Genomic DNA, 144,179 nt, shown 5'->3' with positions numbered 1-144,179 from the left:
GGTTTTGACTTAAGGAAGGACATTTTTCACACAGAAGAATATGTTTTATCTCCACTATTTGATTTGCCTTCTTCAAAAGAAGATCTTATGCAGCAACTTCAAGTACAGAAAGCAATACTGGAGTCAACTGAGTATCCTCCTGGGTCTACAAGTATGAAGGGCATTATTCGAGTTTTGAATATTTCTTTTGAGAAGTTAGTATATGTGAGAATGTCCTTGGATAACTGGCAGACACATTATGACATTTTAGCAGAATATATCCCAAATTCATGTGATGGTGAAACTGACCAGTTCTCCTTTAAGATTTTATTGGTACCCCCTTATCAAAAAGATGGCAGTAAAGTTGAATTTTGTATACGTTATGAAACTTCTGTTGGTACATTTTGGTCAAATAATAATGGCACAAATTATATATTGATTTGTCAAAAGAAAGAACAAGAGCCGGAGCCTGTAAAACCACGGGAAGAAGTTCCTAACAGACAAATAAAAGGCTGTTTAAAGGTAAAATCAAGGTGAGGATCTATCTTACATTCTTTACTCTTCATAATCTTAAAGTCTTTTTTTGTCATTCTTTATTTCATGTAAGAAATAGCCATTCTGTTTAAAATATACTGCTTATTATATAAAACAATGGTGCTAGGCTTTAACAAGGTCAGTGCTATTCAAATAATAGCACTGTGTTAGCTCTCCTCCAAATGCAAAGAAAAGTATGGGTATAGTGTAGTAGATGGGGCAGTAGGGGGGCAAAATGTGCATATTGCTTGCCTAATGACTTATGAATTGTTAAGTCCAAACCACGGAATCTACATTCTTAACATGTAAAATTTCATTTTGGCATTTATAGTATATTTATTTTCAGTGGGTTTTAAAGGTTTATGCTGTACTTCAAAACATTTCTGATTAACATAAAACTGTTTCAAAATGCTCTTAGTGCTCAGAAATTCATAGGCTTCCCCCCAAACTTCTTAATGATTAAGTCATATAGGACCGTTCAGAGTACATGTTAAAGAAAATCATAACAGCTATGACTTTAATGACAAACCAAGAGAAAGACAAAAGTGTATGAGTAATGTATAAATTACACATGAAATTTTATAATTACAACCAAATAGAACACAAAGTAGTATAAGTTAGTAAAAGCAAATTGAGCAGAATTTTTAAAAAATGACCCAAATAGAAATAAGTATATTCAGGTTTATAGATCAGAGATTTGGGATATGATTCCTCATTAGTAACCCTGCTCTCCTGTTAATATAAAAAAAATAAAGAAAACTGCATTCAGCTCTCTCAATTGTAGAGTTGGCTAATTTCCATGACACTAGCAGATAAAACATCCAGAAGGAGATAGATCCCTTCTGCTCCTCAAAGTGTCTCAGTGGGAAAATCCACATTGCTCCACAAGTCACAGGCAAATGTTGAATTGTCCTCTGGGTGGTCCATCCTAACTGTTACTAGACCTAAAGATTCTACCAACTGCACCAGAAATACTGTAATATAATGGAGAGGGAACTGTATTCGGAATCAAGACACAGAGATTCTAGGTGGAATTTAATAAAGACATAAGGAACAACATTGGAAAAATTTTAGCCTCTTCATGCGCTAGTGCCTTGATCTATTATATGACAGTAAATAGTAACTACTAAGTGTGTTGTTGTTAGTCTAATGCATTAATAAACTAAATATAACATAGGGGGAAGCAATTCAGTCATAGAAAATATTTCTATTTTCATTATCCTTTAAAGGCATTTGAAAGATTGGCTTACTCAATTTCGTGAATTTTGCCAACTTTCTTAGTCCAAATAAAGCTTTCTCAGATTTTAACTGATGCTATTAAGAGAATAATACAACCATAATCTCTACATGTGCTAAAATAATAACTTAGATGTTTATGAAATTGATCAGCAACACATTAGCTATATAGACAAAATAAGCTCAACACTATTTAACAAACTAATGTAGATACACAAACACACATGTTAAATACAAAAGAGATCATCATGAATAGTACCTTTTAAATGTGCTGCAACTTTTCTCTCTGTTAGAGAGAAACAAAATTTAGAAAAGTCATAGCTTTATTGTCAAAGAGCTAATAGAAGAAGTAGTGTTTAACTCAGAGGATTTTTCTGAAGTTAAAGATGCAGCTTTAAAATTATAAGTGATACATACTGAACTATGGTAAAAATAGGGGATTCCTTTGATAGGCTAAAGTTGACTTAATAGCAAGAACAAAAATGGGCACCGATAGGCCTAATCTTCTACCCCACTCTGATATTATTGGAACTTCTCCTAGGCTAAGATATGTATAACTATATATATCCATACACACATTTGTATTCAGAACAGTAATCATTGGATTCATAGCGGACACCATTCAAGTTTTAATATTGCTTTGGGGAAAAACCTGAGAAGAACTAAACCACAAAATGGTCTAAAGGCCTGTAAAGTTTCCTAATGAGTTATAAAAATGGAAAAAATCTCTCTCCTTCAAAACCACAAATACATTTTCTGCACTTCTATAACTTAAAAATGACCAACATAATTCAAACCACATTTTGAAAAAAGCATTTGCCTCTGGAGGAGGCCTTTTGTGCTGAGTTTCAGTCCAACATGAATTTTTACATCTGATTTATACACCACTCAAAATGGAGTGTATAAAGGAAATCCTGACAGATCCTTAGAACAGCATGTGCCGTAATAGAATATTTATACAGCTTTTCCATGATATAATTTATATGCAATGGGGTTTCAAATATTCCTAAAACTTACACAAGAGAGCATTATCAAATTTCTAAATGAATATTACAGTTGGATTTCATTGTGAAGAATTTAGTTAGGGAAAAATAGCACACCTTATTAGTGTTATTTTACAAAACGTGTACTTGGCTAAAATAAAAATGAACTAATACTTATTTGATCAAAAAATTATAGCTTCTAAAATATCCTCCTCCCTCCAAAGAGTTACATAATTTAAATGGGTCTTTTTTGAGTGTTCCCACACTTCCTCCATAGCTTAATTTGGAGGTCACTTCTTCCAACAGATAAATACAGAAGAGAAATTTATGTGGATTTTTGCTTCATACATGCAGGTAATTAACAATAGTTTGTTATATAACTCAGAGTTAAAGTCAAAATAAGCTGTCCTAATGCAGACAGTAACATCTAACTTGAATTCCTTTCAAAACCAAAGTTAATTTGTTATCAGGGTCCTGGAATCTTCTGAAAGTGTCAATAATCCCTTTTATTAAGTACAGAATGAACTGTGAGAACACATTTAGTGAGGAAGGATTTCTGTTATGTCAATCACCCTAGGCACTATGCTTTTTCTATGGAGATTTTTTTCAGGTCAGACTTTGTAAATCTCTACATTGATGTGGTTGTCTATTTTCTTTGATGTTTGTTAATCTATCCACTTTGACAGAAAGAAATATCTAGAGGGACAGGGAAGCAGAGTTTGTTACTTGCAGGCATGTGACTGAGAGTAACCCAGAGGTATTTAATTGCACCGAAAGGCACGCATCATAAGATACTTGATAAGTGTCACCACATACATGGCACAGGGGTGTGTGCCAGCAAACAAACTAAGCAGATTTCTGATCTACATCCCATGGGCTTTATTTCAAAATAAATAGCCAAAAGAAATAAATGACATTGATATAAATTACCTTAAATGTACATGCATAAATAAGCTAAAAATAGCATTCAGAGCAGTTAAAATTATGGTCTTCAGAGTTAAACATATCTGGCTTTGGGTCCAAGCTCCACCATGCTATGACTTTGGACAAGTTAAGTTTGGTTTCCTCATCTCTTAGTTGGGAATAACAATAGTACTATCTTATAGGGTTGGTTGAGATTTCTGTGAAATAGTACATATAAACTTTTGACATGGTATCTGGAACATAGTAAATTATCAGTAAATGTTAACCAGTGTAAAAAAGACAAGGCTAACTCTAGCTTTAGATGGACCTCAAAAACCCTAGAAAGGCTCAAGCTGCCCAAAAGTCTCTTTCCTCTTTCCTTCCAAGGTTCCTAAATTTTCAGCTTTGGAGAGCCACTTCTTGGTCTCTTGTAGGACTTTAATCAATAAGTAAAACTAATTAAATTGTAACTTTTCTTGAGATGTGTGTCACCTTATATCTGAAACATCTTAAAACTGGTTATCTTAATGACTACTAAATATTCTACATTTACTAGATGATAAAATGGAGGACCAGATAGGAAGGGGTAAAAAAGGCATGCAGTTTGGCATTGAACAGACACGCATATTAATCCCAGTAAAATAATTACTTATAGCTATGTGACTGTGGACATACTGCTTTACGTCTCAGCACCTCAGTTTCTTCATCTGTAAAATAGGGGTAATGATGTGTGACATTGTGATGATTCAATTAATGTAAAGTTAGATATTCTTAAAGTTTTTAGTGCAGTGCTGGGCACATATAAAGTAGTCACCAAAAGCCAACTATAATTGCCAAAATCATTATCAAACCTTGTTCAACTAACTAATTTCTGATTCTTGGGCTTGCATTATTTCTCGAGATATCATAGCCTACCTTGTTCAGGTTCCAAAACTCATTCAACAAGTGTTTATTAAGGACCTGTGTGTTGTTAGACACCAGTATCCATGAGAAACACGGCTGGAAACATGACCCTGTGAAGATGAGGAGATGTCCCAAGGAAAAAGTCCTCAAAGGGACTGAGAGCAGAGAAAGGGACAGAGAAAGAACATCAACTCCAATTCTTTGGGTATACAGTGGAAGCCATGGATAAAAAATAAAATGAGATCCATTTACATTCTGTTTCAGGTTTTCTAGAATATTGCGATCTATAACTGATCTCGTGCATGGGCTAGGGGAGTGACCTTTTTCCCCTTACCAGCTGCTAAATGTATGTTCCCAACCGTTGGGTACACAGAGTGACTTCATCTGGTTTTGTATTTTATTAAGTGAAGCCAATTTATTATTTTAAGTAAAGAAATGGCATGATATAGGTGTTGGATGGTATTTATAACTTGGCCAGGTGAATGCAAATAAATTCCTGAAAGACTTCAATGCCAAAGGAGAAAATTGATCAGTTTTCAATTTTTGTACCTGAGAAATAGAACCAGGCATGTTTAAGAAGGGAAAAGAGAAATACTTTCTAAAGCATGATTTTAAGATTACAGAGAGTTTACCTTTCAGGGTGGTATAAAATCATTAAAATGAGGCCAAGAAAAGCATTGGAAAATGGAGCATAAGATATGGTAATGTTGCATGTTCCAGTCAGAGCCATTGGATCATGAGACTTCCTTAATTTACACTTACAGTATAATCTGGGATCCTGGAAATAGTCCAAAGAGGTGTAAATAGCCCCATGAGACCTTTAGGACTTAATGTATTCCATAACTAACTTGTTGTGAGTCCATACTAATTGTGGAAGCCAGGTCTGCTTGGGGTGGGGGGACCTCTGGCAAAGCCATATGGAAACATAAAACGCAGCTGCACAGGACCTGTCAAGAGGACCGTTTGGAGGCTGCCAGCTGGTTGACAGCAAGGAGCCAAGTAGCTTAGTTTCCTTGGAGATCTACCAGGACTTTGTGGCTTCCTGGTTTTCTATAAATCCATACCCGTAGAAGCCTAGACTTCTAAACTATGGCGTAGTTTTATACGGTTTTCTATAAATCCATACCCGTAGAAGCCTAGACTTCTAAACTATGGCGTAGTTTTATAACCTTTTCTAAGAAAAGGGAAACAAGAGGGTCTCATCATTCAGGGTGTTTCTCAAGTTCTAGCTGAAGGGAATCACTATGGATGCTATTTCTTACATGGATCCTCTGGATCTCCATAAGCTTTAACTTCCCACCCAAAGCCCATCTGCAAGCCTGTAAAAATTATTATTATTATTATTAGATTTTATTTATTTGACAGAGAGAAAGAGCACACAAGCAGGGGGAGCAGCAGAGCCCAGCTCTGCTCCTGCTGAGCAAGGAGCCCAATGTAGGGCTTGAACCCAGGACCCTGGGATCATGACCTGAGCCGAAGGCAGACACTTAACCAACTCAGCCACCCAAGCACCCCAAGCCTGTAAAAGTTCTTATAGGGCCCAAACACTCTGAGCCAATAAGACTCTAAGAAAAAAAAAATTATGAATTGAGACACTTAGTTTTTCAACTTCTTCCAATTTTGTTGACTGTGACTCTTGTCCCTGTTCTAAGTTTTCACCCCAAAACCCCAACAGGAATAATGCAGGAGAAGTAAGTTCAGGAGCAGACACCTGAAGTGGGCCTGACTGCTTAGTGACCTGGCAGACTTAAAAGATCTTCTATGTTCTGACACTTCACTTTGAAACTGTGCCTGAAATTTTTATATACATGCACACACACACACACACACACACACACACACACACACACACACACTGTTCCTTAAATGCAGACACATCTAGGATGGCAGGGGCAATCTTTATCTTAAACCTGATTAAGGTTTGCACATAGGGGCTTTAATTTTGGATTGATATGATGGAAATGGATAATTTTAGAGCAGAGAGCACCATGAGATAAAAGCAGGTTTGAGTACAGAGTTGTAGTAAGGGCTCCACAGAAGCATGAGGACTCTGGGGGTCTGGAGTGTGTGTGTGTGTGTGTGTGTGTGTGTGTGTGTGTGTGTGTGTTTAGGGGAAAAGGTGGATTCCATGCCAGTGAGGCATAAGGGAAACAGCACACTCTTTAAAGTGAGGCAGATTTGGGCTTTCAGTCTAATGACTGTGTGAACTTGGATAAATTATATTTTGTATCCTTTTTACTAAGGCCAAAACAGAGTTAATAATTTCTACTTGGGAGAGGTGCTATGTGAACTACATTAGCTAACATATATAAAGCATCTGTCCCAGTTGCTGACACTTCATAGATATTCAAAATGGCATTGGTGATAAATACCACTTTAAAAAATCTTGTATATGGCTAGTCCTATGCCCAAGATTAATGGAGGAATGCTTCATTTCCTCATTATCATTTCTGCTGCCAGGAATCAGACTAATAAAAAGAGTTTCAAAATTAGTTGTATTATAGATTCAATAAACTTTGGGGCATTAACCAAAGAAACTAACTAATATTTATACCATTGCTGCTATGGGGAAAATGATTCCCAAATTCCAGTAATTTCTGGGTTACAAAAAATTTGGAACATTGCCTGTTCATAAGTTGAACACTACTTAAAAAAAAATAACTACAACATGTTTCTTCTTAAGATAGTTCTTAAAATGGTTCTTTTGGGCTAAATAAATGAGATAGATGCAAGCAACTTCACCTTATTATCACTTTATACCTAGAAGATGAAACTGAATTTTACTTAACTCTTTTCCTCTAAGAAAATGTATTATACACTATTACATTTCAGTCATTCCTTTGTTTTAAAGCACTCTCTGTACCCCACCATTATATAAAAAAGCTCTTCAGGACATATGTCTCGAATCTTTTCCAGTTTTTATTCTGCTTCTCTAATAGTTTTACTTGCGTAAATAGCATAGTAGTGTTATTATCTCTTATATAAGTAATAACTGGTTTTGAAGACTTAATCATATCATCCTGCTGTTTAAAGATTTTATGACAAAATATAAATTCCTAAATTGGACTGTTATACAGCATTGTTTGGTGACAGAGATCAGTTGTACAGTAAACAAAGCTGTCTTAAGTAATTTTACTATTCCCTCCCCCTCAAGTGAGGGGGTCTGAAGATGGTCTGTCTGTGTTACACTTACGTGCTATTCAAATCACAAAGAGAAATTAAATGCTAACATAAGACAATGACTATCCTATGTGTGGTTGTGGATTTGAATTTTACTTATCCCTTTGAAATTTGCAGTAGTAAAAAAGACAAAATTTCAAAAGACAAAAATATCCCCCAAATTTATATTTGTAAAGCATGCCAAATAGTAGATCCTTTTGTTAATTATGTGAAACAGATTTTATAGGCCCTTTAACACTGATGGTATTCTGACTTGTGTTATAGATTTAAGCATGATACAAATCGAATAGATTCTAAGAAAAACCCCAAGCTTATTTTCATTCTTAAAAATTACTGTGGATGTCTTTACACAATTACAAATCACATAGAATAGTGCAGGTAAATGTCAGCTTCATAAGCCATATAATGAAATGAAGCTGGTAAAAATACATTTTACTAGTATCTCCTTTTGAGTATAAATACAGGTCATTTTACAATGTATTTTTAGAACTTAAACCTTCTGGGTATTTACCAGATTTTAAAAAATCACTTTCAGATGCAGAAAAAAAATATAATCTTCACATATATTCTAATAGGTGTATAAGACTATTGTGTTTGGTGTAAATAAACTTCAATCATTGTTTCCAATGTTAATACAACATTTGATTTCAGAATAATTTTCAATAAATCACATAGTTGTAGAAAAGACCATTTAATTCTATTTTTTGCTTTGAGGCAGAATTATTCCAAAAACTACCCAGGCCAAATGGTTATATATTCTCTTCTGAATCATCTTCTGGGAAGATTGTGCTCTTCAGTAATGTATTCTATCAGGAATTCTAAGTCTTTTATGTAGCCATTCATTTTGTTCTATGTCTTTAATCTTGTCATTGTTTACTCTGATTCTCAGTTGAATTAAATGTTGGAGTCCCTATCCTTACAAAGTTAAGCAGAATTGTATTGTTTCTGTGATTGTTTCTATTTTTCAGGTCCACTAACCTAATTTGCCCTGAGGTCCTAACTAGTAAACTAACAAACTAGTTTGTAGTATTTTAATGCAAAAGTCAGAGAAGAAAAAACCGCCAACTACATTCTCTGAAGGGGGAATGACGTCACTAGGACAAGGACTGTGCACTGCGGGCCCTAACATTCCAGGGGCTGCAGGGAATAGCAGGCTAGCTAAAGAGCTCCCCTAATCCTCTGTCATTAGTTCTGAGCTCTGAGTACTGGAGGGATTGGTGTTATTACTGTATTTCCTATGGGAGCCAGGGAAGAGAAGTTACAAAATTTAAAATATTTCAGAAGATTACTCAGTTTATTTCTCAATTCTACCTAAAAAGATAGCTGTTAGAATTTCTGAAGCCCTCTTAGACAAAAAATAAATAATTTAGTATAACTATGTACACAATTTTCTAGATATCTAATTTTTAAATAAAATTTCACTCAAGAATGTAACTGTATGAGACACTGAAATTTTGCATAGGCTTGTAAAAATTAAATATAATATAAACCAGCTAAAACTTAGATTGGTGTAAGTGTATCATTTTATAGAAAGGTTAATACAATATCTACAAGCAGAACTCACCTGAATGTGTTAAATTTCTTGAATCCATGTGTGTGTGTGTGTGTGTGTGTGTGTGTGTGTGTAATCAAAGCTTTATTTTAACTAAAGCTTTAACTAAAAGGTATTTGTTCTAATCAATGACTATGTGCAGCCAATCCAGTTCACAATTTATTTAGTAAATTGAACATAGGGAGCAGTTGAGTAATATTGCCCATGTCTATTTGAATTATTCTTAATGCATTGCCTTTTTGTGTGGAAAAACTACACACACACATCTGTACATAATGAGCTTTTTACTTAAACCTTATCTTGCTTGTGTGTGTGTGTGTGTATGTGTGTGTAATGCATATAATACAGGTATTCTTCAGATCACATGTTTTCTAATATTTTCTATTTTCTGTATGAGTAATATCTCATTAAAAGCTAACTTGGGCAAACCAAGTTAAGTTTTTAGACAATGCTAGTTATAGGGACATTCAAGACATCTGTTTACAAATCTCATTAAACTCATGTAGTTCAACAGGACTCCTACTCCTATTCCTGATTTATCCATGTTATGGGATTGCTTTTGCTCTTATATTGCTTTGTTATTCTTCCTTTAAATTATAATATTTCTGGCAATATTTTTTCATGGAGTAGTTACTTCAAGGGTACAAAATAATACAGCTTTCCTTAAATGAAAGGGTTGCTGTTTACCATGTTTGCATCCGATGCAATTTATCTACAGGCAAAGAAATTAACATTTAACAAGTCTTCCTGTTTATCAGATATTTGTACATCTGGAAGCAAGAGGACTTCCATCATATGGCCCTCTATATCCATTTAGTCAAAATGTTTACAAAGGTGGCATTTACAGTGGTGGCCTTTCCCTGCACTTTAAAAAAACCTATGTGTGTGTTATCTTCCCAACCAGACTGCAAGTTCCTTGAGGCCAGGAATGATGTATTTGTTTAAGCATTATTTCTCACTGTAACTAACAAAAGGATTTCCACATAAAAAGCTCTTAAAATTAATATTAAAGGCAACTGATTTTCTCATTGATAACCCTGAGGCCTAGTAAAATCCAAAAGCACCTTCTGAATAATTGAAGAATGAATTATACTTGTTATAGTTTTAATGATGAGTCCTTTTATTGTTTTCACAATCTTTAAAAATCAGATGCCTTCTGTACATCTCCATCTGGATATCCAGGTGCCAAATTAATTCCCTTAATGTCTCACACCAAAGTTACATTTCTCCTCAAATCCTAACTCTTCTTCCTTTTTTCTATATTTTGTTTAAAATCATAGCCATCATCCCTGTGATGCAAATAAAAAACTTCAACACAATAACTGATTTCTCTTTTGCTGGTTCTTATTAATTCTATGGCCATGAGGTAATGATTGTTCATTGGATCAAAAATAAAAATTACTTTAAAAATTAAAAATAGGATAAAATATAGAAAGACTATACCTACTTATCATAAAAACAACAGATAAAAAGGAAATTTGTCTCTGCAATAACCATGTATTTGTTGTCCAAATTGACTCAAAATTAAATATAGAAATGAACACATTAACCATTGTAACATCTCGTAGACAATCTAAAGTTAGATGGTTCCTTTCAGTTATCAAGGTATCAGCAAGAGATCAAATTGAGAAATAAATTAACATAGCCTACTATGGGATACTCTCATTATTGTCGTTCCTTCTATCCTAAGTCTTCTACAGAGCTGATTCATGGAGTCACCACAATATTACTTTGAAGTAATGCCAAGTAATCTTAACATCTCAAATAAAATAAATATTCACTGGTTAGCCTTTGCCTTTCTTCATACCACAATCCAGACCAGCGGGACCAGAGTCAGAAAAATCTAATAGGCTGACAATGATAGACCAAAGACAGATATTGTATGTCTACTGCTCAGAACAAAGTCATTCATTCTTCCTTCTTGCCAGGGCCAGGATCAGGGCCAAAACTCGTAGTAGTGCTACTGCTGTTCATATGGTACTCCCTGATTCTGACACCTGTGGATTCTGGGCCTGACTGCTGTCCTATCTGCTTTTCTTTACCTTCATGTCTTCCCTTGACTGGGCCTTTCGCCTCTACCAGATTCCTCCTGTGTATCTAAACCTAAACTTTATTAAGTCATACAGTACTATCAGCTCTGTCTTAGGATTGCATTCTTGGTCTTCCCCTACAGGAAACCAAAAAAAAAAAAAACCCACAAGTGTTTAAGAGGAGTAATGCAATGGGTCTAAATGTTTAACCTTAAAACCTACAAAAAGGTAGTGTGATGGATCTGCTACACTCTATTGAATACTATCTATGATTTTTTGGATATAATTTTAGATTTAAAGAAGAGTTGCAGGAAGAATATGAAGACTTCCCATATTCCTATACACATATGTTTTAAAACTATATAACAGAGGGGTCCAGTTGCATTGATTCTTAAAGGCAAGAGCTTTAACTTTTGAAAACTTTAAGCAATGGTAACTTTCTAGTTTGCAGCTAATTGCCAATTTTGCAGAATAGAAAATACGTTTAAAATATCCTGTGAAAATGTGAAGCTCTACCTGAAATAGTACTGTCATTAGACATTATAATGTTTTAATTTTTTTTAAAAATTAAAGCTTTAAAAATTATACGATTTTTCTTTTTACAGAAGAATTGGGAAACAAACATTTTAGGAAATTAGCATAAATAATTATATTTTTATGGCAAAGATAATATGCTCCTCTATACTGATACAGCAATTAGTTCTTACATTACCACCGTCAGCTAACATCTGATAGTTTTCATTTAGAGTTTTACTATAATTTTCCTAATACCCTAAAGAACTTTCTTGTGTAAAACCGACAGTCACAACCCAAAGTAAAAATGTATTATTGACGTAGGTAATGCAGAGCATTTGTGAATAGGTTTTTTTTTTTTAACTTTCTAAGAAGTTTTTAAATGAAGTTGACTGGAAATTAAAGTTTTACCATTTAAATTTGTTGTTTTCCAATTAACTTTCAATATACAAGTGGAGATGGGTTCCCAGTGAAAATATTATTTGTGAGATTAAATTAAACATTTTCTGGGTAAGGCTTAGCTGTTGAGAAAGTGGGGGGTTATTTTTTTTAAGTACAATAGAATATACTTGTCTGTGATGAATTGCAACCTTTAAGGAAATTAATTTTTTGGAAATCCTTTTTAAAATTATGTTGGCATGATTATAAAGGTCAATTGTGTGTGTGTGTATTTCTCCACTTCCTAGGGAATTCCTTGACCACTTATGGTATGAAATTCCTTTCATTTGCTAATTTTGTATCTAAGGATCTGTAACATTAGTTAGAACTTGGCTACAAAACTAGGTGGGACTTTCATGTCATGTATGGATTGTATCTTATTGACAACTTTAATTCTATGATATTTACTACTTTAATAAGTTACCTTGTTCTTTTATCTAGAAATTTCTTTTTTTTTATAAAATATAACTATACCTTTTATTTTTTATTTTATTTTATTATATTATGTTAATCACCATACAGAACATCCCCAGATTCCGATGTAAAGTTTGATGCTTCATTAGTTTCTAATTATATCAGCTAAAGGAATACGTGTTTTAAATCTATCATGATTTCTTAAGTGATATAAAGTTATTTCCCATTAGATCACCTTTATACGTTGTAGTAAGCAACACCAGCCCCATTTCACATAGGAAGAAATTTAGGCAAAAGGGATTTATTTGATCAAGTCCAGAAAATATTTAAGAGGAGAAACTAGGTGTGTGATTTAAATTCTCTAATCTCCTATGGCACTGACCCATAATACTTCAAAAAGGCACTTCATAAAGAAATAATAGAGTTCCTATTTTATGTAGAACACTTCTAGGTAGCTTCTATCTTCAAGCATGAATTTGGTTAAGGATAATATTTATATACATGACAAGTTAGCTATCAACGTAGTATGTGCCAAACAGAATGACACATACTCAGAGAAAACTGTAGGAGATACAGAGCAATAAGTATTCAAGAAAGTACTGTTATGCAGGCTGCCCTCATTAGGAAGAGCATCACAGAGGAACTGAACTTGACCTTGGAACGGTAAAACTCGGGTACGTGGAGAAGGAGCAGGGGAGTATTTACAGAGAGTAAAAAACATATGTGTGGAAATGGCAGTGCAAAGGACAACTTGGGGATTTTGTTAGTCAATCGGACTGCCTAGAATGGACAGAATTGTGAAAGTCAAACTTGAAAAAAAAGTTGAAAAAGAATTGTACACTCTTGCTAGGCTAAAAATCTGAACTTTCATCTCCCTGTTCAAGGGTAAAGTAGTATTTTGGTTATATTAATTCAGAAAGTATTCAGAGTAAATTAATGAAAAGTATGAACCAGGTTGCTAACTATAAGAAACGAGATTGATGTAATTGTAAATGTTGATCACAATTTCCCCAATGTTTCTCTCCTAACATGCTTTCCACTAATCATGTTTTATGAAAGATTCTTTATTGCCTTGAAAAACTGCTTATGGCACTTAGGAACACCATCATAATTCTGCTTGTGTTTTGGGAGTCTCATGGTTTAAAAACCTTTTCTATGTTTTTAACCATTTTTTACTTACTGTCTCTTTCTGTATTTGGAATGGTTAAATACAGGTTTTATTCTTTTCTCATTATCAATATTAGTTATTTAATTTTGTTAGAGGTCATCTTTAATATAAAAAGCAGATACGTATGATGGCATACATTTTTAGGTATTTCTATACCTATTTTATAGGTGACTCATTTTACTGCTCTAGTCATGCTCAGGGAAAATTTCTTTTTGTAATTAGTTGATCCAAATTCTTCCTTTAAAATCTAAGGTTTATGTTTTAACTTAGTGAGCAATATTAGTCCAGGCCTCTCAATGTTTATCCTCATGGATGGGTATATGGAAATTACACTAGTATGTTTCCTTCTATATACCAGTGACCTCAAGATTTTTGAAAGAGTATGGATCTCAGTTAACCTGAAAGAAAAAAAGTCATCAAGATATCAGTAGCAAAGATCGTACTGTGCCCTTTAGCTTGTGCACTGACAGAGAATAAACAAACAAAAACCACCAGTGACTGGAGAAATGAATAAGGGGTCTTCATGCATTCAACAAGTGTTATTGAGCACATACTATGTGCCAGGTACTGTTCTAAACCCGAGGGATACATTAGTGAAAAAATGACAATCTCTTTCCTTGGTTAGCTTACATTCTAATGGGAGGGAAAACTTATAAGCAATTAACACGAAGAATAAGTAAGTTATGTTAGAAAATGGCAAATGCAATTGAGAGTATAAAATGCAATACCGCATAAGGATGAGTAAAGATTGCACATCACTGAGAAAATGACAGTTGATCAGAGACATGAAGAGTCAGTCATGAAAAAATCTAGGGGAACAGGGTACCATGCTGAACAAAGCCACAAGGGCAATACTTGAAGCAGTTTCAAGTGATGGACCTTTCCCCTTTGTTAGCATTAGGTTCTCATGCTCCTTATGCCTCCTATAAACTCTTGGCCATACCAGTCGCCACCTAGCCACAGGGTCTCATGCAGGAAAGGCACGAAACCTCTTTAGGATCCCTTTCTCCTTTCTCTGGCTGCTCTTTGGCTGCCCAGAGTCTCATTTCCTATCTTTCTACATCCATCTTTTCCACTGGTGCACCGCATTGCAATTGTGTTTTAGTGAAGATGGAGTTGTGCTACAGTTAACCAAAGAAGGAATTCAGCATTTGAATTATTTGAGTTAAAAAGCACTAGATAATTGTACCTATCATTATTTTTATTTTCAATTATTTTGATTATCCTGACTGTAGACTACTAGTATTACACATATGGAATAAGCTTATGTAAATTGAGACATGTAAAAAGATTTTTTTTCATAAAATCAACACTATATACATATAAAAGAAGGAAACTGTTGTAAAATGCTGATCCTCAAAGATAGCAACTGCAACCCTACAAGTGTCCTCACTTACATATCAAGTCAGGAGAAAAGAAGACCAGAATATATGTGGTTGTGGTATTTTTATATGAACCATTCTCTTACACATGATAAACTCCAAACACACTAAGCTATCCACATTATCCACAAACTTACGTTTAAACTATTACGCTGCAATTTCTGCCTTTTTCAATAACTGTCATCTCATTTTTACTATTTTCACCTCAAGACTCTAATCGTTTCTTTTATAGGGTCTAACCTACCAGTGTCCTTGGCAATACACTATATGGTGCTTGCACCTGCAGTAATTGTTTGGACAATCTGCCACACAGTACAACTGGAAAACATTTTAGTAGTTCAGGTCTAAATTTTTACAAACACTATCAGTTTTATAATGAGCAATATAGACTTTAAAGTAGAAATGATGGATGTCTCTTACCCTAAACAGTATGTAGGCTTCTTTTCAGTTAAAAAAAAAATAAGTAAATTTAAATGCACCCACATGGGTGGGTAATCCCCATGAAGAATAAAAATCAATTGTTTTATAGACTTAACAGTAGCAGAAGTACAATTTGTGTAAAATTTACATTAATGCCAGACGATTTGATTATATATACCGTCTTCTCTCCCCACCCCATGGAAACTCTTAATAGCAGAGTATTTTTACTGAAGTACTTAATTTCACACTAACCATACCTTCATAGAGTAAAAGCCAACGTAGAATAGTAAAGTAAACTGGTGTTTCTCAAGCTTGGCTGCACACAGGAAAGGGAAAAATAAGGCACCCATATGCAGGCCCCACTATAGAGACTAACTGAATTGGTCTGGAGGAGGGCTCAGAAATACGTATTTTTTAAAAAGCTTCCCAGGTGATTCTGATGTGCCCAAGGATTGAGAATAACTGGTATAAACAAAAGACATAAATACAGGTGTTCTGAATTATAATTATTTTTAAAAACTGGAAATTTTTTAGTACCAAAAAGAGTAATGCTATTTAAACAAAAAAGAAAATTAGTAAATCTAAATGAAATAACACTTTTGTAGGTGCGGTAAGAGGGTTAAGCAAGAGTAGCAACATAAAGGATAAAGTTAATTGCCATTTAGAATGAAGTCAACTTTTTAAGAGTTTTCTTTTAAAACAGTTTTTCTTCTTGAAAAAATGTATATTTTATGATTCAGAAAATCAAGCTTTTAAATACAATCTGCAATCAGATTGCAGGATCTGACCTCCTTCCAGCCTGACGTCTCCTTACAAGCCCACATATGTGCACAGGTGCTACTGCCTTCCTGGACTCCCTCCCTTCCTTCCTTGAGTTTGGGATAGTGCTCCTAATATTTTTTCTGTAGGACCCCATGTTTCCCCAATCATGAATGGTACAATTGTGATTTTTAAACTGCTGGTTTATATTTCTCTTTCTTTAGACTGTAAACTTTATGAAGGCAGAGTTTGTTTAATCTTGGCTTGTGCTCATGGTTTAACTTCTAGTATAATGGCTAGCAAATATTAAATATTTGTTGAATGAATACACACTGAGTTTTATCTAATATTATTCTGAATTAGCATGATGTCCAATAGAAGGACTGAGTCCTTTAAGGCCCCTTGATAGAAGTATTCTTCAGAATGTGACTACAAAGTCTTCTGTTAGCTTGTTAAAAGTGTGGCAGAGATTCCCATCTTTGGCAGCATAGCTGCATCTCAGCAGAATTTGGCTCTTGTACCATACTACTTCCTCAATCCCAGTCTGTGGCCCAATGTCTTCAGTCAAAAGGCTCCTTGCCTTTTGGTTCATATCTGGTTCTCAACTAGTCCTTCCCAAGCACCATACTGCTCTTGTACTGATCTCCAACCGCAGTCTTATTGAGCCCTTCCCATTTCATCTACTTAGGATTTCCTGATAATAAACTTTGCTCTATTTAATCAGGGATCGAAAGGCCTTCAACTGAGAGAGTCATCCTGGCAATGATGAGCTCCTCCCTGCTTACTCTATCTTTTCCAACTATAGAATCCAGAGAAAATAGCATTATGTTTTTACTGTGAGCTTCCTAAATCAGTTGGACTTCTTTCCTCGAATCTACACGTTCATTTGCAGCATTTCTGAATCTGCTTACATCTACTTCAGTCTAGAACCTGGGTAGGACCAATAACTGTGTGATGTTTTCTAGCATTTAGTATTGAAATTAACATTAGAAGAATGTGAAGTATAATTAGCTGCTTGTGACAATTATATTAATAAATGGTGCAGCCACTTTCTAGGAAAATAGTATGACAGTTTTTCAACATGTGAAATATGGAATTACCATAGTCCAGCAACTTCACGCCTAGGTTTCTACCCAAGGGAAATGAAAACACGTCCACACAAATGTAAATGTTTATGGAAGTACTATCCACAAGAACCACAAAGTGGAACAATCCAAATGCCCAACAACTGGTAAATGAATAAACAAAATGTGTTATATCTATAAAATGGAATACTATTAAGCAATAAAAAGAAAATACTGATACATGCTACAATATTGATGAGCCTTAAAACATTATGCTCTGTGAAAGAAGCCAGACACGAAAGGATACATATTGCATAATTTCACTTGTATGAAATGTCCAAATTAGAGAAATAAATAGAGACAGGAAGATTAGTGTCTCTAGGGCTGGGGGTGAGAAATGAAGAATGATTCTAAGGGACATGAGGTTTCTTTTTGGGGTACTGGAAATGTCTGAAGATTAGATTTTGGTGATGGCTGCACGGTTCTAAAAATATACTAAATGTACTAAAAATTATTGAATTGTACACTTAAAGTAAATCAACTTTATGGTATATATAATTAGATAAAGCTGTTAGCTTTAAAAAATTACTGATTTTGTATGGAGATATGAATTTTATGATAAATAGACTTCTGTAGATCTACTTCCAAGTTTAGGGCTTATGGAATGTAGAAATAGGGTCTGTTTCTCCTGAAATTTAGTAGAGAAGGTACTGTGTTTTAGATAAGGTTAGAATAATAGGGTGGCAAGAAAATGAATTTTGGTAATATATAAAGTCCCACATGAAAGGGTATATTAAAACATAGTTTCTATACATGAAATGCGGACAAGCTTCAAAGGATACTTGAGTCTTTCCATGAGTGCTGTAACTAATTCTGCTGTAGGAATAAGGAATATGTTTGATCCTCTCTTTATGGTATGTTAATTTAAAGATGGAAAAACTTTCACTCAATAACATTTTTCTTATTATTTTAATAGGAAATGTGGATATTACCTTCATCTTTGTGCAAAGTGCAAAGTGCAAAATGCTAGCATAATAATAACAGCTAATACCTACTAATTGCTTCCTGTATGCCAGACATTGAGTGGTTTAAAACTATTTCTTCATTTAATGTATTACATTGGTATGAATACTTACTCTTCCTACTTAGTTTAATTAAACTTTTTTTTTTCTTGTGTCTTCTCTCTTGGGCTTTTTTCGGCTTTTTCTCTTTCCCCTCTCACCTTCAGTATAAATGATACTATTCATGTTTCAGAGTCTCAGTTCTTAAAAACAACCATGTAGTTCATGTTGCCCTGCCTTTAGCCAAAAACCACTTTAACATTGGAGAAATATATCAAATCAGATTTTATGCTGAATTTTTACTGATTTATTCAGAATGTTCAAGGGGTTTGTATATGTAAACCTGCACTGAATCCCGGAAATGTGGGCTGAAGGGGAAAAGGTCTTTGAATGTGAAGTGGTAGATTCCACAAGAGTACAGAATCTTTTGTGAAGAGATCTGCAGCAGAGGATGGAAAAAAGAAAACAGTTCACAAAAGGTGTGGGTGAAGGGTGGCAAAGAAGACATGTAATGCAAAATGTGGACATTTGTGAGGGATGCCTCAGTGCATTGCATTAATAATTTGCATATTAAGAAGTCACGAGTCTTCACGTTAATGAATCCCTAACTAGTCTCTGACACAATAGACTGAACCGTCCCTGGAGGAGTCATTATGGCCTATCATGTCAATGAGCCGCATATTAATGACTCTCTTACATGCTCATCAACAGGTAGCCTAATAGGCTCCCATTGAGTTCTTTTTCATTTGCTTTTTAAATGTATCCTCTCCTCCCTTCCTTTTGTAACACTATTGTGAAGAATTGACAAAAAGGTGCATTAAGATGATTTTAATGTGTGACGTAAGTTCACAAAAGCATTAAATTCAGAAATAATGCTTTAAGTCTTACTCCTCTGCCTAGAAAACTTCTCAAATGCAGTTAAATACAAATCCAGTTGGATAATAGGATTCTTATTTGGATTTTAACATAAACCATCCAACTCAATTTACCATATTTCTCTTTTCCCTGATATATCAATTTATGCTGTCATTAGCGTAAGTAGAATAGCTAGTTTGGAAATATGTTTGTGAAGCGGAATTGCTTGAACATGGAAATGAATTAGAACAGATTTCATATCATAAACACTCATTAAAACTAAAACAGTAGCTGCTAGTATAAAAAATTAAAAATAAAGAGGAAATAGCAGACACATGTTAATTTCATAGCAATAAAGAAATGAGCTAAAAAATGACTTTATAACATTTAAACTTAACAATTCAAGGTAGTTGCAGGAAGGCACTATTTTAACTTTTCTAACATGCTTTGGCACGCCTTGACTTTTGTTAGTCCCAATTATCATACTTAAGATAACTGGTGATTTTTTACAAACATAAAATCTATGATATCCTATAAAAAATACTGAAGAATTGTTCTTCCAGTATTTCCACTGAATTACACACCATCTCGCCTGATTTGCTTTCCAGTAGGAGGAAAGAGTACTGAGACATGCTTGAAATTCTTTGTCAAGAGACAGAAATGGGTAGAAGCTGGGGGGAAAAGTGGGTGAAGTTTCTTAGCACTTCGTTCCCCATTAAAAACAAACAAACGAACAACCACTTGTAAACATTGCTATTTTGAGAAGCAATTGAGGGCAAAGATGCTCAGGTGAGCAGCTACAGGTTGGTACTCGGACCTCATACCTGTCACCCTTCCTTCTGAGAGGTGTCACTTCTTGAATGATTTGATTTCAAAGTCTGGAAGTCTCATGCTCCTTCGTGTTAACTCCGCCTCTTAACCCTTCCAAACATACATGAGATATATCAATTTACATTTTAAATTACTTTTTAAAAAAAACAGTTTTAAAACAATAAGTAACATAAATGCTATAGAGCTTGGATGTCAAAGCCCAGTATTTAACAAACCAAATAACTTAGCAATATTTACGTGTAGATTCCACAAAGAAAATATGTTTAATCAGAGTTTCTGGAATTGCAATTAGCTGGTTCAGTAGTCCTGACTCTGTGATAGTGACTTTTTACACAACCACAGATAAATCAACATCGTTATGAAAAAAAGAATGACTGCAACTATAGTATCCTTAGGGAAAAATAGACATGACAATACTCTGATAATTTTTAGAAGACAGTGATGGTATAAAACTCTTAGCAATCACTTTGCAGGGCAACTCAGGAGAATAAGGGTGCCAGACTTCTGAAGTAGCAGGACTCTCAGCTGAACAATCACTAGTTTCTTGTCACCCACCTACTCCATGGGGGACAATTACTTCATTTAAGAACTCAAGTAAAATAAGGCCTGTAGGCCAATAAATTTAAGAACTTTTTCTGATATCCCTCTGATGTTTATTCTTTAGTTTTTCCAGTACTCATTGCTTAAAAACATTCACATTCCTCTCTCAATGGAGTATAACTGGCAGGTTGTGGCAGAGTCATCCCTTGAGCCAGGTTTGCGTGTAAGTCTTCTTCATTTAAAATCCATGGATTCTGCTTATAATTATATCTCCTCCCAAAGCAACCTATGACTTTTGGTTTGTGCTTGGACCTCCAAGATGCTACTAAATTCTTCACTAGATGCTCACAATGTAGTGTCTCTTTAGAAAATACACATTGCCACAGATTCAATCACAGAACTAAATCTAAATAGTCTTTTTTTTTGTCCTGATTCCTGTGAGGTGAGGTGAGCAAGAAAAAATAGCACCCAGCACTTTGGCATGGCAAGGCAGATTTGAATGGGCAATCCTTAGTAGGAAACCAAGTTACAAAATGAAGAAACTTGGGAAAAGAAACTTACCAAAGGATTCTTCAACAAAGGTATGTTTTTCAGTTATTGAAATTTCCAATATTGAGAAGGCATAGTACCATTGTTTTCAGTAGGTTTTCAAGATCAAGCACCGAGGCAATGGGCAATGCTCTAATTGAGAAATAGAAAAGATTTTTAGGAATGTGGTAACTCAGCTATATGGAAAACAGGAAAACAACTCAATAAAACCATCTGGTCCCTAATGTCATGGCATGTGCTTAGTTTCTTGAATGCTTGAGCTGTTCACTAGAGTTTACTCAAGGGGCTTGTGGTTTGCCATGGTTTATGATTACATTTTATAACTAGTAAATGAACTTATATAATAGGTATTATCCAATACATTTGTTTATCCAACCAGTTGTGATATAGGTAATGTTCTGTTATTTGAAAAGTTTTATCTGGACATAAGTAAAATGATGTGGAAAGGAATGATTCTATAGTCTTTACTACAAACAATATAAGATTAACTCATAAACCGTGCAGGTAGCATTTCTATCAATTTGAACTGATAAAGCTGACCACAAGATTTTACCAAGAGCTTATTTTTGACTGTATTGAAATTTTAAGTTAACAGCTATTTCTACTGATGATACTAGCATTTTTATTTTTTAAAAAATAGTTTAAGAAATTTTCAAATTAAACATTTCAAAATTATATTCATATATTTAATAGCAAAACTGAGAAGAGCAATTTCATTTCAATTTGAGCAATAAAAGGGTTGATGGGTTGTGGCCACCTGGCTGTGTGGAGAAGGTTCACAGAGTTGAATCTGGTCTCAGCAAGGAAATCCCTTGATCTATTATCAGTGCTTGCCATGGGTGCTTGAGAGAAAGGCCAGCATGAGGGTATTGTGTTTGATATCCCTAATCTAATTCAGAGCCTTCACTTTGAAGATAAGGAATGTGATGCCCAAAAAAACCATGTTCCTTACCATATTAGTTATTAGTCTCCAGATTCAGCATTGAAGGGAATATAAAGCCATTTAAAATTGTTGATGTTTTTTCTTTGAGATTATTTCTTGCTTCTTTCAATCCCTGTTAATAAGGCAGAGCTGTCTTCATTTTATTGTCCTTTCTTTACCATCAAGGAACTGAATGTAATTTGTCTTTTCAATCTAAATTCCTTCTGCATCATGCCTTTAAATTTTTTCCCTTAGATACTTCTGCTCACAATTAGAATTTTATATCTTTAATTCTCTCTCTTTTGATCAAATATTTCTCTTCTGCTTTCGGTTCTACTCCTGATCAAGAGAAGACTACTGGTATTATAACACCAAAGGAACAGATATTAAGCTCTAGTAGTTAGTTAGTGTACTATGAACATTACCCCTCGTTAAGTACAAGCTTTTGCTTTCCTCCATCCTCTAATTCAGAAATGGCTAAAAAAAATCACAATACTAGAAAGTGAATTTTCAGGAAAATATCACTGTAAAATTATGGAAATAAATAGTATACAATATGTAATTATTATCCCAGGAAAGCCTTTTCAGTATTTCTAAAAGTAGCCATTTATCAGTGCCAACATCAATGCCAATGTACTCTTTTAAAGTGTCTTAAAAAAGAACCTCAAAGAGGCGCCTATTTTTTTCTAATTTAAAAGCTCTCCATTTATTTTCCTTTCTTTCTTTAAGGGAGGACGATAGAGGAAACAAAATGAGACCAAAGAGGACAGGCTGAACTGCTTGGGAAGTTCAACATTTATTTACTTTTTAGCTGTTTCTCTCAGAGTGAAAGGTGGTGCCCAAGAATTCCAAATTTGATTCTCTCTGAGCAATGCCGAACACCTTGGCAGTGTTAAAGAGACACAAATACAAGTCATGACTCACTTTGGAGATGACCCTTTTTTATGCCAACTTTTTTATTCCTCTTGGAACAGTTACACTTTTGCTGCCTACCACCCAATCCTGACATTTACCTGGACTGGTTGGGTAATTCCATCACATCAGACTCAGATTGTGTGGAACAGGTCTCTGAGAGGTTTCACTCATATTTTAAGAGGCGTATGAGCTTTTTAGTACAATGGCATTACAGGACCTTAGCAAAACCATATCATTACTTATACAAAAATGACTACATTTCAACAGTGTTAAAATTAACCTCAAAAGCAGAAGTGCCACATACCCAGAATCTGTAGTGGTACAGTAGTACTAACATGGTGCCTAAATCTTGACACTGAATAAATAAAAGAAAGTGTGGATCAACATTCTCATGCACACTGCATTTGCAGAGGACACTTTTAAATAAAAGGTTACTTTCGCTGAAGATCTAGTGATTTTTCTTTGTAGGATCGTTCTCTGAGAAGGGCATTGTAAAAACAACTAAGCAAGTATGCTATCATGGGTTGCAGATTTTACTCTCGAAAGTAGTTTGTGAATTAAAGATATGAGAGAATATAGGGTAAACATTAAAAACTACATATAACTCCAAGTAAAAGGAAAAGGTTGGCACTTGGGTACCATGGTAGTGTAGAATGTGTTTACCATATGTCTCTAATAACAATAATAATAAACAATAGTGATAATGATAAATTTTTTCAACACTTCCATGTATTGAGAACTATGCTAAATAATTGCCCTGTATAAGGAGGAGGCAATATTTTGGAGAAAACTGAGGCATAGAGAGGTTGAGTATCATGTCTGAAGTCACGTGGCTAGTAAGTGGCTTAGTCGGTGGTAAATAACAGGAAAGAATGAGATTTGCATCCAGGTCTTTCTGCTCTTTTTCACCCTGGACTGACCCTTTACGAAAGAACATTGACATGGTGACCAAGAAACTTGAATATAGTTCTAGGTTAGCTACTAGTCAGTGTGTGTGACTTCTGCCATATTGTTTAACTAGGCTTCCGTTTCTCTCTCTATAACATGATGGGATGGGACTATCCAAGTATAAGCCCTCTTATAGATCCGAGATCCTATGAATTGGAGGAGTTTGCATAAAAAGGAACATAAACTTTCTGAAATTACATGAAGCTCAGAGGTAGAGAGTCTATAGAGCTGACTCAAGTTTTGAGTGATTAACTGCTGACTCAGAAACACAAATTATTGTTTTTCTGTTAACTTACTAGGTTGCAAATACATTTCAATTCCCACCTTATCAATGTTTCATCATTTTATTCTATAAGGCACATAAACTGCTCTGTTTTTCAATGTATTTATTTTGGGGGTATATGCGATATATAAACAATTATTTTCTTTTATGCATAGAACTGCCGCCCTCCTTACATAATTGAATGTGAACTGCTGAAAATTCAGAGACATAAGGAGGCACTTCCTGTATCACTTTCCTGGATTCTTAGAGTGTCTTCCTGTAGCCCCGATAGGAGGGAGCAGTTAGATCAGATGTTTTCAAACACTACAGCATCTCTGAGATTCTACTAAAAAATGCAGATTCCTACTCCCCACTCCAGACATGCTGATTCAGGTCTGGTTTTGGGCCTTGAAAGCAGCATTTGTAATGAGTACCAGGTCATTTTCATATAGAAGGTCCGTGATCCACATTTAAGTTTGTGCCTGTTCAGCTGGCTGACCACCAATCAATACCCTGGGTTTCAATCTCTCATTCTTCTTAAATTGTATATTAAATTTGTTGACATGTTTAGAATAACTTTTTTATTGATAAGGCATTTGTACACGATGCCTTACGTTTAGAATTACTGCTCCCCTCTTCCCTAACTAGTGTTATTTCTTATTTGGTTTTCAAGTTAGAGGCCAAATCCTCCTGGGCACTTTTCCTACCCCATGTGACCCCTCACTGAGCACACACTTATTACACTGCTGGGTTATTCTTTATTTAGTTGTCTGGCTTCCCCACTGGTTTGTGAGCACTTTGACAGCAGGGACTCTGTCTTATTCATTTCAATGATCTAGTACAGTATTTGGAAATTTGTGAGCACAAAAATATTTGTTAAATGATGACTGAATTAATTAACTAATATGGATTCCTATATATTTGAAGTTACTATTATATTTCACATGGATCATTGCCTATTGGAAACCAATAATTTCTTTATATATTCAAAACATATTCATTATCTACTTGAGGCCATCACATAAAATTTCAATGTTATGTCCCATTTCTTTGAAGTGAGGGAAAATTTAAATTGTCAAGATGATGTAAGCCTTTGTGCAATGATATTATGAGAGAGGAAAAAAACAATAAAATCTGGGCATTTTTCATTCAATAAGCACTAATTTTCACTTCCCATTTGGTCAAAAGCCCAAAGGCCTTCTAAGCCTAACACATTTCCTCAATGAAACTCATTGCTTTCTTTCCCCCTTACTTCTCCTCCTGAATTCTCTATCTCAGATGATGCTAGTTCCAACCTTTTAAATTCTCAAAGGAGAAACCTCTGCATTAGCCTTTATTTCTCTCCACTCTTAAGCGTTTTCTAAATAGTAAGAAAGCATGTTACAAAATTATAGCAAACTAACAAGGGGTAGGGGAACAAGGTTTGGGACCAGGAGGGCCAACTAAAGCAGAGAAATGACTCTCCTTATTGCCTATCATTGAGAGAAGGGACAGTCTCCATAGCAACACCCAATGGACTCAGTGCACTGAGATACATAATGTCTTTATCGGGGTTTGCAAATCTGGCTTCACATCAAAATCATCTTGGGAGATTCCCAGCTCTTTCTCCATTCCCTCCCCACCTCCAAGTGCAGGTTTATTAATTTAAAACTTACAGAGATTGGATAGGAAAGGAGATTTGGGGAACTGTTAGGAGCTATGGTATTCATGGGAGAAGGGAGGGACAAGGTAGCAGGGCTCCTGAACAACGGAAATGCTTAAAGTTCCTTTATGAGCTTGATCTCTAGTTCCTTAGAAATTCTTCTAGATAGAATGCCCAAATCTAGCAAAACTAGTAAGCTACTACTTATAGGCTGGCTACAAGTAGAATGTTATGGACCTAGGTCAACAGTGTGGATGGGAAGGCATTTTATTTTTCCCCAGTGAAGGACTAGAATAAAAGCCAGGAACCTAAGCGTAACTTGTGGGTCCTCTGTCCAAGCATGTGAGATTAGGGAGGAAGGTGTTTCTCATGGGTACCTGAGATACCGAAGTCTTCTTGTGGCTCATCGTACCCAGGTTTTCCTTAGAGAGTGTACCTTCCATAGATTGGTTCTGAAATGGACATCTGACCATGTCTCTCTCCCACTGAACTCCCTTTCCCCACCACCCCCTGCAGTGATTAAAAAGTATATAAATAATTCAGCCCCACTCTGCTTGGCATGCTAAGCACTTTAAAACCTACTCAAAAACAAATTGATGATTACCAGAAGGGAGGTGGGCGAGGGGATGGGTTATTTAGGTGATGGGGATTAAGGAGGGCACTTGTGATGAGCACCTGGTGTTGTATATAAGTGTTGAATCACTAAATTGTACACCCGAAATTAATATTACACTGTATGTTAACTAACTGGAATTTAAATAAAAACTTACTTAAAACAAAACTACTCAAACTAACTCAAACTAACTCTGTTTCTTGGCATTCTTTCCCCTCAATACAATCTAAATTGTCTGAACATCTCATTGTTCCTGAATGTGTCTCTTTTTTTCTGCTTTCTACCCTTACATCTTATACCACTCGTTATTGCATCTGTCTGGAATTACCTTACCATTCTTCTCTAATTGCCAAACTCCTACTTTCCATATCATATTCCATAATGTATTATAATACTTATCACTTATTATGATTATAATAATTGCCTGTTGATGTGTCTATTTCCATCATTACCTTTTAGCTTCCTAAAAGTAAGACATTATAGTTTTTCATCTTTGATTTCCCGGTGTTTATTATTATGAGAGTGGGTCAAAATATCTTCTAGAAGAACGAAAGACCTCTTATGATTAAATAATATGAAATGAATGAACAACTTCTTATGATTAAATAATACGAAAGACTATATTATATGATTTAAGATGCAGTGGAAAGAAACTTTCTCCACAAAATACATATCTCTTTGACTTTTTAATTTCTAAGTTTATAAGGTTTTAAAATGTTGTTTAATTATTTGAAGTCATAATTAAAAGCATTGTCCTGAACTTTGGAAGGGTTAAAACTTGAGCATTATAAGACAAAGAGGTAAAGAGAAGGGGAGAGCATTTTTTCAACAGCATTTATTATGCCACTAGTATGGGTCAGGCATTGTGTTAGCCACTGGGGAATACAAATAAATAAGAAAATTCCTTGCTTAAAAATGGCTCAGGTAACATAAAAGGGAGACTAGAAACATTCAATAATTCTTTTCATTTCTATGACAATTGTGTATAGTTCTAGACCCTATCATCAACCATCAAGTGCTTTGTCTTTTCCCTGATTCTTCTAAAGTTGTTTTAATTATACTCTTTAGATGTAATTGGTCACATGACTGGCACTCTGAATTTCAGAGTGGGATTTTATCCAAAGACATCCTCTAATCTAAGCCAGAGAGCAACTCATTTGTCTTAACAAATTATATGAAACTAGAATTTAACTAGATATTTTAAATAATGTAATAAGCACCTGCAAAACTACCACTCAAAACAACAACCAACTTCTAATCACTTCATTTCTTCATCTCTTACCCCGACTTGCCCAACCTGATGTAACCATAATCTTGAAAATCAAGCTTTCTTGTTTATATACCTTTTTAGTATATTCTGTTTTCCTTGAGCTATGAATATCTATCTATCTATCTATCTATATATATATAGATAGATAGATAGATAGATATTGAGTTTGGATATATATAATATATATTATATATATATAAATTATTTTAGTAGTTTTTAGCTTATAAAAAAAAGAACATCCTCTGATGTAATGTTTTGGGACTATTCATTTAATGTTATGTTACTAAGATTTATCCATATTGTTATATGTCTCTGTGGTTTATTAATTTTGAGTGCTATGTAATATTACTTTTTATGATATGTCATAGTTTTGTGTCTCTCTTCTGTTGTGGGCATTTGGATTGTTTCAAGTTTGTATACTTGACAGCAATTTTTATCAATTAAATGGATATTAAAATAGTAACTCCTTGTGGTCTTGATTTACATTTCTCTATTCTCTAATAATAATGCCTATCCATTTATGTGCTTACTGGCTATATCAAGTTTCTCTTCAGTGAAATGTCTGTCCCTCTCCCCTGATTCTATGAAAATGTGCTTTCTCATTGATTTGTGGGAGTTCTTTATATATTCTTGATCCTTTTTTGTGTTGACTTTATGTAACACATGCATTTTATCCTAGTTTATATTTTTCTCTTATAAAGCTGTCTTTTAATGAACAAGTTTTAAATTTCAATATCGTTAAACTGACAATCTTTTTTTATAGCCACTTTTTTTCTTCTTATTTAAGAAAACATTTCCAACTCTGAAGTCCGTAAGATATTCACACATATTTTCTATTAAGAATTTCAAGGTTTTTGACATTTCAGATCTTAATCCATCTGGAGTTGATTTCTGAATATATGTTGTGCTAATTTCATCTTTTCTCATAGAAGCAGCCATTTTCCCTATTTCCATTCATTAAACAATCCCTTATTACCTGCTATGTTATATACCATGTTTGCCATACACCCATGTTCTAGATATGTGCAAATCTGTCACTAAGCTCTTGATCCATGTCTGTCTCCATACCACCATAAATGTCTTAAATAACTAAAACTTCATGAGATCTCTCAAAATCAGGTAGCGCAGGTTTCTCCTCACAACTATGTCTCAGAAATGTTTCATCTATCTTCAGTCCTTTAGTCTTCTCTTTAAGATCATATTTTCGAAGTTTGTAAAAAAACTGTTGTAGATTTTTAAAAAGATTGTGTTTATTTATTTGAGATAGAGAGAGAGCAAGAAAGAGAGTCCAAGCAGGGGGAGTGGCAGAGGGAGAGGGAGAAGCAGGCTCCCTGCTGAGCAGGGAGCCTGATGCTAAGGATCCATCCCAGGACCCCAAGGTCATGACCTGAGCCAAAGGCAGATGCTTAACCAACTGAGCCACCCAGGCACCCCCAAAAATTGTTGTGGAATTTTGATTAGAACTGGATTGAATTTTAGATCAATTTGGGAGAGAATTAATAGTTTAATATATCTTCTTCCTATCTATGAACATGGTATGTGTCCCAAATTTTCTAGGTTTTTAGTATTTCTTGATACAACTTTATTCTTTTCCTTGTAGGAGTCTTACACATCTTCTATTAGTTTTATTCATAGATATTTGGTATAATATTTAAATTTCATATATATCAGCTTCTCTTTCTTGTATTTTTCCCTGAATCTAAGATTTCTCTCCTATATTTATGTATTTACATGTTTTATTAGACACCAATATAATAATACACAGTTATAACTAATTTTTTGTCCCCCAAATTAGTTAAAAGCAGGTTTATTTCCTTTTCATTGCAATCATTTTTAAAAATTGAAGTACCTTAGAGAATTAATTTAGAAAAATGATTGATAGCATTTTGGTTAGTCAACAACAGGAGGCTTTAAATGGCTATGATTTTCCCTCTACAAAGGAGATTTTCAACACTGTTATGGAGCAAAAGAGGAAGCAGGAACAACTAAATGTTTAATGTTTTATATATTTTTAAGCCCCTATAAGGCATGTATTTGGAGAAGGTAAAAATGCATCAACTTGCAGTTAGATTCCACAAAACTAAATCTTTGCATAGTTATTGGCCTCATTAAACAATGCAGATTTATAGATTCAGTATCAATTATGTAAATACTATATTTTTCCAACGATGTTATATTTATGTAGAAACATTATTTTTTTTTCATGGACCCACTGGAAAATACCAAATATTTTTGGTAAAGTTAAATTAAACATATAAATATATACAAAACTGAATTACCTTCTCATGTAGTCCAGATGGAAGAATTTGCAGTTTTCTCATGATTTGTTGAAAAAAGATTGGCTTTCCTGGGATTTGGATCAACATTATCCATGCAATGAAGAGTAGACTCTATTACACAACTTTATCAGCCATTGCCAACTGTCTAGATGCATTTTAGTGAAGAAAAAAGTTATCGAGAAAAATCATTATAAGAAAATTCAGCTGAGACAATACAAGAAAATGTGGACTCTGGGCCAATCACTTCTGATAGATTGACTTATGGCATAACTGTACACAAAGTGAGCTTTTTCACTAGCATTTTTCTTGCTGAGTGTCATGGACAAATCTAAATTCTAACAATTCCACAAATACACCTACAAATAGAGTACATTTGAAAGAAAAATATATTTATCTTCCTTAATTACTATCCAGAAAATTATCATAAAGGAAGTATAACCCAACTCATTTTAAAGAAAGAAAATACAAGCTTTCATATGAGCAATCTGAAGTGTTGGTTGTAAATTGTGCCTGTGGCAATACACATATAAAGTCTTTGAACTGAGTATAAATTTAGCTGCCTTTCAGTTTTTAGTAAGTTTGTTTTTTTCTCCATTCCTGGAGAGAGAGAGTTAATGTTATATCTACCCAACTGAAAGAATTTTGAATAGAATGGAACACAAAAAATTAATAATTGGAACATTAAAAAGCAATTTCCACGACCACAAATGGACTGTCAGTTCATAAAACTTTATCATTTAAACCAAGAGAAAAATGTTCTCACTTGCAAAGATTAAATTCATGAATGATGGAATAATCGACATCTACATATATCTTTACTTTGGTTATATAAGTTTTAAATATAGGCAACAAATCTTATTTAGAAATATGTCATTGTGGAAATTATTTAAAAACTTTTCTACTACTAGTAATTTACTATTGAATTATTCTAAGAGATCAATTTTATTTAAAAAGCATACCAAGTAATGCAAGAAAATATGAAAGGCTATATAATATTTACTGGGCTTGTTATTCATTTGAATTTTCCCCATACAAAAATACTTAGAAAACATAGTCTCAGAAAACATTTATAACATTTTGTTTTAAATTTGACAGTAAAGAAGAATCATTAGTAACATCAGATGACAATAACTTTGAGAATTCAAAGATTACAGGTAATGTTTTTTATTGGAGTTTTTCAATTGAATTTTTAAACAAAATTTGTGTCTTTTATTAAATCCTACGATGATAACAATCTTACATGGATACAATTGTATTAACTTTGCAGATACCTATATCCCAACAATTGTTTGTTCTCATGAGGACAAGGATGATTTGGAAACCAGTAATCAAAATGTAAAAGATGTAAACAGGGAACATGATGAATGTAATGAAAAAGAACTAGAGTTGATGGTAAGTGTTCTGGTTGCCACGGTATTACAGATGATGAATCCATTTATGCTTCAAAGATGCTGCAATGCCTGCCTTTCAATAGCTTCAACTAATATAATTTGCAAATGTGAAAGCACAGCCTATTCTGTCCTTGCATCTCTAGCTTGATCAACAAGGCACTTTGATTTCAGTATGTTGCTTCTGGTCTCTGCAGTGGTAAATTAATGACATTCATTTCTTATCTCTTCACCAGCGGCTCTGAGTAATAGTTTGTAGGAATTAGAGAAGAGGTAGCACTATCCTGATGTGCATTTCTAATCTTTGTGACAAGTGTACACTTAGCATAAACTCGTCTGTAAAATGAGAGAGCTGGACTAGATGATTGTTAGAGTCTGTCCAGCTTTTCAAGTCTGATTCCTGCATTTAGCAGCATTTTTTATAAACTTACTTCCATCTTTGTGAGAATCTCACAGTTCTATATCATTGGAAGGTATTAAATTACCAAATGAGGAGAAAATAGCCTGTGCTATATTTTTTAAACAGGAAACAAATTCAATACTGTACAATATTATATTAAATTTGTTATCATAAATTTCACACTTGGTGAACAGTCAATCTATTTGGAATTTTTTGGGGGATGGTTTAGATAGCATTTTTATCACAAAGGAAGAAATGGGAGTAAATGAGTCACATAATGCAATTTATCCTTTACTGTATTTGGTTGGAGCTCATATCATTAGGATACATGGATTCATAATCATCCAAGATTAAAATGACATTTGCCTCTTCAAGTGTCAGTGCTGAAACAGAAAAGAAATAGAGCTCATCTCTTCCCCCACATTTTCCACCTTTTCTATAGTGATATGGAAGCTGCATCACTAAAGTATGCAATTTACTTTGCTCCAACTTTAAGAAACTACAAAGTTGTCACCCATTGTGAGAATTCTCACCAGCTGAAAGTTAACATTGCCATTTTTTTTTCAAACCACAGAATATAATGAAAGGGCCCTGAAAAATCACATGCTTCACCAATACACCTCATTACAATGAGCAGGCTCAAATATAAAAGTTTGTTTAGAAGTTACTGAGATTGTACATCCAATAAATGAACAGGGAGCTGTAATTTAAATGCTAATTTGCTCCATGCTGACGTTAATGCATAAAACAATGAAGCTCTCTAATAGATGGAAATACAACCAAATCTGTGGAACCCACAGGCATTGGCTTACAAGACAGCTGTGCAGTTGACAAGTAACATGAGCCTTATGTGAGAAGAAGGGGAAAACGTAAGATTTGCATATAATTATTGAGATCATGCAAATGTCAGTTATGAGGAGGAAAAAAAAAACACAGGCATCTCACTGTTAAATCCTGACAGTTGGCATCACTGAAGAGCTCAAATACATTTGAGTACCAGTTGGCAGAGGGTCATTAAAACAGAATTTGCAGAGACATTAACTCCCTCACTTTTCTTTGAGTGACGTTTTGCTATTAATAGTTTGCAGAGGCTTTGCAGAAAACATATTAATAAGAGAAACTGTAATAGGGGCACCTACAGCAAGTGTAAATGCAGCAAGGGGCATCCAGGAAGCTGCTCTCTAATTGATTAGCATGGAGCTATCAATGTGTATATCCTAAGTGGGGAGAAAGTGCAATGACAAGCAAGAATAGTTGAATAATACAATGTGATATTTGGAAGCTGGGAAGGAGAGTGATTAATTTTGGTTCCTCTTCTTATTAATCTCATTCCCAAGCCATAGCCTAAAAGGATCCCCCCAAAACATCTGGCTTTTAAAATTTATACAAAATCCACAGATGAAATGAATCAAGGAAATCTACCAGTTAATTGCTAGCCCCACTAATGAAACCTATCTAATTCATTTTGTATATTTAAAATCATTTGATCATTATCTGTTTTGTTTGTTTTGTTTTGTTTTTTATCCCTTAAGATAAATCAATGTTTAATAAGAAGTACTGCTTCCAGAGATGAAAAGAATACATTCGCAATAGATCCGGTCAATTTTCCGAATAAGGCTGAGGGGTTAGAGAAGAAGCAAATCCATGGTGAAGTACACCCTGACTTGTTTAAAAAGCCTTTGTCTCCAAGTTCATCAGCAGAAAGCTCCTTAAAGGGAGATTTTTACTACAATGAAAAATATTCCTCAGAAAATAAGTGTAGACAACAACCTTCAGAGGAAATTACTTCAGATATAGGAGAAATCAAGCCACCATTGGGAGATACTAGTAGTGATGAAATAGTGCAATTACATATTGGTGGCAAAGAAGTACTGGATGATAATGCTAATCCAGCCAAAGGGAGAGGCAGAGTGCAAATATCATGTCCCTCCTCAGATCAACAAGTCACAGACAATCTTACTAAAAAACATGAAGGAAGAGCTGAGAAAATTGCAATAAAGGATTGGGAATGTTTAAGAAGAGATTTCCACTTGGATTTCCATTCAGAAGAATCAATGGAAAAAGGATCTTCTAAGAAAGATTATGGCAATGGTAAGACTGAGGAGGAGGAGCAAAGAATACATTTAGGTGTTAACGTAAAACAAAGCAAAAATTTTCATTCAATCTTACACGACCAAGAAAGGAAGATGGGCCACTCTGAAATCAGTATGGAAGGGACAGGAGCTAGCAACAGAGACCTAACTGTTCTGCTGAGTAAAGATACCACAATTCCTGACCAGGCAATCACAGCAGATATGTTTCATTCACCAAAGATAAGTCTAAATTGGGAAAAAGCTGTAATAACAACTTCAGAGAGTGATCTCTTGACCAGCAAAGGCACTACTTTAGGAGGGATGCCTGGTCAAGTTTGTTCACCAAGAAGTGGAAATGTTTTGAGGAATGATTGCCTTTTCCAAGTTGAAGAAGAAAAATCAGATTGGATCAATCCTGACGATCATAATAAGAATGCACGACAGAAACAAAGTTGGAATGTTCTAGAAAGTCGGAGAAAAGCAAGAGAGAGTAAGACAAATAGAACAGAACAGATCAAGGAACAAGCAGATTGTGAAGACATGTGGGGAAAAAGAGATAATACAAGGAGTTTGAAAGCTACTCCGGAAGAATTGTTTACCTGCCAAGAAACAGTGAGCTGTGAACTGTCTTCTCTAGCTGATCATGGTGTTACTGAGAAAGCAGAAGCAGGTACAGCTTATATAATTAAGACAACATCAGAAAGTGCTCTAGAAAGCATGTCTGCTGGAGAAAAAGCAATAATTGCTAAGCTACCTCAAGAGACAGCACGAAGTGACAGGCCCATCGAGGTAAAGGAAACAGCGTTTGATCCACATGAAGGGGGAAATGATGATTCACATTATACCCTTTGTCAACGAGATACAGGAGGTGTAATCTATGACAATGATTTTGAAAAGGAATCACGTTTAGGTATTTGTAATGTACGTGTAGATGAAATGGAGAAAGAAGAAACCATATCTATGTACAATCCCGGGAAGACACATGACAGGAAGAAACATGGCATTGGAAATAGCACATCTGTAGAAGAATCCTTACAGGTCATTACAGGCAATCAAAAAGCAGCCTCAGAACTGGATTTACATTTGGGAATGTTACCAAAAGACAAAAAAACATTTCCAGAAAATAGAGATCATAAACAGGTCCAAGAATTACTAAAGAAAACAGATAGAGATGCTGTAATTCACTCTGCTTTAAACTCAGACACTAACAGAGCTTCTCAGAATGGCTCTCACGTTTCCAATCACCATGCTAAAACCTCAGTGCCATCTCATGAACGGGCAATTGCTGTAGAGAATATAATTACTACCATGACTCTCCAATCTATTTCTACTAAATCAGAATATAATTGTAATCCGACAAGTGAAATCCAGGGTATTGAGAAGCACCCTCATCTAAGGTCTATACCTGAAGAAGTTTCCAAAAGTTCAGGAACAGAGACCTCAGGTAGTAGCAGGGAAAGATTTAAAAGCCAGATTTTTCAACAAGGAGAACGCTGTGTGGAAAAATCTCTACAGCCAATGATTTTTGTCAGTGAAGCTGTTGAGAATGTGGAAGAGGCAAGGCATGAAAATGAAGGATTAGCCTCTGGACAATCACTGTGCTCTTCAGGTGACAAGGAATCCGAGAGCTCTGCTTCTGCTAGTCTCCCTGCCCAGGAAGGTCAAACTGAAAGCAGCAAATCTCTGCTTTCGAAATACACCAACTCTAAAGTACCGTATGTTCTTTTGTTTCTGATATTTCTTGTAACCATCTACCAGTATGACTTAATGATTGGCCTGGCATTCTACCTTTTTTCACTGTACTGGCTATCCTGGGAAGGGGGGAGACAAAAAGAGTCTGTCAAAAAGAAGTAACCTCACCACTATTATTATTTTCTCATAAAAGATAAGCTTTTTAGCCCCAAACATTTGGATTGGTGAAAGAGACTATTCATTGTTCAAAGAGCCAGTGCAGTTTTTCTCTTGAAGGATCATTTAAAAAGGAATGCGTATGAAGTTTGCTCCTTCATATAAGTAATTATTCTATATAGGACCATTATGTTTGGATCATTAAATACCTATATGAATATGAGATCTGAAGCACGTCAAGTTGAAATTAGGTACAGCTGTTGCTCCTTAGCAGGCTGTGAAGTTGCAATGCTTCACGTCTCTTCACTACTTAAAGTGCCATTTCTTGCATTCATTTCTTTTGCAGTAAAGCTTCATTTTTTTCCCCTAGAGTATTTTTCCTTCTATGGTTTTTTAAAAAATAGATAAAACATGAACAATGGCAGAAGACTTTTTCTTTTTTCGTCTTTTGGTATTGACCATGAAATTTGCATTTATCCCTGTATCATTTATCAGCACATTTTGATAGATCAAATATTTCAATTTCGATTTCATATTTTTAAGAACAACACCCATGTATATTGAAATGCATAAACTTAAAGAAAGACCTTGTTTGTTTGAATAATACTATATACACAGATATCTTTTACCTCCTTTATACCTACAAAGTCAGAGCACTCCTAAGGCCAAATCTGACAAAGACTGAAACAATTGGGAGATGATCTTTCAATCTACAAGATTTTGTGGGTGGCCTGTCTATAAGCAATGTTTTTCTCTTATAAGAAGAGAAAATATAACACAGCTGAACAATTTTAATGTCAATTATTCAGTTGAAATTTTAAAAGTTCTACAAGCATTGCTTCAGAATGAATTTGTACCTATAAAGCATCAAGTATTAAATGATAATAACAATAATTAAAAAATATTTCCAAACGAACTATTTTACTTGGTAGTATTTTTTGTCTTCAAACAAATTTTTTCATCTTTTTTTTTATAAGACAATGAATTATTTTCCAAGGTGCATATAGAGATGAACTAATCATTGGTGATTGTTATATAACCATCAGGTTGTTAGATGGTAACTCAAGTTTTTAGTGGACAAATAAGTAGATCTGGAAATCTACTTAGGGAAAAATGAATACCCAGTATAGCATGACTTTAGCTGCTATTATTATCTATGGCTAAATATGTGAAAGAATGGAACTAATCATTTTGGTCACATAGTGGGAATGCAAAGATTTCTATATAAGATTTCAACAACCATTTATTAAATGACTGTTAGACGCAAAAATCCTGTGCTCTGGTCTATGGCACAGTACTTCCTTTGATACCTTGAATGGCTAGTTTTCAGGGAGGAGGCATAGGTATGTAGTCTGATACTTTTGACTTGGCCAGGAATATGGAAGACAGTAACACTGAGGGGGTCCGTTTGGTGATTTCTTTTTCATAGGAACTTCCTTCATAGAGCACGTAACATGATCTTCAGAGAGAAAAGATAATCTATTTACCTGTAACAGTAAATTCAATGAGTAAAACTTGCATATATCATCCCATACTTCTAAGAAACATGCATTTATGGGAATAAAAAATGAGAACAAAGCATTTAAACTGACTTTCATGTGGTAGTAAATGATTTCCCTAATTTTCATTAAGTACACAACTATTTCCAAATCCCTAATTGTATGCTTGTCTCAAGTCCCATTGAAATCGAATGCTTGACTTTAACTTTTTAGTTGAACAAATACAAACATCCTGAAGCAGAACCTAGGGCAAATATTTGATTGCTTGAGAAAGCACATTTTCATTAAATACAAGTGGAATACTGTAGGCCATACCTAGAATATTATCTCTAAAACTGCTATCCTGATAATTTTGTTGACAGGTCTAAATTACAGCGGAGTTAAGGTTAGTATTTCTTCAGATCTTAATGGCTTGGTTTTTGCATTCTACCTTTAAGAGTTTCGGTCAATATGCCGTATCTTATTAATGCAAAGAACACTACATTACTTTATTAACACAGGTGCCCGAACTATAATTGTTCCTTTATACATAAAAGAACGTAACTTTTTTATCTCTTTTACTTGACTTTTGGTAACATTAACTTACTAAACCTTCTCATTGCATATTTGTAATATCACAATAGAAGTTTCAAAGAATTTAAAATATTTAATTGTGTATCTCTCTGCATGCAGTGAAGAAATAATTGGTGATTTCATTTACTTTTCAAACATTTCTTATGAAGAATTTGAAATAAAGTCATAAGAACTTAGGAAACTACTGCTAGGTGGAGAGGTAGATTTTTGCAACCCATTTTGATCACAGCATTATGATGAGCAAGAGAAATGGATCTCAGAAAGAACTGGGAGCCCCTGGTTAATAAAGATTCGACTGTGAATCATCATGACAAGGTAATCTTTTTAAGTATAGCTGCCTCCACTGTGTCCCCCCTAAACATGAGTTTAGGGCCAAAAGAGGGTGTGGCATGAAAATAAGCAAAGAGAACTGCATTGCACATCTGCCTCCTGTAGCGGCTAAGCGATGTGATATAGTAACTCTCACCTTTTATTTTTTGGGCTTCTGACTATTAGAAACAAAATTCTGAAAATTAATTGGCAAGTATAGGTAGTAAAATCAACTATCTTAAAAAAAATCGCATCTGTATGAGTCATCGATATCCCAATAGATTTTCCACATAAAAGGAAATGAATTAGTGAAATGACTCTCCTTGCAACATTCAAGAATGTTGGGTTAATGTGGTCATGCTTCCCTGCTGAGTTCTAATATTTTGATAATGAAATAGTGATTGTCACCATTTTGTGAGAGAAACAGGATCATCTTTTACGTGTTATCTTAAACCAGTCTGCTGGGTAAACGGAAAACTTAAAAATATCCAGACCAAGTTTGGGGACATAAACTACTTCATTTATCCCAAATAACATTTATGGCATTTTCTTGATAATTTTTTCAGTCATGAATGTTATTTCCTATCACCAGGGCTATTGTCTTTTGTACTAGGCTGACTTTTGCATATAAATTTTTAAAAAAGCACACAAAGCAAAACAACAAACTAGCAAGAGAACTAGTAAAGATGCAGGCAGGAGGACTGTCATCCCCAGGGCCAGTTCGTCCACTGATTCCTGTTACCAGGATCTCTACCCTTTCTTTCAAATTTTTACTGAGTGAATACAGAAATTGAACTACGCAACAAGCACCATCTTTTGTTCTCTGAATCCTGTCTCAGCCAGTTCTTGTGGAACTGATGAATAGGCTCAAACTTGATTCTACAACAAGGTATGAAAGAAATATGGGAAGCCATGCTCTTCCAGTGTCTTTACAGTTGTACATGTGTATGAAGAGAACAGCTAAGAAAGTTACTTCTATTTATTTTATTAAATTAAGTTGCCTATTCTTTTTCTATTTTCAGAAATAGTTCGTAATAAAATCATAGCAACATAATCTACTTTTCATCTTTTAAAAATAGATTTGGTCATTAATCTAATAATCTCCATAAATTTATCCTAAATCTCTTTAAACAGCAAATTAAATTTTCACTAGCCTAGCTTTGAACAATCATGCATTCATGAAATGTCATCATTGTAGTATGCTAAAAACTTATTAAACAAACAAGTCTTTAAAAAGTTCAGCATTTTTGTTTTGTGTCATTTCTATATTTGTTAAATGCATATATATTACCTTCACTTTTTTTTTAAACTTAAGTAGGCTCCACACCCAGCATGGAGCCCAACATGGGGGCTCGAACTCACGACCCTGAGATCAAGACCTGAGCTGAAATCAAGAGTTGGACACTCAACTGACTGAGACACCCAGGCGCCACACTTCATTTTTCAACGTGAAACAATATATTATGTGAAAATTTAAGGAAAAATTCCCTAAGTTTTCCCCTAATATATCTAATTCTCTATATTCATGATAATAAAGAGTGATATGGGTAAATCAATAGTGGATTACAGAGAACTCATTTTTATTTGGCTGAGATGCCTCCACAATCTGATTTTGCAGCACATTACATTCATTGCCTAATCAAGTTACTGGTCTTGCTTTAGTGCATCATCCTTACCACCCCACCTGAACCACGAGGTTTTATTTCCCACTGTTCTCTGCCTTAAGTCCTCTGTCAATCAAGAAAGTCATATTGTCCCTAGAACATGCCATGCACATCTGTTCCTCTGTGGCTGCTCATGTATACCCCTCTGTCTAGGGCTCTTTCAGGCATCTTTACTCTTCCTATCTAACTCTGCACATTTTTTCTATGTACACCTCAAGCCCCTATTCTAGTTCAGTTTGTAGGATATCTTTGTTTTCAGATCTCTTTTGACACTCATCTTGCTGCATGCAGTGGGCATTTGAGTAATTATCCTAACTGGACTGCCTGCTTTTTCAGGACAGGGACAATGGTTTCTTCTTCCCTCTCATCACCACACAAGGCCTAGTTTGTAGGAATCCTCTGTCAGTACTTGTGGATAAAATTCAATTACAGTGATGTCTCCTTCCTATCCTATTCCTAAAATGTAGACAAGATACTCTGAGGTCTGATTTTAAAATGAGTAAACTTAACCAAAACAAAGTTAGGATGGTTTGGTAAACTACCAAAGACCACATAGAAAGGGGCAAAGAGAATAACAAGATGGAGTAATGCAATGGGTTAGAGATGTGGTAAAGAGAGAAACAATCCTTTCTCTCTGTTTCTCTTAATATTAAATTGATTTTCTATACTTATGAATTCTTCTTAGCACAGGAAACATTCCCTTCATTCTACTTCATGGGAAATAATATACAGATTGTATACTAAAAGAATGATGCATACCTTAATTCACTAATGTGAAAATTGATAGAAAAAGACCTGCTTTCAGATAAAGTAGTGCAGAAGCTTAAAAACCAACAAACATCACAAGGTATAAAGTGTAAGAAACTCAATCTTCTCAACTGCTGCCATGCCCTTTGAAAATGGCTGATCTCTCAATTTCACACCTGTTCTGCATGTTAACTTTTCGGGTTAAGTAAATAGTACAACCAGCAAAAATAGTCACTGGATTTTTTAAAAAGAAAACATTTGCCTTATTAACATATAAAAGAGTATATATGTGTGTGTGTGTGTGTGTGTGTGTGTGTGTATTCACAAATACACAAGCATGAAGGCACATTCACACACACACACACATACGTGGGTATTCCAACATCTAACAAATAACAGTAATGGCAGTGAATGTAGTCTATTAATACAATGTGTAGTGATGCAGAGGATATAACATGTAAAAGAGTTATCCTTTCCTTGAAGACACTCATTTTATATGTTAGATATGAAATTAAAACAGTAACACAAAATATGCATATTTTTGCAGCAGAGTCTAAAGGAAAGCAGTATATACCCTAGAAATGTAGTATCATGTCATATAACAGCTTGAGAGCATCAGCAATTAGTCTCTTAAGACTTAAGTAAAGTAAGATACACATTTACTGTATTGTAGAATTCATCAGTGTCATGTATTGATTTGGTTCTGAGTGGAAACAGATTGAAAATTTCCTAAAAACACACTCTATAAAACATAATATCAAACAGCAGAGAGGTCGTGCTTAAAAATCACTATAAGAGGTTAGACATTCTCTTTGTAAATACTTAAATAAACAATAATCCACTTTTAATAGTTTTATGTAGGAGGTTTTTAATGTTCAATTTATAAAATATTTTTAGTATGGAGCATTTATGAAAATATCACACATTTAAATCATGTTTATACCTACATTCTAAAAATGATATTAATACCATGTTTTCTATACATCAAATGACTCTTCCCAATTAATCCATGAATTTTTGGGAAATTCAATTGTCATTTTCATTTTGCCCATAAAATTCCCATGTTCAAGCGAAAAAGTGCTGAGTCCTACCTAAGGAAGGAATAAAGGTTAAAGAAAAGATAATTTATTTCCTACTTTCACAGATATAAGTGGAAATATTTTAAATACGTTTTTTTTCTTTGAAAGTTGAAAAGGGAAATAGGAAGTAAAGGTAAGAGATTATAAATATCCTTCATACAAATGTCCCTCATTTCATAGTCTTTAATATTTGGGGTAAATCCTATAGATTTCAATTTTAATGCGTTATCTTCTTCCATGTGAATTATTTGGTTTACCTGGTCTTATTCCTATCCTTAAATCAGTATTTAATTTAAGTGCAACATATTTTCATTCATTACATGAATGAAAAATCATTCTTGCCCAGTACTCAGTTAGTTTGGATATTTGAGTATAATATCTACATCTGTATCTCTATTGATGCGTGCATGTGAGGTTCATTCTTTAATGTTCATAATATTAATAATACATTATTATTATATTATAAGAAGAGTTATAATAGTTATAACAACAAAGCAATACCCAACTCTTAAGCATTTACATAATTGGGCACTATTTTAAGTCTTTTATGGGCAAAAACTCATTTATGTTTACAACTCCATGAGAGAAGTACATACTATTACCTTCCCATTTTACAGATAGAAATGGATGCACTGAGAATCTAGTTTTTCCAAGGTCACACAGTTAATAAGTGCTGAAGTCTAGATTCAGACTCCAGTAGACTTTCTCCAGAATTGACCCTCTTAACCATTGTATTGTGTTGCTCCTTCAATCCAGATATACCAAGTTATCATATGAATCACAGTTATATACTTGCATCCTACATCGTGTTACATTGTATATAAAAACATTACATGTAACACATCATCTTTTCCACAGATAATCCTGTCTTTATTAATGCTACTAAAAAAAGAAAGTTCCTAAGGCTATTCTGTTCTTTTGATTTATTCGTATGACCTCAATTTAAAAAAATATACATTGATTCCCTTCCAGGCCCCAAGAAATGCACCAGTCCCAGGTCCTACCTAGCTTGAGTGTAGCAAAGGAGATGGAGACATAAACCAGCAATTGCAATTTGTGACCAGTTCAATAATAGAGGTAAGATTTAGGAACAGAAGTGGCACAAAGGAAGGACTGGTTTAGTCCTGTAAACACTTCATTTCTTAGATTTCAGAGATGTGCCATCTTTTTAACACTACTATTTTAGGCATCAAGGAAACCATAATAACACCCTCCAAATACCTCACTACAATTAAGTTTTGCAATCCTAATAACTACAATGAAGATACATCTTGATGTGATTGGTATAGTGCTTATTTTTGCCTGATATCCCACTCTAATTATTAATAGTACTTTTTTCACTTTCAGAAGTTACATGATTTGACTGAAAAATGACAAGGTCAGCCTAAAAATCCAATAAAACATCTTAGCTAGTAAGTATAAATCACTCTGTGTCACACGAATAAAAGGCGAAGCTTCCAATATGAATACCTCTATAACCTACATACAAAATTCTTGTCCTTAGGGTTGTTGAATATAATTCAGATATACCAGCCCCTGGTCAGCCTAGGTAAAGAAGTGCATTTTTTGCAGATTCAGTAATGCTGAGAGCAATGATTAAAAAGCAAAAGAAGGGACTTATTTAAAGAATGCACTGGTCAAAAACCATTGGAAAGAAGTCATTTATTTATATTACTGACACAAGATAATTATAACATTGTAGAACCAGACACTATAGCCTATACCCTATTCAGAGCGCTCAGGATATGATAACTCCATTATACAGGATAGCCAAAGTAGAACTATCAAGATAAAAGAAACCTTTGCAAAAGCTGTGGTGGCCACTGTATGTTACTCAAAATTATAATAGTCTATGTTGCTGGAAGCTATATTATGAATATACATTCTTTTCATTATCTGTAAGAGGAACAAAAAATTTTTGGAAAGAAATCAGATCATATTACTGGCATTTAACAAACATGAGGTAAGTCAATAGCATTACAATAGCCAAAATAAATTAAAATAAAAACAAATGACCTAAGATATTCAGTGAGAGACAAAGGCATTTTAAGACAGAACCTGTGTCCCTCCATCTGGTTTTGGCCTATATAATAACCTTAACTTTTGGCCTCACTTCACACAGGTGTCCTGGGCAGAACTGTGAATGGCAATGGATTCAAATGGAAACATTTTCTTCACTTCTGCTTAAGAGATGTGTGTTTGCAATATTACCCAAAGAACTACTATCATAAGTTAAGACCACAAAACATGTTCCTGCTAAATGAATGGCAAAAGGCTAACATAGTTGGCTTAAAAGCCTTTAACTGTGCCTTTACTGACTTCAACCCAACCTTACCCACAGAAGACATAGAGGAGCAGTTTTTGAATACTGGTTTTTCTATGTATACTCTTTCCTCATTTAAAAAAATATCATTGGGATCAATTTTATGTAACTATAAAGCTGTTCTATCATTGAAGGTGTAGAGATCCTAGTATTTTATAAAGTTGGGCATCACTTTTTTAAATTCTTATGGCCAATGGAAATTTGATAATCATCAATCTCATTCACTCAAAGTGTTTTGTCTGGAAATAACCAAAACCCCTCAAAGTAGTTTAAGGGGAAAAAAAAGAACATATCATAAGGAAATAAGACAACTTCTCCAGGGCTAGAGTGAAAACAGGCATCAATAGGAACATGAAAAGCCATCAGAAATGGAGTTTCTCTTGGCTTTTATGTTTTCCCATCTTTTTTTGTTTTTTGTTTTTTTTTTTTTCCGTGCCCACTTCATTTTTCTGTTTTGGTCAGTGGATTTTCTCTTTTGACTTACTCTTCTAGATATATAGTTCCTAAAATAGAATTCTCCAATAGCACTATTGCATCCTGATTATAAATGTCCAAAGTTAACTGGTTAGAGTTTTCTGGATGTCAGTTCTAAACTTCCAGAAGAGAGTAATTCATTTGGCTCCATCTGAATAAGATGTTCATTCCAGATGGAATCCATTGTATCTCAGTAACTGGAGGCAGAGAGTGATGAGGACCTGCTGTAAAGGAAATGTTTCCAAGTTCTCAAGGGTAGGTAAGGATTTGTAATGTGTATCTGTAATGCATCAATTCTCATATTTTTGTGGATATGTTTTTGCCTCTCTTTTTTCTTTTGTAGATATATAAGGCCCTAATTTCCTTTTTTTCTAAGTTTTTATTTAAATTCCAGTTAGTTAACATACAGTGTAATATTAGTTTCAGGTGTAGAATTTAGTGATTCATCACTTACATACAACATCCAGTGCTCATCATAACTGCCCTCCTATAAGGCCTTAATTTCTGTAGATAGAGGGATCTTGATATCAGGTGGGGGTAAAGTAGATCTTTACATCAGGGGGGTAAGTTTCCTACACTTTGTTCTTTAAAATTCTACAACTCTTGGCCCTTTGCTCTTCCATCTGAATTACAGATCAGCTTATCAAATTTCATGGAAAACTTGTTTTTAATGGAATTTTACTGAATGTGTACATTAGAGAAGAATTGACATTTTAAAAATATTGAGTCCATCTAGAAAAATGTGTATTTTTGTTTTCAACTAAGATTTATAATATTCTCCATGAACACACTGAACATTTACTATTAGATTTATTCCTATGTACTTTATAGATTTTGGTGCTATTATGAATAAATTTTTTTTCCTATTTTATTTCTTTTGGGAAATTATTAATATATTGTAAGACTTGATTTTTATGTGTCACTTATTCAATTACTTTGCCAAATTGTCTCACTAGTTCTACTAGTTATTAGTCTGATATTTTGGTAGTTATGCCAATAGTGTATAAGAACACTATTGATTTTTACATATTCTTTTATGCATTTTGCAAAAACTCACATTAATACAACTAGTCTGTATTATTTTTAATCCTTTTCCTTGTTTTTTTTTTTTTGAGGTGAATGTATACCTCTTTTATTTTTAATCCTTTTTCTTAAAAATGTTCACATAATAGTATAAAAAAAGTTAACATTTTAAATTTCATTGAACTGGTTTTGAGATAATTATCTAAACCTCAGCACATGTATGTGTGTGTGTGTGTGTGTGTGTGTATATTTTAATAGTTTTAGATTTTCCATTCACTTCTAATTATTTTCTGTTTCCATAATTCCCACTGTAATTTAACACAAGAACATGTTATTTAACAGGACATTTGATTTTTTATGATCTCTGATTAGTGGTGTCAAATTACATTATACTACTGTCACAGAATATGACTTTTGCCAATTATTTGAACTATGATAACACTTCCTTTGTAATCTACTACATTATCAATTTAATTATTAGTCTATGCATGCATTCATTCTTTGGGTATAGAGTTCTGTATATATTTATTAGGTTGAGCTTCCTAAATTTGTTGTTCAAAACCATATGCTAACCAATATGTAGTCTGCTTCAACTAGCATTCCTTGAAATCTTCTACTAATATTATGGAGGTATCCATTCTTGTGTTTATGCCTGTTTTGTTTTAAATATTTCAAGACTTTTAGTTCTTAGTTGTAAATAAGCTCATTATTGTTAATGTTTCTTAAGTGAATTTTTCCCTTTCTTTTTGTACATGATATCCTTATTAATATTTTGCCTTAAATTCTGTGCCACCTTATATCAATATTGCTGTACAAGTTTTCTTATGGTTAGTATTTACATAATACAGTTTTCCTCGTCACTTGATCATACCTCTTGCTAGCAATTTATAGCTGTATTGAAAAAAAAATCTGTAATCTGTCTTTTAATTGGTGAGTTTGAGCCATTCACAGTATTTTAATTAACATATTTGAATTTATTTGTACCACGTTATTTTGAGTTTATATTTTATAGTTTCTCTTTGTTCTCTATACTGCATTCTTTTTTTTTCTTTTTAAAGATTTTATTTATTTATTTGACAGAGACAGCCAGCGAGAGAGGGAACACAAGCAGAGGGAGTGGGAGAGGAAGAAGCAGGCTCCCAGCGGAGGAGCCTGATGTGGGGCTCGATCCCATAACACTGGGATCACGCCCTGAGCCGAAGGCAGGTGCTTAACGACTGAGCCACCCAAGTGCCCCTCTATGCTGCATTCTTAATGAATTCCTTAAATTATTCTTCCAATTGACTGCTTTTCTCTTCTACACTAATGTAGAAATTATTTTCAAATTTAAATAACCATGATTTGTATTTAAATGTATAGAATTTGTTCTCTTTCATGCCTAGCCATTTTCATTTTTCTTCTTTTTAAGAAATTATTCCTTGCCATTTAAAAAATAGAAGTGTTCTTCCATTTATCAATTTGAGTATCATAAATGTAGATATTCGAAGTCTTTATTGGAATATTTCATAAAATTAATTGGAGTAAATGTGCCAATTCTTGATTTGATCAGCTGTATTTGGTATTTGATTTCTTCATGTGCTTTAGAATTTTTGTTTATAAGCTCACTGTTGCTTTCTTTCTCTGAGTTTATTTCTCCCCGTCTGGATACTTATTCATGGTGTTTACCTGGCTTCTTGATCCTCACATGCAGAACAACCCAATCATATCATCAGATTTGGGGGCTTCTGTGCTGTGGGGATAATAGAAACATTGCAGACTGTGTCAATTGCAAAGTCAGTTGGTTGTTTTTGTGCTCTTCTTAGCAGGGAGGCTGTGTCTTTATTCTTCTTAGACGCAGCTTGTTAAATTTGCATTCCAGGTTTCAGTTTGTGTTTTCTCATGAGAAGGGGAGCTCCACCTCCGATTGCTGGGTTCAAATTGTGAACATTATCAAATGTTGTTTGTATTTATACCAATACTGTATGTGTCACATCCTGGGAAATGGCAGGAATGGGAACTGGAGGGAGAAAAATTCAGTTCTGCATATAAACTAAAAAGGGTGTTAAAAGGGGAGGAAAAATATGTGCACTGCCTGTCATTGTTTAATAATGTCCATTTAGGATTATCTCACAGTATTATAGTGAGATAGTTTACTCCTAAATTTACTCCTAAGAAAGGCTTTAAAGGCTTGATTGCTCAATGCCAGTTTTACCAATAGCAACAGATACTGGTTCAGTAAATTGCCTTTTACTCTTTTCTATGAGTGCTAAAAATTTAATAAGAATTTAGAAATTTATGTTTGTACTGGAATCAAAATTAAAAAATTAATAAAATTTAAAATAAAAAAAGAAGTTAGAATTAGATGAGAGATGCTGTGGAATTGATTTTTCAAATATTTATGATTTTTCCATAAATTATACTAGCACATATCCTTTTATGGAATTCAAAATATGTAGAGCTTACATTTCAACATCATTATGTTAAAGAGAAAAAAATGATTTATTATTAAGGGTTCCTAGGCCTTTACTAAAATGCTTGTTTCATTGTAATCCAAGGATTCCCTAGGGCTTGAAAGTCTATGTCCAAGTGCCTAATGGAATCAAACCTCCTTTGTCATGAAATCCAAGTACATGCATTTGAAGTAGTTGATATTATTTTCTCATATTCCTCACACTTGTAGCTGAAAAACTGAAAGTGACCTGTATAAGGAATCACAATCCCATTGAGAAACCTGACAGAGAATTCAGCTTTTGCCTTTCTAGGCTTTTTCTTTGCCACTTCATTTTATATCACACTCTCCATTTCTTTCTTCCCAATCTTTGCCACCATGATGATAATCTTTGCTGCCTTAAGATGATCTCAGATATTTAAATATATATACATATATATATATCATCTCGCAAGATTTTAGGACTTAGTCAAGACAGGTTAGTGTTTGCTATGATCCCACTAAAGTACGATCCTACTAAAATATAAAATAATACCTAATATTGTATAGATTATTCTCATTAAATAACTAGAGAAAAGAAATAAAAAGTTATTTTAGTGTTGAAAACCAATCAGCCAATGACTGATTTAGAGTACTGTCATGTTTCAGTTTCAAAAGGCATGACCAAAACACAGCAACGTCAAAATACATTGCGACCACTCTTCTGGTTATTTGTGTTACCCTCCTGAACCACATCATGGCATATGGCTAACCTAACAAGCTATCAAGTCCTGACAAGTGTAAAATCCCTTTCATCTTATTCAGGGAAAATGCCTACTATATGTTTACTTTTCATTATAGGAAAATACATCTTTATGTATTACCTCATCAAAAACATGCTTTAATATAATCTAGAAAATTGACTATGGTTCCTCAGATACCAAAACAATTCTTGTATGGGAAAAGATTGAATTAAATTGGGATTTTACTAGCATATTGAGTAAACACTTCATCTTTGATATGTTAACGCTACCTGGGGACCTTGAGAGGTTTTTGCCTTCCAATTTATAAATTAGAATTCTGCTGTAGTTGTGACCAAGTATAGAGTTTTTGTTTTAAATATTCCTACTCAGGACTTTCAAAGTATTCTGCCTACCGCAAGAATAGTTTTTATGTGTTTAGGTGCGACAGTGGAAAGATTAGATTCAAAACACAAAAGATTAGATAATCATTTTTCTATTATCACGAGAAAAAGTTGGTAACTTCATAGCTATTTCTTACATTATTGCTAACTATAGCTGACCACAACTATTTCCTGAAGCTAACAGATGTTATAGTTAGCTGCTGTGGAAAATTAGGAGCGTACCACACAGTGAAACAATAATCCTGATGACACTGGGAATGACTTCAAGAGGAGCTGGCTCATGGGCAGGTCCTTAAAGCCAGAATAGAATTTTAATAGGAGGTGAGAAAGTAAGAAGTGTTTTACCCGAGATAGTTAATTTAACTCACTAGATACTTAGGACAAACTATAATAAGTAGAGTTAACTACTAATCAGCACTGCTTTGTGCTAGGCACTACCCTATTTAACACAAATTATCTAACCTAATCTATTTAAAAACCTGAGGTAAACACTATTAATATTTTCACTTTAAAGATGAAGCTCTGAGGCATAGAGGGATCACTCAGCCAGTAAGTGGTAGAACCAGGATTCAATCCAGAGCAGCTGACTCCAGAACCTACACAGCTGAAAACAAGGATCTTGGAGTCAACTGCCTGGCTTCAAATTCTGATTCCATCTACAGCACTTAGGTTACTGCCTGCTACGGGGTAAGTGCCTATAAAAATCATCTATTTTAATTATGTTTATTGGTATTGCTAATAAATTGCTATGTCATTGCTACTTCTCTGTGGCTATATGTAAGTTATTCAGTGTACTGCAGATGACACAAATATGATAAATTGAAGGTCTCAGTCTTCAATGAACTTTCACTTTTTTAGGAGCAAGAGATATATACCCCAGAGGTATAATAGGCTTAGTAGAGGAGAGATTAATTCCAACTGGAAGAGATTAAGGAAGGCCCTAGAGGTGGTTTTTGAGCAGAACATAGGATGGATAAGCTCACAGTTGAAGAGATAAGAGGCAAGGCATTACAGGGTGAAGGGACAGTACGCACAAAAGGCAGAGTGTTTTAAAAACATTCACAGTGTTTTTGCAGAATAGCTTGATTTGTACTTAGTTTGCATAGAGGGAGGGAAAGGCAGTGAAAAAAAAAAGGCAGGAAAGCAGCCTTAAGTTTAGATTCATGGAACCCTGAAGAGGTCTTTAAACAAGTCGGTGATAGATCAAAGGCATTTCTGGAAGATTATTTCGGGAGCAGGGCATACAGTGGAGGGCAGGAGGGCTGAGGTATTACTATGGGCATGAAAACCAATTCAGGCTTTTTGCCATAGTTCATTTCACCTTCATTATTCTAATGGCACACTCTGTCATTAATTTTTATGTGTGTCGCTGAACAAGTCCCTTACTATTGTGATCCTCTGTTTCCTCATCTATAACATGAGGATATGATCACCAGCTTCTGGAAGTCATGGACTCGCTGTACTTGACTTTGTGCTTAAAACTGTCACAAATAATTTTTGTTCATGATGTGGTTGACAGATATGAATATCTTTCCTTTCTTGGCAAATTATTTTTAATGTTTTCATTCATTTGGCACATAATTCTATATTTTGATCATTATTGTTTACTTAATTGCATTTCTTCTCAACTAATGATAAGTTGAAAGCCCACATTTTATACTTCTATATCTAAACAAAAATTAGTACATCATTTAGGCTCAAAAAATATTTACTTATTTAATTCATTAATGCCAATATGAAGCTCTCCGCCTTTATGGTCCTTTTCCAGTGAGTTTTAAAATTTACCAGATTCAGTTTTCAAACAAATTTGACATATAAAATTAAAATGATGATATGTTCTCCTATCACTGTTATGTAAACTAAAAAAATATATTTTTATTGTGTGTATTCTTACGTGTTATCTCCAAAACCAGAATATATACCACACAAAAGAGTGGAAAAAGATTTTTTCCCCTCAAAATAAATATACAAACCCATACAGTATGGGACAGTTATACAACAATAATTTTTAAGACTATGAAAAGTCCAAATATGTATTCCATGTAAAGAGAGCTGACCTCAAGTTAATGGCTTCTGTTTGGAACTTTTGTTGTGATTTTCATGTATATTTTCACATTGCTCTTTGACTATAGTAAAACATAGATCCCTTGATATTTGAAGACTGCATGTTCCTTAGATACCCTAAGATGCTACAGCAAAGTCCTGTTGATATGAGAAGCCACTCGAAGTAAATCTTAAAACTAATTATGGCTCTCCTGCTGAGAGTTTAAGAGCCACTTTCCAACTTTTGTCAAACATTTGCAGTTCTAGTACAAATACATTTTTTTTCAGAATTCACTTGCATTTCAACTTCAAGGTAGTGTTTGTCTTTTATTGTGAAATGGGGAAAGGTTATGAAGAAATTTCCAAGGAATTAAAAAATTAACTCTTAAAATCCTATTTTAATTTTGCAAGAACCTGACGGATCCAGTTCTAATAATCATAGAGTTACACAACTACCTTATGGATTTGGGATGGTGTTATTGCCAATTCTGGCTTTGAATCAAAAAAAAAAAATCAGTTTCTTAAAAATAAACTTTCTGAATTGATTTTACTGCCAATATAAACCTTAGTGGAAAATTATCAAAATTCCTTTATTCTTTTGGTCCACATTAGTTTATTCCCCACAAAAAAAGCAAACACAGCAGCAACAAATTCTTTGTACTGTTCTCTGACCAACACAGCAGAGGTATGATTGCTTGTGGATGATACACTCTCACCAGTCAGGAGTTGCATGCGGATTTTCTACATTTAAGGTGTCTCCCTGGCTGACATGACTTTTGTTCTAGAAAAGGAAATGGATTGGCTTTAGTCCAATTTGTCTCTAAACTCCATATCTTCCATTTGTTCAAAGAGAAGAATCAGATCAACAATAAGTCTAGTGGGGCTATTTTCACCAAGTAAAAAACTTGTTATTTAAAGATTAATTATTTGATACTTAGGCAAATACCATGTGCAAAAGAATTAGTTATATGAATATGAAAATTGAATTTGCATTAGATTATCAAATGCTAAGGTTTACTGTCACCATCTATTTTTTTTAATATTTTATTTATTTATTTGACAGAGAGAGACAGCCAGCGAGAGAGGGAACACAAGCGGGGGAGTGGGAGAGGAAGAAGCAGGCTCCCAGTGGAGGAGCCTGATGTGGGGCTCGATCCCAGGACTCCGGGATCACGCCCTGAGCCGAAGGCAGACGCTTAACGACTGAGCCACCCAGGCGCCCCTACTGTCACCATCTTAACTAAATAATTCATGCAAAGCATCTCTTATAGTCTCTATTATATTAACAACCTGAACGGAATGAATACTACTATTTAGAATTTACTAATATATCTAATAAAATGTGTAAAGTTAGTTTGATTAACTAGGTTTACATAATACATTTTTCTTATGACAATCATACCTCTTATGATATTCAAGGATATATCCGTTTAATAAATTTTAAATGAATGACTCACTTTTTTTCTTGGTTCATTGTCATTTGAACGAACCCCATAGTTATATCCAATAAGAAGTAAGTTAAAAATGAAGTTTCTGTCAACTATTTTCCACTAGCAAACATAGTGACTCACCTTCCAAATAAAAGCATATCAACATGAAAGTTTCCCAAGGGTATATTCTAGGTCATAATCTTTATGTTAATGAATTCCTTACTGAATAGTAAATCGTAAGAATATATTACCTTATTCCTATAATACATTACCTGTCAGCAGGTAATTACCCATCAAAACCTAAACAGAGAGGAAGATTGCCCTGTGACACCAGTGACCCCTGCAGGTAAAATTAAAGAAAAAAAATACACTGTAATTGGGCAAAGGATACCCACTGCATATTAGAATGTAGCTAGCTAATGCCAAAGTATGACATTTATCAGTAACTCCCAATGAGACTTGTTATTATTTTCTAATTGCCATCAGAAATTTTGTAGTATCTAGAATAAATCAAGCATATATTTTAATATTTTAGCTATTACTGAACAAATTTACCTTATGCATATTACCTAGAGTTTCTAGAAAACTCTGCCCAGATAGGGCCTTTAAAGAGGTATTTGAAGTTATTTGATTAAGGAGCTAGAAGAGATCACAAATGGCCATCTGTTTTACAACCTGCTTGATAATTAGTTTCAATAACCAGCTAACTGGGTGCTTAAGATGTATGAAGTATTACACATGGTGTCTCAGAAACTCCCAGTGAGATAAGTAACATTATAGGAAAAGATAGTTGAGTGGCACTAAGTGGCAAAGTTGAGAAACATGCCCCCAAACCCCTGTTCCTGGACATTATACTACAGGGTGAAGGTAATGTTTAAGAAAGTTCACAATACAGATACATATACTTCAATCTCAATTTAATGGCATATATTTAATGCCTACTCATTTGTTTAATATCTATGGAGTGCTTATTTAATAATATCATTATGGGCTGGGTCCTGAAGATATGTGAAAAATAGCCAACAATTAGCATGGGGAATTTTTTTTTAAAGTTTTTATTTATTTATTCGACAGAGATAGAGACAGCCAGCGAGAGAGGGAACACAAGCAGGGGGAGTGGGAGAGGAAGAAGCAGGCTCATAGCAGAGGAGCCTGATGTGGGGCTCAATCCCACAACGCTGGGATCACACCCTGAGCTGAAGGCAGACGCTTAACCGCTGTGCCACCCAGGCGCCCCTGCATGGGGAATTTTTTAAAAGAACAATGTATCACATTAATGGTTTAAGCAAATACAGTTTTAATACTCTGATGGTAATAAAGAGAGTAGCCACCAATTCAACCATTTCATATATATAATTGAGTCATTAGTTGTAGTACTTATATCAACATTACAATTCCCCAGAAACCTATGAGAGGTATGAATAATTTTTATAGCTAAACATTTTTCATGATCTCTTATATTGTTTTTCAAAAGGAATAGAGGTTACATTTTTTTAGATTTGTGCTTTGGAATTCAGTAGTAAGTTTATTTTTGTCCTTTTTTTTAAAGATTTTATTTATTTATTTTGAGAGAGAGAGTGAACAAGTGCAAGCAGGGAGAGGGGCAGAGGGAGAGAGAGAGTCACAACCAGACTCCTTGCTGAGTGTGGAGCCAAAATCACAAGCTATATGCTTAACAGACTAAGTCACCCAGGTGCTCCTATCTTTGTCTTTTATGTTACCAATTAACCCATGTAAAATGTGAGGCACAAACAGGAGAATGATGACTTTTGTTACTCTTAGAATATAGTGATGGAGGTGTATTACGGTGAAATACTGTCTTTATTATTATTTCTTTTTGAGAGAGAGTGCATGTGTTATGTGTGGGGGAAGGGCAGAGGGAGAGGGAGAGAGAGAGGGAGAGAGAGAATCTTAAGCAGGCTCCATGCCCAGTACAGAGCCTGATGCAGGGCTCAATATCATGACCCTGAGATCATGACCCGAGCCGAAATCAAGAGTCGGGTGCTTAACCGCCTGAGCCACCCAGCAACCCAAAATGTTGCCTTTAAAAGAGCTTTCAATTAGCTATAAAATTCCTAAAATCTTAACTTTGGCACTCAAACACATAACAAAAAGCAAAAATGAAAGCAGAACATCCCATACTTTGATATTTCTTTGATTTCTTCCATATAATAGTAAGCAGATTGCCAAAACCAAACATAATAAAAATGTACCAAGACTTCACAGGGAAACCAAGTATTTAATGCCGATTCATTTTTTCCATAAATATTTAATGAACACCTAATATGTGCCAGGCAATGAGACAGAAACTGGGTGCATTGTGGTCAACAAAACAGACATATTCTCTGCATTCACAGAGCTTAACTGCCTAGAGGGAGACCTAGCAATAACAGGTAAACAAATAATGAAGGGTGTGAAGTGCTTCTGAGGAAATAAACAGAGCAGGAGGTGACATAAAGGAGAATGACATGGGGGAATCTAATAGAGTAAGCAAGGCAGGCAGCCATGAAGAAGTGGTCCAAATATAAACTGAGGCCTGGATAAATAGAAAGAACACCCATGGAAAAGCAGAGGGAACAGTGTGAATGGAGGATCCTGGGAAGGAAAGAACCAGCTCTTGTTGAGAAGCTGACCCCAAGCAAGCTAGGGTGGTGGTTGGGTGTGGAGTATAATGAACAGCAGCGTAAAGGAACTGAGTAGAGCAGGACTCATCTTATGAACCACCAAGGGGAGTCTGAGTCTCATTTAATGTTTCAGGTAGAGATTGACAACCTTCTCTTGCTGCTATGTAGTGATAAATCACAGACGGAGATGATTAGAATGGGGAGTCAAGAAAGGATATTTCAGGGGCGCCTGGGTGGCACAGCGGTTAGGCGTCTGCCTTCTGCTCAGGGCGTGATCCCGGCGTTACGGGATCGAGCCCCGCATCAGGCTCCTCTGCTGTGAGCCTGCTTCTTTCTCTCCAGCTCCCCCTGCTTGTGTTCCCTCTCTCGCCGGCTGTCTCTATCTCTGTAGAATAAATAAATTAAAAAAATCTTTAAAAAAAAAAAAAAGAAAGGATATTTCAGATAAAAGCTAATCTTAACATTATAACAAAGTCAATTATTTCCTCGCATTCATATAAATTGATGAGGACTGGGGATATTGTCTTAAAGATATCAGTTGCTATATTAATGCTAAAATAAAAAATTTTTGTAGATTGCTTTGAATTCGATATTGGTTACACCAGGTAGATACATGCACTGTCATACTAATAAATGGCTACAAATGCTGAGTCTGTGTTCTACAATTAATTAAAATAAAATTATATCCCTTTTAATTAAAAAAAAAGAAAAAGATTAATGGAGAAAAAATCTTTCATGAGGTAAATTCAGAGTGATTTTTTCCCACTGTAATAAGCACACGCCACATTAAAATAGCAACAAGACAGTCTGTACGTAATGCCTAACAACCTACATAATTTCCTCAGTAAGGAAAAATAAGTCAAGCCAGTTATATGGGTACGGGAGAATTCAGAAAGGTGGGTTTTCTGCATTTAACACTTTATAAGAAATGACTGACTCATGTAACTATAATTACTTTGTTCATTTATATGTAAAATGGATAGGCTAATGCCAGCATAATGGAATCGCCCTGCCAGCGCCCCGGTTTCAGACTTTTAGCCTCCAGAACCAGGAGACAATAAATTTCGGTTATTTTAAGCCACACAGTTTGCAGTACTTTGTTACACCTGCCTTAGGAAGCTAATACAAGAGTAGAGCCACACAAAGGCCCAACTGACTGTAGTCTTCACTCTAATTTTTTCCCTATCAAAACAAGAGAAGCTAAAGACCACATGGAATGAGAGGACACCAACAGCATTACATTCTTAACCTTAATTTTGATCTGGCCAACAGCATGCCTTACCAAAAACCAAACCTAACCAAAAAGCAAACAAACAACCCCTGGACCCCCACACATTAATTATATCTTCTCTTCTGAGTCATTTATGCCTCATTAAGGGACAGACAAATGTTTATCACTGCCAGACCTCCAGGGCCTCCACAGCGGTAGAGAAATAAGGTCTATTCCATTGACTTCATGCATCTTTAACAAGGGTGCCACTGTGGTCGAACACCAGAAATCTTTTTTATTGGTGATGATGTACGTGACTAAAAGAACAAAATCTGATTTTTTTTTTTCAGACCCAGGTACATGAAATTGAGCTTACAGTGCTGCAAGTTAGGAAAACCTTGTTTTTAAGGCTGTAAACTGCATATAACTTTGTGAATGTATTCATACGCATGATATTAAAATAGCTTATGTGTGCCTAAAATCCTAGATTATAAAAATAGCACCCAGCTAAAAACTGGATTTTTTTTAGTCACTGCTCTCCCTTTCTGTGACCATTATAGTTTTCTGTGTCCTGTCTTTCCTGCAGTCTTATTTGCCATCAGTCTTAATTCATTTTCATAAACAAATTAAGGCAGAGAGCCAGGTGAGGTATGCAACTCTACTCTCTATCATTCACTTCCCTATGCCTCTGTCAGAATCAATAAATACTCATTCAACGGAGGGGGCTAAGCAACTCATTAATCCTCCTGCTCACTGCTTCCAAAATATGGGTGGCTTGTTAGGTGCCCTCTGAAATCCACAGTGCAAAGTGTAGCTCTTGAGCACTGTTAAAGACCCAGCAATACAGCTGTACAGCATGAGAGGAGAGACTTACCAGTAATAATTACACTGTTGTACGTGTGTTCCGTGACACATCGATTCACAGCTTTTTCCAAACAATGTTTTTTCCTCATACAGGATATAGGTGTTAGGTTGTCTTTGTTTTCAGAGATTCTTCCAACCTGATGTCTCCTCGTTGTTTAAATCCGTCCTTGAACACAAGCAACACCCTGGAAATTTCCAGTTTTACACAACACTTTTCAAAGCACATAAAAAAGTTCTTCAAACTCAAAAGAGTGAATAGTGGTTGCTGACTTGTTTAGAGTGAATACTGAAGGAGGTGGTGTGCAGAAACTCCTTCAGCAATTCATGTGAGGAATGTGGACATCAACACCAAAGAAATTCACATGTAATACGAGGGGTTACAGACAAATACAGATTCTGAATGGGTTTCTATGCTTAGGTTTCTCACTCTCCATGACCTTAAAGCTAGAAGTGTGATATCTTGGGGTTACTCTTTGAAATCTTTTGTTGCCTCCAGTTTGGGAGATTTTATTGTTATTCCTCATGGATTTTCTAATTCTAAGAGAAGTGATGTGAAAAATAACATCAGCCTGAACTAGGTAACCTCTACTTTATTTTATTTTATTTTTTTTGTTTGACTTGCCTAAAAGCCTTTATAGCTGCTGTTTATTATTTCAAAACACCATTAATACTTACTATGTGATTCATTTCCATGTAAATTTTTCTTGTAGAGAGCTTTGATTTAGAGCAATGTATGCATTAGGAGGAAAATATCGTATAATTATTTACTCGAAAAACAAGAGAGAGGAGGGTTGAAGAGAGCATACCCCATGAGATTTAAGACTGACAGATATGCAGCAAAAAACCTTTTGTCTGGAAAGTAAGAAAATGATCCTAAGAACTAAGCACAATATACCTCTCATCTTGTCAAAACCAAAGAAGATGCTTTACATGTGCAAAATGTCCAATTGTCTATTCTCATACACAACTAACTTGGAAATACATCTGACTTGGAACATAACCAAACTGAAAGTAAAACCTGTAATCATAAACGTGAAACTTTTATAGATTAAAAAAATAAAACTATTAGATTTTTCAGAAGTAGGATTTTGCTGCTTCATACTTTCAAATATTTATTCTAGTGAATTAACTTATTGATAAAATACAACAAGGTGATAGTTTATCAGTTAGAGAGTACAGAGCATCAAAATCTTAGGGATTATAAAAATAAGAGCTACTGCCTTCTAAGAGCTTATAATATTCCAAGCATAATGTTTAGCCCTTTATTTAAAATGTTCCTTCTCATCATCGCAACGAACCTACGGAGTTCACAGTATTATTTTTATTTAAAATGAAGGATCTGAGAATCATCGAGGTTAACTAACTTGCCCAAGATGACATAACTGGAAAGTGGCAGAGTTGGAGGTCACATGCAGGTTTGTCTACCCTAAGTAAGTGTGCTGTCTAGTGCCTAAGCAGCAGATTAATTAGAGATGTAAGTCTTACCAATTCACTGGATTTCCCAAACTCAAAATTATTCCCCTCCCTTCTAATCTCTCTCCCTTTCTTCTTTCTTCCTTCCTCTGTGTTCTCTCTCCCTCTCCATTTTCATTCTTCTCCAAAAAAAAAATAATAATAATTTGAAGGGACATATAATGAAATACATGTATAATAGGACCACTACAAGCTCCCCAAGAAATCATATGTCCATAGGTTTATGTGATATATAGGATTAAGAGTTACAACAGCTACTCCTTTTGAAACACATTATTAACAAACAGTTCCAATACCTTATCCATTAGTTTAGTGTTCACTCATTTAATAAAATGCATTGAGCTGCCCCTATGTTTTAGGGAATTGTGACAAGTCCCAGGAATGGGAAGATGAATGTATTGCAGGTCTTTCCTCCATGACAAGTACCTTATTACAGACAATACCCACAGAATAATGTATAAAGCTGATACGAACTATGGGCCTAAGAAACTGTGTTCAGGAGAGTTGAAAATGTTCCACAGTTAAGAGCATTTCAACAGGTCATACAGAATAAGGAAAATTTTTCTAGGAGAGAGAAGAGAAAGAGGTATCAGTATTCCTACAAAAGGATGAGAGAAGGCTTGATCAGCTCTGGAACTAAAGCAAGCGGTTATTCCAGGGAAGTGATAAGATATAAAGTAATATTCAAAATTGGAAGGTTTGTGGATAAGATACACAAGGTAAGATAAATAAGCAATTTGAATGTGTACTAAGCCATGTGTTATTTTTTAAAATATAATTTGGAACAATCTCCCACTTACAAAAAAATCACAAGTATATAACACAACAACACATTTTCTTCCTGAACCATTTGAGAGTGCATTGCTATTGCGACACCCCTCACGAATTCTTTACTGTGTGTATCCTACAAATAAAAATATTTTCCAATATAACCATAATATATGGTCTTGATAATGCTCTTAACAGCAAACACATCCAGTTCAGAATCACATGCTGCCATCTAGTCTTTTTGGTGCTCTTCATTTGGGAATGGTTCTTCAGTCTTGACTTTGACACTATGAAAGATTACAGGCCAGTTATTTTGCTAACCGTTCCTCAATTTGAGTGTCTGATGCATCCTCATGATTTGATTCCAGTTATGCATCTTCTGCAGGAATATCACAGAAGAGGTGCTGCACTTTCTCACTGCATCCTATCAGGCATGTAATTTCAATTTGTCTCTTTAGTGATGATCACTTTGATCACTCAGTTCAAATGGTGTATGTCAGACTTCCTCACTATGAAATGCCTTTTCTTCTTCTTTCTTCTTCTTCTTCCTCTTCTTCTTCTTCTCCTCCTCCTTCTCCTTCTTATTTTATTTTATTTTATTTTATTTTATTTTATTTTATTTTATTTATTTATTTGAGAGAGAGAGAGAGCACAAGCTGGAGGGCGGGGGGTGGGGGTAGGGGCAGAGGGAGAGGGAGAAGCAGACTCCCTGCTGAGCAGGGAGCCTGATAAAGAGCTCAGTCCCAGGATGCTAGGATCATGACCTGAGCTGAAGGCAGACGTTTAACTGACTGAGCCGCCCAGGCACCCCTGAAATGCCTTTTAGAACTTTTGTAAATAATTAATATTTGCATGAGGAGGTAATTTGAAATTATGTACATATCCCACTCCTCACTAAAGGTTTTATTTATTTAATTCAGTGGTTTATATAATCATTTTTTGTTTTGATGTTCAAATGGTTCCAGAGTTGGCCAGTGGACCTGGCCTTTAAGCTGACCCCTGTATCCTTTTGGTACCCTCATCATTCTTTGATTTCTGTCACAACTGGTTCTAAACTCATCTTATTCTTTCCTTATCTCTTGAGTCAGCCATTTCCCAAGGATCCCCAGTTCTCTATAATGAAGAGTGATTATTTGGAAGTCAAGATCTGAATGTACTCAATGCTGTTGGAATAGGACTTGGGCCCTCTCATTGGACAGAATTAGGGAATATGCATACACACATACATGTATGCACATATATATGTATATGCGTATGTATATATGCACAGATAAGGTGGCAGATTGCATTTTCCAAGATGGCCATAAAAAGGTCTCCAATCCCACATGATCTACAGGATTTTTTTTTTTTTTATATATAACACAATGTTAATGCTCCTCTCATTTGGAAATGAGATCTATGCCCGTCTCCTATCTTAAATCAGGGTGCTATGCACTGAATTGTGTCCCTTCAGATTAATACTTTGAAGCCCTAACCCCTCAGTGTTATGGTATTTGGAATGGGACCTTCAGGAGTTAGTTAGGTTTAAATAAGGTCATGAAGGTGAGGCCCTCATCATGGAATTAGTACCCTTATATAAGGAGATACCAGAGAGAGAAGGCAGCTATCTTACCAGAACCCAACCATGCTGGAACCCTGATCCTGATCTTCCAGCCTCTAAAGCTGTCGGAAAATAAATTAAACTTCTGTTTTTTAAGCCACCCAGTCTTGCTATTTTGTTATGGCATCCTAAGCTAACTAATACTTGTCACTGTGGCAGAAATGAGACTAAGGGACTTCCAATCTAGGTCTTAAAAGATTATGCAGCTTCTTTTTGGTCCTTTTGGAGCATAGTCATCATCCTATGAAACAGCAGAGAGCCACAATGAAAAGACAGGTGTACATGTTCTAGCAATAGCCCCAGTAGAGACCCCAGGTAATACAGCATGGAACCCTAGACATGTGAGTGAGCCTTTGGGTGATTCTAGCTCCCAGTTAGTAAGTAATCCCCAGCTTTCAAGTCTTTCCATTTGATCTCCCAGAGATAAACTGTCCCAGTGTGCCTTTTTCAAGGTCCTGATGCACAGAAACCATGAGAAATAATAAAATGATTACTGCATTTCAAATCACTGCATTTGGGGATGATTTGTAATGTATCAATATATAACCAGACCACACACTTCCAATTATAATACAATACCACTGGATTCATTCTAGTTCCCTCTCTTTCTGTATTTGTAACTCCCCTCTCACACTGGGAAAATTGACTCCCATTTTCCTTAATATCTTTTACTTGTTTGATCATTCCTCCTATATATAACTAATCTTTTATAACTTATGTTGCACCTTTTTCTATGTGGATGCTCTCCAGACTCTACTGGGACCTTGCTACCCTGAGATAGATCTCCTCACCCTTATCAGACTCAGACACTCAATACCAGACTGCCCCCACTTCTGTATTGATGTCTTACTTACTCTGCTTGGGCTGTGACTCTTCACTCTGAGCTATCCCTATATCTGTCTTACTCTGCCTCACCAATGGTTTTGTCACTGACAAGTTTAGGAAAGGGAGGGAAAGAAAGAGAAGGAAAGGGGAGGGTAAGATATAGTGGAGGGACCACTTAGATTTTATATTGTGGGCAAAGTAGAAATGTTGGACGTTTTTAAACAGATGGCTGGTATGATCCAAACTGCATTTTGGAAATATCAGTAGGACTGTTTTTTAACAATTCACTCTGTTAATAAATTTCTTCTTATGCACAATGTATATAATGACTGAACAGAGTAACTGACAGAAATAGATAAAGATTATCATAGGACAAGTACCTAAAACTGTGGTCCCTAGGCCACAAACTTTCTAATAATGCTTTCATAGGAAAGAAGTAGGACATACCAGATTTTTATTTGCTTGTCTCTGCTTCTTTTGGTTTGCTTATTTTGTTAAAAGATATATACATGGGTCAAGTTCAAAATTAAAAAAAGACATCTTTGAACCTGCTTCCTACATACCACATACCATGCTTCTGGTTGTTTTCTAACACCGACTGAGCCACCCAGGTGCCCCACATTTCCCTTTTCTTACACTATTTATCTCTGATGTACATATTTTTTCAAACACTGTCATATCAAAAATTCTGTCAAATGACATTTTCCCCAAAAATTTCTTTCAGTTTTCCTGTTGCAGTCAAGATTAGCTGTTTTCCAGGTTCGTTATCTAGCAGTTCTCTTGGACCCTCATTTCACTGTTCTCTGGGGCTGGATTTACTTCTCTTGCATCCTAAGTCTTTCTCTTTCTTGATTTCCAGTGTCACTAAAGGTACCTTACTAATGTTAGGTATAGGTGAAATACTTAGTGGCTCAGTCAGTTAAGCATCTGAGTCGTGATTTCAGCTCAGGTCATTATCTCATGGGTCATGGGATCCAGCCCCTGCACTCAGTGGGTGTCTGCTTAAGGTTCTCTCTCCCTTTTTCCTCTGCCCCTCCCCCCACTCACTCTCAGTCTCTCTTTAAAAAAAAGTGAACATTTCTTAGAGTTTAGTAAGGAGGTGTCAGATTGCCGCACTTTAAGGATAATTATCTCTACCTTCACCCCCTTGATGTTTCTCTAACATCTAGCTAGGATTATCAGCATTGAGTCAGAGAAAGTAAAGGTAATTTTAGTGAATGGTAGAACAGGCGCTGGGAAGTTCCAAGGCATCCAAGGTGTGTATCAAGTTAATGTGGCTCTGGCATCAGTCTCAAAAGGTAAAATTTGTCAGGTGAACCCATAGGAAACAGAAGAGATTCTAAGAGGGCAAATGATAGCTGTGGCAGCTGCTTCATCACAGTAAGATAACAGCGGATAGAGGTAAACAGGAGCTAAACTGGCTGTGATAAGACTCAGATATTTCCACATACTCCAGTGGCCTCCCACAGCACTTAAAATATAAATCCAAATGCTTTACCGGGACCTATAAGTCTCTACAGGATCGGACATTTATTTCTTTGTCCCCATCTCATACTACCACTTTCTTCTCAGCTCACTAAATTTCAGCCACATTGGTATTCTAGCTATTTCTCGAACAGGCTAAACTTGTTCTTGCCTTAGGCCTTTGCACTTGCTGTTCCCTCTGCTGGGAACGCCCAGCCCCAGACCACCTGGTGTCTTTTCACATCATTCATGGCCAGCTCAGAAGTCACCTCCTCAGAAAGGTCTTCCAATTTAAAATAGACACTCTCCACTTCCACCAGCCCCCCTTCCTGCATTCTCTATCTCTCTACTCTGTTTATCTTCCCAGCATTTATCACTTTCTGAAATTATCTTGTTTATTTATGTCCTGTTGCCTTCCTTTGCTCTGAGTCTCTAAGTACTTGAGAGCAGAGACTTTGTCTTGTTACCTTTATGTCCTCAGTTCCTAAAATCATGCCTGGCTTGTAATAGGTATTCAAAAAATGGATGTTGAATGAATAACTAAATAAATGAGCTGCAGTGGTGATGATGTAGGAATTAAGACAGAGTATCAGCTTGTTGGTCTGAGAGGGTGGAAGAAGTGGGGGTAGGGAAAAGCTATGATGTAGTAGACAATGTGTTCAGGATGGAATAAAAGTTCAAATTTGCCATTCTGTGACATGGAAAAGTTACCCTTGCTGAATGTCACTTTCCTCGGCTGTGAAATGAAGATAACTATTGTAATATGTCCAATTTAAAGATTCGGTTAGGTGAAATAATGAATATATAAATATATACATAAAGAGTAAGGTGCAGAGAAGGTGCCCAATAAATAGTAGGCATTATTACCATCAATACTGAGCCAAATAAATTTCTGCATGCTTGGTGTGTTGACATTGAGGGTGGGAAAGCTTAAAAACTTCCTATTCAATTTTCTTATTTTTCTAAAATATGCCTTTTATACAATTTATTATGTTTATAAAGGTAACAGTAACTTTGGTGTATTTTGCATATCAAATAAAATATTCATATAGACTTGGTTTTCTGATGCAGCCAAATAATAAATTGGACCATAAAGTATGAATACTGTACCTAGCAATGAAATAGTAGTATACATGAATAGAAGAGACATAATGGTTGGTCATAAAATATGATTAACCTAGTTGAAACAAAAGGCCTTAGTACCTCACAAGTGGTGAACTCATTAGTGGGTTATAGAAGTTCCACATGAGTGAAGAAATCATGTATAATGGTTGCTCATTACATACCCTATTTATTCGTAGGTTGCCTTTTTTGAAGCTTGTTTTTTCAATAAAGTTTAAGCAAGAAGAGAGAAAAGTATGATTTAAGAATATACCAACTATATTTAAAAACAGTATTATTGTTGGAACTTGGTCTGTATTAATCAAAAGAAACTTAACCCTTAATGATAAAGTATGTTTGGTCTGTATTCCGTGTATGACCAAGCCTTAATTTAACACTGCTTTCAAATCAAGACTTTTATGAAGCAGAACCTTTTGATGGGCTATTTCTTCCCTCTCTCCTTTTTATTATTACCATTACTGCTTCTGTAGCCTGATTCACCACCATGGCTGTGACTTTGGGTAGTACAATTAACCTTGCTGGGCCTCAGTTTCCACATTTATAATCTGATAAGTAGGACAACAATGTTGCCTACTGTACCTCATAACTCAAAACATGATAATACTTGTGAATGTTGGAAGCACTTTAAAATACCATATGTATGCAGTATATTATTACAGAACATTCACTACAGTGCCTTTTATATAATGGGTGCTCAATAAATATTAACTGAATGAAAAGAACTATTGTGATAACTGGCCCAGCCTTGTTATACAGAAATTGGCTGGATAGGAGTCTGACTTACCTCCCTTACATGTATTTATAACTTTAAGTGCCAGGTGACAAACATAGGAAACATACAAATGCTTGCCTCATATTTCTCTCCATTAAGATAATTTGAGAATTAAAATGTGACTATATTTCACCAATGCTAAGGATTCTTTGTACACAGTAGCAAATGTTTTAAATATGACTTCATTTGAAAATTTTGTATCTTTTTAACTGGTTTTTTCTTTTTTTTTCAAGTTTTTATTTAAATTCAAGTTAGTTAACATACAGTGTAATATCAGTTTCCAGTAGAATTTAGTGATTCAGCACTTACATACAACACCCAGGGCTAATCACAATAAGTAAACTGGCTTTCAATAGGAATTAGTAATTTAGTGGATTTTTAAAAGAGATTTTATTTATTTTTTTGACAGAGAAAGAGACAGCACAATGGGGGGAGCAGCAGGCAGAGGGAGAGGGAGAAGCAGGCTTCCTGCTGAGCTGGGAGCACAAAACAGGGCTCAATCCCAGGACCCTGAGGTCATGACCTGAACTGAAGGCAGACGCTTAACCGACTGAGCCACCTAGGTACCCAAGTTTAGTAGATTTTTAAATATATTGTAATATTTAAGACACTGAAATATCTGCTGAAAATGTTCATATTTGAATAAAATCCTGTGTTTGCAGTGTTAGACAACATTATGGTGTTATCAGAATACTATGTACTCAAATTTCAAATTCAATTTTTGGGTCCTGTTAAAATAATCTCAAGAATAATCTCTGATAGTTTATGACTGAAAGGCACAAACGATAGACTAAGCTAACTAAATTATTGATCATTTTTTTAACCCAATGAAATCGATTAATACAGGCTATTCCTTTGGTTAATGCAGACTGAAATATTTTATTGTTTCTCAAGAATGAAATTTTGATCTGAGGCATCCAATGACCCTAACTCTTCCTTTAATTTGCCAATTAACTGCATCAGTCACTCTTTTATTTATTTTTTTCGGCAATGTTTTGAGTGTGTGATGGGCAATACATCAGGCTCAGGAGAGCAGAAATAATTAAGAGTGGTCCTTACGCCAGAAGAGGTCATAGCCTCATAGGCAGTACTAATGGGGGGAAAAAAGTATACTACTTAATAAAGGCAAAAAGACTTTGCAGATTAATTTTCAAAGTAACTAGCCAAATTCAAAATATCTTCTTTGGGTTGGGCTGCTAGTCTAACTCTCTACGTTGATATTTGAAATGGCTTCATTTCATATAGGTGTTTAGTGAAGGCAATATAGGGTAAGGTTTGAGAGCATGGAACCTGGAGCTAGACATATGAGTTTGGATTCCAGGTCTAATCCTTATGAACAGTGTGACCTTGATCTTATTACTTAACCTTGTTGGGTCTCAGTTTCCTCTTCTGCAAAATGTAGATACTAAGAGTACCTCACCTCACAGGCTGCAGGTTTTCAGAGCAAAGCACTTAGAAAAGTGCCTGACACAGTATAAATAATAGAGGTATTAAAATATTTGTCCAAATACACTATGATAATTGTAATTATAATGTGATACACGGTGATTATATATATTATACAGATATGTATATGCATAGATATAGAGATGACATAAATATATAGATGACAAACGAAGCAGTGTCCTAGTACTAGTAAACTGAAAGTTATGTCATAGATGAGGAGCATACTACTTGTATTGAGATAGAAGCATAAATAAGGGGGCGCCTGGGTAGCTCAGTTGGTTAAGTGACTGCCTTTGGCTCAGGTCATGATCTTGGGATCCTGAGATCGAGCCCCACATCGGGCTCCCTGCTCAGTGGGAAGTCCGCTTCTCCCTTTCCCTCTGTTGCTCCCCCTGCTTGTGCTCTTTCTCTCTCAAATAAATAAATAAATAAAATCTTTAAAAAAAAAAAGGAAGCATAAACAAGACTTCCCCCTTTGTCTGCTCACCAAAAATTGCAATTTTACCTTTTTATAATGTTTATGTTTGAAGCAAAGCTGTGTTGACTTGGACTGGCACATTTTAGGAATCACTATTATACTCCTTAAATCCTGAGGATACAGGAAGGAAAGATGTAAGTCAAATAGAATAATTCCTAGCCATAGATATTTATATTTTTAATAACTTGATTCCATAGGAATATTATCTAGCACTACAACACTTAAATCAATTTATAGAGTTAAAAAAAATAAGTTCTACAGATCTGAATCTAATTTAGGGCATATGAAAATTCTTGATGTTTTAAACTAAAGAATCATTGAACACTACATCAAAAACTTGGAATGTACTATCCAGTGTCTAACTGAACATAATAAAAAAAAAAAAACCCTCAGAGAAATAGAGCAGCCTCCCTAATTGAAATAAAACACTAAGTCTCCCATGATTTGAGTCAGGTACTATTTTAATTTTAATAAAATGACCTTTGTATGAATGGGACAAAATAAACAGATTGGCTAGTTAATAAACACTGCTATATACAAAAATATTTCTTAATACATGCTTAGGCCTTAGAGTTCAGGAAAGCAGGCACTCCTGGAAGCTAATGATGTTGATAACTAAGCAAGTCCATGTAGAACATAAAGACAAAAGGAAAAGCTCAAAAGGAAGGCATCTAGGACTCTTCTCAATGAAGAATCTCCTTCTTGGTTTTTAATTGCTAAATTCTTACCAAGTGTCGTTTTAATAGGATAGACTTTCCTCAGAAACTTATTTATTTTTAATTACATAAAATTCATAAAAGCATTATTTATTTTATTTGCATACCGTCTTGCAACTTTTCGAAGTAAGTAATAATACATATTCTGTATTACTATAATCAGCTATAATTTTTCCTGTTATATAATATTCCATTGGGAGACTATATCACAATTTTATCATTCTGTGGATAGACATTTGGGTTGTGTCTAGTTTTGTTTTGTTTTTTGATTTTATACACAATTTTTCTATAATTATAAAAGCATGATACTGAATGAATAAAAGTAAGGGGCATCAGACTAGATGATACCACTTGGATAAAACTCAAAAACAAGAAAAACTTTGTGATATCTTGTTTGGGGGGTTTATGCATATATAAAGAAAACCATTTTTTAAGTAACAAAATGTTAAACATAAAATGCATGAAAGTGATTATTGCTGAGGATAAGACGGAGAGAAGCACACTGATTTAACAGTATTTGTAATAGTCTTTTAAAATACATATTTATGGTGAGTTCAAGAAGGTCCCTTTTTAAAATGTGCTTTATATCATATACTATTTTGTATGTATAAAGTGTTAAATATTCAAAATTAGAAACTATATTATTACATTTGTTTTTCAAACCAACTCCGTGAGGCAGGCTGAGTAGATACAGCTGCCCTTGTTTTATAGATGAGGGAAATGATATTTGAGTAATTTACCCAAGGTCTAATTGATGGTAAATTTTGGAGAAGGACTAGAAACTTCTCTTCATTAATCAATCAAATAATTAATTCAATAAATATTTCCTCCCCTACTCCCCCTCTCTGGGAGAGGTACTACCATCCATCTAATGCCTCAGCTACAAACCTGAGAATCATTCATAAAGCTTCCCTCTCTCTACTTATACAACTAATTAGTTACCAATTCCTACTAATATTATCTCCTTAATAGACTTAAGTCAGTTCCTTTCTCATTATTCCCAGGGGCATGACCTTATAGATTAATCTATCTTCATTTTATCCTCAGATTGAGACAACCACCTTCTTACCTTGTCACCAGTCAATTACTACAGTCTTATCTCAATCAAATCCATTTTCAGAGGGAAAACCAGAGTGCCCGTTTTAACATGGGACTCTCGCTTCCATTCCTAATATTTTTTTAATGGCTCCATATTCCCTCCAGGATGAATTTGATGCTTCTCACTATAGTACAAAGCCCTCCACAGCCTGGCTCCTGCTGATGCCTCTAGATTGGTTTCTTACTATTCTACCAGCTCATGCAATACACTCTACTTGCTGGTTTCCAGGACACAGATACTTTTAAAGATAATCACAGGCTCTGGAAATTATTCCATTTGGAAATCTACATCTTATCAGACATATAACAGTAAATTCACATTCCACAAGAAGAATAGCTTACAAAAAACTGAGTTCTAAGCAGAGTTGTAGCTGGCTGGTTGACATAATACCACATTTTATAAAACTGAATTAAATTCATTCATTCATTCAACACTTAATAGGTGGCTACTATAGGCTAGTTTTTATTTTAGGTTCTGAAATACTTCAGTCAACAAAATAGATAAGTTCCTACTTTTATAGAGCCTACATTCTATGTTTTAACTATATTTTGCTATAATTAGTTCATGGTTGATTTAATTAAAAAATTTCTCCTTTTTATATTTCAGAACCCCTCCCCCCAAAATAGTGTTTTTAGGTCTCAAACATTTTTACCATCCTTTGAAAGCTCATAGGCCTTTAGCAACTGTGCCTCTAGTACTGTCTACTGGTTAAGTAGCCCAGTTAGGGTACTATCATCACTCCTGTCCCCAAACTTTCACATGCTGCTCCCTCTGCCTGCCACAATTTTGTACTCCATTCCCTACTCCTTGAAATCCTGCTGAATTTATTTACCTAGCTAACCCTTATGTGTCTTTCCAGAGGAAATTCAGACTCGTCTTTTGCCAGAAATCTTTCCCTATCTAATGCACCAGCCCTACCCCCAAGTCCAGGACATATCTAATAAAACTGTTACCATATTGCTTTCTTGCTCAAAATCTTTCACTGGCATTCTATCATGCTTAGAATAAAATCCAGAGTCCTTACCATGGTTTTACAAGATTTTATATGATTTCACCATTGGCTAACTTTCCTAGTTCATTTCCTTCTAGTCTTCTTATCCTTCCTCTGTTCTAGTTACATTGGCCCTCCTGATGTTTTGACACATGCCAAATATGCTCCTGTCCCAGGACCTTTGCATTTGCTGTTATCTCAGCTTGAAACACTCTTCTTCACATACTAGCATGACTTGCTTCCTTACTTCATTCTAAAATCTGCTCAAAACTTGCCTCTTTGAAAAGCCTTCCCTAAACACCGTATCTAAAATAGGACTTCCTTGGGGCGCCTGGGTGGCACAGCGGTTAAGCGTCTGCCTTCGGCTCAGGGCGTGATCTCGGCATTATGGGATCGAGCCCCACATCAGGCTCCTCTGCTGTGAGCCTGCTTCTTCCTCTCCCACTCCCCCTGCTTGTGTTCCCTCTCTCGCTGGCTGCCTCTATCTCTGTCAAATAAATAAATAAAATCTTTAAAAAAAAAAAATAGGACTTTCTTGTTACTCTTTCTTCTTTCCAGACTTTCAAAAAAAAGATTTATTTATTTATTTTTAGAGAGAGAGAGTGGGAGTAGGGGGAGGGGCAAAGGGAAAGGGAGAGAGAGAATCTTAAACAGACTCTACTACCAGCATGAGCCCAATGTGGGGCTTGATCTCATGACCCTGAGATCATGACCTGAGCTGAAATCAAAAGTCGAATGCTTAACCAACTGAGCCACCCAGGCCCCTCTTCTTTCTAGGCTTTTTAATTTCTTTGTTGCATTTACCATTATTCTGATATTGTATTACATATTTGGTTGTTTATTGTCTGTCCCACTCAGAATCATGTAAACTCTATGAATTCTTGCCTGTTTTGTTCACTGCTAAACCCCAGCACCTACAAGTGTGTCCGACACACAGTAGGTGGTTAATAACTGTATTTTGGATGACTGAATGGCACTAACCACAAAAAGCTATAGTCTCTGTAGATATTACAATCAAGGAGACATGTGTTCCTCTATGCCCTCTTATAGCATGCTGCATTAATGAAAATCAGTTTATTTGCTCCTTTTCCCCACTTTACTGTCAACTGCTGAAGGACAGAAACTGTCTTATCTTAATGGTTAGGATATGGTGGGACTAAAGCAGGCTCAATTAACATTTGCCATGAGAAAGGCATTGAGTGGTCTTCACTGTGCAAGGTATTACACTAGGTGCTCAGAATTTAAATTTTTTATCAATCTAGAATAAGCACCAATTAGCAAACACAGATGGCCTAATCTTGCTTTCCCCATAATGCTTTCCAGTACTTTCCCACTAGCTCACCCCAGTGCTTGATAACTCTCTCTGTTGTTTCCCCTAAACTGAGTTCAGTATCTCTACCTTATTGCAATAGTCGTGATCCCTGCTACAATACTCTTAAATAAAGCCTTCCTTGCTAAACTTTCCCTAGTGCAATTTTCCTTTGATAGTTCCCATCGTGTATCTTTGTTCTCTCTTCAATTTCTGTTGCCCTGTAACATAGTAGGAACCAATTTGTTCATTTCCTTTACAAAAGTTAGTATCAAACTTGAGTCATGGTATAGACCCCCTTTTTTATAAAAGAGGGGTAGAAAATAAGCTTCTTGCAGACCTCCTAATCTATGGAAACACACCTTTTTATTTAAAATGTATATACAAAAGAAATCTTTTATAACTGGTACTTTTTAAAAGATTATCATCAAAACAAAAACACGAATTTGAAACATTATTATGGAAATTTTGACCCTGAAGTTGTATGTCCTGTCTCCTTCCAAGTTTTCCAGAGATCCTGGGAAAGCAGTTTGAGAAACTAGTTAGAGCCACAGCCAATTCTTTTCCTGGTGAGATAGCTATTTTTATGCAAAATAGGTGGTAATAACTCACCTTGAATTTTAACCTTCTATTTTGAATTTTGTTTTAACTTTCTATTCTAAAGAAACAGTGCTTGAAGAGCCAAAAAAAAAAAAAAAAATGGATCGAGAGAATCACTGACCCACAAAGGAAGTTTCTATTAAAGAATCCTGACCTTTAACATGTAAAGCTATAATTTAGGATTTCCTTTATTTATTTTTTATCTACTCTCTAGTGTACATATTTAAAGCTCTATTTTGCCCTCTAAGTGTGTGAACTTAGCCACTGATGCAAACTGTAATCAGCCTCTCTGCTCTCCTTTTAGAAAGTTCTATCTATATCAAATGGCCTCGATGTGTAACGATTGGCAGATGACCGTCTGGGATTACAGCATACTACTTAAACAAATGATTTGCCCATATAGACCCAGGTATTCATGATTTTAAGGTAGGAACATTATTTGAATACTAGGGAAAAACTCCTAATAGGCTGATTTTGCTTATAATGAATATGTTAAAAGCTGCTTTTTCAAAGAAAATTTCCATCTATGTCTTAATTAGTATTAACTTGTATCAATACTACACAGTGTTTTTTTCTCATGTGTATAACATATAAATAATATATCTGAAAATTTACTAGGATGAACTAAATAACATAACATAGGAATACATAAAACAAACGGTCAAATTCCTAATAGAACTTTTCTCCCTTAGATTCATGTTCATTCCTTTATAAAATCAATTACTCAGACAGGTCCTGAACAAAACAATAGAGATAGTTGTTTAATACTTGCCAGCTTGTATTAATAATTTATAATTTAAAAGAACTCAAGCATAATTCGCACACTATTTACAGAAATCTGGACATATGGGGGCACTTGCAGAAGTGCATCCAGCATCTAGGACTTTTTGTCACAGAAGTTGTGAGAGGCATGCAGGTGGGGTAGGAGGAGAATGTGACCACAGGAAAGCAAAAGCAACTAAAATATATATTCTGTTCAGGGTTGTGAAAGCCAAGAATGCACAGCTGAAGGAATTCCTGGGATACCAGCTCCTGAGAGATTTGTAGATTTCAGGTTGTTGATATTAAATCTAAATACGCTGGGATGAAATAGTTGGTGTGTTTTTTTCCCCTTTATGCAGTTTTTTTTTTTTGCATGTTCCTGATCCATGCATACAGTATGTGATCCATAAATGTGGATTAACTAAAACACAAGAACCTTCTGTCCCTAATTCTATTGAAAAGTACACATGTGTTAGCTTTTCTACTCTGAAGAGAAAGGTAAAATCAGTGTTGTTTAAGGCAGCAGTGGCTTTAATGAGGGTGAGTCATAGCACTCAGGGAGGCAAACCTATTTATTTTTATTACACAACATGCTTAACTGGGACCATTTTAAAAAGGCCAAATGACAGACAGAGGCCAAGATTAGATGCATCCTCAGTAGACAGCTGGCATGCCTTGCCAGAACAAGGATTTAGAGGAGTGTAGCTGGTAAGAAATAGCCAACAACTGGGGGAAGGGGGAAGTAGAGAAAAATAAACTCCCTGAAGTAAAAAAAAAACAAAAACAAAACAGGTCACAGTAATTTCCCTCAGGACTAAAATATGTGACATAGCTTTTGCTTTAAATCAGAAATTTCAGAGTAAGAGGAACTAGAAAAGAACCTAAACCATGGGGAATAATGTCGCTATTGTCTTTGGGAAGGCTGAAATAAAAAGTTACTGAGTCTTTTCTAAACCAACTGGCTTAATGGTGTGTTATTTCTCAAAAAGAACTTGCTTCTAGGAAAAAGGAATTAGGTTTGTTTTCCCATTTCACATTCAATTACACTAGTGAATTTGATAACTAATCAGCTAAGGTGGATATAGTGAAAAGAAACTTCCTTGTACTGTGGCAAAAAAATGTATTCCAATACTTATCAGGTGACCTAGTATTGGACACATGACATCATGGAAGCAAATTCATTGTTGACCATTCCCAAAAGTTATGATGCTGTTTCTAGCTTCTTCTAAAAATGACCGTCCTGTCTATAGTTAGCCTTTCCTAAGATGCCACTTGCCAGCCTTTAAACTAAGCAATAGTTTAGTGCGTGAGTTTGCATTTGGGCTTGAGGATCTTCCCTTGAACACATTTTACTTTTTTTTCCAGAAGCAATATAAAAAAAATTACCCAAGCCTAAAACAAGTGAACAGCTCCCCAGAAATAAACGGTGTACTTCTGAGATGCAGGAATTCCAAGAGTCAAGGGCTTCATGCGCTAAAGAAACATAGAAAAGAATCAAGGGCACCTTCTTGATCCGAACCACAGAAGCTGCAGGGGAAGTTGGAGCTGCACTAGCTGAACACCCTGAGAGACAGACAAGACCGTGTGGAGATCCTCAGGGATAGAAGGGAAAGAAGTGATACCTCTGTATTGTCAGGAACTAACACATTGCCTGGAACTCAGTAAATTTTTGTTCAAATACTAAGGATGACTTTTGATATGGCAGTTATGAATAATTCTGCACAGTACAAAAAATTGCTATAGATAATTAAAGTTAAATGTAAAATCATACAAAAGTTTTCCAGTAAGTTGAAACTTGTGTAGTTGTCTCAATACATTACATTTGGGAACAAGATGGGGGAAATGGTGAATATGATATAAAGTGATTTTTTAAAAAATCAAAGCATAAAAGATGAGTTTACTGTATGCTATATGATGACTGTCTAATTCTCAACTACTTCAAGATAATTGTTTCTTTGATGACATAACATATTTTTCATATATACATATAATATATTTAATGTATATCCTCTTACATATATTTTTCCTAGCAGTGAACAAAATGAGTCTTTACAAATTAGAAAATCTAAATAAAAACAATATAATTCATTCCTAACAAACTAATGCTCTGAAATATGAATGTTGTAGGTCAATGACTATATCAAAACACTAAGAGTTTGAGAATATACATCTATTTGATACATAAAGCAATACATTTATAGCACAGAGCATTGATATAAATGTGGGGAAGGTTTTCCTTAAAAGAAATAATTTCAAAGTCACTCTGTATATATAAAGATGATTCTCACGGCAGTCCCCCAATTAACAGGGAGAGAAAAAGAGAGAGAATTTAATTATTGTGCATTAAGAGCTTTTTTATTCCCTACAATGGCTGCTAAGAGAAGGGTTGGTGGGGCCCACAGTAAGGTAAACAGAGAGTAAGGAAGGAGAAGCATGCACAATACAGGAAGAGAGGACCTAGGGAGAGTGCCTCAATAATGGGAAATGGCTTGGGGATGTGAAACACAAGGGAATTCATCTTGAACTAGAAGTTGTCTGTTATGCAATCTTGAAAAAATAAACCTTGTCTTTGTCTTCAGACTTCCAGAGTTTGGTAGAGACATTGTCATTTTTTGTCACAATTAAACACATTTTGATATGTACTATAGTCAAATGAGCTTCAGAAGGACAACTATATTTATTTTTAACATGTATTGCTTTGACACTCTGAAAAATATTTTTATTTTGGAAAATTTCAGCAACATAAAATGGTAGAGGTCAATAAAATTATCACCTAACTTAAGTAATGATCAACTCATAGTTGATTTTGGTTTATAAACTCCACTGCCTCCTCCATTGCCTGCCTACCCTGAACTATTTTGAAGCAAATGCCAAACATCATTATCATTTTATTCATAAATATTTCAGCATATTTCTTTAAAATAAAAGAACTTAATAAAAAACCCTCACGGTACCATTATTACACATAAATTTTACCAATAATTTATTTTCATAATCATCTAGCCAGTGTTCAAATTTTCCTAATTGTCTCATAAATGTTTTTAATTGTCTTTCAAGTTCAGGTCCACATAAGGTCCAAATTTTGCAACTGATTGATGTATGCCTTAAATTTCTTTTACTCCAAAGCTTTCCTTTCTATTTCTTTACATGTTTATGAAAATGGGCTATGTATCCATTAGAATCTAGTTTTTGTATCACTGGTAAGTAATAATAAAATTTTGAATTTTACCAATCTATTAGATGAGAAACTGTATCTCAGTGGATTTTAACTTATTATATGTGATATTGAGCCTTGTGATCCTTTTTTTATGATCTTACTATCCATATCTCTTGTCCATTATTCCAGCGTGTTGTTATTTTCCTCTCTATTTTAGAAGCCCTTTATATATTAAGGATATTAATTCTTTGTGACATAAATTAAAAATCATTTTTGTCCCAGTTTGTCACTTGTCTTTTTATTTTGCTGTCATAGTTGTGTGTGTCTGTTTATGTGTGTCTTGATATACCAAATAAAAATTTATTTTTATGTAGTCCACTATGTTGGAGACTATATAGTATAAAGAGCCTCGCTCAAATCTCTCTTCTCCTGGAGTCAAGCTGATTATTATCTCTGAGTTTTTTTTCCTTTCTTTTTTTAATCTCAGCTTCACCGAAGTAAAATGAACAAATAAAATTGTAAGATAGTTAAGGTGTGCACCATGGTGATCTGATATATGTATACACTACGAAAGAATTCCCCCCACCACCTAGTTAATTAACACATCCATCATCTCACATATTTATCTCCTTTTGTGTGTGTATGAGAACAGTTAAGTTCTATTCTCGTAGCAAATTTCATTATACAATAGAGTGTTATCAGCTCTATATATTTATTCATGGAATGAATTGATACATTGACCCTATCTACCTTGTAGAATTTTTGTGAGTGTGAAATAAGCCTACCTGTGTCAAATGCCATTACTTGCTGGATATTACAGCTATTGAACAGCTAAAATAACCGTTCACTAAATACTAGTTCTCTCTTCCCAACACCTTTTTCTTTACTCTATGTACACAGCCTAATGATACAGAATGAATCATGTATTTGCCTTGAGATTCTAGGGAAGAATAGTTTTCCTCAAGTAAGGTCAGTGTATGTCAAATACTGTCCCAGGAACCTGAGCTGCGTCTCTTAACCTTTTCCAGATTATAAAAAATCTCCTTGGATTGCCAAAATGAACTGGGATATTTACTGGCTCTTATGAAGCATGACTTACCAGGTTAATTTAAGAGCTCAAGTGTTTCAGAGGACATTTGTCATTTGGATTAGAAACATCTCTAGTAACCAGCAGAACTTATCATAGCATTATCTGGCTCTATAATTAGAGATTACTGGGAGTAATGGAGGGAAATTAATAAGGTAACAACAAAAATAATGATGAACATTGCTCTTTGAATGGATGCAAAAACTGATGTACCTTTCAAGGCTGCAAGAAGCTCTCACTGATTCTGTAGGACGTTGTCTGCTTGTAAGGAGACATAATATAAATGCCCACCATCCATTGTGTGCTCAAAAACCATTCATGAGTTAAGAAAATTGGATCCAGGTTGATCTGAAGATTTCTTGGAAAATATCTATAAAGAAAAAAAAACTTCTTGATAAAACAAGAATGGAGACATATATATTTAACTTCAGGAAATATTTACTTAAAGACAGTTTTTAACACATATTTAAGAATGATGGAGCTAATTACATATGAATCCCATCTCATTAAATTAGGTTTTGAAGGACCTTTACTTGAAATCCTCTTGTTAACAGTTAGACAGTAGTCTTCATTTAAGCCATTTCCTTGATCACCATGGAATTAACCCTTCAAATTAGTCTGGATCAGTGTGGATTTACATTATAAACTATAAAAGTTGGTCTATAGACATGACAGACAAGGCAAAAGAAATGAACACTTCAAAACACTACCAATTTAGTGACCTACTTTTAAGGAAGATTAACCTATAGTGAGGATGTAAAACTAAATTAAATTCCAGTTAAATACAAATATTTTTCTTCACATACTGAGTCATCTGATTCAGACCCTGCAGGGTGCAGTGTTACCTTGGTTGGTGAACTGCATAATTATTTATAGAGTTTCTCAGTATTAAGCTTACCCCTTATCTAACTTTACACAGGCAGTCTAGTTAGTGACTCTCATAGAGATATCCTGCTGCATAATATGGTCCCACATGGTAGGTCAGGGCCCAGATGCCCCTTTTTCCATTCTTTGTTGATGGTTTGAAAATATCAGGACAATGACTGCATGCCCCATTGGTTTTATAATTCCTAATCTAATGTCTCTACGGGGGGCTCTAATTCCATATAATGTGTATAAAACACAGAGATAAATGTTACTTATTATTGAGAATGGAGGTTCAAGGACCTATTGTGAAGCTTTGTACTTATTGATGGAATTCTAAAACTAGGTTATAAAAAAAGTCGTTTCTTGATGAAGCATTAATGATAAATAACAAGCCTTCAGGAGGCTAAAATACTTAACACTCAAAGACATTTCCATTTGAAGCATTTTAAGAATATGAACTAATGGAATGCAAATTGTATTTCTCATAGGGTACAATATTAGTTCGACGACGAAACTGATTTAGTGTTAATTGAGTGAAATCTTTTAAGTTCTTAAAAGTAACAATTTGTGTGTGTTTTAGAGAGAATGATTTTTTGACTTAGATAATGTATATGGTTGACATTAGACCAATTAGACATGTTTCTCTTGCTTAAGAATAGAGGAAGAGAAAAACTTCATGGAAACATAATGGTGAGAACATTTTCTTACTGCTCAAAGTAGAAATAAATAGGAAAAGAGAAGAAAGTGATAATGGTGTCATCTAAGGGAAAGCCTCCTAGAGCCAGACAGAACCAGATAAAATCCAGATTAAATCGTCCATTTTCTCTGAAGGTCAAACATGATCCTAAAGATAGCCTTAAGAAAATTCTTTAGGATAACTAGGATGCATAAAAGTTTGAGGGGCTGATGCCAGGCTGTCAATGTATTAATTTGCAATTAGAATGGGGACCATCATATAGTACTAGAATACTCTATTGTATTCTAGTATTGTATTCTTTTTCTATAGTCAAGCTCTTTATGTAAAACTAAATCATAATCAGGAAGATGCCATTTCAGAGTAGAATCTGAACAAAAGGAGTTAAATGAATTAAACATGGAATTGCCTCATTCTAAGGTTGGCTTTACACACCCTTTTCAAAAAGTAAGGGGTTTGCCAATGGCACCAGAAATCAGTAAAGTCTATCAGCTATCATCACCTCCACCTATCTCCACTGGAGGAATAGCCTTGCCATTTGGATTGGAAATACCCGATGGCTGAGAGCTGAGTCTTTCTCTACCATACAGAGTGTTTGAATGGGCACTGTTAACAGCAGCCTATATGACTTTTCTTTTTTTTTCTATACTAATCAGTTGCCTTTCTGATGGACCTAGTTCTTTTGAGTGTGTGTGTGTGCAATGCATGTGTGTGTATAACTGGACTAGAGTTAAGCCTGATCATATGGCCTATCAGTCATCCTGTTTCCAGTGACTGCTTATCTCTTTACTAATGCATTACTTGTTGCTTTTACAATTTATTTCTCCATGGACAAGTTCACTTAATTTATTTCCAAGATCTTTGAGGGACATCTCTGTGTAGCCTCATACTTATAAATTAAATGTTATTATATACTTTCTCTTACCCCCCCCAAAAAGGATAAATGGTGTGGCATAACAAAATTCTGACAATTGATAAAACCGTTCTACCTCTTCAACAAATGAAGTCTTTTTAGTAGTGTTAAACAAATTTCCATTTGACGGTACAATGATTTAGCATAATGAATAATTTGAATTATCTGTGGTTATAACTATCTGTTGAATGATTTACAGCATCTGAGCACCACCCACATAAATCCTATATAATCATCAAATGAGCTGACATAGGACATCAGGGAAAGAATTTGAGATTTGTTCCCAAGCTTAGGCTCCATATTATTTTCACTTTGTCCTTTGTCCTGATTTGTTTTTAATACTATGATGTAAGCTTTATAACATTATTATGAAAACAAAAAAATATGCTATCTTCTTATTTCATGTAAAAGAAAAGTGGAGTTTTAACCAGTAAAAACATGCTATCCCATATAATTTTTTCACAAATTATGCTCCTGGGATTTGTTTGAAAGCCTCACTGGATGATGCTGAATAATACTACATGAGTGAAGGCTTGGGCGTAGTACTTCGAATTACCTCATGATGTTTGCTTTAAGAAGAGTAACTCTGCTTTCTGAATTCTATTAAAAAATCAATTTGGTTGCTAAAATCAAGACTGTAATTTAAAAAATTTTCAAGACATTAGTCAATCCCTTAGCAAATAACTAGTCATTATGGGCACTATCAGCACTTTAGAAGTTACCTTATTGAAACCACAATGATGGCTGGCAGCATAGTGTTTTTTGCATCAGCTCTAGTATAGTAGACAGAATCCTGGAGTAGGAATTAACAGATCTATATTTTAATCCTCACTAATCCTATGATTTCAGACGAAGTATTTGATCCTTGTCTATTGGTCTCTGTCATGGGTTGAATTGTATTCCCTCAAAATTAGTACGTTGAAGTCCTAATCCCTACTACCTCAGAATATGACTTTATTGGAGATAGAGTCTTTACAGAGGTAATCAAGTTAAAAATGAGGTCATTAGGGTGGACCCTAATCTGATATGATGGATGATCTTCTTTTTTTTTTTTTTTTTTTTAAAGATTTTATTTATTTATTTGACCGAGACAGAGACAGCCAGCGAGAGAGGGAACACAAGCAGGGGGAGAGGGAGAGGAAGAAGCAGGCTCATAGCAGAGGAGCCTGATGTGGCTCGATCCCATAACGCCGGGATCACGCCCTGAGCCGAAGGCAGACGCTTAACCGCTGTGCCACCCAGGCGCCCCATGATGGATGATCTTCTAAGATGGGAAAATTTGAATACAGACACACAAGGAGAACTATGTGAACATAAAAACAGGACAGAGGCCTGAATCAGATCTTTCCCTCATTGCCCTCAAGAGGAACTGGCCCTGACAACAACTTGATTTCAGACTTCTAGTCTTCAGAACTTTGAGACAATAAGTTTCTGTTGTTTAAGTCACTCTGACTGTGGTACTCTGTTATAGCAGCTCTAGCAAACTAATACAGCTTCTTTAATGCCAAAAGGTGATAATGAAATCATTCTTTAACAGCCTTCCAGGCCTTTATCTCTGTGTGCATTAATGAAATTATTCTCCTGTCTCTGTGCTGTTGCAATCATATTTCTGCAATGCAGATCTGGTCTTGTCAATGTCTTGCTTAAAGCCCTTCCCCGAAACACCAACAGAGTTAAGTAAGATTCACACCCCCATATATGGCAGACAGGGCCTTTCATAGTTTGATCCAAAGCCACCTTTTTGTAGCTTTTCAACCCCAAAATGCCATTGTCATCCATTTTCTCCCTGGAGAGTTCTGCCCTTTTCTTTGATTTGGGAGATAGGGACCAAGTGCAAAGGAATTGTGGGAACAGGAGCCTGGACAGCTTTGGAGAAGATTAAAAGGGAGAGGAGGTGGAAAATAGGAGAAAGAAAGAAAAAATAGTAAAATCACATTGTCTCTGTGTAAAACTTCATTGCTTAACGTTGTAGTCCAAACAAAATGAATTTGAAGGTATATATATTCAGATTTTTTCTGTTGTCTGGTGTTGCCAAAATTCTTCAAACTACTAGTGGCATGAATGGCTGCTTTGTAAAACATTTTAAAGTTAAAGTTGAAGGATTTCATATATGAAAACAGATACCTTAATAAAACCTTTCTGTATACCCAGTCAAGACTAGGAAACTTTGCTCAACATTGACACAGTACACAGTCCCCAAACCTCTTCTCCATCACGCAATACAGGAAGCAAATATAGTCCTCTACCTCATAAGACTGTCAGCTATTTGAAGTCAAGGACCACATTTTAATTATTTCTTTCAATTTTCTATACATAACAAAATAAAAAAAATTTAATATAGTTTTTTTAAGAAATTAAAGTGTAAATAATTTTTTAAGCAATTAAAGTAACAATATACCAGCTGTTCATATACCACTCTAAAATTGCTTGAAGGATCAAAAACTATCTTTAAATATAAAAGTCCCTGCTACCACTCACCTACGGGAATGTCCACAAGAGAAGCAACCCAATTGCAAGTCAACCCCTGCCTCTTGAGGTTCACTTTTGAAACCACTGTTGTTTCAAGACTCTCAAGTTTTTTATATTTGGTATTATCTGACAATGCCTTTGGAATTTTAGGAGACCCAGTTAGTATGTAATTATATCAAAATGGAAAAGGTTATCAGCAGCAAAAAAGAATGTGGGGAACAGGCCAAAGAATAGGGTTGGGGAATATGTAAAGTGTGGAGGCTGTAAATGGAAAAAAAAAAAAAAGGCAAGGCTCATAATTCACCCAAGTCCTGTGCATATATTTCTTGACTGCTCAAATGAAAATTAAATTATGGGGGGGGGTTATTGAAGCAAAAGCCCTCTGAATTTTTGCAGCTTAATTGGTAGCTTTTTTAAAACTGTAAAAGGTTTTAAAATTACAATTCCAAATTCTATGAAACAGAGCCATTTTAGTGCTTCTAGACCCTATTATTTTAAGTTTTAACAATTTTTCCTGAACTAAGTGTGGAAGATTAAGGTAACATAATTTGGCTCCTGGGTCAGCCTTGGCATTCTTCACCTTGCCCAGATGTATATGATTACATTTTCTATTATGTGAACCATGGGGACATATGGTATTTTCATCAAGAAGCGATGAAAGAAAACATCTTTTGGAAAGTTGAAAATATTGCCTAACTTAGGAAACAAGTTTCTGAGACTGGGGATTTTTTTTCTGCTTGGCTACCTGGCAGTCTAAGTGTAGCATGTGCGTGGGGAGTGTTGAGGGATATGGTATGGTTGGAGAACAAGCACGCAAACAAATCAACCAAAAATATGTAACTCACAAGGCTTGGTTAAACTCTAGATTGTTTATGATTTATACAAGAAGAATATGGAAAGAAAGAAATGAGTGATACATATAGAAACCAACAAGTTTTATTTCTGAAAAACTCTGGCAAATGGTAAAGATACTTGTTAAAAAGTAAGACTACTCAGTCATTTTCCAGTGTTTCTGGACTTCACTCTTGATTAACTGGAAAGTGGGCTGTTCTTCCAGCTGCACTTTGGGCAAAAGTTAGGCTTAAATTCTTCCCTCTACTTAATGAGTCAGGTATATTAATTAATAGAGACTAGCAGTCTCTTCCCACAGTGAAGTTTGAGTTGTCTCGACTATCCCATAGTTGTTCTAAGCTGAGCACCCATTGTGTGACTTTTGGTTGGATGAAGAACCGTATGTTCTCATAAAATGTTTGCTTTTCCTTTTGGTGATCTTAGTGTATTCTGGACTCAATATCCAAACCCACATTCTAAGAAAAACAAAGTATAGAATTTCAAAAATCAAAACATCTAAGTAATTAAATGAATGGGAGGACAGTATTAAGCATATTTTAACCACGTATTATTTTTTTGGTCCCTCTATAGCCAGGAGTAAATTTCCCCCGAAAGTAAAATGCACCTAAAAATTTTTATCAATATTGTATCCATTTAACAAAATTGTCCAAGATTAAAGAGATGATGATCTCATTATCTATGAAGTTTTCCTTGAAAATACATGTTAAAGGATTGATACTAAAGCTGGTCTATAAGGTAAAGTTAGTGTCAAAATATTAAATAGGAAATTTATTGTGATATGACAGAATTTTTTTAAAAATCTAGAATATTTGCTTTGAAATCAAGTATTTTCCAATGAAGGAGACAGTCATTAAGTACAACAAGAGTATGGCTGAAGAAGTATTTATCTTGGCAAATATAATTATGCTTTTATGTTAGCTACAAACACCAAGCACATTATCATTTGCATTTATTTATTTAAATAATCTAATCAAAGATCTATTTCTAGTACTTTAATATGCAGGAGCCATCTCTAAATAGAGCATTGGGTCTTCCAAATGGAAATACTATTTTCATGTGCAGACCACTCTGTTACATTGCTTCTGAAATGATAGAGTAATTAGAAATTCAGCCCAGTACAAATATTAGAATGTGCATCAAAGTACTTCTTTAGATGGTTGTGTTCTCTGGAATATTATCTATGTTTTCCTTCAAATATATTTTTCCTTCCTAAGAAGCAAAATGCTAGAAAATAAATAATATCATTGGGTAGAAAATGTATAAATAATGTGCCAAGAAATGTAGAAAGGTTTGAAAATCTTTTGGGAAAAAAGGCAAATTTAAAGATAATAACCAAATAATAATAAAAAATAATAATAGAGGAAAGTAATTTTCAAGAGTCAATATAAGAGGCATAGGAAATTTAGTAGTAATAAAATTACACTGAAAAAAACCCAATAGTCATTCTGTGTTCATCATGTATTTGTCCTTACTGTATTCAATTTAAGTGACAGTTCTTTCTTTAGTACTTTTGTAAAACACTCATGCTCTTGTGCTCTGAATCTATGTTTGAGTTAATTTCTTGTTGATAGCAAGTTATGCTTAGAAGTAAGTGTAGATAGGTCCTCTGCACTGGTCTCATTAATTAATGCACACGAAGGGTGCATCTGTTTTGATCTAATCATAATTTTGAAACCACTAGCTCATGAATATGGCTCAGTTGTCTATTCAAATGCCTCTTTTTCTAAGTGATAAACTTCTCAGTGACATTCTTTTTGAATAACTTCATTCATTCAAGGCACAAAATATGGCATATTACAAAATGTGGAAGTTTATAGTAAGATCCATTCTTTATATGAAAGTGGTTTAAGAAGGACTAGTTAAGGATTTGATAGTAACATTAAAGGAATACATTACAAACTACGATGATTTTCTCAACATAAAGTGAAATGGAAGTCTGGTATTTTTCTGGTAAATATGACAAGGCAGAAATATTGCAAATCTTGCTCTTTAAAATGTGTACCCAATATAATTTTAGAATGTATTTAAAATTGTTCTTTTTATCTCATTCTACTCACTGATTAAAATATTATTCTAGAGACAATTTCACAAGAGGTATTTTCAAAATATACTTACAAGATAAGACATTTGATTATTTTCTTGAGGAACATTGATCAAAAGAGCTGTGTGATAACATATATATATGTATATAATATTTGTATATGCATATATGTATGATGCTAACATGTCAGTGTGTATTTATGTGTATAAATTTATGCACACAAAATCTCCGCTTCTGGCTGAGCCAGCAGTGGTATAACGGGTGTGGCAACTTTCAGAGACAAGTTGAAGGATAACTGGACTCCAAAGAGTCTGAATCCTGGACTTCATCAGTTCACCAGTGCTCCTGGATGCATCCAAGAGCATCAGGGAAAGAATCACTGTCCATTCCTGCTTATTCCTTGCTCTATAGCTTTGTTTAGGCCATCTCCACAAACCAGATGTGCACTGCCTTCTGTTTCTAATTACTTAAGCCCTACATGTCTTCCAAGGCTCCTCAGATATGTATTTCTTCAGGATCCAAAAGCTGGTTGACCCTATTCCAGGATTTACTGACTATTCCCTTCTCTCCTGTAACATTTAATACTCATCTATTTAGCACTAACTTTTAAAATTTCCTTCTGATTCTGAGGACCATCTTTCTTTTCCTTGTAAAATCCTCTGCTAATGATCATCTCAGCACATAGCTCAGTCCTAAGCACCATGTAGGGAATTGAAGGACCAGGGTCAGGAAGAGTCCTTTGTTTGGATCTCTCTTATAGCTCTGAGAGTCTACTCTTACAGCACACATGAATTTTAATATTTTGGGGGCCACTGAACTTTCAGAGGATCTTGAAGACAGTACCTCTCTTCTCAGAAAAAAATGTGCACACACATGGCATTGACACACACGATTTTGCGTGTAATTTTAAGGACTCATCAACCCCGACTTAGCAGGCTGTACATTTCTTTGCCTACAGAAAACGTGTTATATTTTTCGATACTTAACATAGTACCTAGATGCTCAATAAATCTTGTCTGAGATTAACAGAACTGAACTCAAGCCTTTGCTAGACTTCACATTTCCTATATTTGTATTCCATGCAGTACTTAGCACAGTGTCTTGGCCATAATAGTAATTTAATAAATATTTGTTGAATCAAATTGAATTGTGCTTTCTTTGTATCTCAGAGAAACACCAATTACAGTGATATAGGTAGATGGAGCTAAATAAATATTTAGAATGTCTCTTTCAACACTTAATCTTATTGTTTTAACATTCTACAGACTTGAATCCACTAAATTAAGTATATTAGTGTTAATAGATACACTTTCAATCTTTTTTCATGAAGTGTTTAAATTTTGAAGTATTTAGGTGTAAAGAAACAAAGTAGAATTCATTCCTCCTTTTATAAATGTCACTACATTCTATTTTGAGAATAATGTGAATAAGGACCAGGTCTCAGAATTCTAAAAAGAAGCATTTCTACCAGTGAAGGGAGAGTATGAGGCACCTTTTTCTTCCACAATCAACCCAAATGTCTCACCACTTAAAACAGATTCTCTTCTGCTTGGGTAGCAATCCTGTTCTTAGCAGTTTTTGGAATAATGAACCACCCTCTTCATAATGACAGAAGTTTGAGCCTTAAAAATAAAATAAATAATTAAAAAGGAGAAGGGAGAGCTGACTGATTGGAACGACACCAAATTTTTATTTTCAATGGCATTTGTAGCTGCTAGCAGTGACACAATTTGTGTCAGTCTAGGAACTCGAGGTAACCAAACATAAATTGTAATTGACCAAATTAAAGTCAGAAGAATTGTAATTAGTTCATTAAATAAATGATGTGGAGAATTTCCCAACTTAGCGGTGAGATAAAAAACAACAGACCATCTATTCAATAGAAAATAAGAGGAAAAGGGATAAAATGAGAATAAAAACTTAACTTTCTCTTCAAAGGAAGCAAGGAAAAGACAATGGAAAGAAACATTAAAAAAGGAAGATTCAATTAGCAAGAAAGGAGAACAGGAGAGAAATCCAATTGGGATTCTCCGGGAGGGAAAAGAACGTGATGAGAGTTTAGTTCGTAATCTATAAATAGCCTTTTATTTTATAAATCCTTCATGTGATGCATAGATTATACAGTGAGCCTCCCTTGTCCTTAATATGTACAGTCTCCCAGCACATACCTTTTAAGGCAATCTGCAATAGTAAGCACAAAGAACTAGCTCTGGAAAATGACTTGGGCTTCTCTTTTTCAAAAACCAAGAAGAAAATTGATGAGGAGAGAATCTGGGAATATTGCACAAATTGTCAGGAGGGCACAGGAGGGATCAGTTTTAGTAGACTATGAAATAATTCAGAGAAATAGTATGCCCCGCTTCTTCTAACTTACTGGTGTGAGAGATAATTTTAATTACCATCCTATAATGAACCTTCCTCCAAATAACACAGGCAACCCCTTTACCTGTCATTCTTCACAAATGTGTTAGGTCCTATGTTCTGTTGATTTCTTCTCACCCCTTTGTTCTGATTTTCAATTCTATAGGATGCTAGTGGTGGTAGAAGGAGGCTGAGGATGGAAAAGCAGAGAGTATGAGAGGGCAGATATTTTGTAATTAATTCCTTGATGTTTTGTTGTATTTTCAAGGACTCCTTTCCATAGTGTTTCCAAGACTTGAATTGAAGAAGCAGTCTTTGTAATCTTACACCAAATTTAACACTCTCTTCCAGTTTTTTAGCGGGGCAAAGAATGGGGAAAGGTAACCCAAATGATAGTTGCCACTTCTCTAGAATATTCTTTATTGCTGGCCATTATTATTTTTAAAGGGAAAAAAACCCCTTATTTTTAAAGAGATTTAAAATAGATCTTGAGATCCCACTCCCACCCCCTGACATAGGGATGGGTTATATACATCTGCATTCCCAGCCTTCTCTTCCCACCTAGCTGGGAGAGCCAGAGTGGCTGCAGAAAAAGCATTCATCTGTGGTTTGATGGGCACAGTCAGTGGATTTCCCCTCCTGTTAGACAAGTTTCAAGACATTTAAAAATCCATACCATCGGTTTTTAGGAAGATAAATATATCACATCTTCCTTCAGTCACTTATCTTGAATATCACTCTCTCCTACACATTTCTTCTGGCCAAAAAGATTACATAGAGTTTTGTTTTGGTTTTTTTTATTACAAAAGAAATGTGTTGTATTTTGAGAATTAAAAATATATATAATTTATACCTCCCACTGACAATTTTTCACCATAAATCTCTTTGTACTCTCATTGAGCTTTACAAAATGTCCATGGAAACAATGATTTAATATTACAAAGTAATGACTGCCAATAAAAGAGGCTGCATTTCTCTAAGTAATATCTTCCCTGTTCTTCAGAGTAAAATATATTCATTCTAAGAGTCACTTCCTAGATTCAATACCCCTGCTTTCATTGTCTAAATTTCTCTCATTGACCACAAAAAAATGTTGTTTTGTACCTTTCCATCTTCGGCATTTTTGTCATATTTCATATTCTCTGTCTGGGGAATATCATTTTGTACCATAATTTAAAATACTTTCTTTGTGGGGTGCCTGGGTAACACAGTCTGTGAACTGTCAACTCTTGGTTTTGGCTAAGGGCGTGATGTCAGGGTCATGACGTCAGGGTCATGAGATGGAACCCCAAGTCCACAGGGTAACTGCAAAGAGCAGCAGATGACACCTGAACATGCAGAGTGTTGCAAGGGAAGAAAGAAACCCTGAGATTCTTGAATCTGGATCTTTTAAAATGGATACCTGCTTTTTGCCCTGCAAGGAGACATTATGGGGAGCAAGGATGCTTGTCCTTTGTTCTGGAGAAAGACACTGTCTTTCAAGACTAAGCAAGCTCGCTCTTTGCTCCAGATAGAGACATTATCTCTATCTTTCAAAGCTGTCCACTAGACAAACATTCTTGAAATGATAGTTTGGAGCAAAAGACAGTCAATGACTCACTTTTCAGGACAAACAGATATGTGAGAAACCCATGGATAACCGTCTCCCTACAATTCATTCCTTCTAAACCATCTTGGCTTCTGGCAAATGTTCCCATGAGTACATGACTGCATCAGCCACTATGATCTGACCAGCAGTGGCTGGGGCTAAATTCTTTCAATTTGTCTCATACAGAATTTAATTAAGGTTGATATCAGTAAGACTTCAAGCAGGAGGATGAGGCTAACTTGCAGGATTTACATCAATCATGGCCCCCCCCAAATCCCATGCCCAACCAGCTGAATAAGTCCCATAAAAGCATCATGGCCTACCCTCAGAAACCAGGTTGCTTTCTCCTTAAGTCTCTATTTTGATCTTCCCACAAACTGGAGGCATTAATCCAGGTATCTGGCTGCATGGAGAAAATCTACATCATCTGGAAAATGTGTCATTTATAACAACACTAACCAGTGATGTCATTAAGCATTTCAGCTGATGCCGGGACAAATTTCATGCTGCTTTTTCTAATTAGATGATGCCTATTATAGAAGTCTCCAGGGTATATGTAATAATGGAGAAGAATCCCTCCAGAAGCTTCCCCAAGAAATCAAGAATGGCTCATTTTGGAGAGATCTTCACAGTTATTTAGGGCAAAATGATCTATTGGTGGTGTTTCTTTAAACACTGGAAGGTCTTCTTATGACCACCCCTCAGGCACAAGTCACCATATTTTGGGGAGGGAGGCAAGGTAATGTCTGGCTTCAACACAAAGAGTATAGTCCTAGAGATGTGTGTGGTGTGTGGAGAAAGAGCATGCTCTCTCACATTGTCAGTCTCCATGAGTAGGACCTACATCAATCAGGAGCATAGTCTGACAGTAATCAAATACGGCCTCCCACTGGCTGGTAACCCTTATTATTCCTGGTTCTGTTTGAATTTTTCAATCTAGTTCTCAGGCAGGTCTTCCAACCAATCTTATTTGTCCACAGCATGAGCCAGGTGGCACTTATCTGCCCCATGGAATGACTGACAGCTACAGCAATGGGGAAAGGCAAGTAACTCCAAAGTGCTGACAGATATTTTGTGTGGTTGGTAGATGAGCTGGGCCATAATCTGCTATTTTCCATAGATTTTCCAGCTAGGTTCCAGGAAAGAGCAATCAAATCATTGTCAGGCCCATCTGACAGGACATGACAGATCTAGTAGTCAGTTCTATTTAAGGTGTTTGCAATAGCTTGGGAGAGCCACAATAGGACAATTTCCTTCATGAATAAAGTGGAAGGGTGATTATGAAAGACAGAATTCATTAATGTTTACTCTCCCTCATACCTTCTGGGGTCTGAAGTATTCCTTCCCCAGAGAACAGGGATGTTACTGTCCCTCAAGCACCAGAAAATCTGTGTATAGATATATCCTCGCCTTCTTTCAAATCATTTCCTACTCATACCCAGACCTTTCATACAGAAGGATCAGGTGAAAGAGGGACATGGGCATTTTTATAAAACTTATCAAAACCCTATGTCCCTCACTTTGAGATGTGTTGGCCATTGTAGGAGGACACTCCAAGCAGTGTACTCAACTAAGTAGTTATTATCTTTATGTTCTAAGACCATGTCAATTCAATAAGATAAGCCAAGTAGCTGACCAAAATTAAGTTAGAATTCATTAGGTCTCCTTTCGGCTGGGCTGCCACCAAGAGGGTTACCAACCAGGCCACCCTGAGGTTGCTATTAGGGACAAGAAAAAATTCATTATGCCTAGGGATAGCTCAGAAATCTGAATTTTCAAAATAAGTTTATATAACACCCCCCTTTTGTCTTGATCATTATGACAATTATCCAGGAAGTGGCCAAGGGAAGATGATCCATTTATGTAGAAAGATGTATTCAGTTACCAAAGTATCTTTTTAAACTGTGTGGACCAGGATGAGGTGAGGGAGTTAAAGTCAGAGAGCTTTTGAAGTCAATATTTTATGAAGCTATTCTAAAAATCAACATTATCAGATGATTGTGAATGGTTAAGTACATGGAAGACCATCAAAACCTTGCTATCAACCCTTGTTCACCGGCTTCTGTGGTAAGAGTTACATGATTGTCAAACTACAAATGAACTGGAAAGCTGAAAACCTGACACCTATTAGGAGCCGGACTTGGCTGATTGGACTGGAAAGGCAACAGCATAATCTGAAAAGTGTCATTAGTGATAAGGTACCACTGGTAACCCTGAGAGGGGGTCAAGGGCCAGTTTTAGCCAATCTTCCCTAAAGATTCCTGCAATCTGCCAGACTATAGTTTTCCAAGTAGCAGAGCAAACATCTAGGCAACAGTCCAAGAATCATTCAGTCTGTAACTAGGTTCATCAAGGGTAGTAATGGATAGAGCTATGAGAACTGTTTTATGCTCTGCTCACAGAGAGGAATAACCACAGATATTTTTTGGTTCTATATGGCTGGCACTGAAGTTGAGGAGCTAGAGTTACTTAGTAGACACCACTGGATTTCTGCTCATCTGAATCATCAATTAACTAAGCCCAGATATTTTAGGGGAAGCTGTGTGAATTCAGGGCACCACTCAGGGTACATAGCCAGTAGGTTTATTCTAGGCTGCAGAGATGACAGAGAGAGATGATAGGAAGTATTTTATGTGTCCCACTAGCACTTTTCCAGATGTGGCTCTTACTGATCAGAAAAATCCCCCAGGACTTGATGAACATTCACAGTACAAGCATATGAAACATTAATATCAATTATACATTCAGCAAGGGAAGCCACAACAATGGTACATTGAATTAACCCAAAGGGCCCCATCTACAAGTTCACTTTAACTTCCTTTCCCCACTGCATACCTTGCCCAAACCCCATTAGTTGAATTTGGGCATCCCTTTCCCTGCCATAGGACTATATAGGACAATACAATTCTGTCTGTACCAAACAGAGCTGTAAAAATTTGAACGCTTACTCTCTCCAAGTTTTGCAGGTTACTAGGATGAATAGGTATGGACTTCAGGCCCCCTTGGACAAGGAAACTTTAGCTTTCCCCCCTAACTAGAGCAGCTGAGATCAGGCTAGAGAGGAAAGGAGGGAAAGGAAATGTGGAAGACAAGAGTACTGTTGTACTGTTAAGTAAAGCCCATTTATTTTAGGTTTCCAGTGACATGGTGGCTGTTCATGGCTCAACCAAACAAAATTCCAATATTAGTGGTCCACCAAATGCCTTTATCAACCAAGTTCATTATCACTTACATGAATATTTTAGCTTTGGGGACCCTCTGATTTGGTAGCCAAAGACACACTGCTTTGAGATTGTTGCTGTCAGGTTTGTACGCTTTGATTCACTTGGGATTGATTTGCACCAGTAGTCATCTTTTTAAATAGAATCCATCTTAATCTGTATCATTTGCTATCCCATTTCCAAAATAGGATAGCTTCAGTTCATATCTAGTTTCAACATAAAGGCTAGGGGAGTTTCCCGTGGTGTCAGAGCTGACTGCAATAATTTACCTGAAATTCTTTGCACCAGTTTTTCATTCTATAATGAGTGAACTCCATTGGTATTGTTAGCCCAATCACGGCAGTGAGAGTCCAAGGTCTAGTCAATGTCTCATCTGGGGTTTCTCAAGGGAATTTATCTGTCTAGGAAATCTCCCTGAGGGGGCCTAATTTCCCTTATGGCAGCCATGACCCACAACAAAATAGAAAACAAAAACAAAAAAACAACCTTGTGACCCTCTACTGTAGTCTCTTAATGGATCTAAGTTAGTCATGCTAGACTATGGGCAGACTGAGTCACAAAACTGTTCAGTTGTTGCCATTTCTTCTTAACAAGCAGTAAATGACAGGCTTCTCATCCCTTCATCTCTCTAGAAAACCAGATAATGTTCTAAAATTTGCCTTGGTCCTACCCATACTACCCAGTGTAGTGTACATTCTTTAGTTATTATCTGAAATGGGTTGGAAAATTCTATTTACTAAGGATAACTCATAGTATTAGTTCCTAGCTGCTATAGTGGGGCAGACCTAAGACTGACTGCCATGTTGTCAAGGAATCCTCCCCCTCCACCACAGAAGAAGAGTTAGCAACAATCGGGCTACCATTCATGCATCTGTATATGAGTGTACTTCCTGGTACCTGGCCTACAAACAACTCCTTAACACTTCCTCATTAATAGATAATAAAACAAAGGATCATTTATTGCCAGGGTGGCCACACAATGGTTGCTATGGTTACTATTGACTCCTGTGGGTTTCCCTCAAATACCATTAATTGCCCCATAAGGCCCTAACTTTTCCTCTTCTAGAAAGTGTGTCTTTGTTATTACCTCACCACCAAACTATACAGAAATGTGAAGGATCTGAGATTTTACTTTACTTGGGATCTAACAGGTTAGCTTGCCACAGTTCTATGGGTGCTTATCATAGATGTCAGAAATCTTTTTCCAAGTCAAAGACTTAATTACTCATAGCAAGGAACTAGCATGAAAATCAACATATATTGTACCGAGGCACTGAGACCAAGTTCTCACAGAGCAAACCAAAGAGAGCTAGAAGATAACTGCACATGCAATGGGTTGTGCTCCTAGAGATGAACTCTGAACTTGGGAACCCAAATCTTTTATAATGGGTAGTAAGCATGCCTGACTATACCCTGGAAGGAGGCGTTATATTTATTATGCTAGACAGCAAGCAAATCTGTCTCTTCCTCTGGAGGGAAATGCCATTTCTATCTTCCAAGTCTGTTTCCATACAAACATCCTTAAAAATTTAGTCTAGAACAAAATGCTTTCCTCCCAAGATACAGAGAAACATGAAAGACCCATGGGAGTTTTCTCTCATCTCTTTCCTCTCTACACATTCCACCACAGCTCAGGAATCAGGCACCTAATTCCAGGACTCAGAATGGTTAGATCTATCTCATCTCACCATAGTTAATAGATCACCTAGATCATAAACATTTCCTTTCAGAATTCCTGTTCTATTAGAACATATGCCAGTTTAAAAACCAAGGCATTCAAAGCAAAGTATGTTGTACAAAATAAATCCTTATTCACCTTTCTAGTTTTCCTATTTCTTTTCACTCCTCCTCTGACTCTTTTCATGGAAAATGTTTCTTACTTGATAGATTACATTCCTAAAACTAAAGGACTGTTTTAATAAATAAAGTAAATTTTATTTTATTAAATATTATACTCAGTATGTCTAGAACATGACTAGCAAAAAAGATATGCTTTATTCCGGACAGCAATTTAAAAACCTAGAAAAATATAGGCTGTACACAAATTAAATAAAGATGGAGACAATATTGTTAAGGTTATGAGAAAGGAAGATTTAAACTGTGCATAGGATTTAGTATTTGTGATTTCCCCTCAAATATGAGAATTGCATTATAGGATGAAGTTGAGGGGTGAGCAATCTGTCTCATATTTCATTTAGTTGATTAAGTTTTATAGAGGAGCTAGGATTTCAATTCAATAACTCTAAGATATGTTGTTTCAACCCCTTACCTTAACAGCTTTAGTCAGGTTCTTTTATGTAAGATGCTTACACAAAAAGATGATGGAAAACCAGAGTTTTGGTATAAGATCAGAGTAAATGTTAGGATATTTATAGCAGAATGTACTAACGGTTCAAATTAATTCATTCCAATGGGATGCACTTAAACTATGTCTAGCTCAGTCATAGGAAAACATTAGAAGTCTGGAGTATATGCATATATCCAGCAATGCATGATCACAAAAAAATATTCCTATAAAATGAATTGAGGGTAAGTTTCCCCTCCTCATCCTAAAGTATACTGTATTGTTTCTTTTTCTAAAAGTATATCGTATTGTACTTTAGAGAATTAAAAAAAAATCCTAACCCGTTAATATCAACCATTTTTCTTTTGTCAAACTACCCATGAATAGGATGCCCACTTACAGAATAACAAGGCTCTAGAATAATCTTTTTGCAGTTTCTGTTTTTGTTTTTGGTAATGAAGTATTAACATTTCTGAGATGCATATATGACTTTAGAAATACTTCCTATTTCTTTAACGATGAGAAATTTCAGCATTTACTGACAGTGAGGTGGAAGGAATTACATTTTACATCATAAAAGTTGCTTTCTTTTCTAGAATGCAAGTGATATGAAAGGTGAGGACTCTGACATGTCCTTTAAAGATACAAGGACAGAAAGTCATGCCATTTCCCTCTAATTTTAATTGTTCTAGTCAGCAACAATTTTCCAGCTCCCTGTCAAGGAAGGGAAAAATGGTAAATTAAGTTCTTATGTACAAACCTGTCCCAAGACCAGAATTCTCCTGCCTTCATATAGAAACCACTGAATCATCACAGGGTTTACCTGAGTCCCATGAAGAAAACTATTCAAACTCATTCCTGGATTGCACAGGTGATCCCATCTGTCAGTCTTTTGAGACCCTTTCTGTTCTCTCTGGCCTTAATTGTTCTTTATTTTCTCTATTTTTTCTTTTGGCAAGAGAGCTGTACTCAAGGCAAGCTGGGAACCAGAGTGTTATCAACTTGTTTGTGATGCTTTATTACCTGGCTTTCTGCTAAGCTCTAATAACAAGGAAAGGTGGTATTGGCCTGTTAATAATTAATAGCACCCAGTGCAAATGAAGTACTTCTGTCATAGGGCTTCATCAGTAAGGTCACGGTACGATAGGGGTTGCAGGTTCTGTAAGCATGAGTGGTATTTGCATATGTCAGAACAGACCGTGCATGCTAACAGTACAAACACTTCACATCTGCTTCTGTTTACTCCCATGCTAACACCCCAAAGTACAGGAGTCCTGTGTTAATTGCTCAGTTACATACTGACTGTTGATGTGTTCTCCACAGAGCTTTTCATAAGTGCACTGTTGCAAATAAACTGCTAATGACTTTGCTTATTCCAGCCAACCTTTTAAGGAAATCTACAACATACATGCAGATTAATGATTCCTCTATTTAGCAGTGTGTCTTGTGACTAGGTTTGCATAGAGGTAGTATCAATTAAGTAGCAATTATCTGCAAAGTGGAAAAAAAGAGGGAAGATTTAATAAGTAATGAGTGTGATGCTAAAATCTTTGAGAACAATTAGAATTGAACTCTGAGGCAAGGGCACTGACTAGTGAACACTTTTTTCCCCATCTTTTCTTATACCTAAACCCCATAGAGTCCCCATGAAAACCAAAATGTATCTATGTATCTTATCAACAGAGGTCAACACAGAGTCCCAATTTATCCCTCTATTCTTGTCAAGGAATGGCCTTTATCAGTACTTCATAAGACTTATCTGGAAAATTCTGCATTAACTGGCTCTAAAGAAAAAGACCAAGCTATGTTCTGAGGATATGCACAACACCTAGATTGGTGGGGTTAGTAACAAACTTTATAAAATCTACTTTCGTTTACTAGTCTTGGTTTGTGACAACCATGTAGGTTCTTTCAACTCAGGCTCCTCTCAGGAGATAGAGAGGCAGAGACCACTGTGTCCCTGCAGGGCAAAGGATGGGGCCACTTGGTTGTGGTCCTTATTAAAAAAGACGGTTGACCTCTCTTTTCCCTTAACAGCAACAGAGTGGGCAGATGTGAATTAAACCAGAGAGCCAAATGTTTAAAGGTTTCTCCAGATGATCTAGAGCCCAACAGTTCCTTTGATGGCTTTTTTTTTCCCCTCAAGGCTGAGTAGGATAGGTCAAAAAGGAAAAAAAAAAAAACCTGTAGCAACTGTATTTTCTAAATCCTAAATGAAGACAAATGGTTTGACAAATATATATGGAGAAAGACAATTAGAAATGTGAAAGGTATTGGCTAGAAAACGGTTAGACTCTGTGATAAAAATACCCAATAAAACAGAAGTTTATGGAACAACGAAGTATATTTTGCTGCAGTACTCCAATCCTAAGTAAAGCTCCCAGCTGCTGGGCTGCTCTGCTCCATCTGGTAAGGCAGGAATTGTGGAGGCCACTGAGTTATATCACCCAGATTTTCTTAAAGAAAACCTGCTGTGAGATTAGCTGCTGTACCTTCAGATCTGCCCAGACATTCATGTTGAGGTCACACTAGTGCCCAGTCTACTCCTAGCCAATGAATAAGCATGACAGGGGCACCAGAGCCAGGATATTTTTGTCCAGTGCAAGACTCCTCTAATGGGAAATTTTGTTCAAGGACTGCATATTGCCTTGACTGAGACTTCTCAGAGATGCTCTGCAGTCTGGAGCACACACCACTCCCTCCTCCTTCCTTCCTGCTCTCTGTCCAGAGGTACTAGATCTACATTGCAGCCCAAAGCTCTCCTCACGTTTCCTTCTCCCTTTCCCCTTTAACTTTCACAAATGGTCCTTTTAATATTTGCTGTAGGTTCAGGCTCATATAGGTGCATTATTTTCTTGTAATTGAAAAGCTTGTGGACAACTGGAGGTACCCATTCCCTTATCTGAAACTCTTTGCACCAAATGTGTTTATGAATTCAGAATATGGTGCATCCTGCCGCACCTGGGTGATTAAGTCAGTTAAGAATCCAACTCTTGATTTCAGCTCAGGTCTTGATCTCATCAAGGTGGTGAGTTTGAGCGTGGAGCCTGCTTAAGATACTCTCTCTCCCTCTGTCCCTCCCCAGCTCCCTTGCTCACAAGCACATGCACTCTCTCTCTCTCTCTCTCTCTCAAAAAAAAAAAAAAAAAAAAAAAGAATATGGTACATCTACTTTATATAATATACTAAACCCCATTTGGGGTACTCCACTGTAACTATGCAGCAAACCCAAACATGCGTGCAAAGCAGGATAGAGGCTATGTGATCTCACAATTTTTGCCAAAAATACATCTGGATCATGCCAGGAATTATCTCTAAATATATTACAAAACAAACAAACAAACAAAATGAAGGTTTTTGGTTTTCAGAACCTTATGGATTTGAGAATTGTGAATTATTTATCTTTTATACTATTACTAAAAGTTTCCTTTACTATCAGATTCATAATTTCCCCCTTTTTATATTATTCATCTATTAGAACCTAATCCAATGGTTCTCAAGTTTCAACATCAATAAGGATCTCCTAGGGATAGTTTTCAACTCTCAAATTTTTATTCAGTAGGTCTAGTATAATGCCTAGAAATCTGCATTTTTAACAAGCTGGTCAACCCCATCCTCACCTGTGATCCTGATACAGAAAGTTTTGATATTCAAACTTTGAAAATACTGTTCTAGACTTTGGGTTCACTTTTCACTATGGTAAACTACTAATATCACTAGTTCCAGGTTTAATCTCATGGATTTTTGAGACTCATGGTTTTTTAAACATAGAACCAGCTAACCAGCTTATTCTCTTATTCTTCCTCTTTGATTCCAGCTCTAGTTTTGTAGCTAGGTCATACAGCCATTCATTTCCTAGTCCTAGTGTGGTATCCATCAATAACTCTTCAGGGATATTTATCTTGGAATGACAGGAGTTAGGTTTTTTTTTTTTTTTTTTTTTTGCTACTTATCTTTGAGTATCTGTCTCACCAGAGTATCAGCTTTGAGCTTATAGAATTATGCAGGGGGTCCCCCATTCCCATGATAGGTGGAGTTTTAAGGATGGAAAACTATAGATAACTCTAATGGGTAAATTAATCCACCATAGGAATAGCAGGACAACTGGCATAAAATGTATTTGTAAGTGTACTCTCAACTCAGTACTACTTTTAGCTTGGTTCTCTTGCAGGACCAGTTTTCTTTTGAACTAGTAAAACGTTGTTTTTCTAAAGGTTCCTTTTCCTTTCCAAAGATATTCTTATTTCTATTTTAAGTCGAGTGCTTCCAGAAACTAGAGACTAATCAGACTGCAATGGGATATGTTAAGAGGAGAGGTTAAGGAAAAAACCAATATCTGTAAAAGAGTCCAGGTATTTATTTGGATAATATGTTTACTGCCAACAAATATTTGCTCACCTCTGATTTGGAATTTAAAGTCCTCTGCTAAAAACAGCTTGAATGGTCATTAATGTTAATATTAACAAGAGAAACACAAGAAAACCTAAGTCCAAAAACATCCTTTAAAGTGCACGAATACCATTATTTCTACAGGTTTCATGATTATCAAACTGGGGAATATGACATTTTGCTAGAATTTAACTGGAATTAGAGGTTAAATATGGTATATATCCCTAGTGAGTCAATTTTAAGAAAATGTTAGAAGAAACTAGTAATTTTTATGCTAAAATAAATAGAGACATTATGGTATAGAATACAAAGTTTGTGTGCTTTAATTAGTAAAACACACACTTACTAAGAAATACCATAAATAAAAATGCCTCTTTAGACTAAGACCTCATAACCTACAGAGGTCTGTCTTCTTTCTCAGTGATTCAGGGTAAGTTGCTGGGAAAGTTTAGATGGGAAAGTTTAGAAAACACTACAGTTGATTGTGACACATGTGGTTAGGTATTTCCTGTAAAGCACGTAAACGTGCCTACTTTATTATTCTAGTGCCTGCCCCTGGATTCTCCATCTCAACTTGCAATATATGGAGTTGAAAAGTGTATGAAAATCGTGTGTTTTAGTTGTGCTACCAAGGATATGCAACAGGATGTTAAAATTGTACTATTTCTGACTGTTTTGGCTAAAGCCCCAAGACAATATTTGCCAACTATTCCACACTCTAAAGTTAGACCACCTATGTAGGACTTGCAAAGAAATACAGGAAATAGAGAAGGAACCCACAAGGCCCTTTTCCCCCTTCAGGTAACAACCTAGAGGAGGCCAGCTGGGGCTGAGGAGAAGCTTTAACTTAGATGAAGTTTGATCTTACACAGACTAGACATTTTAATTGCTGAAATGAGACTTTCCTTTTGTGACGAGAGGTGATCAGAGGACTTTTTATGACCTAAGAGTGACCAAAAAGTCACAGGATTTCCTCTCAATTTCATCTGAGTAGCAGAGCAAAAAACCCTACAGAGTGGGTCTGAATGGGCAGTGGAAGGAAAATAAAGTTTTTTTCTTTTTTTACTATATGCCTGTGACTGGGACATGAATCAGGAAGAAAAAAGCAGTATAAGAAAACGTTTAAAAATTTCTACTGTTTCTTTTCTTTTTGTTTGTTTTGCTTTAAGGGGCTATAATGCTTGCTTTTATGAACATTAATCTTTTACCAAAACAGGACTTTTCCTTTCCACTTTACAACAGTTTCTCTGCTTACCTCATTTGCCATTCAATGCTGTTCTTGGTGTTCATTTTACCCATATTTCACTTGCTTTAAAATATTGGAAAGATATTGTGTATCATCTTCTATAGGTTCCATCCACATTTTCCCATCTGATGATGCTGAGATAACTTTCTGATTTCAAGGGAAGTGTCTCCCAATTTCTAGAAACACCTTAAGCAGAAAACAGCAGAGAAAATTACATTGTAAAAGAACAGACAAATAAATAAATACTGGTTATAACTTCCCCCAAAAGTGTTTATCACTTGGTCTACAAATTCCTGACCTGCTTACCAGTTTACCTGACCAGGAGAAATAGACTAGAATCCAGGATATATAAATCAACCCAGTCCTCTTATTATAAGAACTCTAGCTTCCAAATCATAGGACATTTTCCCAAAGTGAGTGAAGAAAATTCATTTTACCATCAAGGAAATATTTTTTCTAGGGAAGCCTTAATTATATGAGAATTATCTTACTCTCTAAAACCACAGACATAGATTCATACTGAGATTGAGCACCTATTGCATGTTAGGTAGGCACTTAGCTGGGTTGTGGCCGCACGCTAATAATGAATGGATGGTTCCTGATCTCTAGATATCCTCAAAGGGTAGAAAAGAAAATATACATAAGTAAATTAATACTTAGAATTATATATATGATAAGAAGATATATAAAAGGTAAAATGAGACATGACCATAGGAGAAAGCGTTATCTCTGTAAGGAAGTCATCCTGGTCAAAGGTCAGGTCAGCACTGGCTTTTGAAGAATAACCAGGAGATGATGGGAACCTTAAATAGAAGAGCAGAAAGTGCAGACACCCACATGCAAAGCAATGTGGTGTGTTCAGAAATCCCACTAGCAGGGTGGAACAGCTGGAACATTAAGTACACGTGGATAGGAGTGATTAGGGCCAATAAAGGAGGCTAACATGGTGGGAAAGGGCAGGTGATAAAAGAACTTTGCTAAGGAACTTCATCTTGAAGGCAAGAGAAAGTCAGTCAAGGATTTTATGTGAGTGAGAGAGATGAGCAGATCAGTGATTTAAAAGAATTCATGTAGTTAAAAATAAGACATGAAGTAGAGGGTAGGGAAGCTTACACATAAAAAGGAACCAGATGCCTAGGCGTAGAGGCAGTAGAGAGGAGAGGAAGAACAAGAGAGAGATTTTAGAGGAAGAGAGGGAGGGAAAGAAAGAGAGAAAAGAGGAAAGGAGAGAGCGAGCTGCCAACAAGAAGATGGGAAATTGAAATGCAATTAAAGAAATAATTTGCTTGAAATTTTGGAAGCTAGGTGTATTAGGCAGAATAATGCTTCCCTTTCCTGCTCCAAGAGGTTCCATCCTAATCACTGGAACCTGTAAATATGTTACCTTACTTGGTGAAAGGGACTTTGATGTAATTAAGTTAAGGATTTTCAAATGCGGAGATTATCTTGGCTTGGCCATGTGGCCTACTGTAATCACAATACAGTCACTCAAAGTTTTTCTCTGATAGTTCTCACATCTGAGTCTGTTGACTTCTTTATGTCTTGGAAAGGTTTTATATTTTCCTGCTTTTGTGGGCATTACTTCTTAAAATTGAATTCCAGACCAGTTATGTATAAAAGAATACTAGAAACCAAGGTAAATAATCCTTATGTTCAGAAATTATTCATTTCTCCTTTCATCAGTGGTTAATGTGGGCTTGATTCAATGTGGTCAGTGGTGTACCTGGATTTCCTTGCACAGGATTCAAATTATCCCAGTAGTAGACACCTACACCCTGTGTTTAGTGTAGGAGCTGCGGTTGCCCAAAGTTTTTCTGTATTACTGCTCTATAGTCAGGTTTTCCTGCACACCTGTCTCACCTATTTATCTCCTTGCTCTTGCCCTCCAAAGACAGAGACTGTTGTTGCTTGTTACTCAAGCACTAGTGTATGGCTCTATGGAGGAAGAGGTGGTTTCTACATGTCCTCCATCCTCAGTGTTACACAGGGCTGTACCCTGGAGCCTTAGGGTGGGGCTTTTTCAGGGTTCTAGTTCCTCATCCAGTGGCAGACAGCTCCCTCCTTCTTAATCAGCTATAACAGAATGCTATAGGATTGGTGGCTTATAAACAACAAATAGTTATTTCTGACAGCTCTGGAGGCTGGGAAGTCCAAGATTAAGGCGTTGGCAGATTCAGTGTCTGTTCAGGAGTTGCTTCCTGTTTCACGGATGGCTGTCTTTTGATTGTGTCTTCACCTGGGGGTGTTGGTGAGGGAGTGCTCTGGGGTCTCTTTTATAGGGATACTAGTTCCATTCATGAGGGTGCTACCCTCATGATTTAATCATTCCTCATAGGCCCACCTCCAAATTCTCTCACACTGGGTATTAAAATTTCAACATAGGAATTTTGAGGGGACACAAACATTTGGTCTGCAGCATCTTCCACACAGCATAGATTCTAGAGGGCAGGCAGATTTCCTTCTTATTTATAATAGCCTAACTGTTTTCTGTCAGTGGGGCATTTAGCAAGCATAACTTTCCCAGCAGCCTTAGACATCTTTTTTGTACCAGTGCAGAATCCTGGGCATAAATTAATTTTCTGCTTCCCCACTAGTGAAAGATGGTTTTTCCTAGGATCAGTGGAGGATGGCTGGAGGCAGGTCAGATTTTCTACCCTCTTCACACTCAGTTGCAGCTGAATCTTTCCTGGAACAGGGAGGGAGTGAAGAGATTTTCCCACCCCTGCCTAGCAGTAACACTGGGTTTTTAAGTACAGTTGACTCTTGAACAATGTAGGGGTTAGGGGTACTGATCCCCATGCAGCCAAAAATCTGCATATAACTTTTGACTCCCCCAAAACTTAACTACAAATAGCCTATTGTTGACCAAAATCCTTATCAATGATATAAACAGTTGACCAACACATATTTTGTACATTCTTAAAGTAAGCTAGGGAAAAGAAAATGTTATTTAAAAAATCATAAGGAAGAGAAAATACACTTACAGTATTGTACATATATTTGTTGAAAAAATGCATGTATAAGTAGAACCACAGATTTCAAACCCATGGCTGTTCAAGGGTCACCGGTAGTGTACACCACTTCTGCCTATATTCTACTGGCCTGAACCTAGTCAGTTAGTCACATCTACCTTGAAAGGGGAGAGCTGGGAAATGTAGTCTCCTGTGTACACAAGAGGAAAATGAAACAGTGTGATAAACTCATAAACATTGTCTCAGCCTTACCATGATAACGAGAAAGGGACTAAATTGAGGACTCCCCACAGTTTTCAATCTCCTTAGCTTTGTAACCATGACTCTGAATAGTCTGGCATCTGTCTACATCTCCAGCTTTATTTTCTCCCACATCCCACACATATCCTGTGGTGCAGGATAACTGTTTTCACTTATCTAAAATACTGTGCTCTCCAGCTCTTTGCATATGCTTTTCCCCCTTTCTTCCTGAGATTTCCTGTCTACATCATAACTCCAGGGAACATTCTCCAGCCTTTCTTCTGTGACCCTATGAATTTCTGCATTTTTCTATTCTATCAATTAGTATGCTGTAGTATAATTGATTATAAGTTCTTTGCAGATAGGTCAGGAAAATGCAGAGACATGAGGGTGGGTAGGAGATTTCATTTTCATTCAAGATGCTATAGGTCTAGTTGTCTGAGAGCAATCTGTATACCTAACACTCAGTACAGTATTTACTCACCTCCCCTGTTTCTCCTGTTCTCTCATTCTCTTTCTTTTATACACACTGCTATTCATTAAATGATGTTTACTATAGCTCATATTCTTTACAAAAATATATTTTAATAATGTATGAAAGGGGAGCAGAATATACCACCCCAAAATATGCCTCTGCCTTAAGAATCATTTTGAGCTCGTCATTTTTTTTATTTTTATTATTATTTTGTTAATTTTTTTATTACATTATGTTAGTCACCATACAGTACATTCCTGGTTTCTGATGCAAGGTTCGATGATTCATTAGTTGCGTATAACACCCAGCGCACCATGCAATATGTGCCCTCCTTACTACCCATCACCAGTCTATCCCATTCCCCCACCCCCCCTCCCCTCTGAAGCCCTCAGTTTGTTTCTCAGAGTCCATGGTCTCCCATGCTTCATTTTTTAAAAGCAGTAGTCCCTAGAGAAGCTTAGAAAACCAATCAGAAGTTACCCTTTTGTAAGAGACACTTACATTGATAAGGGAAATATCCATCTGTAAAGAAGTCTCTCTCTCTGAACCAGGAAGAAAAGCAGGACCAAACCTCTAGAAACTCTTTTCAATGAAAAGGTAAGAACTTAAATCTACATAACTTTACCCTTGTTTACTGTGCCTTTCCTGGTAACTTCCCATAATTGGCCTTCCTCTCTCAACCCCCAACATCTTTTGTGTTTAGCTGAAAATTGTATTTAAGGTGGTAGGTTGGACCATTTGGGAGAGCTACTCAGTTTTCTTGGGTATCTCCCATGTATACAGAAGGTTAAAGGTCATTAAACTTCTATTTTTCCCCTATTATTCCATCCTTTATTACCAGGGGTTCTCAGCCAAGAACCTAGAAGACTAGAAGGAAAATTATTTTTCTTCCCTACAATATAATAGCTAATACTTATTGAAAATCATTATTCTAAGTATTTTACATGTATCAGTTAATTTAATTCTCATAACTTCATGAAGGTGTTATTATTATCCTATTAAGATAAATGAAGAAAAGCACAGAGAGCTTAAGTAACTTGCTCAATTTGACAGAGCTAGCAAGGGTTAGACTTGGGATATGGAGCCAGGCAATCTGCCTTTGTGGCCTGAGTTCTTGGGACCAGAATTCACCCTCTATCCAGTTAGCTGTGGCAATAATGATGGCATTATTTGGTACCAAGAATGTGACTATATCAGTCAGGATCCAGATGGAAGAACAAATTATTTAGCATGGTTCATTTAACAGATAAATATTAATATAGAATGTTGACTAATCAGCAAAGGAGGATAGAAAATACAGAAGGGAAATATGGAGGTTATACAGAAGTTGAGTTATTAGAATCATAAAACTTAGGAAGGGACCCCAAAGAGCTGGGACCCAAAATGCCAACGAGATATTGCCTGGCTGGTTTGGTACCTCGGGAGCTTGGAGGAAGTAACTTGCAGAGGTAAGAGCAGGATTTTGAACAGGGTGGGTTACTTAGCTGGTGATGGTACCTCAGGAACATGGAAGAAAGATCCTACAGAGCTAAAATTCAGACGTCTGAAGAGGGAGGGTCATCTAGATGGTGCTGGTATCTTAAGATCATAAAGAAGGTTGCCCAAGGAATTGGAATTCAGACTTCTAAGAAAGGGTGCCTACCAATTGATGCTAGTATTTTGTAGGGATTACATGAGTCTATTTCAAGGAATGTGGGAGAGAAAAGAACCAACGGCCACTACCAGGGTGAAGAACTCTTGTTGTAGAGATGTGGATAGAAACAAGCAAACAGGAATAAGAAAATTTCTCCTCTTGTCATCCTGGCTTCTAGTTTCTCTGTAGGACCCTCTGTTGAAAGAACCTAACAGGGAGCCAGCTGGCAAAGTAGAAATGTGGTTTGCAAACAAAATGAAATGAGGCTAGGTTTACCGATCCTTAAACTTGGAGGTAGGGACTTGCAGAGCAGGAAATCAAAATACTCAGAAGGTATTACTTGAGCTAGTGCTGGTACCAACCCTGAAGCAGAAAAAAAAGAAGAGGAAAAGAGCAGAAAAGCAGAGTGTATTTGAGTGTAGAAGGGTGTACTTGGAGCTGAGAAAAAATAGTTTGATAACCTAAAACACTGACTTATATGTGCAGAGCCTATTAGAAGGTGTCCCTTCATTTGGGGCTGATCTTGTCAAGATTCTCAGAAGGAGCTGGTATTAACAACAGAAACTTGCATTATTTGTCTGAGACACTTCCAAGCAACTTAACATCTTAATTTTTCTCCTTAAAACAACTAATGGATTTTAATTTACTCATTCAAAAACATTTTCTGGATATCTTCTATGACTCCTATACTGTACCTGCTTCTGTTTGTTAAGCCACAGATGGGACAAACTCTACAAATGAAACATGTTGTAGGTGTAAAGCAGGTTCATTGGTGAAATTTATAGGCAGAGCGACAATAAAATACATGTAGTCTCCCTAAGTCTCACCACCATCTAACAGAATGGCTAGATGTACATACACTCAACTCTACATTTTCTGGAGAAATTAGGATGAGGCAAAAAGGATCATCAGACTCATAGCTTAATTATGGTGTATCAGTCAGACTCCAGTCAGACAACAAAAACTGCACCAGTTATTTGAACAGAGAAATTTAATATAAAGAATTGTTAATTCAGTAGAAACTCATTAACTAGATAATCTATAGGCTAACAGGGAACTCTAAGGTGTCACTGAGTTAGCAACTGCAGGATGAGTTGCTAAAGGGGAAGAAGGGAAGTGGTTTCAATCATTAAAATTTAGAAGAAGGGTTCCATAGAGTTGAGACTCAGACTACAGAAGAGCATCCCCATGAGCCTAAAACCCAAACATCCGAAGAAGAGCTATCATACTGCTGGTATTGTTTTTCATGGTGGAGAAGGGGGGCCATGATCAATCTGTATTTGCAAGTATGCAAAAATCTACAAACCAGATTCAGCTGCTTTTACAGGAAGGAATCCCCACTGTCCAGATGAAGGATCACTGCTAGGATGACACTCAGAGGAATAAGAAGGAAAAGAGAAGAGAGCAAGGCTCTTCTTCCTGAAGTAACCTAGCAGAATCCCTCTAGTGTGCTCTATTGGCAGAGCACAAGAGCCTTCACCATGGAGGTGAAATGTAGAAATATTCTTTGTGGAATCTGAGCACTAGCATCACAAAGCCTAGCATAGAATAGTGAGTTTAGAGACAAGAGATAACAGTTTGATAAGCAGTACAAACGGAAATAGGGAGATCTTGGGTTCTGTGTTTGGAGGAAGGGGCTTGCTAAAGAGAGAAACCTTTTATTTTATTTTTTTTAAAGATTTTATTTATTTATTTGACAGAGATAGAGACAGCCAGCGAGAGAGCGAACACAAGCAGGAGGAGTGGGAGAGGAAGAAGCAGGCTCATAGCAGAGGAGCCTGATGTGGGGCTCGATCCCATAACGCCGGGATCACGCCCTGAGCCGAAGGCAGACACTTAACCGCTGTGCCACCCAGGGGCCCTGAGAGAAACCTTTTAATTTCAACTGTAAGTCAGTGACTTGAGGAGTTTGCCCACCAGCCTACATTTCAATTGGTCCCTAAGCAGTCCATCCTGATGAGCCAGCTGCTCTGGAGGATAGCTGTGAAGCACCATTCAGTAGATGGAGGGAGGAGTCCATCTCTTTAATGCTTTTGTAAACCGCCCGCCAACTTAGGTAAGGGTGGGATGGTAAGAAATGTACTCTCTCAAATGCCAGTGGTGTTTAATCATATCTACTACTTTAAAAAAACCTTTTGAATCCAATTTCTTTGTTTCTTAAAGGCCCCCCTCTCTTTAGTAATCAGTAGAAGATCTCTTGATTAAAGTAGTCCATTGGAGAGATTAATCTAACAGTGACATGTTGGATGAAAAGGAGAAGGGAGAATCTAGAAACTGGAAGGGAAATTAGACAATTAAGCCTATGATCTGGCCTATGATTGTGACAGGAGAACTGGAAAGACAGAAACATAAACATCATGCAAGAGGGAAAAGAAAAGCAAGTAAGATTATAGCAAATGAAACTTATCACATTGTTTTATAGCCAGTTGTTAATATGTCCATCTCCTTTGCTAGATTATGAGCAATGTCCTTACAAAGAGATTTTCTCATTTATCATTGTTATGGGAGGAGGAGGAAGGAAGACACTAATAGGACAGTAACATTGTTTAAAAACCAAGGGAGCAAGACATTTCTGAAAGCAGCTTAGTGAGAAGAACACCACTGGTGGAGACGTGGAGGAGACCTGCCAAAATAAATGTGAGTGGTGTTGGCAGTAGCTGGACGGTAACTTGAGTGACATTGGCAGGCTCCAACTGTGGCAACTGGCAAAGTCATGAGGTCCAGTGTCATCAGCAACTGTCATGCAATAATAGCTGTGAAGTAGACAGAGGGGAGCATACATTTCTGCAGAATGCTTATAATGGCTACCAAGAAGAAGGTATCTAAGCACTCCATAATCCTGTTATTGGAAGAGACCACCTTGGGGATAGGGCAGTTACAGTGGTCATGATGATGGTGATAATACAGCATCAAAACTTGATAAATTTCCTTCTGTGAGCCAGGAAACTTGCTAAATATTACATATGTTTTATTATTTTCTTAATACCTCTAGATCAACTACAAAGTAGGTACTATTATCAATATGCCCACTCCACAAATTATGGAACCTAGGCTTAACAAATTAGAGTGCTGGTAAAGATCACATGGATACAAATGGAAGACCCAGATCTGCTGTCTCAAAAGACTGTGATATGAACTATGAGGTTTTGTAAAGAAGCTCAGGACCGATAATACCTTTCATTACTACAATTACTCCTGTCATTGCTCATTGTTACCCCCCAGGCTTAGATGGGTTGGAAGTTGAAGATTCTATCAAATGGCTTGTAAAAATGATGAAATGATGGACCAGGCTTAATAAAACCCACATTCCTAAATATGTTTGGAACTATAGTGAAAAATAATGTTTATAATTTGTCAAAAATGGTAACACAGGCATTTTAGAACGCAAGAAATCATTAGACAAAATGGAAATAAGGTATCTTTGTTTGGTTTTACATTTAGATATGTGTTACATACAAGTTATGAAGTGCAAATATTTGAAAAGAATGACACTTGTATCTTACAAAGAAAAAGAATTGGATGTAAGTTAGAAAATAGCTTTGGCCTCTTTCTTTTGACCCTCATAATCATTTGTGACCCTGGGGTGGCACTGAGCCGTCAAATATAAACTGATTTTCTCTGGTGTCTGATTGCAAACCATAGGCCTTTATTATGAATATGGTGTTGAATATATCATTTCTTATCATCATCTGTCAAAGAGAAAAAGCAAAGTAAGAATTAAAGAGGTCCTTAATGGATAGGCTTAGCACTGATGATGTTTTTACTGCTTCAGATTTTCTGTGTATAACATTATACATCCTGCAAAGGTGTTGCCATAAGACCCTGAAGAATAGATGTGGTAGAACTGGGAAAAATTCTGAGTGAGTCTCTGGTGATAGAGAACTTATCGCTGAATGTAAATAAATGGCACTTAACCATGAGAACCAACAAACCACTTTAACCGTCACCTAACAAAGATCAGAACACCTTTTTTAACAGGAAATCACAACCTCTCCCCCAAATGAAACTCATCTAACTTAAGAATTACAGAAATGATTCCCATATAGTTTTGGAAACTTGGTCTGAGATGGTAGACAGAAGAATGACAAATGAGATCAGTTGGTGTTCTCTACTACTTTTCTTTCTTCCTTTTTTAAAAAAATTTAATCTCAACACTTGCTCCCTATAAGAGACTATGTGACCTTGGACAAATTATTCACTCGTGCTTTTAATTTTCTCCTTACTAAAGCTAAGACAGCTGGATTTGTTCTTGATTTCTATTACTTCTTCTGCTATCCTCATGATTTCCCCTCTTCATTTCCTAATCTGCAAAGCTGAAATTGGCTTTAAAAAAAGCAGTAGAGAGGGGCCCCTGGGTGGCACAGCGGTTAAGCGTCTGCCTTCAGCTCAGGGCGTGATCCCGGCGTTATGGGATTGAGCCCCACATCAGGCCTCTTCCGTTGTGAGCCTGCTTCTTTCCTCTCACTTCCCTTGCTTGTGTTCCCTCTCTCACTGGCTGTCTCTATCTCTGTCGAATAAATAAATAAAATCTTTAAAAAAAAAAAAGCAGTAGAGAAATAAAAGAGAGAAAATAGAATAACTATGGCAGCTTTTGAGTTCAGGAAAATGTTATTTCATTAAGCATAATTTGCTTAAAATATAAAATATTTTACATAAAATATAAATGCAAAAATATTTGCTTCTGTTTTTTTAAATATCAAGTAGCTTCTCTTTAACTATCTGCTCCTTTTTTTATATTATAATACCTCTTTGAGGATAGTAGTTTTACTTATTTAAAAGTCTCATTCTAGTTATTCTATTAATTCTGCTTCTTCAGGTGTAAATTCAGGTTGTTGGTTTTATTGCCCCATCCTTCATGGCATTGGTGCTTCCAGATATTTGTGATGTGTGATTCCTGATCATGATCTCAATTAAGTGTGTAACTAACATTTCCCAGTACATTGTCCACTGTCAACTTAACTTTGCTGTATATTTTTGGTAGATGCATGTTATCTGGTTAAGAAGCCCTTGTATAGTCTTAGATTGCTAAAATTTTATCATGAATTGGTTTCATTCATCCATTGTGTTTTTAACATCGCTGACACTATTTTCACTTTTAGAAGTTCTCTTAGGTTATTTATCATTATTTCCCCATTCTTTCCTTTTCCTAGCCTATACTATACTTCCATTACTTAATTACAATTTTTATTTTTTCATATATTTCTTCAATCATTTTAAAATTCTGGACTCAGCAAGACACTTTGCAACTTTCTCTGGCTGTTGTGATGTTGTTTTCAAGGCCCCTTTACATTGTTTTTGCCTCCTTCAAGGTTATGAGGTATTTGCCGTACACTTGGTTCTTTTTTTCTTTTTTTCTTTTTTTAAGATTTATTTATTTATTTTGACAGAGAGAGAAAGAGCACATGCCAGCGGGAGGTAAGGGCAGAGGGAGAGAGAGAATCTCAAGCAGACTCCCTGCTGAGCATCAGATAAGCAGTAGGGGTTCAAAAATACTGGAACTGGAGGTATTAGTCTTAATATGATTTCATTTCATTTATCATTTGCCATAATATTTGTGAAGCTGGTGGAAATTCTCATTATAATACATTCATACAATGTTGCATTATACAGCCATTAAATAATTTTGAGGAGAATGTATCAAATTAGAAAATGATAATGAAATACTATGTCACAAAAAGAAGATATAAAATTTTATACATACTGTGATCATAATTGTATATATAAACATATATGTCATATACAATGTATTTTGGCTTCAGGTAACAGAATACCTGAATAAAAGTGGTGTAAACTAAGTGCTTCTTTTTTCTCAATTCATTAAGTATGTACTTCATTAGAGGTGCACTGTTTCAGTGTTGGCTCAACAATGTCAGTGCTGTGTCAGTTTCTCTTGGCCATCATCTCGTGATCGTGAGATGGCTGGAAATTTCTCACCTCAAATCTTTACACATCTCTATTTTAACAGGAAATAAAATACTTCCCAGAAGACATAAGTGCATTTCCTTAATCAGACTACCCCTCAGCCCTCATTCGCCAGGACTGGGTCACATACCCTTCCTGCAAAGAAGTCTGGGAAAACAAAACTTTGGTATTTTCAGCCTCTGTTGTGGAAAGTGATCTTCCAGCAAGAAAGTAAGTTTGGGAGACAACTGAGAGTCTCTGGCACAATTAGCAAGAGAAAATATTCTGGAGATAAACTCATCAAAGCAATAATGCATAGCAGGTTATGAGTGATTTAGAACATTTGTTCTACATACTCCAAATTTTCAGAACTATGATCATAACACTTTCATGAATAATTTATTTAATTGAACAATAATATCTTAGGTTGAGCTAGACATAACACTCAGGACAGCTCAAATTCTTCTTTTTTCTTTCTTAAGATAATGAGGTCACACTGGTTATCTCCATTTTAATTACTAACACTTCTGAACTGACTAAAGCATTGATCTCTTAAATTAGAATGTTCAAACGAGCTAGCCATCAACTCCCCTTATCTTTCTTTCCCTTTCTTAATTTCATTATTAATGGTAATAATGTCTGTTTTATGATGTGGGTATGAAATCATTAGGGTAAATAAATGTTTCCCTTTGAGTGGAATTATTATTTTACTTGTACTTCTCATATATTTTTATGAACACCCAGCTACATATTAATTTATTAATTTTAAATCCCTACTTTAGTGTTGTTAAATTAAAATAAATAAATGTTAGTGTCATTATGTTGAACTGAAAAAAGTTATGTATATTATTATGTAATTCAAAAAAGTGAATCTTTCTTAGAAATTTATCTGATGAAAAAAGTGAGTGGAAAGTTCTCATTCTCAAATCATTTATGGATTTTTTCCCCCCTTCAGATGTCTTAGAGTCATTTTGGTGAATCTTAATGAAGGGAACAGAAAAATACAGATGCTCTTCTTAGGGTACTCACTTTATAAAAAAAATTTTAATTCAATTAACACATAGTGTATTATTAATTTCAGAGGTAGAGTTCAGTGATCCATCAGTTATATATAACACCCATTACATCACATGCCCTCCTTAATGCCCATCACCCTGTTACCCCATCTCCCCAGCCCTTCAGCCACTCTCAGTTTGTTTCTTATGGTTAAGAGTCTCTAATTGTTTGTCTGTCTCTCTTATTTCAACTTATTTTATTTTTCTCCCCCTTCCTCTATGCTCCCGTTTTGTTTCTTAAATTCCACATATAAGTGAAATCATATCATTGCCTTTCTCTGATTGACTTATTTTACTTAGCATAATACCTTCTAGCTCTATCCACATCATTGCAAATGGCAAGATTTCATTTATTTTGATGGCTGAGTAGTATTGCTATATATATATATATATATATATATATATATATATATGCACACACACACACATACATACAAACCACATCTTCTTTATCCATTCGTCTATTGATGGACATCTGGGCTCTTGTCACAGTTTGGTTATTGTGGACATTGCTGCTATAAACACTGAGGTGCAGGTGCCTCTTTGGATCACTACATTTGTATCTTTGGGGTAAATATCCAGTAGTGCAATTGCTGGGTTGTAGGGTAACTCTATTTTCAACTTTTTGGGGAACTTCCATACTGCAAGCTGTACTAGCTTGCATTCTCACCAACAGTGTAAGAGGGATCCCTTTACTCCACATCCTTCCCAACATTTGTTGTTTCCTGACTTGTTAATTTTAGTCATTCTGACTGGTGTGAGGTGGTATCTAATTGTGGTTTGATTTGTATTTCCCTGATGCCAAGTGATGGGAGGATTTTTTCATGTGTCTGTTGGCCATTTGTATGTCTTCTTTGGAGAAATGTCTGTTCATGTCTTCTGCCCATTTCTTGACTTGATTATTTGTTCTTTGGGTGTTGAGTTTGATAAGTTCTTTATAGATTTTGGATACTAACCCTATATCTGATAAAATATTTGCAAATATCTTCTCCCATTCTGTTGGTTGTCTTTTGGTTTTGTTGACTGTTTCCTTTGCTGTGCAAAAGCTTTTTATCTTGATGAAGTCCCAATAGCTCATTTTTGCCTTTGTTTCCCTTGCCTTTGGAGACATGTCTAGCCAGAAGTTGCTGCAGCTGAAGTCAGAGATTGCTGCCTGTGTTCTCTTCTAGGATTTTGATGGATTCCTGTCTTACATTTGTGTCTTTCATCCACTTTGAGTCTGTTTTTGTGTATGATGTAAGGGAATGGTCCAGTTCCATTCTTCTGCATGTGGCTGTCCAATTTTCCCAACACCATTTGTTGAAGAGACTGTCTTTTTTTCATTAGATATTCGTTCTTGCTTTGTTAAAGATTAATTGACCGTAGAGTTGAGGGTCCATTTCTGGGTTCTCTATTCTGTTTTATCGATCTATGTGTCTGTTTTTGTGCCAGTACCATAGTGTCTTTAATGATTACAGCTTTGTCATAGAGCTTGAAGTCTGGATTGTGATGCCACCAGCTTTGGTTTTCTTCCTCAACGTTCCTTTGGCTATTTGGGATATTTTTTGGTTCCATACAAATTTTACGATTGTTTGTTCTGGTTCTGTGAAAAAAGTTGATGGTTTTTTGATAAGGATTGCATTGAATGTAGAGATTGCTCTATGTAGCATAGACATTTTAACAATATTTGTTCTTCCAATCCATGGGCATGGGACATTTTTCCATTTCTTTTTGTCTTCTTCAGTTTCTTTCATGACTGTTCTATAGTTTTCTGAGTACAGATCCTTTGCCTCTTTGTTTAGGTTCATTCCTAGGTATCTTATGGTTTTGGTTGCAACTCTAAATGGGATTGATTCCTTAATTTCTCTTTCTTCTGTCTCACTGTATAGTAGTGTATAGAAATGTGACTGATTTTTGCCTATTGATTTTGTATCCTGCCATTTTGCTGAATTCCTGTATGAGTTCTAGAAATCTGGGGGTGGAGTCTTTTGGGTTTTCCAGATAGAGTATCATGTCATCTGCGAAGAGTGAGAGATGACTTCTTCTTTGCTAAGTCAGATGGCTTTTATTGCTTTTTGTTGTCTGACTGCTGAGGCTAGGACTTCTAGTACTATGTTGAAACCAAGAGTGGGATGCTTAACTGACTGAACCACCCAGGTGCCCCCAGAAGGCATTTAATAGTAAATAGGAGTAGCAACACTACTACTACTACTACTACTACTACCGGTACTATTATTACTAATGCCTGGCATTCACACTTAATACTATACACAAGGCACTTTCATAAGCAATTTATTCATTTTATTGGTCTTAAAAATGCAGTAATGCAAATGCATTATTTTCTCATGTTATTGGTGACAAAACCAAAACTCAGATAGATATCCATTGAGTCAACATACTGATTTGGCATAATGGCCAGCTCTACCTGGAGATTACAGGGAAACCATCACAGGTGTGCTAAATCCTGAAAAAAGAATACAAGTTCACCAGGAAAAGAATCAAAGCAGTGGAGAGGCAAAGGAAACATTCAGTATAAAAAGGCAAGAGTAATAAAAAGGAGAGGAACTATGAGTATTTCAGTCAATCTCAAGTTTAGGGTCAAGATAGAGAGCAAAGATGAGTACTGAGGGGCAGATAGATGGCCAAACAAGGAAAGAAAATGTTACTTGCGATACTAAGTTTGAATGGGGATAAAGGGAAGGGATTAGGTATAGGAGATATTTAAAAGATAAGGGTTATAGGACTTAGTGATGTAAGAGGCGAGGGAAAGGGAGAAGTCTGAGGAATTCCAGGTCTCTGGCTTGGGTTTATGGGTGGATCATTCAAAAGGGTGAGTGGGTTCTACAGGATGATGAAAATTTCAGTTTTAGGTATGGTGATTTTGAGTTGTTCATGAAATATCCAGGTGGTATACTCTGCAAATTTATATCTAATCTAGAGCTCATTAGAAAAGCTTCATGGGAGGAACAGAGAAATTTATTATGCATATCTCTTAGCCAAAGCCATGGAAATAGATGAGAGTAACTTGAGGGAATGCAGGAAGAGAAGAGAATGTGGTGAATGAGAAGAAGATAGCAAAGGAAATGAGCCAGCAAAATAGATGATAAGAAAAGATAAAAAATGTAAAAGAAATAAAGATGAAGAAGCAAGAGAAAATGGTGTTTCTAAAGGCAAGAGAATATTTCTTTTTCCTTGGCCATATCACAATTAAATTGTCCCTCAGTGTGAAAATATGCAATCATGCTTCCAGTTATGGAATGAATAAATCATGGGAATAAAAGGCACAGCATAGGGAATGAAATCAATGAGATTGTAATAATGATATAGCAGGACAGATGGTAGCTACACTTGTGGTGAACATAGCATAATGCATAGAGAAGTTAAGTCACTATGTTGTATACCTGCAAATAATGTAACATTGTGTGCCAACTATACTAAAAAAATTAAAAACCAAAAAAACCTCCCCCAAAGAACAACAAAAAGAAAATATACAACCATGTGAATGAAAACACAATAACATCTTGGTAGTAACAGTTAACACTTAAACAAAAAATCCTGTGTTCTTGTTTTACCCTAAAAATAACTTCTTTTAATTTTTTTTTAAAGATTTTATTTATTTATTTGACAGAGATAGAGACAGCCAGCGAGAGAGGGAACACAAGCAGGGGGAGTGGGAGAGGAAGAAGCAGGCTTATAGCGGAGGAGCCTGATGTGGGGCTTGATCCCATAACACCGGGATCATGCCCTGAGCCGAAGGCAGACGCTTAACCGCTGTGCCACCCAGGCACCCCTTCTTTTAATTTAAAACTTATTCTAGATTCACTGATGAAATCTACAATCACTTGAATGTTGCCATTCTCTAAGACAAGCTATAGGCATTAGATAAGCATTTAAATGGGTGGTTTTTAATTTTCATTTCTTATTTCATAATGAAGGGTTCCAGAAAGATAAACAGAGTACATTCAGATGCTACTGTGCACAGCACACTGTTTTGTCATAGATATTGTTCAAAAATGTTTTTTAAAGAATTAATAAATGAATAAAACAGGGGTCTATTAGTCTAAATCCTTTAAGGGTAGTATTGGTCACAACTGACTTTTAATTTTAGAACATCAATTTTAAATGATAACTCTATTTGGACTTGGAAAAATAAAATGAATGCTTAAAGAATGAAGCATATTTAGAGCAACATGGCCCCAATCACTACCTTAGAATGATGCAAATCAAGTACCTTATTTAAGAATATTTAAATCTCACAATTCCTTTAGAAGTTAGAACACCTGGGAACAATAACAAGGTATTATATATTTTCGTGTGTGACCAGAAAATCACATGCATTTTAAATTTAGATATCTGACAAGGGAGTGTTACATGTCCGTGGCTGGATTAATTTTTGCTCTGTCACAACTGACCTGGTGCTATAGTTATTTTAAGCTCTAGAAATAAAGGAGTGTTATGGTTGCCAAATACTAGGTGCCATCTAGTGGCCATCAAGAGTTAAGACAAATGTTCAGAAGAACTCCAAAGTATTCTGATTAATTCCATTTTTTCCCCCTATGGTGAGTTATATTTATCACTTTCTGAATGATATAATCCATTTCAACCAGGTTTCAAATCCTTTAAGTTTATACTCCTACAAGTGAATCTTGTAGGAATCTGGTTAGAATCTTGACTGGTTTAACATATCAACTTTGTGTCAAGAGGTTTTCTTAATTGATTTTAGTGTAGGGATATATTACCCCCTAGTACATTCTAATTAAAATAAGTGTTAGAGATTATATTGTTTTCTAAAGGTTTCAAATTTATGTTTTCCTTTTCCCTCCCAAATTAAAGTTGAGTATACATTGGGGATGTCCTTCAAAGTTAGACTAAGGGTCAAACAGAAGTATTTGAGTGATAATAGTTCTCATATTTAGTCATCTTGACTGTAAAAAATCAATAGCTTTGGATTTACACAGAAAATAGGTGCAAAATAGGTATCATGAAATTCCTTAAAATTTTATAATTTCCAAATTTAACACTGAAGAGAAATGTAGACAAAATATAGTTCTGGTGAACGTTAAGAATTCTGTTTCCAAGAACTTGTTGGAAATGAGAGGTTAATAAATTATAATATATCCAATGTTATATCCCTGATAAACATAATGTACTACTTGATATTGATGCTTGTTCTGATCATAACTAATATCTATAAGGTTATAGTAAATGAAATTATAGCTCATTTTATCAGATAAAAATGAAAATTGAGGAAAATTAACATTATCATCATCTTGACATCCAGCATTTATATACATTTACTGTACAGTTTTGATCTGACACATTCATTTTATTTTGGCAAGAGTTATCACTCATTTTTACTGAGCAGTCATTTCCAATTTGGGAAATTCTACATTAAGCACATGATAGAGCAAAGATTTATTAAGGTTCTCTGATCTGTCCTGGAAGGACATCATTTCTGTGTAGCAATCCTGGTGAGCTAATGGGAAATAAAATACTTAGAACTTATGAAATGTCATTTGTTTAGCAGAAATTACATATAAAATGTATGGGCAAAGGTCACATTCAACCAGCAAATATTTATTGAGTATCTACTATAAGCAAGGAGCTAGGAATATATCCATGAACCATATAGACAATGTTATCACTTTCAAGGAGATAATAATTAAGAGTAATAGTTAGAAGAGACATTTGATAGACAAGAAATAAATAACAAAAGTGCAGGTAGTAAAAAATAAACTCAAGATGGGTTGGAGAACAGGAGACTAGATGCAAAACAGAAAAATAATTAAGGGTGTCCTTAATTTATTTGATAATTTGAAAAGGTTGGAATCTACTTATCTAGGCACTTCTGTAAGCAGTCAGAGATTTATATTCAGCAGTAGTTTGGTGTAATATCCTTTTGGATCATAACTTGTGCCATTATATGAGTTAACAGCTTTCTCTGAGTTTTAAAAAATCAAATACTAAGGAACACAGTAACCCATCACTATAACTGTGCCTCACTATCTAAAGCTTTGAAGAGATTTGTGTAACAAGGATGTTAAAATGTTTAGCTCAGTAGAACATAACATGAAATTATTTTACTTTTTTCACCAGTCACTGCCCCAACCAGAACTAAGTTAAATCTTATTTTCCTGATGGGTAACACATTTCCTAAGAATATCTGAGCAGATTTCTATAGCTTTCCAGTCATTTACAGTTATTAAAAATCTCAGTCAATCTTACTCCAGTTTATCTCCTCCCAGCTAGAACCTGAGTCAGGGAAAGGGTAAGAAAATTGTTTTGCTATTTTACCCTTTATCATGCCTCTGATTCTAGCATCTTAAATTTGGATTCAGGGAGAAGGGATTATGGAGAAAGGGCAAAAATATTTTTCCTTAACTGGGCATATGGTTAGAGTGCTCTGCTGGGTGATGCTGCTTCCTGGGGTATCACTGATTAACACTATATGGGAAGTGACCGATGCTGGTCCTCTTCTAGGACATTTGCTTTAGTCTTGCAGCTGCTCTAACTTAGCCTTGTCCGAGTCTCTCCTACTTCCAGATAAAACTCTAGATCCAGAAGCCCACTCTCAGCTTCTTGTTGCTGGGTCCTAATAATATAATTCAAATTTAAGTATCGTTGGTTGTGTCCATTTAATCACTAGGAGACTGATGCATCCTTGCCATGCCAAATAGTGGAAGCAGCTGTTTTGATTGTTTGGAGGATGTGGGGACATGGCAAATGCTAAATTTAGAGAATGCAATGGAGGTCTATCTTGAATACCAATAATTCCAAAATTAAAAGAATAGTGGTAGGCAGGTATTGTGGTGGAGATTAGTAAGTGTGACACATGAAATCATTGCCCACGTATGATCAAAGCAATCTTTGACTCCCCAGTATATTGGGCCTTTTTAATGCCTATTGTAGCCCAGGAAATACAATAGGGAGTAAATAGTGTCATTTTAATTTTTTTAAGTTGAAGACCCACGACCTGTTTTCCAGGTTCAAGACAGAACATAAGATATCTAGGGGGTAAGAGATGGGAAAAGGTTGAGTGGAAAAGGGAGATTGTTGAACTAAGTTAAACCAGTTAAAGTGTGTCACTAACACTAGTAGCTCATTATTTAAAAACACAACTGGTTATGTAGATTTTGCTTTAGGTGACATTAAAAACCACTTAAAATCATTTCTACAATACCTAGTATTTTTGTTGCAGAAACACAATTTCCTTATTAAAGAGGTGATGAGCAAGTAAAACTGCTCTTTGACACCATATGTGTTTTCTGTTTTTTTCATGTCTTTTTGTAATTGCAAAACATTCATATTAAAACTATGTCTAGATGGGGCACCTGGGTGGCACAGCAGTTAAGCATCTGCCTTCGGCTCAGGGCGTGATCCCGGTGTTATGGGATCGAGCCCCACATCCAGGCTCCTCTGCTGTGAGCCTGCTTCTTCCTCTCCCACTCCCCCTGCTTGTGTTCTCTCTCTCGCTGGCTATCTCTATCTCTGTCGAATAAATAAATAAAAAATCTTAAAAAAAAAAGACTATGTCTAGAAAGTTTTTTTAGTTCTTTAGAGAAAACCAACCTATAAACACAAGGGTTTATTATTATTATACAGTGGGTGTTAGACAATAAAGAGCCTACATGATTCCGTTATATTTGCATGGCACTTTTATTAATCTATTTTTAGCTCAATTGTCTTTATAATAACATAAGGTACCATTGTGAGAATAATGTTCTACTGAATCGGAGCCCACAAAAATCTGTGTGAATAACTTATTTAGCACTTTATTTCACACCTGATTAATTTCAGTATAAACTTAATACAGTTTTATTGCTGTGAGAAATGTTGGCTCTACTTATTTATCATTATGTTGTCTTTTTTTATGATGGGACCAAAGGAAAAGAAGGTTGGCTGTGCATGATAAAGGAGATTTTTCTGATCAAATACTTAAATTTCTATTCTCATCATTGCTATACTATCTGGCCAAGTGAGGAAACACATTGGTCTCTTTTTTCTGAGATGTCTTGTCTCACTTGGGAATAAAGAAATGAGGAGCTCACTTAAATGACATTTACAAATATGCTATGAAACACTACTCACTTTGTCTCTTTGGTACACAGTCTAGTATTTTTAAAATTAGATAAATACAGCAGCATTTGCTTGAGACAAAAGCAATATGAAGTAAGATTACTAGAGGTAGTTATTAGTAGAAGAAAATATGTTCAAGGAGGTAAAAAAAAAGAAGTACAATAAAATTGTTTAAAACAAAAGCAACATAAACAGTGGAAATAACTCCTAGGAAAGGAGGGGAAATGCCAAGGAGCACAGGAATAGTAGCGGAAGAAAGGCAGGGGTATTGAAGAAAGACTTCTTCTTTTAAAAGTTTCCATACTATGGCCCTCTACCCTCCTTTTTATTTGGGGGCCAGATAGGAAGTACCGTATTTTAAGGCTAGCATTAGGAAGGTTTAAGTACATTGGTTCTTCTCTTTTAAAAATTAAATTACAACATCTGCTTAAGCATAGTAGACTGGCTTCTTGTGTTTATCTCCTATACCTACTCAAACTTCATTAAAATTAAAGAAATAATAAAGTGTTAGACAAAAAGTAAAATAAAGTTGAGGAAGATGTGAAAAACAAAAGAAAGCTTTTAACACAATTTCGAAAGATGGATATTAGAAGGAGGATTGGTAATTAACTTAAGATGGAACTGAGCCAGTTATAAGATAAAGCAAAAAAGAAACAAACCATAAACAGTAAGACAATTGCCTCAAGAACCCCTGAAAAGCATGGTGATTAGAAGCATGAGCTGTGACATGCAAATGAGATGGTGATCTTATTCAGAGCAGCTAGGTCCATGGGGCTCCTAATTCTTCCTGTGAAGCTCACTGTGATTCCCCCCTTTCCATAAAGGTCACACTCCTTCTAATATTGTCAATGAAAGCAGACCCAGGACAAGGCACATAATTAAGACATTTCAGAAAACCATAAAGATTTTCTGAATAAAGGAATAAAGAGAAGATCCAAAGAGTGATGGACACAAGACAGGTCACAAACAATAACTGAAAGCCAAAGTGCAGTTTAAATTCTCTCAAAAATAATGCTGGAAATTAGAAAACAATGAAGCAATATTTTCAAATCTCTGAGGGCAAATAGTTTAATATTTGATAAAAATAACAAGCCAAATTATCAATACCCAGCAAAACTATCAATCAAGTATGAGAGTAGAATAAAGATACTTTCTAATGTGCATGGGCAAAAATATATATTCCCAATATATCTTTTCTTAGGAACCTAATAAAGGGTAAGTATCAGCAAAATACAGAAATAAACTCAGAATAAGTAAGACCTAGGATTTAGGTAGTAGGTGATCCAACATAGAAAACTGGTAAAGGAAAATCCAAGGATGACAGTTTTATTTCAGGCCTAGATAGAATCCTTTCCTGGGAAAGGAAATGGACCTAAGATGAGTTTGAACATTTGAAAAAAATATTTTTAGGTATTTGATAGATATATTGAAAAACTGGGAAAAGAAATTAGTGAAAACTATATCAGTCATCATTAAAATTAATAAATACCTGGATAACTAAGCAAATGAAAAAGTTAAACATTCTTTGTGAAAAAGATAGTCTAGTTCATTGCTTTGGTCAGCTCAGCATGGAAAAGAGTTGCAGTCTTAAAAATGTAAACACTGACTATTGTTTAACCAAATAAACTGAGAGCAAGGAGGGAGCAGAAGTGAGTGAGGGAGGTGTACAGTAGTATTTTTTATTTTATTTATTTTATTTTATTTTTTTATTTTATGAGAGAGAGTGAGGGAGGGGCAGAGGAGACAGAGAGAGAAAATCTTAACCTGAGTTCATGACCCGAGCTGAAGGCGCCTCATTACCAGACCTCCTTAAAGACAGGATCTTTCAACTTTTTTGGCTGTTTCTTCAGGTATTAACTTAAATATTCCTAAATAATGTATTTATATAGCTATGCTTAATTTATCAATATTATACAGTACCAGTTTAATTTCCCAATATATGACTAGTTAATTAGTTAACTCCAGTACACTGGAGTGCCTGGGTGGCTCAGTCAGTTGTGTCTGACTCTTGATTTTGGCTCAGGTCATGATCTCAGGGTCAGGAGATTGAGCCCTATGTTGGGCTCCCTGCTCAGCAGAGAGTCTGCTTCTCTCTTTCCCTCTGTGATCTCTCTCAAATAAATAAATAAAAATCTAAAAAAAAAAGAAAAAAGAAAAAAGATGAAAAGTAGGTCTGGTGGTGGTGGTGAAAGGGTTGGGTAGAAAACTGACATATTTATAGATATGAGCAATTTAGTCACTGGTGAGATGTTAACTCTGTGTACGCACCACTTTGATTAAAATACTTTATCCACTACAATACTGATTTGAGCATCTCTATTTGGAAGTTATTTCAACCACAAACCCAATGGAATGCTATTTGTATATGTTAAAGCTTTCTAGTTTAAGCAGTGTGCATACCCACATAAAGCAAATAAGAAAATACCCAGAATGGCAAAGTATTAGGCAATATGTTTAATAATGTCATTGGGATTCTCTTCCTATACCTGGGAAAGTTCCACAAAGTAAAGCGAGTCTATTTTTAGATAGATAACTTTGCCTGAAAATGAAATCACTTTAGAAGATTTCTCAACTGCCTTCTGGGATTTTTATCTATGCCTATTATTACTGCAGAAAATATGTTACTCCCCAGACTTCCTAAGAATTCCTCAAAGTTTACAATCTCAAAGATTTTATATGTCTCTCATCTATTCAGTGTTTTCTGAGCATATGTGGACAAAGTCCTCTGCTAGGAGCTAGGCTTAAGATAGGCTTTATGATCAGTCAAGAAATACATTCCAAATACCACACTAGCTTGAAGAAAATCTCATTAAAATATTAAGGCAATATAAATAATGTTTGAAATGATAGAATAAAGATGGTCCTTTTGTTCCAGAGAGGCTTACGGACTAATTTTTGTTAAAATAATTAAACAAAGAGACTATTAGCCTGAGGTGGCTCTAATGCCATGGCAACCTACTAAGTAAACCAAACTCTAAGCCTGTAAATAAATGCCCCAAGGTTATGAAATCAAAACCTAAGAATAATCAATCATAAACAATCAATTGTTGTTTTAAGTTGTAAGCTACAGCCAATCAAACAGTTTCCTTGCTTTGCTTACACCTTTTCTCTATAGAAGTCTTTCTCCAAGTTCCTGTCAATGGAGTGCTCCTGATAACTTCTTTAGCGTTGCTAGACTAGATCAATTTTTGCTCAAATAAACTCCTAAAATGTTTAATATGCCTCAGTTTATGTTTTAACATTTCCAATAAATTTGTTTGGTCAATTTTAATTTGAAATTTAAATAGTTTGGAAATACTTTGGAAAGTGGCTCTTTGAAACTTTGAAAAAGTAGTTATATTAGCCACATCAGTCTACGCAAAAAGGAAGATTAGCTCAAATACTGTATTCAATAGCTAACGTTACTGTTCTATTACAATTCAGAAGAAAGCCTGATGTCATATTTTTGCATCACTATTCCAGTAATAGATTTACTTGCTCCTAAACATATTTATTGTTGTTATTGTTGTTGTTTTTTGCTCATTAAACAGTATTTTTTTTCTTATTGCAGATAAAGCAAATAGCTAAGCAGTGGAAAAATAATCCAGAATTTTGTGTAAGAGAAGATAAGGCACAGGTTGATTCAGAAAGATTCACAAGGGTTATTCCCATAACAACCTTGGAAATAATTTATTGAACTATCTTATTGAGTGGATGCATTATTTTGGAGCAGCAAAACATAGGAGTAAATAATCCATGAATAATCAAAGAAATGTGGTAAGGCTTAAAATTTTTGTGATCTTGACAGTTGACTTAAAACATTGCCTTCAGAAATGTGTTTTACCTGGTTATTGAGTAGCTTCTCTGAAGTATGTTAAAATGTTTGATTTTTAATTTAGTGTTATTTCTTTTTAAATAAGAACCCACACAGAGTAAATACAAGTTATCACTTTCTGGGGCATTGTGTTAATTTCATAATTACATAGTCTTGTATGACAGTATTTCAAAAGATCTCAGATTAATTTATTTTCTGTATTTCTGGTCATTTAGAATTTTTGTTGCTTATATGAAAAGCCTTAATGGCTATAGCAAACTTCCAACAGAATGGCAATAAATTCTACCAGTAGTTGTACCTCAAACTCTGAAATATCTTTGTCCCAGTGACTGGAATCTCTTGTTGCAAGAGAATACTAGTAGTTCCAACATGCCTGCTTTATTTAAACCCATGTGTCCCTGAACATCATCTAAATACTCTAAGAATCTCACTGGTGGAAAGGGCCTTTCTATCAGACAGAAATCTCTTCTATCCAAGAATGAAGTCCATGGATGAGAAGTGGGACAGCTCACCTATGATGGAATTCCCTTCATAGGAAAGGGTATTTTTTCATCCATTCCTCAATTCCTTTATTCACTCATTCATTTATTTAAATGTTCAGTCTTATATTGTCCAAGCTTAATACCTCTTTAGAATTTTAAGAGTAGTTAAAATAATCATTACCTCACAGGTGGTCCTGTTCACAAACCATCTTAGATGATGGAATTATGGTATGTATATTTTAAGGTTGAATACAAATTAAAAATAAGAGGCTTAGTTTTCCCTGTTAAAATTAAAGGAAGATATGGCCCCTACCCATTTCTTAGAGCATTGTTATAAACTTGTAATTGTGAATTCTTTCTCTGCCCCTTCCAGTTGTATGTAAATATTAAAAAGCCTCTTGCTTGTTTTACAATTCAGGAATGTCTTCCTCAAGGACCTGGAAGCCATCCCTTTGGAATCTGAACACCAAGGGCAACAGTACACCATCTCCCCATTTCTGTGGGAGGATGAAGTCTAGCTCCAAGTTTGCAAACTAATTGCCTGTCATAAAGATGTGAGGACTTTTTTTCCCCTTGTATAAAACCAATTACCAGGTGAATTTTGGATAAACCGTGTGTGACAAATGGTGTCAAGTTCTCTTACTTGAGGTCTAATTATTATATATATTGAAAACATGTATGTAATAAGTTGTATCTCCATGGCTATATAAAAATGGCCAGATTTCTTTATGTCTTTGCATCTCTTAGTGGATTTCCTGTGATGTGAATCATATTCTGATTTAATGCTTATTCGATAATAAAATTTTCTTTTTTTTCTATCATTTTGGAGAGGTTTTCTGAATTGATAAGATTTTGCTTTTAATTATATTATTTCCCCAACAATATTCAAATGTTTCCTAAATAGAGCTGTGCATATGAGTCATATGAGGGACTTAAAAACAAATGCCTTCCACAGATCTGCTGAGTTAGAATTTCTCAGGGCATAAGAATTTGTGTTTAAAAACAAATGCTTCCTGATGATTTTGATGGATAGGTATTGGAATCTTGGACTAATTTGATTATTTATATTGACTTATGTAAATATCTACTAAGTTCAAGCATATGAGACATTTTGTGTAGAACAAAAATAAATAAATTCTTTGAGAGCAGGGGCTCTAGCTTATCTGAATTTTGACTGCTATACACAATCAGGTGGTAATGGCTCTTGGCATATAGTAGTGACTCAATAAATTTTGCTTTGTTTTTCGGCATTTTAACAATGCCAGGAGGTAAAGATTCTATAATCTCCCTCATAAATTCATTCTAATTTATCTCTCTTTTATCCATCTTTAGACTACTTATCCTAGATTTCCGAAGTCCCCGTACAGTCCCATCATCCTTCGTTATTAGCGTACCTCTTAGCACACCACATTATAAACTTATTGTTTCCGAAACTTCAACTCTACCTTGAATTATTATTCTTCAGGTTCATCTACTTCATTCTTACTTAATTACATAAGAAACCAAAAAAAGCAAAATTAAACTTTTGAGTCCTTTTTCTTAATTTTCTGGTAGTTGTGAAAAGTGATAGTGCTATAAAATATTTTCAGTTATATGGCATCTTTTATTTAAAAAGTTCGCTCATTTATTAATGCAACACCATGATCTGTTTGATTCATAGACACTATACTCACTTTATGGCTGGGTAAATTTATCTTGCACAGTAACCTGTGCCGGGAATATAAATAAGAAAGAAATAATTTTTTTCTTTAAATATTTAAACTAATTAAAACATTTGAACTGTCAAATAACTGTCAATATTCAAGTTTCTTTCTAAGTTTTTCTCCATCACCCTAACATAAGCCTTATTATGACAAACTTTTCCAAATTAAATGTATATGTTTGTGCCTGGATTTATTATTAGCAATATCTGTTTATAATTCTGCCCCAATTCTTTATTAAACAATGGGCAACCGAATGTTAGAAAAGGGATCGAAGTGTCACAACCATTTATTAATTGCAAATAAACTACATTATATAATTATAGCCGGTTTCTCTAAAAGATCTCCTGCGTTGAACTCATCAGAATTATTCATTGTTAAAGTAGCACCTCAGGGTTTTTAGTTCTTGGACTCTATTTTATAAATATAAATATAAATATATAAATACAGATATAGGTGTTTAAAACTTGGGTTCATTTGGAGTAAATGATAATCATCCAATTTTTTGCTGATATGTGTGTGCATGTATGTATGTGCTTTATAAACTGTGCTTGTTTATGCGGCTTCCAAAAGAATCTTCAAAAACACTGTAACCAAGTTGAGTATTATCTAATTAACCAACAAGGTCTGACAGATTGGGAGGTTATCAGGAGACAATAACAGCACTCAGGTGCTAGGAGGCACTGGGTGCAGCTAAGTGCCTCTAATTCCCCAAGGGTGTGATTAGCTCATGATAACAATGCTCCCTTGAGTTGTTTTATTGCTTTTATAAAAAGCCTTTGTTGTGGAGAAAATGTTTATTTTTATGCAGGAGAAGGATGGAGGTGACAGTTTAGACTGCTGAGTGAATAGCAGTTAAGTCTGACTTGTGGTACACGCCTTGACAAATCTGGTCATTTAAAATGCTTCCCAGCCAGTCTGGATATTTTGACTACCTCAGTAATTCTGCAATACAGTCCAACTTCCATTTGGACAGTTGTAAAATTGTGTTTTCAAGGTAATTGTACGAGTTTTCTCAAATTAGAAAGTGACCCATTTTGTAGAGTAACTGCATGTGAAAAATTAACCAATCGTTTTGCAGAAAATCAGAAAACTATTTGGGGTACTCAGATGAATGGTCTCAAACTCCAAGATCAAAGAGATCAGCTGATTTGGGAAATATAAATGAATACAGGTGAAATTGTGAGACAGCCATCAGAAAGCTTTACTTCCCTTTGATGTGTCTCTATTTTCTCCCCAGAAATCCAACCCCAATGGCTTTCCAGTTCAAGTAGAATAAAATCCAAACCCTTCATTATGACCTGGACATGAGCTAGTCCCAATGACTTCTCAATCCCGATCTCTTACCTTCTTCATGATCTAGCTCTGCCTATCTTCTTTCACTTGAAAAGGCCAAGCTTGTCTGGGGAATTTGCACTTGCTTTTCTCTCTGAAATGGAAGATTCTTTCCACAGTGGAGGTCTTCACCTGGCTGCCTCTTTTGACCATTCCAGTCTGGTCTAAACATCACCATCTCACAGAGGCCACCTCCCTAAAATAATCATCTCCCATCACCCTGTTTCAGTATTTTTTACTGCACATATTAAATATTAAAATTATCTTAGTTTGTCTGTATTTGCCAATGAATATGAGTTCATGAGACCAGAAACTTTCTCTTACTCACACTATAAATAGACATAGGGATGTATATTTAACATATATCCAAATTTTTACCATAATATGCATTTTTAATTGCCTATTTATCATCCATTCTCTGTCCTTCTTCCTAATAGAACTCACAAGTTTCAACTTTTGTCCTCTGCCTTTCAGCTGGACCAATGCCACCTCTAGGCGATGCATCCCCTTAGGAAGTGAGCAAGGAATGGGCATGTGACTCAATTTGAGCCAATGAGACTTGATGAGGGATTTGGCAGAGACTTCTGAGACAGCCTTTTTTTATTTTCTTAAAGAGCTTAAAGAACAGCTTTATCTTTGTTCCTCTGATCATTGTCAATGGGAGTCACAGAATTCACACATGAATGAGTGAAAAGAAACTCTTTCATTTAATGAAGAGGTGTTTATATCATATACTGGGTATAATTTCATCACAGTGAAGACTGTGAAACTGAATTTTCATACATTTGTTGTAGAGTTATTTCATACGGCTTCTAGGATCCTCTGATTCAGAAAAGCAAAGAGCAATCTTACCTAGAAGGTCATCCTATGTACATAAACAAAGCCAGGTAAATCAGATCATAAAGAAATAATTGCACACTCACTATTTGTTTGTTTATGTAAACAGTCCTTCACATTCCATTCTGCCAACTCTTAATGAGTTTATTTATATTTTGCTTTCCCATTTTTATTAGTGTAGATTACTAGATAAACTATTTAAGGGTACTAAATAAACAGCTTTAACTGCTATGGTGTACCAGAAATAAATATAAAATTCTCCAGATTTTTAGGCCAACTTTTGAATCTAGAAGTCAATATTAACAGGGAAAGTTTAGGTATCAAGAGGCCTGATATCTGAAAACTACACATGATGTGAATGTTGGTAAAATAAATGAGAACTGAAAGAAGGATGTATTTGGAAAAATAAAGATGAACTCGATCTTAAATAGGGAACTAGGCATTTAATTTTGGAATATAGAGAAATATATATAATGGATGATATAAACAAAAAGGCTAGGCAAACTATGTAAGAGTACTTTTATTTGTATAATGCTCCTTTCCCCTTAAAAAGTTCTATGCCTTATTTGTCCACACTAAAATGGGACACATAAAATATTTACTAATAAAGTCTTGTAGTTTTGAATAAAAATGAGAGTAGTTAATGTTTATTGAAAACTTACTCTATGCCAGGTGTTGTTGTTTTAGGGTTCTGTGCGCATTTACTCAAATTATGCAGCAAGGGACAGTGACTGGGCAACTACAAGGGGAAGGCCAAGAATGTGAACCCAGGCAATCTGGCTCCAAAGCATTCCTGTGTAATCAAACTATGTGAAATCCAAGGCTGATTTGTAAATAAAAAGTAACAAAGTAGATTTTCAGCCAATGAAGAATATGATGTGTCTTTGGACATGATCCTAACTGTCTATCAGTCCAACTTCACCAAAAATTAATCATTATCTTTTTCCTGATGCAGGGGCCATAAAATGACTCTGGCTTTCTTAAAAACTATTTTCATAATTTCTTAGATCCTGTTAGTATTCTGTTTGATCTACAAAATTGTCTTGACTCCTTCCAACTTTTTCAGTTACTCTTATTAGGCAAGAAAGGTCAAGCATATGACTAGGGCTTGCATGCCTAGCAAATTGCATCACACAAATAACCTTCCCATGGAAACCAAACTGAAGTAAATTTTAACAGAAGTAGTTGGCCTCATAAGATTGAATGAGAAGGGCACATCTGTGCTATTCATCCCCCAAACCTAAAAACCTTACTCTAGTCATGAGAAAATGTCCGACAAACCCAAATTGAGAGGCATTCTGTAAATACTAGACAAATACTCCTCAAAAGGAGACTAAGGAGGTGTTAGACTAAATACAGTGTGGTACTGTCCCTGAACTAGATCCTGCAACAGAAAAAGACATGAGTGGAAAATTGGAAGAAATCAAAATAAAGTCTGTAGTTTAGTTAATAGTTTTATATCAATGGAAATTTCTTAGTTTTGATAAATAAAAGATGGTCATAAAAAATGTCAAAAATAGGGGAGATGAGTCTGCATTGGCTCTCTTACATGCTGGGGTCAGGTTTATTGCTTAGTTTACCCTGGAGATATGCAGGTACAGTTAGAATGTAAAGTTCACTACATGATTCCAACCTATTTGTTCAGAACCTAAGCATGTGTGCAATTGCATATGACTCAGTAAATAAAAGTTGCTCTGAGAAACAAAGTTAGAGAATGCTTTTTATTTGCTCTTAATATATGCACTTCATTTAAATGGCAATGATTTGGTTATTTTTCCTTGTTCTTAAGGCTCTAAAAATAACACTACTCCTGGATCCTCCATGAAGTGGCTATAAAATCAGATATGTTCATTCATATGACTTATATGTTGGTAATACTGAAATACGGGCCTTTTTCTTTCTTCAACAACATCTCACCACCTAAACTGCGTATGTCTGCTAAATTTACCTTACCTCCCCCTTCTCCCTCTATCTCACTTCATACCTATTTTCTTTTTGTAAGAAATCATTTGGTAATTTTACATTTTACCAAAAGTAAACTAAGAATACAATTTTCACCTCTGATTTTGATTTTATTATTCATTTTCCTTATATTTATTTTCTTGTAATACCTAAGAATATATAAAAATATCACTAATCACTTAAGAACTAAAACTGATCAAATAAAAATATAATGCTAAACATTTATCAACAGGTAATAATGGTTCAATTTCCAAATCCCATCAAGTTCTCATTTCTGAAATGCTGTTGCTGAGAGACTCTGTCCTACATTATTGTTAAGTGACCCTGTTTGCTTCATGATTAGTCACAATTTACATCTCTTCTGAAAATGGCATAAAATAATGTGCAAATTCTCTAATGCATTTGCAAGAAAAATATTTTCTTTTAATGACTCCTAATGAACCCCTGTTTTATGCAGGGTGTGAAAAGTTGCCAAGATGTGTAAAACAATTAGGATGACAAAAAGCATGAGTTTTAAAAGCCATTTCGCTTGTGCAATGTGTGTGAAAATCCAGAATTAGTCCTAAGGGAAAAATTAATTTTAATAAGCTTTTCTTTTTGCCTGAAGACTGTATAAATCTAAGGCACAAAGAACTGTGTGTTAATGGATCAGGAATAATATGAGAGTTTTATCTCATAGAATAAATCTATTTCATCATCAGCCTATTACTTTACACTTGAACTGTAAGGACATTTGGTTATTTACTAGACTAACAATATATTATGTCCACTACAAGTGCAATACTAGGTAAAACGTTAAAAAGGTGAAATCTTAAATGATTTTTTTTTCATGTGAAGTTATTTACTATAATGGAACACTGTTTATGCCATAACCTAATCTTCAAAATTCTGTTTATGCCATAACCTAATCTTTGAAACTCATATCTTCATAGATTAAAAGATGGTCACATGTTAAAGGTACTTTGATTTTAAACCTTTAAATATAAATAAAGTATCCCATGAAGACTTAATTATCTAATTCCAGATAACCTTTATTAATTACAAAGCTTGAAAATATTCCAGAAGCTACAATACATAACCTACTCATGCAATGATTATTTCTGAAGCCAAACACCATATCTAAGAGGAAGTTTTTATATGATCTTAAGAGTTAAAAATCAAGGATGTAGTCCATCATCTAAGGTGTAAATCTTCATGAAAACTTCCAGAATATTTAATTTTACTGAGCACATCATTTTTAACAGCTTTCTTTTTTACCTTTGCTTCTATATTAACTTCCAAAAGGACAAAATAATGGAAGCAATTTTCACAATGAGCCACCAAATGTGAAACAATTGAGGCAAAATAGAGGAGAGAGTTTGAATAATATCACAGATATTATAAGTATCTGCGTGAGAGTATAAGAATAAATTTGTGGTTAAGAATTCACACATTAGAATCATTAATTTGCACTCTAATCCCAACTTTGTCACTTGTTAAAACTGAGACTTTGGCCAATTAATTTATCCTCAGTTTCCTCAACAATAAATGTGGAATAATTATAAATAGTCCCTATTTTATTAGGTCATTTTGTGATTACATAACATACCTGGAACTTAGTTAAAACTGTGTCTTTTCAGTGGCTATGAAATGGTTAAGTCTTAAGATTTTTGAGAGGGGGATGGAGGATGGGGATTTTAATGCTGCTATATAATAAGAAAAACATCATAGCATTCATAAAATGAGGAAATCTTATCTTATGCTGGATTTCAAATAGAACGGTCTCTTTTTCCAAAAGTCATGGCATATAGTCTTGCCAGTGTTATGGAGCTTCAGAATGAACGTAGAATAGGATTACCCTTGGAGCCGGTGAGGGCAGTGCCTGGAAAGGGCCATGGAGCTCTGCTAATGGTCTGCTTCTTAATCTTGATGATGGTTATATAAATGTGTTCACATTGTGAAATACATTAAGCTGTGCACTTATAATTGGTGCACTTTTCGGCATTTATGCTATACTTTAGTAAAGTTTGCAGTTTGTACCCTCCAACTATCCTCTTTGCATACTTTATTTGCCCATTCTTATCCCAATTTATTTACCATTTATTTTTCCTACTGGCTTATAAATTCTATAAAATTCTTGGATTTTCTTATCTGTGTCATCTGTTTTGTTTCTAATCAGATTCTGTGTCCAACCAATTAGATAGCAGGGCAAGACCTAAACTGAAAAAACAAATATTGAGTCAAGTGGTTTTCAGGCTCTTTAATATAGCTGAACCTCTTATTTCATTACTGATCACCAAGCCCCAAATTTCCATGTTGTTTTTGTGTTCTAATATCGAAAATTCTTATGGATGTAGCCTGCTAAAGCATGCACCTAGGGAACAGGATCACAGGAGAGAGCATGAAGAGCTGGGGATTAAACATGAGGTGTATCAAGATAACAAGAGCATAACAGGGCCCAATTTACAGAGAAGAGGATAGACATATAAGAAAATGAGCATCCTCTCACGAAGCTAATGTCATGAATTTTTTTACTTTGGCTTGGATTCTTTTGGGGAAATTACTTTACTGGGAAACTTCCTTACTAATTACTATTAATATTTAAATAGTACATAGTATTCAAAACAAATTTATTGAAAGCATAAATTAAAATTAGAAAATTTTACTAATAAATTTGAAAAGATAAAGAATGTCACCATCAATGTAATCATTCATTATATTCTAAAACAGTGATGGGGTGTAGGACATGCTACCCCAAAATAAGGCACCTTTGTATATTGAACAAACTAATCTGAAGGAGTTTGAGAATATGGCAGAAGCAGAAAGTCACTCTGACCCACCCATATTGTCCTCTTCCCTTAAATAGGCCATAAAATCCTCCTGTGAGAGGTGCCCTTCTATATGCAAAGGAAAGGAGCATTCTTTTCTCCAAAGACGAAGGGACACCAGGAGGAATCTTAACAACAGGACTTGCTAAATTTCCCCCAATCTACTATAATTATCTCATACTCCTTTACCTATCATATTCCTATCCAACTCCATTCCCCATAAAACCTAGCATAAAAATACAGGTCTGTGTCACTGGGGCTTGTTTCTTTATGAAGGCTCCTGTATCATGTAATGATATGTACATATCTTTTTCCTTTTTTTTTTTTTTAAAGATTTTATTTATTTATTTGACAGAGAGAGAGAGAGCCAGTGAGAGAGGGAACACAGGCAGGGGGAGTAGGAGAGGAAGAAGCGGGCTCCCAACGGAGGAGCCTGATGTGGGGCTCAATCTCAGGACTCTAGGATCAGGCCCTGAGCTGAAGGCAGACGCTTAACGACTGAGCCACCCAGGGACCCCCATTTTTTTCCTCTTAATCTGTCTTTGTCAGTTTAATTTGCAAACCTGACCGGGAACCCTAAGAGGGTCGAGGAAAACTTTTTCCCTCCTGCAACAGCTAAAATCCAACATGTATCAAGCACCTCCTAAAATCCAGAAGCTGTGTTAATTGTTTATTTGTTTAATTTTATTTCAACTTCATTGCAAAACTGTAGGAAAGATATATCATCTCTATCTGAGAAGATAAAAATGAGACCCATGTGGGATTAATGAGCAGTCCCAGTCTCGAGCTGCCTAACTGTAATTTTACCTTTCCTTACAATACTGTTCTAAAGGGCAATAATACACATCAATTCAAAACAATATTCTAGACCTTCAATGTGGCCTGGGGTCAAAATTTTTTCTTGCACTCAGGAAAATACTAGAGCACAAATTAAAAGTAAAGAATTTGCAGACATGTAAAAGATTAAAAACAAGATATTTCTTTGTACTTTCTTATGCTAGTAACTTTGAAAATGTCAAGGAAATAGAAGATTTTGGGGAAACTATACATTGTATAAGTACATATATTTTTACTTCATATATCCCAGATCTGGAGCTAAATTAGCAGGCAACCTGGAAATGCCAAAAGATGCAAACAAAAATAGCCCCAAAGAAAGTCTGCTCTCTCTAGCCAATAACCAGGGAAAGGGCAGCCTGGCAAGAAAGATTTTGGAAAATAGTTGCTCTACTCCTGCTAAACACCACTGATAAAATAGTAGCTCCATTTCCACCTACACTAGCAAAGGCCATGTGGGGAGCCTAGAATTCCACCCATGCCGAGTCTTAATGAGGTGCCCAACCCCTCCCCAATGAGGGTAGTGTCAGAGAAGGTCAGGAAGGGAGTCAGGAATTTGACTACTGTCAGGGATGAGGCTGACCCCTGTGGAGTCAGTGGAGACCATGTGGGACTTCTACCCCCACTGGCATAACTAGGTGCCCCTCCCATATACTGGCATGGTATTAAAAGAAGCCTGGTGGAGAGTCAGGCCATTCACCGTTGCCCAGCAGTAACGAGGTCTCTCCATCCCCCATGCTGTTAGTAGAGGTCATGGGGAACAGTAACGAGACACTCCTACCCCTCCAAGCCAGGGAGATATTGGTGAGGCTGTGGCAGTTCCATTTCTCATGGTGTGATGATGGGGTAGACCTAGAGATATAAAAATAATGTTTGAGACTATGCCTGTTTGTCAGATGTTAAAGAGTGAAAGAGTACTGGGGATCAGAAATTTGTGAACTCTCTTGTCCCAGCTGCTGCATTAGGAAGCCATACCCTAGGAGACTGTGCCAGTACTTGGGAACATTTAAACAACAACAACAACAAACCAGTACTTAGGAGTCAGGAGTATGTGGCAATTTTTTCCAATAGTGACTTTATCTGGATCCTCTGCTTTTCCTAACTATTAAAAACAACCTAATATAGATATATCTTGTTTGCTGCTTAAAAGGCACAGTCTGGGAGAAAGTAGCTGTAGAGCAGTGGTTCTCAAGAAGTAATGATACTGCCCTCCCAAGAGAAATGTGGTGACATCTGGTGACAATTTTTGGTTGTTGCAAATTGGTGAGGGGAGAATTAGTAGTGGCATCTATCAGAGAGTGGTCAGAGATACTACTAAACACCTTACAATATACAGAGAAATCCCTCCCAAAAGTAATTATCTGCTGATGTTGAAAAGACCCTGCTCAGAGGGAGAAACTGTGATATTATTGAAGGCTTTATGTGTCTATATGATTTTTACATTTATATGTATACAAACCCTCTCTGTGAATCAATATCCCTGGTTTTCGTGTTTCAACACAGATACACACACACACACATTTTGGTCTCTTCCTGATATGGCCATTGGCAAGAAGAGGTTTTTGTTTGATTTTGCTGTTGTTCACATTATAAAGCAATACTTGGTTTTGATAGAGACAGGAGAAGTTCACAAATGTATAAACAATAATAGCCTTGATCAGTGGGAATCCAGATATATTTATTTTTACATTCTTTCCTGAATTTTCCCAATTAGAAATTATGCTGATTAATCAGTCATGTTTTTGACATATTATTATTCTTTAAACCATGATTTTTTTATGGCTATAAAATATTCTCTTACAGAGGTCCTCATAATTTATTTAATAGATGTCATATTTTGGATATTTCTGTTGTTTTCAATCTAACCCCCACCTCCCTAGGAATAGTGCTATATTTATATCTTTATGTGTCCCTCCTAATATTTCTTGAAAACAAAGTCTTAGAAGTTGAATTTATGGGTCAATAATTATGAAAAAATTGAAAGTCTCTTGTTGCTTATTACCAATTTACTTTGTCTAAAGGCTGTACTAATTAAAACTGCCATTGAAATATATGAAAATGTCAGTTTTCTATACTAGTAGATAATATTATTGTACAACACTCCCGAGCTGGTGAGATAGATCAAGGAGTAGAAGATGATAAAAAAGATAAGATATAGGATTTTGCTTTCATCTCAGGTTGCATTTATTGGAGGTCGGCACTATTCTGAAATAAAGCAGACAATGTCTAGGCTCAGAAGTCACCAGCTCAAACTTGTTAGGAGTCAGGCAAGCAATTTCCATGTTGAGGAGGACTTGGGCAGCAAGAGTGCCCTTGGCGCCTCTGGAGGGAGGAAATGTGAAATTGAGAATGGAAATTTACTGAAGTCAAACTACTTTTTCTCAATTTCGTTTAGAATTTTCTCAGAACTTTTGGAAAGCCGGAAATTTTAGATAATTTAACTACTTCATCTTACAAACAAAGAAAATGAAATCCAGAAAATTTCAGGGATTATCAAAATTCCTATTTAGGTAATGGTAGAATTAAAATTGCACTCTAGGCTGGCTGACTCACAGCTCTGTGCACTTTTTACTGAACAATGTTTTGATCTGCATATGCTTTGAATTGCAAAAATATGCAGTCACCCACAAACCCAAAACATAAAATGATTCAGAGAAGCCCTAAACATAAACAAGTCGTTTACTTCAATAAGTAATTCCTAGTAGTCATTTACTTGGTTTCCTCAAAAATATACTTGCATGAATTTATTCTCTTGACCTGGTTGAAGAGCCAAGATAGAGAGAAATTAAATACAATGGTAAGAGGTGATTCCATAAATGGGTTAAAGCCAATGGCCATACTGTTTAAAATAAAGGCAATACATATTCCTAACTCGTCAGACACATGGATTCATTATACAAGATCAAGTTAAGGGCATCATTCCTTTGGAAATGGAAAAGAAACATATAATATAGATATATGCTCTTCTATAATAAAATACAGTTGAATAATGCAGGGGTTATGAGCACTGACCCACCAGCACAGTTGAAAATCCATGTATAACATTTGACTCACCAAAACTTAACTACTAATAGCCTACTATTGACTAGAAGCCTTAACTATAACATGAACAGTCAACACATATTTTATATATGTATTATATACTGTATTCTTATAACAAAGTAAACTAGAGAAAAGAAAAATGTTATTAAGAAAATAATAAGAAAGGGAATATACACTTACAGTACTGTACTGCATTTATTGAAAAACATCCACATATAAGTGGACGTATGGCGTTCAACCCCGTGTCATTCAAGAGTCAACTGTATACACCATATATAATATATATAAGCAATGCACACATGCATACACATGTAGTTTTTCTCTTTTTGGAGACAGAAATAATATAAGAAATAAATACCTGAACAAGATAGAGGCAGAACCTAACAGCAAAACATAGAATTTTTTTGGCAAATTCTTAGCAATTATTACTTTATCCTGTGGAAAAAGCTCAAGAGTGTTTCAGAGACCTCCAAACTTGTAGGTCAAAGGAACTAACAAGGGAAATGTTAAATTGCTTTGCTCTCACCTGCCCTAAATTACTATTCACCACACCCCACAAGAGAAAACAGTTATTAATAAGATTTTTCCATTATTTTCAAAATAGCTTAAATATATATTGGACCATGTTTGTCAAGTCAGATAATTATTTTTGGAGGTGTATTAGACAGAAAATGCTTTAACTCCTTCAGTAAAAATTTAACAATCATAAAACAGTCATAAGTGTTTCAGATTATAAAATGTTCTCAGGAAGACACCTAAATGGAAACAGATTAATAATTCAAGAAATAGCTTAGTTTAATTTTTACTGTAGCACTTAGCCTTTTAGTGTTTAAATAATGGAACTATTATTGTCCATTAAACAAATCCTCATTAACGTTAAAAATTCTTATCTGACTATACTGTAGTTATATATCAAATTTATTCAGGCAATCAGCTACAAATTCAGTTAAGCCAATTGATGGATATCTAGACTAAACATTATATGTTAATTGGAGTTGCTAAAATTTGGTAAGTGAAGAAAAATCTTTCAGGTTGTACAGATAATTTGTGTGGACATAACAGAAGGATGAGTCTCAATTTGTTGTTGTCAAGCTGGGACAGGGCTGCTCTCACAATTGATGATAATCAAAGACAGACAGTTTGGTAATGACATGCCTAGAGCAAGTAAATTTGGGTTCAGACATATTTAGTATCAGGTAGCAGGAAGATAAACATCAACAGGGGGGATAAACTGCAGAAACTAACCTATGGTGAATTAGAGCTACAGAAAACTTTGATAGTCACCTAAATCATAAAGGCTTTTAAAAATAACTAGATAATTGTGAGAACGTAAGACTGGGCAGGATAGGGTAAATGATGAAATCTGCAAATGTGGAAGATAACAGATTTTTAGATTATCATGAGTAGACATGGTTGCATAAAATGTTCCTCGATTAATTTTGAAAAAAAATCAAATAAGTTCATCAATAATATCAAACCATGAATTGCAGAGATTATATTTGCTAATGAAATTATTTGAGTATTTCTTTTTCTTCTGTAGGGGGATGCAAATAACAATGAAATGACCATTATTCAGGAGAAGTAAAAGGCAAACTGAAAAGACCAAACTATCAACCGAATCTCTGAAAAATAAAAATATGACTAAGAAGGCAAGAGCAGTCATTTATCATGTCAGCTCAATTCTAATAGTTATATCCATGAGTTAGAATGTTAAGGTCATCATTTGATATAGAAGAAATTGGAAACCACCAGTGAGAGCAAATGTTCAAGAGGTCAGTGCACATTAGATTTAAAGGTCTTTAACAACCGTGTGCAGATCGCACGTACAAGGTGATGTAATATCATCCCCCAAGAGGTTACATTAATAAAGAGAGTCAACCTCAAGTTGAGAAGCAAAACTTCACAGTGATATTTCAGGAACTGTAATGCTAGTTCATCTGTAAGAGATTGACTGTGTTATTAGCTACATTTTTCTTTTTTTGCAACGATTTCTGCTGCTTATTTGTATTAAAGGTTTTTAAGAGGATGTGAGCTTTTACTTTCTGGCTCATATAATCTCCTGCATGATACTGAGCCTGACCTCACAGGTTTTCGAAATGTTGCTATTTCAGAAATGGGAACCTGATATGAATAGGTTGTCTGGAGGGGAAAACCTCTTTCTATTAAACAAGTGGTTTAGTTTGCAACCTCAACAAAATCTGGGCATATATCCTGATATTTTACAGAGTCTCAATGGCTTTAATGAGTTTTTACCTTAAGAATGTCAGATTGTTTAATATTCTACACATTTTTAAAGTTGGTCATTCATAACAGAAGGAGTTTTTATATAATTTTCCCCCCACAAATGTTAAATGAATACTTACCAGCTCTCAGGCTCAGAGTAGGAATTTCAGAGACACACAAAAGCAATGAGAAAAAAATCACTTCTCTCACGATGATCACTATCTGTAGAGGTAAGAAAATAAAACAACAAAGAAATACTTACATGCAGGGTAAAATTGGGATGTTTGACTTTCTAGTAATACTTATATGTTTACTATTTGTAGTGATTTTGGAGGGATCTTCATTAATGCTTTAATTGAAATTACAAAATAAGACACTTAAGCAAACATAAATATCTATGTCTCAGACTAGGAGATATGTGGGAAATTTAAAATAAGTGGGGAATTGGAAAACCGTTATATTTGGCTCCAAAATAATTATTGTTCTTATGTATATAAATAGTCCTCCCATATCCACTCCAGGAATGGATGAAAATCCAAACAAGATTTCACAGTCACATCATAATACCCAACACATAAGACACTGGATAAGTTGCCCTGCTGTCTCAACTTGCTCAGTTGCTCCTCATTCCATGGTAAAGATAGCAACAACTTTGATATCCATAGTATTGAAAGTAACAGTATTAATCAACTTCATGGTTTTTAAGTTCTGAGAGGTTTGAGCCATAACTTATGTGGAGTAGTGAAAGAAAATAAATGCCAGGGAATAATGTTAATATACTCATAATTAAATTACAATAATATAAAAAGGAAAGTAAAACTGTAGCAGACCTTGTGATACAATCTTCTTGCAAATAACTTAGTCATTCCAATCCCAGGAACAATATAATATATTGAACTGCCACGATTCGTCTGACCACATTTTTAATGCTTGAGAATACTTTGCTTCAGGTAGAATGACATGTAACTTTAATTTAGCATAAACAAAAATAGCGTTCAAGTCTTGTTCATTACTTTATATAAGTGATAAAAAATTTACCCAGGGTAGAATTTTAGGGTTATTATATAACAGGCAAACAAACCAATTTAGAAAAACCTTAATGTTTACCATTAGAAAAAATAATATATGCCTATTGTAACAAAGGAAGAAATCTAGAGAAACGCCCCCTTAATAACAGACTAATTACTAGAATATTGTTTTAGTTTCATTTATCAGTGGAATAATCTCACAAGTATGGATGGATTGATTCTATAGTGACTGACTTGTTAATTTTGAACTAGAAGATGAATTGAGAGTTTCTTTGGGGGAATTACCCATAAATGATAGAAATCAAGATCCCAATGAAATTTTAAAAAAAAGAAAAATGAAGGAAATTTAAAACAGCATATTTTAATATTTTTATGATATATATTTCAAATTTTAATATTATTCAATTACAGAGATGGTAAAAAATAAACAGAATGGGATTCAATAGAGAAAAATACCAAAAAGTCAAAATAAACAAAACATGTTGTAGGAATAAAGGAAAAAATTACATGGTAATGCAAAAAGATCTAGACAATACTTGTCAACCGTATTCAACCACTAGTCAATAATTTAACCAGTTGGATAAAAAGGGAAAGTAAAAGAAGGAGCAAAGTTATTTAAATGCAACTTTCTATTTATTACTTCAAGTTGATTGGGGGTTCATTCATTCATGCACTGCACCAGACAATGGAACTGTAACAGTGGATGAGACCAACATGGCACTTCTATTCATGGAGCTGATAGTCTACAGAGAGAAACAGTCTATATATGAGTAATCAAATGAATACTTATGTAATTAAAAATACTGATGAGTACTATGAAGATAACAAAAAGTAGTTGTTAGGATGAAGAATAACAAATGGCTGCCTATTTTAACAGAGTGATAAGGAAAGACCTCTCTGAGGAGGTGCCATTTAAGCTAATAGTACACAAAAAGGAGCTAGAAATTTAAAGATCCATGAAAAAGGGAACATTACAGATAGAGGGAAGAGCAATGGTTAAAGCCCTGAGACAGAAACTAGATTGGTCCCTAGAAGCAGGAAGAGTTGATGTAGCAGAGCATATATTTGAGTAAAAGGGAAAGTAGGTTTTTTTTATAAGAAGTAATTTATAAGAAAAAACACATGAGCCTACATATCAGTGAGTAATTATTAATATAGATAAAACTAATCCTCAAATTTGTCTAGTCTGCCCTTTTCTACTTAGTCCAGATCTCATTTCTCCTATATTGAGTGGAAGAATCATCTCTATGTCAAAGAAGTGGATTAGGCAAAGGAATTCTTTCAAAAGGGTATTTTTGTATTTGGTTTTCTGTGTGTTCTACCTTATCGATACCATTTAATATTTCTGAAATTTGTATTTTGGGGGAGGTATTAATAGACCAGAAGCCTCTTTTACACAGCTTCTCTAGATTGCATAAAATGTCAAAAATTGTTATTAGTTCTCTAATTCCCAGAGATGACTCACCAGTTTCGGTAGCGGTATCATATAGGCTTTCAAGGAAGTAGCCCAGGGTCCAGGGGTCACATATTTTGCTTTTATTAAAAATTTTACTTGACCATAGTTTGTCTTATTTTTTGTAAGTACTGAGGCCTGCGGGAGTGTATTGATTTGCCAAGATGTCCTACTTCAAGCTGATTTCAGAAATAGAGTAATTTGTTACATTTTTAGAAACTAGGTGAATCTGCAGAACTGGGCCACAGCCGAGTAAAATAAATGACTTATCAAAGTAAAAGCAAAATAAATAGAGAAAGTATGTGTCTGTGTGTGTGTGTGAGAGAGAGAGAGAGACCCCATTAAATTAAGATCAGTGCTTCTCTCTGTTATTTCCTTTGTCCCAACAGTTAGTGTGGTAATAGTGTATAGTTGCCTTTTCTTTATATATATATTCGAAAAGGAAACACCTGAAGAACAGGGACTTTAATTTCTATGTGGAGATTGAAATATTAGTACCCTAGAGTCTGACTATAGAGCTGTCTTTAGAGTAGTTGTGTAGCATTGCCATATAGGTGAACCCCTGCTCCTTTAAAACAGTTGGTTTCAATACATCAGAAAAGAAACCTTTTTAGAGAGAGCTTCATCAAGCCTGTATTCTATAGATTTCTATTCTTTAGCAGAAGTTTCAGTATGTTCTTAATAAGAGTAAATGCCACCAAAATTTCTGGGCACTATGTTTCAAAGGAAAACCTTCAGAATCCCAGAAAAGGTTTATGAGATGGTTATGGGTAGTTAAGACTTGCAAGTGTCTCCTAAAGCTATTAAGGAGTGCGCCTGTGCTCTGTGCAGCGGGACACAGAGCGTGCAGCCATGGCTGCTGACTGCACAGGTTTCAAAGAGAAAGTGGAGCATGTGGACATTTAGGTGCTGACTCCAGCTAAACTGGTTAATGACTAGTATCATCTAAATGAGGTAGCAAGCTGAAAGACTCATAATCTCTCCCTGTGTGCAGATTTTAATTAAATAATTATAATGTCCTTGATGTAATTATTTATCAGTAACTGTGCTCTTGAGTATTGCCTCTTTCGCCTTCATCTGTTCTGTCAGCTCAGCTGAACAATGAAACATTCACTTGGCAAAGATGAGGGGGAAATGAATGATTCTTATTCACCACAAAATAGCACTTGAAGAATTGTCAGTGAGGCAAGATTCTAGGTTCTTCGTTTATAATTTTGCACTGTTTTTGCAGAGGAAACTCAGTTTCCTGATCTGGGATATGATATGGTTGAGCTTGATGGAGACTCAGTTTCTCTTCTAACATTCAGGTGTTGAAGCCACTGAGGGGTTTCAAGAATATGACCAGAAAATACGTTTTCTCAGCATCTAGAAATTAACATTACACATTATAACACTTACATACCTCAAAGAATAGCATTTAAAAATGTTACTTCCTACTTTGGGACTGTGGAATCTATAGTCTATAACATAATGTGTGTCTCAAAAAGTGCAAAACCCAAAAATGACTACGCAACAGTTTTATATTAATAATACCCAAAATGATTCAGAAGAGCAGTGAGTGAAGAGACTCAGTAAACAGTAAAGCTGATTCAGGAGTCAAAATGGGGCCACAGAGGAGAACGGAGATAGATTCAGACCATGTAAAAGGAAGCAGGATTTTCATAGCAGACTTCCCCTAAGCAAACTTGCCTTAATAAAGCATCACTTTTCTCCATTTCTCCCAGGAGTTCAGAAGGAAGACAAGGGTTTTAATTGTCAAATATGAGATTAAATTTTAGTAAAAGGAAGCACGTTGTGAGTGTGAGCAATGGTTGTGCACTATAATGCAACACTGGTCTTTATACGTCTCCCCTCCTGTAATTTTCCCATTCTGCACCTCTCTCATTCCAGTAGGATCTTCCCTAACTAGTATTAGTGAAATGTAGCTTCGGATTCCACCCACTCAAGAGATTTTGCATTTAATGTGGAAATCTTAAAAATTAAAATGCCTCAGCAGCCAAAAGAATATTTGGGAATAATGATTTTTAAAAAAACTGAGTAGGTTATATATTTGTCCAAGGAAGTTCTTTAAGTTTGAATCAGAAAGGTTGTCACCATATTTGACTACAGATATTTAAGACAAGTCTGACTTTGAAGGTTATGGGCAATAAAGAAAACACAAGGATGAAATTTTATTTCCATGCATGTTATAGATGTGTGTCTGTATGAGGCTGAATATAGGAAAGATGTAGCTCCTTTAATCTCTCCTAAAAATATATTGAACTTTTTTTGTGTGTAGAGTTTTATTTATCTCTTGCTAAAATTATTCCTAGTTTTCCTTATTTTTAAAATTATTACATATGATAGTTCAACATTTTCATTTTTTAATTGTTCCTGATAAAAATAAAAACTCTAAAGATTTGTATATAGATCTTGCAAATACAATTAATTCTCATTATTCACATTAATAATGTTCCATAGGCGCCTGGGTG

General features: G+C 35.4%; 1 protein-coding gene and 2 long non-coding RNA genes across 3 annotated transcripts in view; 1 reads left to right on the top strand and 2 right to left on the bottom strand.

The window, feature by feature from the left end:
* Nucleotides 1–36,421, top strand: part of PPP1R3A (protein phosphatase 1 regulatory subunit 3A) — a 36,701-nt gene extending 280 nt beyond the window's left edge. The window contains exons 1-4 of the mRNA XM_011228008.3: nucleotides 1–512; nucleotides 31,241–31,299; nucleotides 31,413–31,537; nucleotides 33,466–36,421. The exon at nucleotides 1–512 is cut by the window's left edge and continues 280 nt beyond it. Of these exons, the coding sequence (XP_011226310.2) occupies nucleotides 1–512; nucleotides 31,241–31,299; nucleotides 31,413–31,537; nucleotides 33,466–35,859 (3,090 nt within the window). The 3' untranslated portion in view covers nucleotides 35,860–36,421. The remainder of the gene's footprint in view (nucleotides 513–31,240; nucleotides 31,300–31,412; nucleotides 31,538–33,465) is intronic.
* LOC117804236 lies at nucleotides 20,205–30,286 on the bottom strand. Its single transcript, XR_004628580.1, has 3 exons — nucleotides 30,146–30,286; nucleotides 21,307–21,426; nucleotides 20,205–20,295 (listed from the first exon to the last, which is right to left on the bottom strand). It is a non-coding gene; the product is annotated as an uncharacterized LOC117804236 (long non-coding RNA).
* A 40,745-nt stretch (nucleotides 36,422–77,166) lies between the features above and the next one.
* Nucleotides 77,167–139,454, bottom strand: LOC117804232. Its single transcript, XR_004628572.1, has 4 exons — nucleotides 139,368–139,454; nucleotides 99,870–100,046; nucleotides 87,218–87,322; nucleotides 77,167–77,305 (listed from the first exon to the last, which is right to left on the bottom strand). It is a non-coding gene; the product is annotated as an uncharacterized LOC117804232 (long non-coding RNA).
* Nucleotides 139,455–144,179: the final 4,725 nt, after the last annotated feature.

The sequence above is a fragment of the Ailuropoda melanoleuca genome, chromosome 1 (assembly GCF_002007445.2).
Source record: "Ailuropoda melanoleuca isolate Jingjing chromosome 1, ASM200744v2, whole genome shotgun sequence".
Lineage (NCBI taxonomy): Eukaryota > Metazoa > Chordata > Mammalia > Carnivora > Ursidae > Ailuropoda > Ailuropoda melanoleuca.
The sequence above is the reverse complement of the archived record's forward strand: the minus strand, read 5'-3'. Positions and strand labels throughout refer to the sequence as shown.